This window comes from Haematobia irritans, chromosome 2 (genome assembly GCF_050003625.1).
Source record: "Haematobia irritans isolate KBUSLIRL chromosome 2, ASM5000362v1, whole genome shotgun sequence".
In the NCBI taxonomy this organism is placed as follows: domain Eukaryota; kingdom Metazoa; phylum Arthropoda; class Insecta; order Diptera; family Muscidae; genus Haematobia; species Haematobia irritans.
The window spans coordinates 156,601,405-156,745,583 of NC_134398.1; the positions used below are offsets into that span (position 1 = coordinate 156,601,405).

The 144,179-nt window shown below is 30.2% G+C and overlaps 7 protein-coding genes across 7 annotated transcripts in view; 3 read left to right on the top strand and 4 right to left on the bottom strand.

Moving 5' to 3' along the window:
* Nucleotides 1-17,761: 17,761 nt before the first annotated feature.
* Nucleotides 17,762-85,058, bottom strand: dia (diaphanous related formin 1). Its single transcript, XM_075296714.1, has 5 exons — nucleotides 84,189-85,058; nucleotides 56,814-57,118; nucleotides 22,941-24,881; nucleotides 22,348-22,878; nucleotides 17,762-18,602 (listed from the first exon to the last, which is right to left on the bottom strand). Exons 2-5 carry the CDS (start codon nucleotides 57,115-57,117, stop codon nucleotides 18,124-18,126), a joined length of 3,255 nt encoding a protein of 1,084 aa, XP_075152829.1. The 5' UTR covers nucleotide 57,118; nucleotides 84,189-85,058; the 3' UTR covers nucleotides 17,762-18,123.
* Nucleotides 85,059-88,176: 3,118 nt separating this feature from the next.
* LOC142226619 (methionine aminopeptidase 1D, mitochondrial) lies at nucleotides 88,177-89,228 on the bottom strand. Its single transcript, XM_075296716.1, has one exon. The coding sequence runs from the start codon at nucleotides 89,159-89,161 to the stop codon at nucleotides 88,232-88,234; it is 930 nt and encodes a 309-aa protein (XP_075152831.1). The 5' UTR covers nucleotides 89,162-89,228; the 3' UTR covers nucleotides 88,177-88,231.
* Nucleotides 89,229-91,887: 2,659 nt separating this feature from the next.
* Nucleotides 91,888-94,850, top strand: LOC142226620 (uncharacterized). Its single transcript, XM_075296717.1, has 3 exons — nucleotides 91,888-92,577; nucleotides 92,647-92,809; nucleotides 92,867-94,850. Exons 1-3 carry the CDS (start codon nucleotides 92,042-92,044, stop codon nucleotides 94,430-94,432), a joined length of 2,265 nt encoding a protein of 754 aa, XP_075152832.1. The 5' UTR covers nucleotides 91,888-92,041; the 3' UTR covers nucleotides 94,433-94,850.
* A 665-nt stretch (nucleotides 94,851-95,515) lies between these two features.
* On the top strand, nucleotides 95,516-98,078 carry LOC142226621 (uncharacterized). The gene is made up of 3 exons (XM_075296718.1): nucleotides 95,516-96,144; nucleotides 96,681-96,846; nucleotides 96,909-98,078. The coding sequence occupies exons 1-3, from the start codon at nucleotides 95,612-95,614 to the stop codon at nucleotides 97,851-97,853; spliced, it is 1,644 nt and encodes a 547-aa protein (XP_075152833.1). The 5' UTR covers nucleotides 95,516-95,611; the 3' UTR covers nucleotides 97,854-98,078.
* A 3,070-nt stretch (nucleotides 98,079-101,148) lies between these two features.
* On the top strand, nucleotides 101,149-108,861 carry LOC142226622 (ATP-dependent DNA/RNA helicase DHX36-like). Its single transcript, XM_075296719.1, has 10 exons — nucleotides 101,149-101,971; nucleotides 102,049-102,211; nucleotides 102,274-103,076; nucleotides 105,592-105,768; nucleotides 105,837-106,229; nucleotides 107,811-107,924; nucleotides 107,991-108,110; nucleotides 108,170-108,325; nucleotides 108,389-108,517; nucleotides 108,723-108,861. The coding sequence occupies exons 1-10, from the start codon at nucleotides 101,250-101,252 to the stop codon at nucleotides 108,835-108,837; spliced, it is 2,892 nt and encodes a 963-aa protein (XP_075152834.1). The 5' UTR covers nucleotides 101,149-101,249; the 3' UTR covers nucleotides 108,838-108,861.
* Nucleotides 108,615-111,998, bottom strand: Ns4 (Nucleostemin 4). Its single transcript, XM_075296720.1, has 6 exons — nucleotides 111,821-111,998; nucleotides 111,439-111,758; nucleotides 110,973-111,119; nucleotides 110,692-110,881; nucleotides 109,153-110,034; nucleotides 108,615-109,082 (listed from the first exon to the last, which is right to left on the bottom strand). The coding sequence occupies exons 1-6, from the start codon at nucleotides 111,897-111,899 to the stop codon at nucleotides 108,955-108,957; spliced, it is 1,746 nt and encodes a 581-aa protein (XP_075152835.1). The 5' UTR covers nucleotides 111,900-111,998; the 3' UTR covers nucleotides 108,615-108,954.
* A 27,285-nt stretch (nucleotides 111,999-139,283) lies between these two features.
* The window catches only part of LOC142226624 (uncharacterized), a 513,612-nt gene continuing 508,716 nt past the window's right edge, over nucleotides 139,284-144,179 (bottom strand). Inside the window, exon 9 of the mRNA XM_075296721.1 lies at nucleotides 139,284-139,793. Within this exon, the coding sequence (XP_075152836.1) occupies nucleotides 139,565-139,793 (229 nt within the window). The 3' untranslated portion in view covers nucleotides 139,284-139,564. The remainder of the gene's footprint in view (nucleotides 139,794-144,179) is intronic.

A 144,179-nucleotide genomic window follows, 5' to 3' on the forward strand; every position in this document is an offset into this window, starting at 1 on the left:
AGCGACCCCCATATTTCAAGTAATTCGATTGTCTTCGACAGTCTTTAGTGCAAGTTTTTTACGAAAACCATGGTGGAGGGTATATAAGATTCGGCCTGGCTGAACTTACGGCCGTATATACTTGTTTTTGTATTGTTTTCTGTGCTCGCAGTCACATTTTCCTCAAAAATTATTGGAAAATTCAATTGCAATTAATTTTACCAAAAGGAAACATTTGGCAAGCATAGCTTAAACTAAATCAAATTGATTCATTTTAAGTGAGTCATCATAACCGATGAATATTTATTTCTTTAATCTACGCTATTCAAGGTGTTCATATGTATGCAAGCTTATGTTGGATAATTGTGCTTTGATTTGAAATAGCATACATTTGTTGCGAGTTCAAAATCCAAACGTTTGGGTTGAGCTTGAAATTGAAAGCCTCAGTGGTATATGATAGGCGTTGAAATGCATATTCAAAGCTATCTTTAAATGTAGTGTATATCACTTAAAGTTAGTCAGTTACCATTACTTTCAGTATCACTACATATTTGAAAAAAATTTTCGGTTTATTCCAATTCAATTCAGAAATTCACACATTTCTAAAAACACTAACAAATTTCAATGAAACGCATTTCTGCGAAACATGTGCGGCATTCGTTTTGAAGCGATTGCATTATGCCTACTTGTCGATGTGAATTTGCACTTTAAAAAAAAGGTATAATAAATTCACTGTTTCGTCTGTACTCTTAATGACTTCGGAGTAAGTCGTCCTTGCAAACCTCTAAAAGTTGCATGACTTAAATGAAACAACCAGGTAGACGTGTTAACGTATGAATTCAATACTACTTTGAGCACGCGTACAATATTATTCAAGGACTTTAGCAAGTTGCAAGGCCTATCGTTGTTGAGAATGTTTTTGTTTAATCCATAAACGGTAGTAGAATATGTGTTGTAAAAACAAATGAGGTCAAAGAGAACAATGTTTTTCCAAAATTTAAATTAAATTTAGCCATAATGATCTTCTTACTTCAAATACAGGTAAAATCCGTTTTTTTTTGTTATTGATTGCATTACGTCAGAACTCTAATATTATCAATATAGGCAGGAGTAATAATATGGGGCGTGGACCCTATGTGGCAAAAAGAGAAAATATTAGGAATATATACATAGTCCTCCCGGGAGCCACCATGGTACAATGGTTAGCATACCCGTCTTGCATTCAGAGGGTGATGGGGTCAATTCCAGTTTCGACCAAACACCAGGAAGTTTTTCACCCCTGGATTATACCCTCTCAGTAATGCTGGTGACAAAGTTTTTCTAAGTGGTTTCATTTTATGGTTTTATAGTAAAAATGTTAATATAGGAGTATCTAATTCCAAAAAAAAAATGGAAAAAATACATTAGTTTTATTTCTAAAAGTTGTATTTGGTGTTTTTGTTTTCTTCAAATAAAGTTTCTTTACATTGGCTTGTGTGTGTGCCCAACAGTGGTCTATAAAAACTGCTAAACGGTATTGGTTGATTATGAGGTAATCGCTATAGTGGTAATTGTCTGTTGATGACAATAAGAGGTACATGGCCCACTGGACAGTGTTGTCATAATTGTGGATTTTTCCCCAAATTGGGTATATTTTTACCTGTTCAGTGTTAATCATTGATTTTGACAATATATACCATAAATATAGAAATGTTGAAGTTGATTCACCTTCACATTGATCTGCCAACCAAATTTTTATTGAGTATTTAGAAGTTACGTTGGTAAAATCGGTTCATATTTAGATATAGCTTCCATGTATATCCTTCGACCGATTTACATTTATACAGAAATTTCAGAATTTTGCACAGGTAGTAGAAATATGTTTGTAATGTTTGCCAAATTTAGCCCAAATGGGCTCAGAATTAGGGGAAGCTCCCCTATATATGTTCTTTTGATTTGGCGCAAATATGCCCAAAATACCCACATTTTCCTTGCAAAATCGCCACTTCTATATCGAAAAAAACGACTCAAATTTCTATTATGAAATTTTCCTATTGCATAACTATGGACCGATAAATCATAAATGCCCAGCAAATAAAGAGCTTCCAAAAAAGTAGTTTGGATCCCCAATTTGTGATCCGGAAGTAGTACAAAATAGGATCATCTCCAATGAATTTTTCATGGGCTTGTCATAGGGCGGAAGTACTCCATTGTTGGATCCTTTGCATTGCTTTAGAAGTTGTGCCTTGGAAGTTCATTTGGATGAAGAAATTTAAAAAAACTCACAAAAGATTTTATTTTCAAATTTCGCTCTTTATTTCTATCATAATTTTTTGTTACACTTTTATTTTCTTATTATCTAATTTTTACGAATAGAAAAACTTCTTCGCTTCCACCGGGGGTTAGGTTATAGAGGATGATACCAAATCCGTAGAACCGAAAAATGGTGTCCACTTAGGACATTGTGATTCCTCATGGTTGTTTCTTTCCTCTTCGACATCTGTCTTCCTCTGCCCGGGTCGGTCACATCTCCGTTACGGTTCTCTAGATCTTCCATCCTGAAGCCTTGATAAAGGCGAGTACATCGTTCAAATTACAGTTCGTACCTTAGTAATATCCTGAAAGAATAAAGAGCCTAGTATCTTATTTCTTCTAAAAGATAATGCCGGACACTGGCACAGAAAATAGTTAGAGTTTTCTGTGGCCTCCGGGTCAAGGCACCATCTACAAATATCATCGGCCATTAAGCCAATCCTTACCATATGTTTCCCAAGTGTATTGTGTCCCGTTATGATGCCTATCAACGGCCTCAAAGCCTCTCTATTCGTGGCCATTAGAAATCCTGAGTTCCTATTACTCTTGTCGTTCCATATCAGCTTGGTCTGCCTGCAACCCCCAGAGGAGGTCCATCGTTCCTTCCACAGATCATCATATGTAACATTGACCCTGTAAGTATATAAAGATAGCGGGGGAAAACGTCCGTGACGATGTTATCCATGCCGCGTGCACTTTCCTTAGCCAGTACATCTACCTCCTCATTGCCCCTTATTCCATAATGTCCAGGTACTCAGCACATAGGGATATTATGATGTTCAGCGAGAAGTCTGTGTTCTCTACAACAGCGGCTGACAACCTTCGACGTTATGTTCGTATTATCTAAGGCCTGGCTGTCGATGAAGAAGCATATATCGTTTCTGAATATCGGCCTCATCAACAGGAGCTCCACAGCTTTGGCAATAGCAAATACCTCCGCCTGAAAAATAGTGTATGCGTTGTCCATTCCATATGATTAATTCCTAGCTTCTCCCAATAGATACCACTGCCCGTGCCTTCAGCCACCTTCGATCCGTCCGTATAAATGCTCAGATCTCCATAAGGTATACGCTTTTCCTCCCAGTCATCTATACTTGGGATAATCAATCTTAGCTTGCCCTCATATACATGCCAAGTCGCCATATAGTCCGTCCTTAAGCGTTGACCAACTGAAGCAACCAATTCCGTATGCCTGCAGGCCGTGTTTCCGAGTAAGTCTAAGCTCTTCAGTCTCATGAGTACCACCTCGGCTGTCTTTCTAATGTGTAGATCAAGCGGGCAAATTCCCATTAAAACCTCTAGAGCTGCAGTGGCCGTTGTCCTCATCGCACCAGTCATGTAAATGAGAGCCGTTCTGTTAATCCTGCTGAATTTCTGTATATGCTTCCGGTGTCTCGTAATGGTCAACCAGACGTGGCAGCCATAGGTGGCTACTGGTCTTATAACTGCTGTAAAAAGCCAGTGGAATAAGGACGGTTTCATTCCGCAGCGTTCCCCGACCAGCCTTTGGCACGAATAAAGTGCCGCATAGGCCTTCGTTTGACGGAAGTCCTAATGTATTTTCCAACCAGTTCAGTCTAGAGTCCAAGATAACTCCCAAGTACTTGGCCGATATGGATAGACTCAATCTCGTCCCTTGAAATCGTGGGTCCTTATACTCGGTGGTTTTCCTTGCTCTAGTGAAGAGCACTAGCTCCGTCTTCTTTGGGTTAACACCCAAACCGCAGTTCCTTACCCAGTCGGATAGAACCTGCAAAGCCTCACTCATTATATCTGAGATAGTGTCCAGAAATTTCCCTGACACCATTACAGCAATATCGTCCGCATATGTCACTACCTTTATCCCCTTGGCGTGAAGAGAAGTAAGAATATCATCTGAGTAACCATAGTAACGCAATATCACACCCTCTTTGGGCAGTCTTCCTTATAGAATTTAGCAATACCGATTCCATAATTCTATGAAGTAGCATCCCCTCAATCCAGTCGATAATAAAATCACTTACACCATTCCTCTCTAGTGCATGTAATACCTTCTCAATTCTTGTATTCATGTCTGTTCTGGTACACACAGGTACAATTTTCGTGTGGTGTCACACTTAAAAGGTGTTCTGGCCAACACTATACACCGTCATAGAAAAATGTACACTAACATTTCTTTTGTGTAGGCTTAGTGTACAGCCATCGTATGCAAAGTTAGACGTTTTTATAACAAACAAATAACAGATTCTGAAACTTTAATATGTTTTTTATAAATATTTGCAAATTTTATTGGGAAAGTCACTTATATATGGCAGAAACCACGATTTTAAAAATCCATCTAAAATTTGAACCGAAATTTCCTCTGATTGGTGTATAAATTTTGGGGTTGTTTTAATCAGCTGTTTTTCAGTGTGTTCGAAAGTATAATGTTGCCACAATTTTTAAATGGTAACACGAAAAAGTTTTAAGCAAAATTATCTTTGATTTTTGTGAATACTATCCGCTTTCCTAAACAAATCAAAGGTCTTTTTGAAAATATAAGGTAATCAAATTATAACATTTACAAAATCAATGGGCTAAGAAAAGTGAATTTTACCAAATTTATTGCATGACAAATATGGCATCTTCAATTCTACAAAGTGTTCTTGGTGCACAAATCACTGAGTAAATTAAAAAAAACTAACGCCGCCAATATCTTTCGGCACATGGAGGCCGCCACGATAGAATATTTGTTTGCAATATTATTGTAAATATTTAAGCAACACAAATGAGAAAAACCTTAACAGAATAGTTAATTATGCCCACTATAATTAAATTTCCTTTAATGTATGAATGTTAAAAATTGTTTGACCAAAACCAATATAAAAACTTCTCCGCCGACAAAAACAAAAACGAGAACGACACGGCGATCGTTTGTTCATGAGTAACATTGAGGAGGGATAGGGATAGCAAATCAAAACAAAGGTAGAAATCAAAATGTAATGTAATTGTCGCCTTCTTATTTGTTCTTGATAAATTGCTCTTGTCCTTACATTATTCACTTGCTAACAAAAATCCGGCAGGCATTTTATGGCTTTGAATTACGCATTTACTTTTAATTTTTTATGTTTATACCGGCAAAATATGTTTTGTTTATAATTTCTGTCTGCAAATAATATGGCTTGCAGAAAAAATCAGCTGTCACATTTTTCGATTAAAAGTCCGAAAAAAGCGTTCACACGTGTGACTCAGAACAACTAACTTTGTGTGTGGTGTGTAGAAAGTGTATAGTGTGGTGCACAATGCGGTGTGACCCAGAACAGGCATGATTATTGAAGGCACCTTCAATATCAAGAAAAGCAGTCAGTGTATGTTCTTTGTGTGTCATAGATCTCTTGATATGATGCACTACAGAGTGTAGCTCCGAATCCACAGATCTGCCCCTAGGGATGCCAGACGTACTCTTTTAAAGAGCACATGTGCTCTTTAGGCACGCAAAAGTGCTCTATTTTTAGTTAAGTACTCTTTTTGTGCTCTTTTTATGCATCACAACAAATATTACTCCAACGCGATTCAATAAATGATAAAAGTAAACTGAACATACGTAAATGTCACACTACAAGATTTTCCTACGCCGTTATTTTCAAATTCAATAGTGTTTTACTTTATATATCAGATTCGAAGAAGAGCACGTCGATGTTGCCTCTTCACTTTGTACTCTGTTCTAAATGTAAACAAACTTCTTTCAATAACATTTTTCACAAAAAACACCAAAAAATGACTTACAAAGTATTGTAAGAAAATAAGCTTGAGTTGAAAGTGGGTTATTTTATGTTTGTATTATGAACCTTTTTTATGTTTAAATGAATTATATTTCAATAAATTGGAATTAAATGTTTTTTTATTTTATTTGAAAAAGTGTGCTCTTTTTTTTTGTTGTATGTGCTCTTTTTATAAGCTGAATGTGGTCTTTTTGCCTCTTCAAAATCTGGCATCCCTATCTGCCCCTTAAGTACGCATGTTGGCAGTTCGACAGTTTTCCGTTCAGTTGATTCCTGATGTGGTTATCCAAAATCCTTTTGGGAACAGACCCAGCCAGGTTCATCCACCGGGGGTGTTGGCACCATAACAGAATGGCTTAGCACACTCAACCACAAATGCCATTGAACACGATGCATCAAAACGTTTATTCCAATGTTTGTGATATGAGCCTAATATGACACCACGGCATGACATTCTAAGTACTTCGATGTCCTCATTCCAGAGTACGCTAAGTCGACTTAAAGGGTGATACACGCAAAGAAAAAAAACGTTTGGAAAACGTGTACCGAAAACGTTTTTCTTTTGTTAGAGTTTTTTGAATTGCTTCGAAAATTTTAAACTTTTATCACCAAAAAAATTCGTTTGTTACAAAATTTTTATTTTTTCAATAAAAAAAGTTATTTTTGAAATAACAACACAGCCCATTTCGTTTATATCAAACACTGTTCTTTTCTGACTTTAGGTCTTTAATAAGACACATTTTACAGTTCAAAATTTAATATAGTACAATGTAATGTTGAACATTTTTTCGGAATCTTCCGAATATATCTGGAATATATGTAAAAAAAACAAAAGCAAAAAAAAAAAAAAACTTTGGCCGAAGCAGGGATCGAACCCACGACCCTTGGCATGAGAGTCGGACGTAGCTACCACTGCTCCACGGTGCCAAACTAAATGTTTCTGTTAAATAAACTTTGTTTATTCGGTCCGTGGGCGCCGCAAGCTATGCTATATAAATATAACTTATATGGATATTTATCTATTGATGACCATAACAGGTACATAGCTCAGTGGTTAGTGTGTTGGCTTACAATGTGCATGGTCCGCGGTTCGATTCTCCGTCGAGGCGAAAGGTAAAAAAAATTTTAAAAATTTATAAAATCGTATAATTTCTTCTACATTGTTGGTATTACAGGAAAAGGTGTTAAGAATTAAAAATCCTCGTGGATGTGAGAAAGATGTGAGGGACAATGCAATTAGCAAGAAAATAATTTTTTTTTTTTTGAGCTAGTTTTATGAAATTGTTTTTACATCCTGGAAAAGAATAAACGTTTATCACAAAAAGTATATACTTTTCTTCCAAATACACTTCCTTACAGCGAAAAGCAAATGAGAAACGAACTTTGTTTGTCTAAAATTTCGTTTGGGAGGAAAGAATTATTTTTTTGCGTGTACGGTCAAAATTTGGTCAATATAAACTTGACGTATTTCTTTCAATTTTGCATTTAAAAAACCTGAACACTAGACAAGGTCACGAAAAAAAGTTGATGCGGTCACCCCTCAATTTTGTAGCATATTCGAAGACAATTTCAGAACACCAAAACTTTTTTTTTCCGTGCACCCTACGACCCCCCGAAATACAATTTATTGTTAAAACAGTAGGCTCTCAAATTGTTCTAGCAAAAACACATGCACTTTGCATAACGCAGAAAATGCCGTAGTGCAAACAACGAGTATGTATACAAAGGTACCGTTAGAAATTTACAGATAAACAGGTTTTGTGTTCTAAATGCCTTATAAATCAATTTCGTAGATATGAGTAACGATGTGCATGTGGTTTCGATCGGACATCATGACAACACAGCAAAAACTATTTAGTGTTGTGTAGGGTAACCTACTGACTTTTTAAAATCTCTGTAACTTTTTTGTTTATGAATATAAGTAAATACTTCAAACACAAAAGTTTCATATTTTGTTATGATCTTTATAATGGTTATTAGAAATGGGCGTCATAGGGGTATACGAAGCGAAATAAAAAAATTAAAAATCAAATTTGACGTTGGAGTCAAAAATGACCAATGCACGAAATATAGCCCCTGATCAACCACGAACAACGATATGCGTTTCTCTTCGATCGGACTTCAAATGACGACACAGCACAATAAATTGTATTTCGGGGGGTCGTAGGGTGCACGAAAAAAAAAAAGTTTTGGTGTTCTGAAATTGTCTTCGAATATGCTACAAAACTGGGGGGTGACCGCATCAACTTTTTTTTTTCCTTTAGGCCGTGACCCTATCTGCTGAACACCCCTCATTTTGAGAGTGAACACACCACTCTTCAGTTGTCAAAATGCCGTCCAAGCAAGAAGAGCAGCGTATCAAAATTTTGCTCGCGCATCGCGAAAATCGCTAAAAGTTGCTAAATCAACCGTTACAAATGTAATTAAAGTGTTTGGGGAACGTTTGTCGACAGCCAGGAAGTCTGGATCGGGGGGAAATCGAAAACCGGAAGCCGCTGAGACGACAAAGAGGGTTGCCGGTAGTTTCAAGCAAAACCCTAACCTCTCTCCGAGATGCCGATGGGTGTATCGTCTACAACCGTGTATCGAGCCAAAAAACGAGCCGGACTATCGACTTACAAGAAGGTAGTGACTCCAAATCGCGATGATAAACAAAATACGACGGCCAAAGAGCGATCCCGGAGGCTGTACACGACGATGCTGACGTAGTTTGACTGCGTGGTAATGGACGACGAAACCTACGTCAAAGCCGACTACAAGCAGCTTCCGGGACAGGAGTTTTATACGGCAAAAGGAAGGGGAAAGGAAGCAGATATTTTCAAGCATAAAACTGTCAAAGTTCGCAAAGAAATATCTGGTTTGGCAAGCCATCTGTACCTGTGGCTTGAAAAGCAGCATTTTCATAGCTTGCGGGACTGTCAACCAAGAAATTTACGTGAAAGAGTGTTTGAATAAACGTCTGCTGCCTTTCCTGAAGAAACACGGTTGTTCCGTACTGTTTTGGCCGGATTTGGCATCTTGCCATTACGGTAAAAAGGCCATGGAGTGGTGGTACGCCGCCAACAACGTGCAGGTGGTTCCCAAGGACAAGAACCCTCCCAACACGCCAGAGCTCCGCCCAATTGAGAAATACTGGGCTATTGTCAAGTGGAACCTAAATAAGACCAAAAAACTGCTAAGGACGAGCAGCAGTTCAAGGCAAACTGGCTTTCTGCGGCGAAGAAGGTGGACAAGGTGGCTGTACAAAATCTGATGGCAGGTGTCAAGCGTGAGGCCCGGCAATTCGGATTTTGAAAAGCGAAAGCCTAACTGAATATTTTTCCTGAATTTTATACTAATTGAACTTGAAAAAGAAATTTAATTTGATTTTTTAAATAAACGATTTCACCGATTTACACGCGTTTTCCCTTGACCAAATTTTGACCGTATCACCCTTTAGCATTTTTTTGTTTTTTATTCGGATTGTAAAAGAATCAACGTGTATCACAAAAATCTATACTTTTGTTCCAAACAAACTTTCTTACAGCGAAAAGCAAATAGTTAAAGATGCTTGTTTGTATGCAAATTCAATTTTTTCCTGCAAAATATGACATTTTCTTAAACAACATAATAAGAGTATTTTTTTAGTAAATTTTCTTCGATTTGAGAAACGTATTAACATATTTGAATCATGTTGCGATTTGTAGAATATTATAGTTAAATGTTTCGAAAACAAACCTACCTTTTCCTATGTGGTTGGTTAACTTTTTTCGGGTGTAAAAATCTTGTTGTTATCATATTTCATTCTAGTCAAATACTTTGATATAAAATTTTGGCCAAGTCACACTATGGAAGGTCCTAATTATTTCGAATTCTGATAGAAATTCCATTTTATATTTTCAAATGATTACCAATACCAAAGCAAGATGCAATGGCCATCATATGCACACACACACACTTAGCATGAATGTAACATTTCTTGGAAAATGAGAAAAACACATACCTATAACTACACTCATTCAAATCCATATTGGGCTAGTATCTATAGCTAACCGAATCTACCTGGACAACATCTTAATTAAGGTGAGAAGTTTATGGCCACGCGAGGGCCTTTTGTTTGGTGTCCCTTTATGTTGTACCATAAATAATGAATGTTAATCCGAAAAAACCTTTTTTTGTTGGGAAACTCAAATATGATCTCAATATCGGTCAGCCATCATAAAAAACACATTTTTGTGCAGCAGTGGTAAATACAGGGTTTCATAATATTCCATAGTTAGTAAATTGTTATTTAAGTCTTATATTAGCCTAACTAACCCTCCTCCCACTTAGCCATATTTTTGTGTTAAGTACTTGGGATTAGCCTCATCATAATCACCTTGTTAGTAAATATTATCCTAAACGAACTAGAAACATCAATAGCTATTAGGATCGCTGCAAGTAGGCACATTTACTAAAGATCCTGATGTAGTTAGTTACTAATCCTTTTATGGACAATGACCATTACAAAATTGTCCATACTATTATTTTGCCTGTCTTTTTGTTTTTCAATCATCCTCTCTTTGTTGGTTTAACTTAGCCCATCCAGAAGTCTTTTGTATTATGAATTATGAACCATACGGATTCCCATGGATTATCTGGTATATATCAATTACACCTAGAGTGACACTAGGGATTACTACAGAGTCAATTTTATCAATGAACAAGTCTGGCGATGGTGAGTGCTGTGACACCATTGTTTTGCCAATTGTCCATTGTTGTTATGCACGTGATGCGATTTGCGGTTACTTTGTCCCGGTTTTTGCAAAGTGATAATTATTATGATTTACAATTTCTGCTTATGGCAATAAATGACCGTAATGATATAACCAACTTTCTTAAATAGATAATCGTTTGTGTGAATGTACTGGGTACAGAGCTATCAATTTTTGTTTAAATGTCGAAGATAAGCCAATCGATTGTTTGAAAAGCTGGAGGGCCCAAAAAGTTGTACGTACACAGAAAAAAAATATCACCAAAATATTCCCAATTAAAAAGTAAAACGAAGTTGAACATTGAATTGAAAAATTTTAAATTTTCAATTAAAAAATTAATTAAAAATTAATTAATTCAATTAAAAATTAAAAAAAAATTAACAGAAAGTAAATTGCAAATGTCTTCTCTCCGGTTAACTTTAACTGGAAAATTTTCAGCAGTTAAGTTCCTATCTGGAATATACTATATGGGTATAGTTTAAAAGTTCGTTAGCTAACGTAGCACTAACGGAGCTTCATGAAAATGGGGGTTAGTCTGTTAAAACAAGTATATACGGCCGTAAGTGCGGCCAGGCCGAATCTTATATACCCTCCACCATGGATTGCATAGAAATTTATACTATCATCCACAATCGATTTACATGGGTTGTAGTAATACTTACCGATGGCAAAGTATCTTAAAACTTCTTAACATCGTCTTCTAAATTGTAAGTTAGTCCATGCGGGGTATATATTAGACAAAAAGAGACCGATTAAATACGTATACAATACAGGGGGCTAATCACGGCATTCGATATCGAGAATCTAAATTTTTCGGATCACGGGAGTCGATATCGAGTTTTTTTGATCGACAATTTTTCGATTGGTAAATTGCAATCGTAAAACATTTTTCACTTGTTTTTTACATTGTTTTCGCCATATGGTTGTTAACGGCAATATACTAGCACAATGTACCAAATTTCAATTGACTCGGATGAAATTTGCTCCTCCAAGATGCTCCAAAACCAAATCTCGGGATCGGTTTATATGGGGGCTACATATGATTATGGACTGATATGGACCACTTTTGGCATGGCTGTTAAATATCATATACTACCACCAAATTTCAACCAGATCGGATGAATTTTGCTTCTCCAAAAGGCACCGGAGGTCAAATCTGGGGATCGGTTTATATGGGGGCTATATATAATTATGGACTGATATGAACCAATTCCTGCATGGTTGTTGGATACCATATACTAACATCACGTACCAAATTTCAACCGAATCGGATGAATTTTGCTCTTCCAAGGGGGAGGTCAAATCTGGGGATCGGTTTATATGGTGCTATATATAATTATGGACCGATTTGGACCAATTTTTGCATGGCTGTTAGAGGCCATATATTAACACCACGTACCAAATTTCAACTGAATCAAATGAATTTTGGTCTTCCAAGAGGCTCCGGAGGTCAAATCTAGTGATCGGTTTATATGGGGGCTATATATAATTATGGACCGATGTGGACCATTTTTGCATGGTCATTAGAGACCATATACTAACACCATGTACCAAATTTCTGCCGGATCGGATGAAATTTGCTTCTCTTAGAGGCTCCGCAAGCCAAATCGGGGGATCGGTTTATATGGGGGCTATATATAATTATGGACCGATGTGGACCAATTTTTGCATGGTTGTTGGATACCATATACTAACATCACGTACCAAATTTCAACCGAATCGGATGAAGTTTGCTCTTCCAAGGGGGAGGTCAAATCTGGGGATCGGTTTATATGGTGCTATATATAATTATGCACCGATTTGGACCAATTTTTGCATGGCTGTTAGAGGCCTTATATAAACACCACGTACCGAATTTCAATCAGATCGTACCGAATTTCAATTTGTTCCTCCAAGAGTATCCGCAATCTAAATCTGGGGATCGGTTTATATGGGGGGCTATATATAATTATGGACCGATTTGGACCAATTTTTGCATGGATATTAGAGACCATATACTAACACCATGTCCCAAATTTCAGCCGGATCGGATGAAATTTGCTTCTCTTAGAGGCTCCGCAAGCCAAATCGGGGGATCGGTTTATATGGGGGCTATATATAATTATGGACCGATGTGGACCAATTTTTGCATGGTTGTTAGAGATCATATGGTAACACCATGTACCAAATTTCAACCGGATCGGATAAAATTTGCTACTCTTAGAGTCCCCGCAAGCCAAATTTGGGGGGTTATATGGGGGCTATACGTAAAAGTGGACGGATATGGCCCATTTGCAATACCATCCGACCTACATCAATAACAACTACTTGTGCCAAGTTTCAAGTCGATAGCTTGTTTCGTTCGGAAGTTAGCGTGATTTCAACAGACGGACGGACATGCATAGATCGACTCAGATCGACCACGACCCAGAATATATATATACTTTATGGGGTCTTAGAGCAATATTTCGATGTGTTACAAACGGATGTTTTCGTCGGCAACCACCTCTTTCGGGCGTCCACTGCGTTCACCGTCCTCCGTGCTCATTTCACCACGCTTGAATTTTGCATACCAATCAATTATTGTTGATTTCCCTGGGGGCAGAGTCCGGAAACACATTATCAAGCCAAGTTTGTGCTTCTACCGTATTTTTTCCCTTCAGAAAACAGTATTTTATCAAAACACGAAATTCCTTTTTTTCCATTTTTTTCACAATAACAAAAGTTGCTTCACAAAAGACGCTCTATCTCACAAACTAATTGACTTACAAACGTCAAATTTTGACACGAATCATTGGAAGGTTGGTCCACTGTTAGAAAAATATGTTTTTCATATGTTCCGATATAAACAAAATGTGTTTCGGGCACAATTTTTAAACACAATATATTTAAGTGCAAACATGTAATGTTCCTAAACTAACACTAAATGTTTGGGACACATATGTTAATATGTTAGAATATATTATGTTTGGGGCATGAATGTTTCATAAAAATAATATGTGTGAATGTAAACATATATAAATTTACAAATTTCGAGTAAACATATATATGTTGTGATATTTTATTCAGAGAGCGACAGAGAGAGAGAGAGAGTGTGTAGAGAAAGAAATAGAGATGGAAACCGGGAGGGTTGACGAAAGATATCAACATAACACAGCGAGAGAATCAAAAGAGAGCAATTTCTGTGAAACTGCTTGTATGTTGTTTCGGAAAGTCCAAAAATTATTTAATTTGAATACTCGTGTAAAGAGAATAGACATTCGGAAGCGGGCATTAAGTTCGAGTTTTGCTAAAAAATTGAAAAAGGTTATTTTCTTTAAAATGAATTATTAAAGAAAATTAAAAGGCAAAACAGGGTCATTTTAGAACGATAATGCCAAACAAAATTTATGTGTATATTATAAAATTATTTATGTATGTTTATACTCGACTCCACGTTCTTCTTTTGTTAGAGTTTTTGAATTCCTTCCAACATTTCAAGCTTTTATACCAAAAACAGTTTTTTGCTACAAAATTGTTATTTTTGCAATAAAAAAAAAATTATCCAAAAGCTCAGTCCATTTCGTTTATATCAAGCACTGTTCTTTTCTGACTGTAAATCTTTAATAACACACATTTCGAAGTTTCATTGTAAAAATTTCATTTAATAATATAAAAATATAAATACAAAAATTAAAAAAAAAAATTGGTGTTCGGTCGGAGTAGGGATTGAACCCAGGACCTTTTGCATGCAAGGCGGACATGCTAACCACTGCTCCACGTGGTCAACAAATATATGTTTCTGTTGAATAATGTTTTGTTTGCATCGGCTCGTGGGCGCTGCAAACTATGCTATATAAATGTAACTTATAACGATAATTGTCTATTGGTAACTATAACAGCTACGTAGCCCAGTGGTAGTGTGTTGGCTTACAAATTGCATGGTTCCCGGTTCGATTCTCAGTCCAGGCGAAAGGTAAAATTATAAAATTGAATAATTTCTTCAACATTATTTGTATTACAGAAAAAGGTGCCAAGAACTAAAAAAATTCGTGGAAGTGAAAATTATGTGAGGGAATGAGCACAATCTTCTTTGGGGAAAATTCTTCCAAGCATATAATATTTTTGGGCTCAAAATGCTTCACAACATATATGTTCACATAAAACAAACATATTAATGTTTCGGCAGTATCCACTAATATATGTGCTTCCTGCAAAATATGTTTAGAACATATGTTAGAGAAGCGATTTTTTCTGAGGGTGTACTATATAAAAATAATATGCATTTAATACTAGCGACGCCATCTATGTGTCAGACCGGGGACTTATCAGCCAACCTGTTAAAATACCTTTGAAGTCCCAAAAAAACCGTTGTCGTAACCGTACCAGCCAATTGAATTGTTTTTGCCTTCTTTGGGGCACTTCCTCCAGCTTCAGTCCATTTTGTGGATTGTTCTTTTGTCTCTGGAGTATAGTGGTGGATCCATGTCTCATCAACAGTTATGAAACGACGACTAAAATCCATTTTATTTCGCTTAAAACGATCCAAACAAGCTTGAGAAATGTTCATTCTTATGCCTTTTTGATCGACGGTTAACAAATGCGGCACCCATCTTGCAGAAAGCTTTAGTTCTTCATGCAAAATTAAATGGACTCGATCATTTGAGATACCCATGATATTAGCAATTTCACGCACTTTTATTCGTCGATCATTTAATACCATATCATGCACTTTGGCTACAATTTCTGTTGTTGTTGCTGTTTTTGGACGTCCACTACGTGGTTCATCTTCAATGCTTGTACGACCACGTTTAAATTCAGCAACCCAATTTTTTACTGTTGCATATGAAGGAGCACTTTCACCTAACACATTCACCGTATCATTATGAATTTCTTGTCGAAAAAAATATCGATCAATAAAACTCGATATCGACTCCCGTGATCCGAAAAATTTAGATTTCGATTTGTATGCAATTGATGAGGCTGATTCACCTTTATTGTAATCACATAAATTTTTCTCTTTAAATGCATCGAGTACTTATTATTACCCATTTTTCACGAAATAATAATCGTTTTCTTCACATTTCTACTTATTCTACTCTTATTTTAGCAAAGTGGCTTTTATTTTATCTTATGAAGCAACATGCGACTGGAGGGTTAATAAAATATGTCATCCCTAAAGTATGCCACATCTTACAATTTACATTATAAATGGATAGTATAACACTTAAATATTGACAGCCTAAAAGTATGCTGTAACATGCATATATCAATTATGTCACTATTCGGTTTTACGACCCACCCAGTATTTTTTCACGCGTTGTACTGGTAAAAAAAAACCCATTGAACAAACTTCAAATTGGAAATAACAAAAACAAATTAGAACATATATGTATATAACCTACACCATAGAACCTTATTCAGAATATTTATGAGGTGGCCCAATAAGTATTGAATTTATTATTTATTTATTTATATATTTACAATCATAATGAATTATGAAAACAGGTAATATAGGTGCTAACAACATAGGTTTTCGACCTGAATAAGTATTGAAATGCAGCAACTTAACATCAATTTTCTACAGCAAAATTTTAATCGACGATATTGGTGGTTGCATTTTTAACTACATGTTGGGCAACAGATATACAAAACATATACAAACCAAACCATATACAAAACATATTCTCGTTTAGTTTTAGTTGGTTCGAAAAGACGAATTTTATTTAAAAATAAAGGAATAAATATACTCACTTTGACTGAAAAACGTGTAAATCAATACTCCAAACCTACTGCGTTTTCGGTATAAATCGATCCAGTTTCAAGAAAGGAATCCCATACGAAATCATCCATATTTTTAACATTATTGAATGGGCATACAAATTTAAAAACTGACGATACTTGGCATTTTGAAAATCCTTCAAAAATAGACAACTCGACTTTGGACCTTTGTGAAATACGAATTTTTAAATGGACCTAGTGGATATTCTACTACTTCATTACATTTCCTAGAAAACAAATAAATGGCTATATACAAACCTGTGGGGTAGATTCCAATTCTGCTATTTTACGGCCATTTTTGACAATAAGATTCGAGATTCCTGCATTGCGGCATTGATCCTCTCCTTCTTCATTAGGCAACCGTCACTAGGTTCGTATTCAAATGACTCTTCAGCTCATAACGCTGGTCCTTAATGTAAATAGAAACCTTCCAGCAATGGTTGTTTTGGGTGTAAGCGAATGACATGAAAATTACACCGAGAATTTGTTGACTACGACATTTTTGCAAAATTATTATAGCATCTTGAAATTGTTTGATTGTAGGTGGAAGGTTCAAAATTTTGCTAACAAAAATATGAAAATTTTTAATACATTTTTCTGATTTAAACCTATATTGGCGGCTAAAATGTTGTCGAAATGAGTCGACATATTCGGCGACGGCGTCGACTGGCAAAAAATGGTCGACGACGACTGAAATCGGCAGCGCGACTCCTCGGCTTCATTCTCTGGTAAGGACTGTTGATACATATATGAGTATGCTATATTAGTTTTTGGAGTAAACGGCCATCACTATAAACAAATCCTCAAAGTTTTGATTATCTAACAAACAAAATTTCATATTTCAAAATGGAATTTTATTCCTTACAATCTAATTTTAATTTAGGTATGCAAGTAAAAATATATATATCAACACAATTTTTACAAAATTAAAAAATACAGGCCTTGGAAAAATGCTTAAGCTAAGAATTGAAAAAAAAATCAAGGAGCTAGTTCAATCAATAAAACGTATACAGAATTCTAAGCAATATTTTCTCTCTGTAAAGACAAAAAAATTATGTTAGAATATCCAACGACATTCAGATAAACATGATTAACAATTCTAATAAAATAAAGTGCAAAACAGCGTAATATTGTTATATTAATTGTAATTGTATAGAGGGCATGGCAACGTTTGAAATTCAAAACGAGGCCATGGGAGGCGGAAACTGGGTTGGTTAGTTGGAGTTCTAAAACTATTGAAATTTTTAATGTTAGATGAGAAATAGAGAGAGACAGTAATATTTTGTTGTGATATTTTATTTTACATTTTCTTTCGATGTATAAAAATAATTAAATAATTAGCAATAGATTAGTTATTTTAGATTAAGTTATATCTCAATGATTGGTCTTTGTAGATAGGATCTCATAGTCGTTATAAAAAATACATAGTTACTTTTGTTTTTGCATTCTTCATCGTTATTAGATAAAACTTATATTACTACAAGCGGCATTTTTTTTATTTGTATTTGTATTTGTGTTTTTTTTTATTTAAAAAATATATATATGCATTATATACAAGTTGGATTTTGGGCGCGGTGGAAGTGGGGGGGGGGGAGGAGTTACGAGTTTAGGAAACATTATACGGTGTAGTATTTTGCTAATTAAGCAGAACCCATCAATGCTTCATTGGCCAGCATTTCTCGTGATACCAAACCACCTGGGGCAACTCTTGTTCGAGATCTTGATCGACTTAGTTGCGCTCTTCGTTCTGCTCCAGCTGGACGTTGTCTTCTCTGTTGCCTATTATTACGATTGCCGAATGCAGAGCCTGTCTGTAGGGCTTCTAGTAAACTATCCATGACACCTTCTTGGGCATGAGCTGCATCCATATCGACCAAAGCCAATTTACGCTGCTGTCGTTCCATTTGCTCGCGAAGCGATTGCTCGCGTGCCTCTTGAAGACGTCGTTTCTTTTCTTCCTCTTCCCGCTGACGTACGATCTCTTGATGAGCTTGCAAGAATGCGTCTTTAAATGTTTTAATATCCATAAAGAATTCTTCCATGGTATATTTAGCGGGATCAAATGCAAAGTATTCTCCAAGTTCTTTATACAATTTCTCCATTTGTACTTGCATTTTACCTGTAAGTAAAAATAAAAAAAAAAAAACAAAACAAAACATTAAAATTAATATATCAAATAAATCAAGAAACAAATATCGCATATAGACCAATAGACCTCTAAAGCTATTACTATGGGCAAAAAGTAAAATGAATTTGATTGTGAAATGAAAAAATTGTATATCAATTGTATCCCCTTGAAAGTAATCTTCTCCCGATAAAAAAAAAAACGCTTGGGACCAAATTTTTGCAATCCACCAAATAGTTCCTTTTCGATATAGACGCTAGCGCTTTCTTCCTCATCGATTTAAAAACGGTTCCATAGTGTTATAAAAATAGCAAAAATCAATTGCGGAACTATTTTAATTGATTAGTATAAATAAAAACCCATATCCAAATTTTAAAAAACTACAAGAAATTTGGTAAAATTACAAGATGTTAAGGAAATTAATACAATTAATTTGCTCTGTGATTTTGATTTTGAGTTAAAATAAATAACAGATTTCGAGTAGAGTACACAAATATCATATCAAGGTTAGGTTAGGTGGCAACCCGATGTATCAGGCTCACTTAGACTATTCAGCCCATTGTGATACCACATTGGTGAACTTCTTTCTTATCACTGAGTGCTGCCCGATTCCATGTTTAGCTCAATGACAAGGGAACTTCTTTTTATAGCCGAGTCCGAACGGCTTTCCATATTGCAGTGAAACCACTTAGAGAAACTTTGAAACCCTCAGAAATGTCACCAGCATTACTGAGGTGGGATAATCCACCGCTGAAAAACTTTTTGGTGTTCGGTCCAAGCAGGAATCGAACCCACGACCTTGTGTATGCAAGGCGGGCTTGCTAACCACTTTACCACGATGGCTCCCCCTTTCATTGCAAACTTCTCCCCTAACAATGAATGCTGACCAATTAAAAAGAACCTACTTTTTACAGCAGAGATCGAACAATGTGTAACCTTTTCTTTTAAACCACTTCGAGAAGTCTTGAACCACTCAATTTGTCACCAACCTTACTGAGAGGAGAAAAGCAAACGCTGAAAAACTTTTTGGTATTCGGTCGAAACAGATATTATACCAAATATATTCTCAAGACAATATTTTGAAGCAGGACGAAAGGAATAGTTGGTAAATTTACTTCCATCCAATAGTTTGTACATATTAAATGCAGAGCTAGATTTCATTGCCAATGTGCTTTCATTTGAATGGAAGACTTCCATTGGGATGTTCGGAAAGTCATTTCGATTTATCCAGACAGAGCATCAAAAAATCCAGACAGAGGATGTAAAATGTATTGTTTTATACTCAAAACAGTACAATTTGTATGTGTTTGAGAGTTTATTTAGTAAGGCTTGTATGAAAAATATCAATTAACCCAGTTTTTGGGGATGATCATGAATTAACCTGCTTTTCGCACTGGGACGCTTAATTAGGAAATATGAGCAAAATAAGTTTTTCATATCAAAATTTGGATTTTTTTAGGATTTGGAAGGAATTTTAGATTTTTTGGGGATATTCACGAATTAACCTCTCTTTCGCTCTAGGGCGCTTAGTTTACGAGATATGAGCAAAGAAATTTTTTTATATGCAATTTTGGATTTTTTAGAATATGGATGGAATTTTCAATTTTTTTTGGCGGCAATCACCAATTAACCTCTTTTTCGCCCTAGTTTAGGAGCAAAAGAAGTTTTTCACTTTGTTTAATATGTGGATGGAATTTTCGATTTTTTACGAATTAATCTCTTTTTCGCTCTAGGACGATTAGTTTAGGAGATATGAGCAAACAAAAAAGAGTTTTTGGGGCAGTCACGAATTAACCTTTTTTCCATTCTAGGACGCTTAGTTTAGGAGATAAGAGCAAAAGAAGTTTTTCATATAAAATTTTGGATTTTTGTAGGATTTGGATGGATTTTTTTGATGATCACGATTTAAACTCATAAAGTAAAGTAAAGGAAGTATTTCATGTGGTTAGGTTACACAGGAAAAAATGCGTCGCCAATGTCCTTTTTAGATCCGGAAGTGGTGCAAAATTGGAGCAGAAGCCATGAGCTTAACATGGCCTTGTCATAGGACAGGTGTCCACCATTTCAACAGCCGTTACACTGAATAAGCATCACTTCTTTAGGTGTGATCCCAATTCAGTGTTTTAATTTTTTAAATGCATTCTACTGCTTGACCTCATATATTTTCAAAAATTCGCAATTTTTTAGAATGGATTTAGCATTTTTTTTGTTTTTGGATAAAATTTAAATTATTTGTACCATTTTATTAATCCATGCTATGTTTTTAACCTATTTGAAAGAAACAAGTTAAATTACCCTTTAAAAATATGAAAAAAATCGTGTTATAAAAATTTGTATGAAAATAACTTCCTGAGTAGTTGATTTGAATTAAAAAATTGGTGATAGTTTGATAAGCAAATAACTTTTAATTTTTTAAATCCATTCTAACGCTTGTCTGAAACGCTTGACCTTAAATATTTTAAAAAATTCGTGAAACCACTTAAAGAAGTTTTGAAACACTCTGAATGTCCAGTACCAGTATTACTGGGAGGGGATGGTTAAAAGTTAAAGTGACAGCCCGATTTATTTGAGTCCATTGTATAATCCACAGCTGAAGTCCATTGTATAATCCACAGCTGAAAAACTTTTTGGCGTTTGATCGAAAATGGATTTTAACCCACTACTCTGTATTAGAGCTCGACCGAAGCGGGCTTTTTTGGTCGAAGCTGAAGCAAAAAAAGCAGTAATCGGCCGAAGCCGATTATTTTCCTCAAATTTGTAATTAAAGAAATTTGGTGTGTTTTACTCCAATATTAGAACTAATTTTTCAACTAAGGCATGAAACAACAATAAAAGGTAATTCAGTCAATGAATTATAATATTCTTTTAGAACTTGTAGACTTTTTAGTATTCAAAATTCAACAGTTTAATATTACAATGACAAAAAATTTGTATATATATTTTATATATAATTTTTTATAATTTTTCTTACGTTTTATTTGTACTGGGTATTTTGAAAGAGACAAATTCAACACTGGGACAATTCAATATGACATAAATTATTCAAAAAGCTTCGACTTCGGTTAATCGACCTTTCGGTGCCGACCTTTCGACTCTGTATGCATTATATAAAATATACAATTTTGATTTTTTTAGGAATTCGATGGAATTTTCTATTTTCTTTAGCTAATCACGAGCTAACCTCCTTTTTGATCTAGAAAATATAACAACTTTACTACAAAATTATACACACAAAGAAATTTGTTAGTAAACAAAGCAGAAAAATCGGCGAAAACAACAATATGGGGAAATATTTAGTATGAGCTAAAATAGCAAATATTTTCACTTATTTTTTTAAATTCAATTATGCTAAAACATTTTTTAGTTTGGATTAAACACATAAAAAAGTAATCCAGGGTAGTACACAATAAAAATATATAGTTTTTTTATTGAATAAAGACACTCAAATATGTTAGTGTTACTATTTTGGTTCTTGAATATCGTTTGAACAACATTTTCAAAACTAAATTTTTTTTTGCGAATTATTATTTACTAGACTATGAATTACAAAAATATAAAAACAGACTTCAACACACAAATTACTTTCCGAACAACCCAAAATTTGATAAGAAAAAGTTCACTGCTTTTAAAACATCTCATAGAATTTTGACAAAAAAAAAATAAGAAATCGGGACATAATCATATCTACATATTTTTATTAATATGGGTCCTTTATAAATAATACAAAACAAAAACTTACCTAATACATCAACTTGCTGCCTGCAATCTCCTGCAAATTTACTCATCACCTCGGCAAACTTATCATCTTCACATTGTGGCACTTTGTTATTTTGTAAATCGGTCTCTAAATTCTTAACGGCCGAATTCATTTGTCTCATCGATTTCTGTATGGTATCGAGATTAACACGTGACGCTTTATCAACATGAGACATGTCATCATAGAAAGTCAATGCATCAGGGAATTTCTTTTCAACCACATCGACTAGATAATGTAAAAGTGTTTGTTTATTTTCAGCATCCTTGGTATTTGTTAATTTGGTAAGATATGAAATTTCAAAACCATAGGCCAATTCATTCTTCGATCCTGAGTTCATGTAATTGCCCATGAGGAGAATCAGTTCAAGGATTTTGGAGAATTTTTTACTATTTCGCACTTCTTCACATGCGGCTGTGCCCGCCACAATATCAGGTTTGATATCTTGGATCATATCGGTAAATGTAAGCTTAAAATTAAGATTATGCAAGCGTGGAGACAGACGTTTAATTTCACCTGCAAAAAAAAGGAAATGAGTATTAGTACCACAATTCATTGTAAATATGCCAAAGATTTACCTATTGTTGCAGCAAATTGTTCAATAGGAGGCAATGGTTCACCTTTGGCTTTAATCTCTTGCAGACGTTTCAATTGCTCTGGTGGTGGTAGATATTGTATAAGTTGTTGTAATATATTGGAAGACAGAATATCAGTATCACAGCGTAATAAACAAATTTTGATTTGTTCATATGACAAATGTTTTAGGGATCCACCCAATAGAATTAGGAGATTTTGGGCTGATTTGCCATCAAGGACACGCAAATCGATAGTCTTTTTCGTCAGCGTTGTGGGTTTGTCAACAGAGTCCTTTTGATCCTTCTTTATGGGTTTCGAAGAGAATTTCATGGAGAGTTCGGCAAGCATATCATCCGAAGCTAGCTTGTCTTCTTGACACTTTACCCAAAATGATTTCTCTGACATCTTTTGCGGTATAATGGCTTTCCAGTTGGCACGTTTCATAGGATTCTTCACTTCCCATTTCTTCTTGGGTTTCAAGCCATGAGGCAGAACAGGGGCCATGGGAATAAGCATGGGAGGTGGTGGTGGACCCCCGGCCATGCCAGGCATAGGGGGTGGTGGGGGTCCTCCCATTCCTGGTGGCGGAGGTGGTGGTGGAGGTCTTGGTCCACCACCCATGCCAGGCATAGGTGGCGGTGGTGGTGGAGGTGGTCCACCCGGCCCACCCATTCCCGGTGGAGGAGGTGGTGGTGGAGGCATTCTCACTCCTCCCGGTGGTGGGGGCGCTAGTGGTATATTCACTTTGGGCAAATTATTTGTAGATCCAGCACTGCCTCCAGCCTGCTTTAGCTTTTCCTCCAAATGTGCAGCCTTAGCTTCAGCCTCTTGTTTGGCTATTTCCAATTGCTCGATTTTCTTCTCATACTCTTCCGCTCTTTTCAATTCTTTGGCCTTGGTCTTTTCCACGATATCATCCAACAGCAAGGAGGTGTCTATATTGAAATTTCGATTTTCAAAATTGGGATCACAGTAACCCTTGTGAAATACAATTTGAGATATGCACTCTTCGATGAGTTGATAATAGGCTGGGCGGAAATAGAAGTCATCACGTATATACAGCAAATGTTGCATTATCGAGAGGAAATATGGTTCAGCGGGTGTATCTGTCACCAAGTTCTTTACAACCTCAAAGCAATCCGTTACATCGTCCATATTATAGCTGACATTTTCGAAACGTTGAATGAATTCTTCAAAGTCGTCTTCGCGGATTTCATTGAAAATTTTAAAATGCTGTTTCAGCGAGTCATTGTTACTCGCCTCTACCATCCCCTTGAAGTCATCGAATTTCGCGTACAGACCCATACGCATTATTTCACAACGTAAATGAAGACGAAAATTCAAATCGTTGGGGGTATTTGTGAGAGTATTAATGAAAATTAAACTATGGCACGCTAATTCTCTGCGGGGATCATATTTTTCCGGGGTAAATAGGGAATCGACTATGGGTCGAAACCGTTCGCTTGATTTATACGACGTTGATGCGGCTGTTGTAATGGCCCTTAACACCTTGTCATAGCCATTACGCTCGTGTACTAAACAAAATGAAGCCAATAGCTTTACAGCTTCACACATAGTTGTAACCTTGCGGGGATCAAGCGATTGGGCCAATAGCAGTACAACTTGATGTTGATCTGGTGTTAGAACTAAATTTAATCCCCATGTATTATTCATGATGGCCTTAAGACAACGTATACACTCCAATTCGATGCGATCGAAAGTACGCTCCTTTTTACAGCGGCTCATTAGATGGATAACCTCATCGATCCCATCCTCACCGAATTCTTTAATCCACGACAGGGGATTGTTGGTGAGCGCCACACGCAAACTTTCCAAACATGCGTAAATTTTCGGTTCACTATGTTCGCCATTGCGCAGGTACTCAATGTAGTCAAGAGGTTTTTCGAATTTTGAATTTGCTCGATGTTCCAAAGAGTTTTTGCCTGGAAGTAACGAGAAAAAAATAATAAATATAATTTTGAAGTTTTTTTGTTCGCAAGTCTGACAAAAATATGTAAATAATGGTAGTGTTGAAATTAGCACAGCTGAGTTGCACAAGGGAAAGCGTCTCTCGCTCACCACATCTATATTTTGTGCTTCTCAAAGTGTTGAAATTCGTACATAGAGCGCGCATCCAAGTGGGACATTTCTTTATAAATTCATCGATGAATTCCTTCCAAGCGCAAGTGCTGTTGTGAATTCATCTGCTTTGCAGCTACATGGTATATCCTTTTATCCCGGTTGAACTGTTCAGTCAAATCGTTTGACTGCTTCTCAACAAGTTTCCAAATATTATAACATATGTCAGTCAATATGCCCCTTTGCGGAATGTTAAGTTCTAGGTCTCTTGATTAGGTGAAATATATGAATTTCTCCATTAAATTTGCAATCAGCCCTGATATTTAAGTAACATTTTTCTCTAAGGAGTCTGTATAAACTGGCTTTATTTTGAGCATTGCGCTATTCTCGGACTACTATCACAGTTGCCACAAAACAATCTACCAAAATTTTACGAAAAGTTTACCAAATAAAAATAAATAAAATAAAAAAATTCCTATTTTAAAGTTTTTGATCAAAATTTAGTGGTGAGAATGAAAAAACGAATTGTTTTCGAAAGAAATATTTTATTCTATTTTAGTTATTTCAGTTACTACTTCTACAAAAAGGGAGAACTTACTCACAATGGACTTTAATAGTAGGACTTAGCACCAAAGTTAAAACTTTTAAAAATATTGAATTTATAGAAACTTGTCACAACTATATTTCTATACAAAATTTTGTCAAAATTTTATTTCTATAGAAATTTCTTTTCAAAGTTTTATTTCTATAGTAAATTTTCTCAAAAATTTAGTTCTATAGAAAATTTTCTCAAAATTTTATTTCCATAGAAAATTTTATCAAATTTTTTTTTCTATAGAAAATTTTATTTCTATAGACAATTTTATCAAAATTTTATTTCCATAGAAAATGTACTCAATATTTTATTTTCATGCAAAATTTTGTCAAAATTTTGTTTCTATAGAAAATTTTCTTAAAATAAAAAATTTTCTCAAACTTTTATTTCTATAGAAACTGTACTCAATATTTTATTTCTATAGTACATTTTCTCATAATTTTATTTCTAAAGAAAATTTTCTCTAAATGTTATTTCTATAGAAAATTTTCTCAAATTTTTATTTTTATAAAAAAAATTCTCAAAATTTTATTTCTATTGAAAATTTTTTCAAAATTTTATTTCTATTGTAAATTTTCTCAAATTTTATTTCTATAGAAAATTTTCTCAAAATGTTATTTCTATAGAAAATTGTCTCAAAATGTTATTTCTCAAATTTTTATTTTTATTTTTATTCGTTTTGTTTGTTATTGTTGGCTTCTCTTCAATCGTTATTGTTGTTTTTGATCTCAGCTTAAAGCCATGCATCGACTAAACTACAAGTGTAGCTTAACCAACAGAGGAAAAGTATGCTTGTCATATTTATTTGGGCAAAGTCCTATAGACTGCAAGATGGTTGGATGTACAGCTGTTTCGGAATTACCACATTCCTCATCAGCATCTTCTACTTGCAGCAAAATTTTTATAAAAAAAAATTCTCAAAATTTTATTTCTATTGAAATTTTTTTCAAAATTCTATTTCTATAGAAAATTTTCTCAAAATTTTACTTTTATAAAAAAATATTCTCAAAATTTTATTTAACAAAAAAAAATTCTCAAAATGTTATATCTATTGGAGATTTTCTCAAAATGTTATTTCTATTGAAAATTTTCTCAAAATTTTATTTCTACAGAAATTTTTCTCAAAATTTTATTTCTATAGATTTTTTTTTTCAAAATTTTATTTCTGTAGAAAAATGTTTTTAAAGTTTTATTTTTATGGAAAATTTTCTCAAAATTTCATTGTTATGGAAAATTTTATCAAAATTGTATTTCTATAGAAAATTTTATCAAAACTTTATTTCTATAGAAACATTTATCAAAATTTTATTTCTATAGAAAATGTACTCAAAATTTTATTTTTATGGAAAATTTTGTTTCTATACAAAATTTTCTCAAAATTTTATTTCTATAGAAAATTTGTTCAAAATTTTATTTCTATAGAAAATTTTCTCAAAATTTTATATCTATAGAAAATTTTCTCAAATTTTTATTTTTATAAAAAAAATTCTCAAAATTTTATTTCTATTGAAAATTTTCTCAAAATGTTATTTCTATTGAAAATTTTCTCAAAATTTTATTTCTACAGAAAACTTTCTCAAAAGTTTATTTTTATTGAAATTCACTCAACCCAACGTGAAATTTCAAGTGTATTTCACGTTGGGTTGAGTGAATTACCCGAATTTATTCTGATAATCGGTTGATAGTTTTGCTGCAAGTAGAGGATGCTGATGAGGAATGTGGTAATTCCGAAACAGCTGTACATCCAACCATCTTGCAGTCTATAGGGCTTTGCCCAAATAAATTTGACAAGCATACTTTTCCTCTGTTGGTTAAGCTACACTTGTAGTTTAGTCAATGCATGGCTTTAAGCTGAGATCAAAAACAACAATAACGATTGAAGAGAAGCCAACAATAACAAACAAAACGAATGAAGATAGAGGAAGCACGCTCAAAAACAAACCCAGCCAACTAAATACAAATCGATGATTTGAGTTTGGCAAAGGAAAAGAGATATGCTTGCAAATTTTTTTAGGCAGTAGCCGACTATTAAACCCTTTTTCGGACGGTTCAAGTGTATTTCACGTTGGGTTGAGTGAATTACCCGAATTTATTCTGATAATCGGTTGATAGTTTTGCTGCAAGTAGAGGATGCTGATGAGGAATGTGGTAATTCCGAAACAGCTGTACATCCAACCATCTTGCAGTCTATAGGGCTTTGCCAAATAAATTTGACAAGCATACTTTTCCTCTGTTTGTTAAGCTACACTTGTAGTTTAGTCAATGCATGGCTTTAAGCTGAGATCAAAAACAACAATAACGATTGAAGAGAAGCCAACAATAACAAACAAAACGATTGAAAATTTCCTCAAAATTTTATATCTGTAGAAAATTTTGTCAAAATTTTACTTCTATAGAAAATTTTCTCAAAATTTTATTTCTATTGAAAATTTTCTCAAAATTTTATTTATATACAAAAATTTCTCAAAGTATTATTTCTATAGAAAAATTTCCTCAAAATTATATTTCTATAGAAGTTTTCTCAAAAGTTTATTTCTATACAAAATTTTCTCAAAATTTTATTTCTATAGGAAATTTTTTCAAAATTTTATTTCTATAGAAAATTTTTTCAACATTTTATTTCTATAGAAAATTTTTTCAAAATTTTATTTTAGAAATTTTACTTTAGCAACTTTTTTAACATTTTATTTTTTATAGAAAAGGTTGTCGAAATTGTATACCTAGTACCTCTTAGTTGGAGAGAAATATTTTGCAAAACATCAAGAATTCTGCCAATCTAACAGTAGAAAATCTACCATTTTTGGTAGTAATCGTGGCTACTACTCCTACACTACACTTTCGCCGGATATTCCAGAGTCAAAAAAATGCTCCTCGCAAACGAAATTTTCGATGCACAAATTACTATCCAAAAGCAAACATACCCGGTCGATGTTGCTCTTGTGTCCATTCCCAGCAAAAAAAAAGAGCTTCCAAAAAAGTAGTTTGGATCCCCAATCTGTGATTCGGAAGTAGTGCAAACTTGGATCATCTCCAATGAATTTAACATGGGCTTGTCATAGGACGGAAGTACTCCCTTTTTGGATCCTTTGCGTTGCTTTAGAAGTTGTGCCCTGGAAGTCAATTTGAATGAAGAAATTTAAGAAACGAAAAAAAAAACTATTTTTTTTCAACCAATTTCACTTTTTTTCATCCATATGTGTTATTACACAATTATTTTCCTATTATCTAAATTTTACAATTTGAAAAACTTTTTCGCTCCGACCAGGGGTTGAACCTGGGTTTGCTGGCACCATAACAGAACGCCTTAGCACACTCAGCCACAAACGCCATTGAACATAAAGCGTCGAAAGGTCAATTCAAATGTTTGATATGATCGTAATACGACACCAAGGAATAACATTCTAATTGCTTCTCGAGATGTTCTTTATTAGTATGAACGAAAAAATAAGAAAAACTCACCAGCGACATTTTTTTTATCAAATATTTTTCTAAAAAATTATTTTTTTATATCATGCATCGTTTTTATTTTTTATTTTCGTATAAATATATTTTTCCATTAAAAATCAACAAAAAAATTAAAAATGTTCGTAATTTGCAAAACCTTCTCAAAAGAACTTCCTTGGAAGCGAAAAAGTCAAACGGCACAGGTTCAAATCCCAGCGGGGATGAAATTTATTTTTTTTTATTATTTTTTACTTTTTTTATTAATTTCTATTTTTTTAGTTTTTTTATTAGCTTTCTATTTTTTTGTAAAATTTAATTGTACAAAATTTGCACTTAAAATAGCCTGATTGCGTTCTTTCTAATACTTGTCACAAGGACTGCATCGGAAGTAGCATAAAATCATTGGAGGATCCCAAGATGCGCTTTAGAAGAAATGTTTGTGCACTTGTCCAAAAGGACTGCATCGGAAGTGGAAAAAAAATTATTGGGGTATACCACGATGCGCTTTAGAAGAAATGTTTGTGGACTTGTCCAAAAAAGGACTGCATCGGAAGTTGAAAAAACTCGATGGGGGATTCAGGGATGGACTTTAAAAGAAATGTTTGTGGAACAACTTCCAATTTTTTTTGCTGGGTTGTTTTAGCATTACAAATCTTAACGTTTTTCACAATCCCCGAAACATACTAAATAGATCCTGTCTGGTATTGCCATCAGCGCCTTCTTCTTATCTTCTCAATGGGCCCGAAACCCGTTCCCCGGAGTGGTCTCTTGAATTTTGAGAATAGCCAGAATTCTCACAATTTTTGTCGAATTTTCAGTCATATGGTCACAAAGAATAAGTGAGGTATTAAACGCTGCATTATCGCGATCCAAAAGGAATATCATCATCCCCTAGAGCAAAAATGTATTTTTTGATGGGGGGGAACATTTTTATCGCAAAAATTTTGTTTTCTAGCCAAACATAAAATTGTTTTCGAAATCAGGTACATAATGTCCGAGAAAATAACATGGTTGCGACAACCCAATGTTTACTGTCCAAAAATAACATTTGGCTCTAGTGGGTGATCATATTCCTTCTTTGTGCGCTCTTCTTCCCGGGGGATAAACCTTGGAATTTTAACTTACCCTACACAAAAAAAAATCTGATTCAATCACGAAATTATTTGATCCAATTAATTTTTTAATTGAAATGTATTCAATCACAGAAATTATAGTATCAATTAAAACATTAATTGTTACTATTAATTTTTGTGATTGGGTTTTGTTTCAATTTTTCGAATCAATTAAATTTTTGTTCTTCAATCACAGAAATGATAGTATCAATTAAAAAATTTATTGTTACTATTAATTTTTGTGATTGATTTTTGTTTCAATTTGTTGAATCAATTAATTTTTTAATTGAATATTTTTTAAAACTCAATTAAGACTTTAATTGGGGAAAACATACTTTTTTTGTGTATACTGGCTAAAATACGTATTTTTGTCCTTTATTTATTAAGTATTCAGTACAAATCAAAAGCATATTGAGGTAAACGGCATTTAATAAGTAAATCTGATGACATCAGCCATAGATTGCGATTGAACTTTTTACTGTAGGCATTACACATACAAAAACTTGAACAATACAGCACAATCCCCTCTATTATCTATAGATAATTTTTGTGAAGAATAATGTGTTATTACTCACAGGTTTGTTGTTTTCGCCTGTTCATTATCTGACTGTTGTCATTTCCATTTTAAGACAAAAATTAAAAAAAAATAATTAATTAATAATATAAAGATGCATAACACATTTCTGTATGATGTCCCAATATTCGTCTGTAATATTTAATTTACAAAGCAAATTTGTTGTAACAAAATAAAAAGCAACAAAAGAGAGAATAGAAGAATAATACTCTGCTGGCTTTGGGAGAACCCTTTGTTTTGGAAATAGTAAAATATGTTGTAATACAACAACAATGTGTTAAATAATAAAAATGTCCATAATGATGTTCTGAGAAAAAAAATATTTACAAATACAAGTTTTGTAATTGCAATTAAATTTTTAATGAAATACATAAAGCAAGTTGGTATCGTAACACAATGTTTATAAAAAAAGAACAATAGTAGGCTTGATTGAAAGGTAATACCTAATGGCTAATACACTAAACAATACTAAAAACCAGTAAGGAAATTCTAAAGTCGGGTGGGGCCCACTATATTATACCCTGCACCACTTTGTATATACACATTTTCGATACAAGATCAAGAGCGTCAAATGTGTTGGATGCTATCTATAAAAGTTTTTGTTCCCATATACATACATTTAAATCTGATCCGATCTGGACAAAATTTGTTAGACTTCTACAAAATCTATAGACTTCAAATTTAAGTCGGCTAATGCCCTGGGGTGGAACACAATGTTAGTAAAAAACAAGTAGGGAAAGTCTAAAGTCGGGCGGGGCCGACTATATTATACCCTGCACCACTTTGTAGATCTAAATTTTCGATACCATATCACATCCGTCAAATGTGTTGGGGGCTATATAACAGGTTGGCTGATAAGTCCCCGGTCTAACAAAGAAAAACACATTTTTTTGTCAAAATTCGTTTTTATTATTCAACATAGTTCCTTTCAAGGGCGATACAACGATTATAACGACCTTCCAATTTTTTGATACCATTTTGGTAGTACTCCTTCGGTTTTGCCTCAAAATAGGCCTCAGTTTCGGCGATCACCTCTTCATTGCAGCCAAATTTTTTCCCTGCGAGCATCCTTTTGAGGTCTGAGAATAAGAAAAAGTCGCTGGGGACCAGATCTGGAGAATACGGTGGGTGGGGAAGCAATTCGAAGTCCAATTCATGAGGTTTTGCCATCGTTCTCAATTACTTGTGACACGGCGCGTTGTCTTGGTGGAACAACACTTTATTCTTCTTCATATGGGGCCGTTTTGCCGCGATTTCGACCTTCAAACGCTCCAATAACGCCATATAATAGTCACTGTTGATGGTTTTTCCCTTCTCAAGATAATCGATAAAAATTATTCCATGCGCATCCCAAAAAACAAAGGCCATTACTTTGCCAGCGGACTTTTGAGTCTTTCCACGCTTCGGAGACGGTTCACCGGTCGCTGTCCACTCAGCCGACTGTCGATTGGACTCAGGAGTGTAGTGATGGAGCCATGTTTCATCCATTGTCACATATCGACGGAAACCCTCGGGTGTGTTACGAGTTAACAGCTGCAAACATCGCTCAGAATCATCAACACGTTGTTGTTTTTGGTCAAATGTGAGCTCGCGCGGCACCCATTTTGCACAGAGCTTCCGCATATCCAAATATTGATGAATGATATGACCAACACGTTCCTTTGATATCTTTAAGGCCTCTGCTATCACGATCAACTTCATTTTACGGTCATTCAAAATCATTTTGTTGATTTTTTGATGTTTTCGTCGGTAACCACCTCTTTCGGGCGTCCACTGCGTTCACCTTCCTCCGTGCTCATTTCACCACGCTTGAATTTTGCATACCAATCAATTATTGTTGATTTCCCTGGGGCAGAGTCCGGAAACTTATTATCAAGCCAAGTTTTTGCTTCCACCGTACTTTTTCCCTTCAGAAAACAGTATTTTATCAAAACACGAAATTATTTTTTTTCCATTCTTTTCACAATAACAAAAGTTGCTTCACAAAAGACACTCTATCTCACAAACTAATTGACTTACAGACGTCAAATTTTCATTTGAAGGTTGGTACTATATAAAAATAATATGCATTTAATACTAGCGACGCCATATATGTGTCAGACCGGGGACTTATCAGCCAACCTGTTATATATGGGAGCTATATCTTAATCTTAACCCATTTCCACCAAATTTAGCACGAACAGTTAAAATGTTAATTATACTCCCTGTGCGAAAGTACATGTACAACTTTGACCTCTGTAGTCATATGAGTGAAAATCGGGCGAAAAATATATATGGGAGCTATAACTTAATCTTAACCCATTTCCACCAAATTTGGCACGCACAGTAAGAATATTAATTCTACTCCCTGTGCAAAATTTCAAATAAATCGGATTAAAAGTCTGGCTTCTGGAGTCATATAAGTGCATATCGGGCGAAAGATATATATGCGAGCTATACATAAATCTGAACCGATTTCTTCCAAAATCAATAGGGTTCTATTCTGGTCCAAAACACATACATGTTCCAAAATTGAAGTCGATTGGAAGTCGGACATGGCTGGAAGGGGGGGTATAAAAAAATTATAAATTTTTTTATAACAAAAGGTTTTTTATATTAAAGGGTGATACGGTCAAAATTTGGTCAAGGGAAAACGCGTGTAAATCGGTGAAATCGTTTATTTAAAAAATCAAATTAAATTTCTTTTTCAAGTTCAATTAGTATAAAATTCAGGAAAAATATTCAGTTAGGCTTTCGCTTTTCCAAATCCGAATTGCCGGGCCTCACGCTTGACACCTGCCATCAGATTTTGTACAGGCACCTTGTCAACTTTCTTCGCCGCAGAAAGCCAGTTTACCTTGAACTGCTGCTCGTCCTTAGCAGTTTTTTGGTCTTCCTTAGGTTCCGCTTGACAATAGCCCAGTTTTTCTCAATTAGGCGGAGCTCTGGTGTGTTGGAAGGGTTCTTGTCCTTGGGAACCACCTGCACGTTCTTGGCGGCGTACCACTCCATGGCCTTTTTACCGTAATGGCAAGATGCCAAATCCGGCCAAAACAGTACAGAACAACCGTGTTTCTTCAGGAAAGGCAGCAGACGTTTATTCAAACACTCTTTCATGTAAATTTCTTGGTTGACAGACCCGGAAGCTATGAAAATGCTGCTTTTCAAGCAACAGGTACATATGGCTTGCCAAACCAGATATTTCTTTGCGAACTTTGACAGTTTTATGTGCTTGAAAATATCTGCTACCTTTCCCCTTCCTTTTGCCGTATAAAACTCCTGTCCCGAAAGCTACTTGTAGTCGGCTTTGGCGTAGGTTTCGTCGTCCATTACCACGCAGTCAAACTTCGTCAGCATCGTCGTGTACAGCCTCCGGGATCGCGCTTTGGCCGTCGTATTTTGTTTATCATCGCGATTTGGAGTCACTACCTTCTTGTAAGTCGATAGTCCGGCTCGTTTTTTGGCTCGATGCACGGTTGTAGACGATACACCCAGCTTATTTGCGGCATCTCGGAGAGAGAGGTTAGGGTTTCGCTTGAAACTACCGGCAACTCTCTTTGTCGTCTCAGCGGCTTCCGGTTTTCGATTTCCCCCCGATCCAGACTTCCTGGCTGTCGACAAACGTTCCCCAAACACTTTAATTACATTTGTAACGGTTGATTTGGCAACTTTTAGCGATTTTGCCAGCATTGCGTGCGAGTAGCTCGGATTTTCGCGATGCGCGAGCAAAATTTTGATACGCTGCTTTTCTTGCTTGGACGGCATTTTGACAACTGAAGAGTGAATTCCAAAATCAAAATAGGAGCAACATTCTATACACACACACCTTCAAAATGAGGGGTATTCAGGTTTTTTAAATGCCAAATTGAAAGAAATACGTCAAGTTTATATTGACAAAATTTTGACCGTATCACCCTTTAAAGAAATTTGTGTTCAATATTTTGAGAATATTGTTTCCTAAAATTCACAAGCATCAGTAACGACAATTTTTGAAGAACATAAATTTGTTGACCAATTAATTAATCGAGTCGGTAAAACAGCTAACATGGGTAAAATAAACATCGCAGGTTAGAATTATTGCTTTTCAACCAAAAAAAAAAGTGTTTTGTGCGAACATGGGCATTTTTATTTTTCGATACGTCCTATGTTACTATCGAAATATGCATGGAATATGTGATACATATGAATACTATAAATAATACGAACACCACCACTTTCAATGACCTTGACTTTTTATCGTAAAACAAAAACACAAATTTATATTTTTAAATTATATTACACTAAAATAAAACAAAGAAAAGAAAAAGTAAAATCGAAATTAAGCATTTTTTTTTGGGGGGTTGAACAAAATAAAAATAAACATCATTGTAAATGACATGAGTGCTATGAGATGGACAAACAAATAAATGAATGAAACACAAACGTGTGAGTTTTATAAATATTTATGCAAACATTAATTAAAAACAATATTAATAAATATTCTAATAACGTTACGTGATCTTGAAAATATCTGAGTGTTTTTAATGGCGTCATTGTGTAAATAAACATTTGTCTATATTAAGGAAGTAAAGCTGAGTTATTCATAGACATAAGTAGGCATACTAGCGAATTGAGTTTGGCATATTTGTAAGGCTATAAATGAGTTACATATTTATTTAATAATCGTGAAGATTATGATGATAGAGTTTTAGATATGGAAACTTATTGAAGTCAAAAAATTCTTTTCAACAAAAACGCTATTTAGAAAACATGATTTCTTAAGAATTTCAAAGCATTTATTAAGAAAAAAAAAAACAAAATTGGTAGGATTAGAACCACCGTTACTACTCGAGCCAAAAATAATAAAAAAAAAAAACAAGTATATACGGCCGTAAGTTCGGCCAGGCCGAAGCTTATGTACCCTCCACCATGGATTGCGTAGAAACTTCTACTGAAGACTGTCATCCATAATCGAATTACGGTAACACTTGCCGATGGCAAGGTATCTTAAAACTTCCAAACGCCGTCTTCTAAATTGCAAGGTAGTCCATACGTGGTATATATTTAACTAAAAAAAGGCAGATTAAATACGTATATAACTCAGTTTGACAAAATTTTCTATAGAAATAAAATTATGACAAAATTTTCTATAGAAATAAAATTTTGACAAAATTTTCTATAGAAATAAAATTTTCACAAAATCTTCTATAGAAATAAAATTTTCACAAAATCTTCTATAGAAATAAAATTTTGAAAAAAATTTCTATAGAAATAAAACTTTGAAAAAAAAATTTATAGAAATATAATTTTGAAAAAAAAATTCTATAGAAATGGTATATTATTTTTGGCTCGAGTGGCAACCGTGATTATGAACCGATATAGACCAATTTTTGTGTGATTGGGGATCGGCTGTATATAACTATAGACCGATATGGACTAATTTTGGCATGGTTATTAGCGGCCATATACTAACACCACGTTCCACATTTCAACTGACTCGGATGAATTTTGCTCCTCCAAGAGGCTCTGGAAATCAAATGTGGGGAACGGTTTATAGGGGGCTATATATAATTATGGACCGATATGGACCAATTTTTACATGGTTGTTAGAGACCACATGCTAACACCGCGTTCCAAATTTCAACCGGATCGGATGAGGCTCTGGAGGACAAATCTGGGGTCGGTTTATATGGGGGCTATATATAATTATAGACCGATGTGGACCAATTTTAGCATGGTTGTTAGAGACCATATACTAACACCACGTACCAAATTTCAACCGGATCGAATTAATTTTGCTCCTCCAAGGGGCTCCGGAGGTCAAATTTGGGGATCGATTTATATGGAGCTATATATAATTATGGACTGATATGGACCAATTTTAGCATGGTTGTTAGAGACCATATACTAACACCACGTACCAAATTTCAACCGGATCGGATGAATTGCGCTCCTCCAAGAGGCTCCGGAGTTCAAATCTGGGGATCGGTATATATGGGGGCTATATATAATTATGGATCGATATGGACCAATTTTTGCATGGTTGTTAGAGACCATATACTAACACCACGTACCAAATTTCAACCGGATCGGATGAATTTCGCTCCTCCAAGAGGCTCCGGAGTTCAAATCTGGGGATCGGTATATATGGGGGCTATATATAATTATGGACCGATATGGACCAATTATTTCATGATTTTTAGAGACCATATACTTACACCACGTACCAAATTTCAACCGGATCGGATGAAATATGCTACTCTTAGCGGCTCCGCAAGCCAAATCTGGGTGTCCGTTTATATGGGGGTTATACGTAAAAGTGGACCGATATGGCCCATTTGCAATACCATCCGACCTACATCAATAACAACTATTTGCGCCAAGCTTGAAGTCGATAGCTTGTTTCGTTCGGAAGTTTGCGTGATTTCAACAGACGGACGGACGGACGAACGGACGGACGGACATACTCAAATCGACTCAGAATTTCACCACGACCCAGAATATATATACTTTATAGGGTCTTAGAGCAATATTTCGATGTGTTACAAACGGAATGACAAAGGGGTATATTACCCCCATCTTATGGTGGAGGGTATAAAAACACTACTAAAAAAATTCTATTTTGCAGTCTTTGATCAATTTTTGTGGTTATTTTTAATAGAGTGTTTTTTTTGGTTTTATTATTTTATTTTAATATTGACTTTAAAGAAATTTTAGCCAAACTTTCATTTTGATCAAATTTTATTTCTAAAGAAATTTTTGTCAACATTTTATTTCTATAGAAAATGTTGTCAACATTTTAGTTCTATAGAAAATTTTGTAAAAATTTTGTTTCTATAGACAATTTTGTCAACATTTCATTTCTAACATATAGAAAATTTTGTTAAAATTTTATTTTATTCTATAGAAAACATTTTATTTCTATAAAAAATTTTGTCAAAATTTTATTTCTATAGAAAATTTTTTCAAAATTTTATTTCTATAGAAAATTTTGTCAAAATTTTATTTCTATAGAAAATTTTGTCAAAATTTTATTTCTATAGAAAATTTTGTTAAAATTTTATTTTATTCTATAGAACATTTTGTCAAAATTTTATTTCTATAGAAAATTTTTTTCAAAATTTTATTTCTATAGAAAATTTTGTCTAAATTTTATTTCTGTAGAAAATTTTGTCAACATTCTATTTCTATAGCAAATTTTGTCAACATTTTATTTCTACTGAAAATTTTGTCAAAATTTTATTTCTATAGAAAATTTTGTCAAAATTTTTTTTCTATAGAAAATTTTGTTAAAATTTTATTTCTATAGAAAATTTTGTTAAAATTTTATTTTATTCTATAGAACATTTTGTCAAAATTTTATTTCTATAGAAAATTTTGTCAAATTTTGATTTCTATAGAAAATTTTGTCAAAATTTTATTTCTATAGCAATTTTTGTCAACATTTTATTTCTATAGAAAATTTTGACAATATTTTATTTCCATAAAAAATTTTGTCAACATTTTATTTCTAGAGGAAAATTGTGAAGTACCTATTGTTGGAGAGGAATATTTTGCAAAATCTACCAAAACATTAAGAACTCTACCTATCGACCCAACCAATCTACCATTTGCCGTAGAATTCGATCAACTGTGGCAACCGTGATTCGAACACGGACCTCAAGATATGATATGTTTGGTGTCAGTATTTATTTTTAATGGTAACCCATTAGTTTTAAAACTGGTACACAGAAAAACACTTTGAGAAAATTTTCCCAATTAAATTCTTAATTGAGTTTTAAAAAATGTTCAATTAAAAATTTAATCGATTCAACAAATTTTTTAATTGAAAAAAAATTCAATCACAAAAATTAATAGTATCAATTAATTTTTTAATTGAATCACTTAATTTTTTTAATTGACTTGCAATTAATTTTTTAATTGATGCTATGATGTGATTGAACACATTTCAATTAAAAAATTAATTGGATCGTGATTGAATCAGAATTTTTTTTTATGCGTAATGAGAAATGACTTTTGGTCTACACATGTAATTTATTACTTTTAAATCTCCTGTAATGCTGCAAGTACGCTGAAAAAATATTTACGTGATATTAAAGATTACACAACCTAAATTTTAGGATGCGAAATTTATAAAATATTAAGGACAAATGTATTTAAAATAATGAAATTTTAATTAAAATAGAGTTTATAATCTTTGCTTCAAAAATTTGTTTCATTAAATTTGGGACACAAATTTTGTAAATTTGCGTCCCTCCGTTAAAGTCGCATGTCTTTGAACTAAAGCTAATTTTCCTTAAAGTAAGGAAACCCATTTTTGATTTAAAGAACTTGTCCTTAAATTAACTGAAATATTGAAACTTTAGATTTAAGATAAAAACGCTTCAAATATAGGCTAAGACTTATTTTGAGGATTTAGCGTCTTTGGTTCAAAGTTTTTTTTTTTTTTGGGGAATTAAGAAAACATTTTTTTACTTTGAAGTATCCGTTATAATTTGGATTTTTAAACTGGCATTTGTTTGTACGTGATTACCTTTATTAACAAACCGCGAAAAGAGAATGAAAATTTGATAAATGAGATCTGTATCCTAATTTTAATTTTATTGGTCCTAGATTTAAAGCCAGATAGGCCGCTACAAAATTTCTTTATTTTAAAGAAGCCGCATCTTTGGCTCGGAATCAATACCAAAATCCTTAAGGAAAGGTCAAAATCATTGGATACTTTTTTTAGAGTGTAGTAAGTTTTCGATTACCGGTAATGCTGGAAGAATCACTAGTTGTTACACAACGCAAATATATTCAATTTATTTTTTTAATAACTGGCTGTTAAAGCTTAACGGAGCTACATGCGATTCAAGATAACACCTGTCACTGGAAACAAAATTTTCGTACGATTCCCAAAAATTGTAAGAATGAACTACTGTACGGTAATATGTCATAATTTGGCGCCAATGATGCTTTTCTTTACTCTTAGTTCATTGTTTCTGCTATGAGAGGTAGTTCATTCTTCCTATAAAGCGAGTCACTCTTTTTCTTTGTATTGCCAATATTGTCAGAATTAAGCTACGTTAGACTAATTCAAAATTTACGGACTTCGTGACCTGAATAAATTGTATATGCGAAAATTGTATTTGTTAAACTAATTATAGTGTACACATATCTAAGGATTGAATATAGTCAATGAAATGAAGTGGAAAAATAAATAGATATAAGGGTGATCCGATATTTTTACACTTCTCAGTCAATCGCAACTTTATCACAACTTGAGAATCCCAGAAACTTGTGGCCACCAACTTTTCGGCTGATGTTGGTCATTGTATTCTCTGTGATAGAACTTCAAGGGACATCTAGACTCCATGCGAATATTTTGAACCTCATTAAATAAATTTTTGATGATAACTACACTGAAAAAAAATATTGTCGTGAGGCCAAAGATTTCATGTCCTTAAAATACGAATACGTTTTTAGCTTAGCATAGACGTATTTCTCTAATATAAAGAGTTTTTTCTTGTCTTAAAGACGATGAATTTTACTATAAAGTCGTTTTTCCTTCAAATTAAGTGATTCAAATTAAAAATGGGTATCTTAAAATGGAAGAAAATTTTGTTTGACTAAGGTCAACTTGTCTTTAATAATTGTGAAAAATTCTTCAATATTAAAGAAATTGTCTTTAAATTTGTTGTCTTTGGAACCGGGCATGCTTTTTTTTCAGTGTACACAATACAACTTTCAAAAATAATCCGTGGACACTATCATTCCCACACGGACAAAAAACTACTACACAAGGATTCTACCTTTCTTCTAAATATTTTGGCATTGATTCTGAGATTAAACCTTAAATGCACAAGAAAAAAAATATATATATTCTATGCAAAATGGTAAAAAGAACATTTGCACAGCACTTTTTTCAAGTGCTGTGCAAATAAACAATTTGTATTAGAACATAGAGAATAGAGATATTTTTACACTACACACATTTTTTACCAACATTTCTTTTATTTCTAGTAAAAATTAATTAGTCTCCAATTTGTAGGTTTTTAAATTTTCGGGCAAAATTTAATTTCAAATTTCTTTCAATTTTAGTCCCAGTTTACACGTCTAAAATGTTAAGCCTTTTTGTGGAGCTTTACAAGTTCTATACAGCAAAAGAAAAAATCATAGAAATCGGTTCAAAATTGCGGAGTTGAAAGCTAAAACAAAATTTTATACCCCCGAGGTGACCAACTTTCAACGCCTACAGCTCAGCCCGTGGACCCACTAGGGATCCACAAATTTGCAATCTTAGAGGAAAACACAGCAGCTTTCATACAAAGAAAATCAAAGAAAATTATATTAATATCTTTATCAGTTGCAGAATTATTAAAAAACGATTTGGAACTACAAGTGTGCACGTGAGTAATATTTTACTCACGCACACTCACGACTGAAAAATCATACTCACGCACACTCACGCACTATATTTTTTGGTAGGACTCACGCTCACGCACACTCCCGAAAAGAAAATTTATACTCACGCACACTCACGCACGAAAACGACGTGACTCACGAAAAATACCGTGACTCACGAAAAATATCGTGACTCGTGAATAATTTTATGATTAATTTACCTTACCGAAGTGTCTGAAAACATGAGCATTATTAAAATCGAGATTGTTATAAAACTCTTAACATCTCAGGTGTCACTGAAATTGTAATTGAATTTAACTCGTTTAAGCGTTTTATGTTGGTGAGCAGGAATATTTTCGTGAGTGTAATTCGTTACTCACGCACACTCACGTAGATATTATTTTCGTGACTCACGCACACTCACGCTATTGTCATGAGCGTGACTCACGGCTCACGCACGAATCACGAAAATTTTCGTGAGTCCCGACAATTTCGTGTCACGTGCACACCTCTATTTGGATCCACTGTGCGACGTACTTTATACGAGTACAAGGACACTAATCTTTATTTTTTTGTTTCGTCAAATTTCTTCATAAATGAGTTAATCATAAATTAAAATTTTAAATTCATACACAAGTTGAAGTACAAATTATGCAATGCCTAAAATAAAAAGACATTAAAATAAAGTCTAGGAAGATATCTCTTATAACTAACTACGTTTTAGGATAAATTGACCTCAATTGTATAGAATTTACCTTGTTTTTTGAAGTCGAATCTGCTAAAACGGCTATATTGAAAAGTTAGCCGAATTTTTGTCAAGCAAAAAAATTCTATCAGTGAAATGCGTCTTCTAAGCTAAGAACAAGTCGCACTCCTATTTTAAAGACAAGTAATCTTTTATATTCAGGGCAATATTTTTTTAGTATACACTCAAAAAAAAGTTTACTTGGATCCAAAGATTTTGACCTTCGTTTAAGGATTTTGGTATTGATTCCGAGCCAAATATGCGACTTTTTTTAAATAAAGAAAAATTTTTAGCGACCCATTTGGCTTTAAATCTACCCATCAAAAATTGGGTAAGCACTAGTGATTCTTTCAGTAATACCGGTAATCAAAAAGTTACTACTTGTTTGTATTACCTGGGATTTAAAAATAATAACTTACCTGTGTGGGCAAAAAGTGTTTCTTTCTATTAATACCGGTAATGAAAATCATATCTTGAGGTCCGGGTTCGGCTCTACAGTGGGCACCGTTAATAGTAGCGAAAAGTAATACCAAATTACATTTCAGAAAAAATTGCCAATAAAATATACCTTTGTTTTCTAAAGTTGTATTGTACATAATTTATATTACAAAATAACATCATTGAATAGATCCATGTCGTGGAGCGTGGTATAGTGTGTTAGATAACAAAACAACAGGGGTGAGTTCGCACTTTTTGGGTATCTTTATGGTACAGATATTATTTTTGGAGAGCTGGTATGCTTGCGAAGAAGTTCTTATTTTTCGACTGCTGGTATGCTTGCACGGAAGTACTTTCCTCCAATGTCATGCACGTGTAAAAGTATTACTACTGATATATGTACGAGGAAGTTGTTACCAATTTGGCGCAGGCATCAGTGCTGCCGCTACTACTTCAATCGAAGTATTTTGCTTCATTTTCACAAAATTTACTTCGTCACTCCTTCTTCCAAAAATCTGCTTCACTTTTTGTTCTGCTTCAAATTTTTACATTCTTCCCCATATTACCTAATTGTTTTTCTTATTCCTTTAATTACGATGAACATAGCGGTTTTAATCATTGAATTATTAATTATTAACCGATGTGGACCAATTTTTGCATAGTGGTTAGAGACCATATACTTACACAATGTACCAAATTTCTCTTAGAGGCTCCGCAAGCCAAATCGGTTGATCAGTTTATATGGGGGCTATATATAATTATGGAATATAGAGATCATATGCTGAAACCATGTACCAAATTTCAGCTGGATCGGATGAAATTTGCTTCTCTTAGAGTTCCCGCAAGTCAAATTTGGGGTCCGTTTAATGAGGCCATACGTAAAAGTGGACCGATATGGCCCAATACCATCCGAACTACATCAATAACAATTACTTGTGCCAAGTTTCAAGTCGATAGCTTCTTTCGTTCGGAAGTTAGCGTGATTTCAACAGACGGACGGAAGGACGGACATGCTCAGATCGACTCAGAATTTCACCACGACCCAGAATATATATACTTTATGGGGTCTTAGAGCAATATTTCGATGTGTTACAAACGGAATGACAAAGTTAATATACCCCATCCTATGGTGGAGGATATAATAAAATGAATTCTATTGTTTTGTTTTCAAAAATGTATGCTACTTCAATTTTATTCAATCTACTCCACTTCTTTCCAAAATCTACTTCACTCAATTTTTCACTAGCGGCAGCACTGGCAGGCATACTTGTACTCATACCCGGTAATAGGAGTTTTTGCTGGGTAGGACCAATAAAATTAAAATTAGGATACAGATCTTATTTATTAAATTCTCATTCTATTTTCGCGGTTTATTAATAATGGTACTCACGTACAAACAAATGTCAGTTTAAAAATCCAAATTATAACGGATACTTCAAAGTAAAAACACGTTTTTTTAATTCCAAAAAACATTAAACCAAAGACGCTAAATCCTCAAAACAAGTCTTAGCCTATATTTGAAGCGTTTTTATCTTAAATCTAAAGTTTCAATATTTCAGTTAATTTAAGGACAATTTCTTTAAATCAAAAATATGTTTCTTTTTACTTTAAGGAAAATTAGCCTTAGTTCAAAGACATGCGACTTTAACGAAGGGACGCAAATTTACAAAATTTATGTCCTAAATTTAATGAAAAAAGTTTTTAAAACAAAGATTACAAACTTTATTTTAATTAAAATTTCATTATTTTCAAGGAATTTGTCCTTAATATTTTGTAAATTTCGCTTCCTAAAATTTAGGCTGCCTAATCTTTAATATCACGTAAATATTTTTTTCAGTGTAATCGAAATTTCGATAGTAGTCATTTACGAGAGTGTACCGCATGACAGTAAACTTATTTTGTATCATGTGGTTTGGTTCTAACGAAAGACCCACAATAGATTCGAAAAAAAGGAACGAATTTAGAAAATTTGAGATAAAATTGAACCCCCTGGAATTGGGTTACACAAAGTTTATAATTTTATGTTGTGCTCAAGGTTGAGTGTGGTATTGAAAAAACAAAACGGGTTTGTTCATTTTTTTTCTTGATTGGTGCTAAACAACGAAATACTGATAAGAATGCAAATATTTACACATTGCGTATGCTATAATAGGCGTAAGTGAGTATTTTTCGTCTGTCCGCAGTCGTACTTGGAGTTTTATGCTGTATGTTAGTAGTGCGAATATGATTTCTTTCTGTGGTAGAATTTATTAGAAGTAAGAAACACATGGCCTCAAAACCAAAAAAAAATTATCTATATTCATTTTTGAATAACATAGCCATGAGCTATTTCAAACAACTACCTTTTAGAGTTCCATATTCTATAATACAATAAAAGTAGAAAATTAGATATTAGATAAAATAGAGGTCATTTACTAAAAAAAATATTAAAAAATTTAACAAGTATATACGGCCGTAAGTTCGGCCAGGCCGAAGCTTATGTACCCTCCACCATGGATTGTGTAGAAACTTCTTCTAAACATTGTCATCCACAATCGAATTACTTAAGTTGCGGTAACGTTTGCCGATGGCAAGGTATCTTAAAACCTCCTAACACCGTCTTCTAAATTGTAAGTAAGTCCATACGTGGTATATATTAAATTAAAAAGGACCGATTAAATACGTATATAATTCAGTTTAACAAAATTTTCTATAGAAATAAAATTTTAACAAAATTTTCTATAGAAATAAAATTTTAACAAAATTTTCTATAGAAATAAAATTTTAACAAAATTTTCTATAGAAATAAAATTTTAACAAAATTTTCTATAGAAATAAAATTTTGACAAAATTTTTTTATAGAAATAAAATGTTGGTAGATTATTTTTGGCTCGAGTGGCAATGAATATGAACCGATATGTACCAATTTTTGTGTGATTGGAGATCGGCTATATATAACTATATACCGATATGGACCAATTTTGGTATGGTTGTTAGCGCCCATATACTAACACCACGTTACAAATTTGAACCGGATCGGATGAATTTTGCTCCTCCAAGAGGCTCCGGAGGTCAAATCTGGAGAACGGCTTATATGGGGGCTATATATAATTATGGACCGATATGGACCAATTCTGGCACGGTTGTTAGAGATCATATACTAACACCATGTTCCAAATTTCAACCGGATTGGATGAAATTTGTTTCTCTTAGAGACTCCGCAAGCCAAATCTGGGGATCGGTTTATATGGGGGCTATATATAATTATGGACCGATGTGAACCAATTTTAGCGTGGTTTTTAGAGACCATATGCCAACACCATGTACCAAATTTTATACGGATTGGAAGAAATTTGCTTCTCTTTGATGCTCCGCAAGCCAAATCTGGGGATCGGTTTATAAGGGAGCTATATATAATTATGGACCGATGTGGACCAATTTTTGCATGGTTATTAGAGACCATATAGCAACACCATGTACCAAATTTCAGCCGGATCGGATGAAATATGCTTCTGTTAGAGGCTCCGCAAGCCAAATCTGAGGGTCCATTTATATGGTGGCTATACGTAAAAGTGGACCGATATGGTCCATTTACAATACCATCTTACCTACATCAATAACAACTACTTGTGCCAAGTTTCAAGTCGATAGCTTGTTTCGTTCGGAAGTTAGCGTGATTTCAACAGACGGACGGACATACTTAGATCGACTCAGAATTTCACCACGACCCAGAATATATGTACTTTATGGGGTCTTAGAACAATATTTCGATGTGTTACAATCGGAATGTTACAATCGGAATTACAGTCGCTATAAAAATAGCGACTTTTATAAACATAAGACACCGTTAGTGCAGGATTACACACAAAAAAAAATTCTGATTCAATCGCGAAATTAATTGAATAACAGAAATGATAGTATCAATTAAAAAATTCATTAAAGGTCAATATTTTAAATCTAAAGATTCAATATATCAGTTAATTTAAAGACGATTTCTTAAAATAAAAATGTTTATCTTTATTGTAAAGGAAATTTTCCTTAGTTCAAATACATACGACTTGAACGGAGGGATGCAATTTTCCAAGATTCGTCTCTTAAATTTAATGGGAAAAAATTTGAAGCAAAAAGGATAAACTTTCTTTAAATTAAAATTTCATTATTGTAAAGAAATTTGTACTTAACATTGTGCAAATTGCGTGTCCTAAAATTTAGGTTGAATAATATTTCATATTAGGTCAATATTTTTTACAGTGTAGACTACAATTTGAATTAAAAGAGGAATGTGAAAGAAAGAACCGGATATCTTCAACGTCAACTTTTGGACTTTTTCAAATTTTTCATTACAATTCATAAGATCTTCTTCTTTAAAATGAAATAAACCACCGATCAATTATCTCTATAAATGAAATATTTCTGTGAATACCAAAATAAGAACTCTTATTGGAAAACCTATGTAACTATTTATGTTCTATATAAATTCGCACTTTACCGTATAATAAATAAAAACAAAACACCAACAATAGCAATGTCATTAATAACATTGCAAACAGTAAATGTTAATAAATAAAAAAAAAAACAAATCAATGTAAAAAATCAATTATACTATACTATATACACACATATATTTGTATACTTGAAGAACACACATTAAAATTTGTAAAGTCATTCTCAAAATATGCATAATGAAATAAAACAGCGATATAAACGAACACTTTTTAATATATGCTACTAACGTTTTGACAATAAATTTTGAATTTATATTCTTGAACGAAAACAATAGGAAGAAAGAATAACGATCAATTGACTAATACAAAGATTTTTATTGTCTTTTCCACAACATCATTGTTTGCTAACGCATTTGGAAAATTTATAACGGATATTTGGTGGGAAATCAAAAGGAAATACATATTAAAATTACAAAACAAATGCGGAAATTTCCCGATAATTCTTTTTTAATTTTTACGGTGAAATTTTAAGTTAAAAAAATCCATAAACCACGATCATTTAGTGTGAGACACAAGAACAACAATTAGCCAAACTACAATTAGAGAGTCAAAACGCTTACCGATAAAGCCAAAAGTATTTTGTCAGTAGATGTGGTTGGAGTCGTCTATCTCCAGTGATAAAAATCGCATTTATCATACCTTATGATTTTGGAAGCACGTAGAGAAGAAATACAAATTTTCTATAGAAATACAATTTTGACAAAAATTTCTATACAAATGAAATTTTGTCAAAATTTTCTATAGAAATAAAATTTTGACAAAATTTACTATAGAAATGAAATTTGACAAATTTTTCTATAGAAATAAAATTTTGTACAAAATTTTCTATAAAAATAAAATTTTGTATAGAAAAAAAATGTTGACAACATTTTCTATAGAAAAAAAAAAATTTACACAATTTTCTATAGAAGTAAAATTTTGACAAAATTTTCTACAGAAATAAACTGTTGACAAAAATTTTTATTGAAATAAAATGTTGACAAATTTTTCTATAGAAACAAAATTTTGACAAAATTTTCTATAGAAATAAACTTTTAACAAAATTTTCTATAGAAATAAAATTTTGACAAAATTTTCTATAGAAATAAAATTTTGACAAAATTTTCTATAGAAATAAAATTTTGACAAAATTTTCTATAGAAATAAAATGTTGACAAAATTTTCTATAGAAATAAAATGTTGACAACATTTTCTATAGAAATAAAATTTTGTCAAAAAAAAAAAAAAATTTTCTATATATATAAAATTTTGACAGAATTTTCTATAGAAATAAAACTTTTGACAAAATTTTCTATAGAAATAAACTTTTTGTTGTTTTTTTGATTTCAGCTTAAAACCATGCATTGACTAAACTACAAGTGTAGCTTAACCAACAAAGGAAAAGATTGTTTCTCAAATTTATTTGGACAAAGCCCTATAGACTGCAAGATGGTTGGAATTACCACATTCCTCATCAGCATCCTCTACTTGCAGCAAAACTATCAACCAATTATCAGAATAAATTCAGGCAGCTCATTAAACCCAACAATGAACCACACTTGAACCTTCCGAAAAAAGGTTTTGCATGATAGCCGGCTTATGCCGAAATAAATTCGTATCTCCTTTTCTTATGTCACTGTCAAATCATCGATTTGAGTGCAGTTGGCTGGGTTTATTTTGAGTGTGCTTCCTCTTTTTATACCCACCACCATAAAATGGTGATGGGGGTATAATAAGTTTGTCATTCCGTTTGTAACGCATCGAAATATCGATTTCCGACTATATAAAGTATATATATTCTTGATCAGGGAGAAATTCTAAGACGATATAACGATGTCCGTCTGTCCGTCTGTCTGTCTGTCTGTCTGTCTGTCTGTCTGTTGTAATCACGCTACAGACTTCAATAATGAAGCAATCGTGCTGAAATTTTGCACAAGCTCGTCTTTTGTCTGCAGGCAGGTCAAGTTCGAAGATGGGCTATATCGGTCCAGGTTTTGATATAGTCCCCATATAAACCGACCTCCCGATTTGGGGTCTTGGGCTTATAGAAATCGTAGTTTTTATCCAATTTGCCTGAAATTTGAAATCTGGAGGTATTTTATGACCATAAAGAGATGTGCCAAAAATGGTGAGTATCGGTCCACGTTTTAGTATAGCCCCCATATAGACCGATCTCCCGATTTTACTTCTTGGGCTTATAGAAACCGCAGTTTTTATTCAATTTACCTGAAATTTGAAATCTAGAGGTATTGTAGGACCACAAATACGTGTGCCAAAAATTGTGAGTATCGGTCCGTATTTTGGTATAGCCCCCATATAGACCGATCTTCCGATTTTACTTCTTGGGCTTATAGAAAACGCAGTTTTTATTCAATTTACCTGAAATTGGAAATCTAGAGGTATTGTAGGACCACAAATACGTGTGCCAAAAATTGTGAGTATCGGTCCATATTTTGGTATAGCCCCCATATAGACCGATCTCCCGATTTTACTTCTTGGGCTTATAGAAACCGCAGTTTTTGTTCAATTTATCCGAAATTGGAAATCTAGAGGTATTGTAGGACCACAAATATGTGTGCCAAAAATTGTGAGTATCGGTCCATATTTTGGTATAGCCCCCATATAGACCGATCTCCCGATTTTAATTCTTGGGCTTATAGAAACCGCAGTTTTTATTCAATTTACCTGAAATTGGAAATCTAGAGGTATTGTAGGATCACAAATACGTGTGCCAAAAATTGTGAGTATCGGTCCATATTATGGTATAGCCCCCATATAGACCGATCTCCCGATTTGGGGTCTTGGGCTTATAGAAACCGTAGTTTTTATCCAATTTGTCTGAAATTGGAAATCTAGAGGTATTTTAGGACTATAAAGAGGTGTGCCGAAAATTGTGAGTATCGATCCATATTTTGGTATAGCCCCCATATAGACCGATTCCCCAATTTTACTTCTTGGGCTTCTAGAATCCGAAGTTTTTATCCTATTTGCCTGAAATTGGAAATCTAGAGGTATTTTCGGGTCACAAAGAGGTGTGCCGAAAATGGTGAGTATCGGTCCATATTTTAGTATAGCCCCCATAAGAACGATCTCCCGATTTAACTCCTTGGGTTTCTAGAAACCGTAGTTTTTATCTGATATGCCTGAAATTGTAAATATTCTGGTATTTTAGGCTCACAAAAACGTGTATCGGATTAAGTTTTTATCGGTCCACTTGGTAATGCCTCCATATAGACCGACTTCACTTCTTGAGGGTGTAGAAGGCGCACTGGTCATGAAAATTGCTTGAAACTCAATGTAAAATTTCCAGATTTTACTTCTACAGGTTTAAGATTTCAAATCAAGACGTTATTTTATAATTTTCTTGCACACTTACAAGAGATGTTAATGATTCCTCTAGACCTCAAACAAAAATGGTTCTTATAAATCCAGAATCTGATATAGTCCTCATAGGTGAAATCTTTAAATTTATCTTCGGGTTGTGTCCTCAAGTCCTCAAGCCCTCCTGAAATTTCAAAGGAAACCCTAATATTTGGTTCATGGTGGTGGGTATTTAAGATTCGGCCCGGCCGAACTTACTGCTGTATATACTTGTTTTCATTCGTTTTGTTTTGTTATCGTTGGTTTTGTTCTTTAAGCATTGTTGTTGCTTTTTTTGATTTCAAACTGAAAAAAATATTGACCTAATATGGAAGATTATGCAGCTTAAATTTTAGGAATCGAAATTTACCCAAAGTTAAGTACAAAATTCTTTAAAATAATGACATTTTAATTAAATGAAAGTTTATAATCCTTGCTTCAAAAATTTTTTTCATTAAATTTAGGACACAAATCTTGCAATTTTCCGTCTCTCTGCTGAAGTTGTAGATCTTTGAAGTAAGACAAATTTTCCTTAAAATAAAGAAAAACATTTTTAATTTAAAGAAATCGTCTTTAACTCAACTGACATATTGCATTTTTAAATTTAAGAAAAAATCGCTTCAAATATAGGCCAAGACTTATTTTAAGGATTTGCACCTTTGGTTTAAAGTTTTTTTTTAACAATAAGAAAATTGTTTTTACTTTGAAGTACCTGTCATAATTTGGATTTTAAATTGGAATTTGTTTGTACATAAATACCTTTATTAATATATCGCAAAAAGAGAATAAAAATTCGATGAATGAGATCTGTATCTAATTTTAATTTTATTTGTTCTAGATTTAAAGCCAGGGAGGTCCGTCAAAGATGTCTTTATTTTAAAGAAGGCGCATCTTTGGCTCGGAATCAATACCAAAATCCTTAAGGGAAGGTCAAAATCTTTGGATCCAAGTAAACTTTTTTTGAGCGCAGCTTAAAACCATGCATTGACTAGACTACAAGTGTAGCTTAACCAAGGACAAAATTTTCTATAGAAATAAAATTTTGTCAAAATTTTCTATAGAAATACAATTTTGACAAAATATATATAGAAATAAACTGTTGACAAAAATTTTTATTGAAATAAAATGTTGACAAATTTTTCTGTAGAAACAAAATTTTAACAACATTTTCTATAGAAATAAAATTTTAACAAAATTTTCTATAGAAATAAAATTTTGACAAAATTTTCTATAGAAATAAAATTTTGACAACATTTTCTATAGAAATAAAATTTTGACAAAATGTTCTATATATATATATAATTTTGACAGAATTTTCTATAGAAATAAAACTTCTGACAAAATTTTCTATAGAAATAAAACTTTTGACAAAATTTTCTATAGAAATAAAATGTTGACAACATTTTCTATAGAAATAAAATTTTTGTTGTTTTTTGATTTCAGCTTAAAACCATGCATTGACTAAGCTACAAGTGTAGCTTAACCAACAAAGGAAAAGAATGTTTGTCAAATTTATTTGGGAAAAGCCCTATAGACTGCAAGATGGTTGGATGGACGCGTTTCGGAATTACTATAGACTGCAAGATGGTTGGATGGACGCGTTTCGGAATTATCACATCCCTCATCAGCATCCTCTACTTGCAGCAAAACTATCAACCAATTATCAGAATAAATTCAGGCAGTTCATTAAACCCAGCAATGAACCACACTTGAACCTTCCGAAAAAATTCCCTTCCTTTGTTGGTTAAGCTACACTTGTAGTTTAGTCAACGCATGCTTTTAAGCTGAAATCAAAAACAACAACACTGCTTAAAGAACAAAACCAACAATAACAAAACAAAACGAATGAAATAAAATTTTGACAAAATTTTCTAAAGAAATAAAACTTTTGACAAAATTGTCTACAGAAAGAACATTTTGACAAAATTTTCTATAGAAATAAAATTTTGACAAAATTTTCTATAGCAATAAAATTTTGACAAAATTTTCTATAGAAATAAAAGTTTTGACAAAATTTTCTATAGAAATAAAATTTTTGACAAAATTTTCTATAGAAATAAAATTATGACAAACTTTTCTATAGAAATTAAATTTTGACAAAATTTTCTATAGAAATAAAATTTTAACAAAATTTTCTTTAGCGATAAAATTTTGACAAAAGTATCTATAGCAATAAAATTTTGACAAAATTTTCTATAGAAGTAAAACTTTTGACAAAATTTTCTATAGAAATAAAACTTTTGACAAAATTTTCTACAGAAATAAAATTTTGACAACATTTTCTATAGAAATTAAATTTTGACAAAATTTTCTATAGAAATAAAATTTTTACAAAATTCCTATAGATATAAAATTTTGACAAAAATTTTTATAGAAATAAACTGTTGACAAAAAATTTTATTGAAATAAAATGTTGACAAATTTTTCTATAGAAATTTTGACAAATTTTCTACAGAAACAAAATTTTGACAAAATTTCTACAGAAATAAAATTTTGACAATATTATCTATAGAAATAAAATTTTGACAAAATTTTCTATACAAATACAATTTTGACAAAATTTTCTATAGAAATAAAACTTTTGACAAAATTTTCTATAGAAATAAAACTCTTGACAAAATTTTCTATAGAAATAAAACTTTTGACAAAATTTTCTATAGAAATAAAACCGATATGAGGATTAAAAAGTTCCTTGCATTTTCTGAAGATGTTGATAAATTTCCGCAATGATTCATGTGAAGACTAAATTTTGCATCTACACGTACATGCTTTTGAATTTTGTGTTTTTTTTGTTTTCAACAAAATTGCTTAATTTAAAATTCTTTTTCCATCAATAATTACAAGTACTTCTTTACATAGTGCAAATGTAAATCTTTCAATCAATATTTAAAGCGGTATAGTAGCAATTGACTAATCATGAAAACCAATGAATCATTCATTTATTTCTATGAGAGCAAACGAATATATTGAACCGTTTTGCAACTTTGTCCCATAAATTATTAAATAGAAAACCTCATAGCTCCATTGATTGTTCTAGGTAAATAAATACATGAAGAAAAAAAAGTATTATAAAATATGCAAGATGATTGTGCAACTGTAAGATTCAGTTATATCCCAAAACAAAAAAGCAATGGATCCGGAAATGGTGCAAAATTGGATCAGAAGCAATGAATTTTATTATTTTAAACTGATACTTCATTAAAGAAAGGTTTTTTATATATTGCCTCAAAATAACTTCTTGTAAAGTAAACCTCTAGAAGATTTTTCTAGAAGTGCATTCTGTTATCGTGCTTCTAGAAGAGCACGTTAAAAGAATGACTTAAGAAAAACTTCCATATTTTTTGCTGGGATGGTAATGAATAAGCGCACTAGTTTTTTTTATTAAGTTGGACTTTCACAAGTCAGTTAAGAAAGCAATTGAAAATATTTAATTTTATTCAAATTTTTAACTAAAAAATTAGTTGAGTTTTGCAATCAACATCAATCAAAAATTTTAATTGAATCACTAAAAAAATTAATAGAAATTTGCTAATTAAACCAATTAATTTTTTAATCAAGTATTTTTTTATGCCCATTTAAAACTGTGATTGCTACTATCTTTTTCGTGGTTGAAGATATTTCAATAAAAAAATTAATTGGATCAATTAATTTCTTTATTGAATCAGAAAAAAATTTTGTGTGTAGCAACAAGCAAAAAAAATAACTTGGTCCAAATTTCGTTTTATTAAATTAATTAAAATGAGAATATTGGTGAGGGAAGCTACACAAAGAAAAATAATGTTTGTCTTGTATGTTTGTGTAGTACACTTTAAATTTTTAATTGAATATTTTTTTTTAATTCAATCAAAATTATATACACGAAACAAATTTCTGATTCAATCACGAAATTAATTGATCCAATTAATTTTTTAATTGAAATATCTTCAATTACAGAAATTATAGTATCAATTAAAAAATTAATTGAAGATCAATTAAAAAATTAATTGATGGTCAATTAAAAAATTAATTGAAGGTAAATTAAAAAATTAATTGATCCAATTAAAAAAATAATTGATCCAATTAAAAAATTAATTGATCCAATTAACAAATTAATTGATACTATTAATTTTTGTTTCAATTAAAAAATTTGTTGATTCAATTAAATTTGTAGTTGAATATTTTTTAAAACTCAATTAAAATTTTAATTGGAAAATTTTTTATGTGTACGCTGAAAAAACAGTGAACCCAACAGGAAGAAAATTTTTGGTTAATTTTAGAAAATTTTGATAATTTTTAGAAAATGTTGATAATTTTTAGAAAATTTTAACTGAGTAGTATTACAAACGCTGACATCACGCCGATATCACAAAAATAGGACCCCGATGTTGGATCACCTATATCTGGCAAACGGTTCGATATTGACTATCACAAAAAATCAAAATTCAAAATTCAAAAGTACATGTACAGTATTTTAGATATCGTGACACCAGATATCGGATATATAGTTATTTGGAAATATTTTTTAATGTATGCATTTTGCCTGTCAATTCACCACGAACTGTTTCCTAGATATGGGCGATCAAGTATCGGGGCTATACATAGCCGATATCTGGTGACGCTATATCTCGAAAACTATATGAGACTTTATTTTTTAATTTTGTGATGGTCAATATCTATTACTGGCATTTTGTCTGGTCAATTCACCACCAGCGGTTTGCCAGATATAGGTGATCCAATATTGGGGCTACATGTCCGATATCGGTGACGCTATAGCTCACACGCACAGAAAAACCATGTTTGAACATGGTTGCCGCATCCATTTAATGCTTATTTAGAGCATGTAATTGTCTCGAAAACCATTTATGTTGTCTTTGTAAAAATAGTTTTCGAGTGGAGAAAAATGTATGGTGGCAATAAGCATTTGAATGGTTCTCAAATGCCGCAAACATGTTCTATCATTTAAATGATAGAATTTGAGACCATTGAATGGTCGGGAAAATCATGCATCTGACCATTCAATTTTTTTACTTTTTTTACAGGGAAAATAGTATTTTTATAGGTTAAGTATAGATATGTATAGAACCATTACATGGCCATAAAGACCATTTAATTTTTTAACTTTTTTGCAGCGAAAAGAATTTTATAAAAATATTGAGCAGGTACACACGATTTTCATTTTGCGCGTCAGTCGTGTGTTGATTGTTTCTTGGAATGGACGCTGAATACGGATTACTGTGTTTTGTGTTAATTTATTTATTCAGAAGTGGCACGTGGTTTTATGTGAGTGCAATTGAAAAAGTGTACCTGTTTTTCGTTCTACATTTTGCTATATGGATCATTTATTTTTATTTGCAGTTACATGATGTCTGCGTTTGTACATTTGATGGGCACGATGTAAATATGGAATAATTACTTATTGTTGGAATTGAAATAAAATAGAGTGTATAAAAATATATGATGTTTGCTTGAAAGGCATTATAAAAACAAATAAACAATGAATTAGTTTATAAATAAATAAAAACAAACAAATAAAGTTAATTTTGTGTGTTCCTTTTCTCAAGTGGCGTCCTTTTTTCGACGATGAAAAAAGTTTTTTCATAAAGATCAAAACATTTTAGATTGTGACCATGTTCTTTTAACTAGGAGAAAAACATTTTTAATGAATACCATAACATTTTAAATCGTGACCATTGTCTTTTCATTCAAACAAAATTCTTTTTATCAATATAATAACATTTTAGATGAGGACAATTATATTTTTCTTAGAACCATGTTCATTGAGCCAACATGTTTGCAGGTTAAAATGTTACATGGTCGCCGCAAAAATAGCTGCTATCATATTATTTTGCTCTTCGAATATGATTGTGACAATCATGTTTCTTCTCTGCGTGCAAATTCTGTACATGAGACTTCTTATTTTTTAATTTTGATTTTTTATCCTCGTTAGTATGTCCCATTGGTCAATTCACCAAGAGCCGTTTTCGAGATATTAACGATCCAAAATCGGGGCTATATATAGCCGATATCTGGTGACGCTAGATACCGCTAAATCGCCTCCTTTTAAGAAAAAAATTGTGTTTTGGAATGCGTTCCACAAGTTACATTCGTCCCACAAAAATAAATTCGTTCCACAAATTTGAATTTTGCTTAGCCGAGACACAAACCACGAATTTAGCTGGCTAATTTATCTTCACGCCCTTAAATATTTTTCAAAAAATTCAAGAAAATTTATGGGACATAGTTTGTAAAAGTTAAATCGGCTTTAGTGAAATGGAGGGTTCATTTTTTTGAGTGTAATTGGAATTTTTTCCTGTGTAGTTGCATTGTTTCTGTATGCCTTATCTTTTTCCAAAATTTAATTTTTTCATGACTCATGAGCCATGATAATTTCTATATATGTATGTATCTAAAACATATACGTGGGTGGGCCAATAAGTACTTGCCTTCACCGTCTGACGCAAGTTTATTATCGTGTAGTACACTTTCGTAAACCGTTACAGCCTCGATTTTAGCCATATCGACTAGGCATTTTTAGTTATACCGCTTGTAGAAACGGTAGTAGTCATTATACTGATAATTTTCTCAGTGTACAATGTGGAAGGTGTCTCCAACTAATTGCGTGGCTTTTAACTAATTTATCTTATCTATGGAATGGCAACAAAAATAATATAGAACAAGGAGAACTCTAACATAAAAAATATCTATTAAGCGTGAAATTGTTGAGTGCTTTTTTTGTACTCACCTTTCAGGTGCATAAATATCATTTTCTGTCGTTCTGTTATGGATTTCGAAAGCAATGGTCCCCTCTTGTCTTTCGGTATATTCATATCTTCCAGTATTTCCATAAATTTGGCATCAACCTCTGAGTCGCTTAGCGCTCGTATGGTCTTTTCCAATTCCTGTAAATCGAAAGCAGCTTCGGCATCGGTTGATGCAGGTCGTCCAGACAGTGTACCAGTACTGTAGGTGGTCCCTTTGGTTTTTGGGCGGCCAAACCAACTTTCCAAGAGGCCGCCACCCGATTTGTTTTTATCATTTTTTGACATTCTAGAAGCAAAAATATGCATGTTGTACTTTTTATTTTTATTCACAATTTTTGGATATATTTTTCACTAAATATTTTAATAAAATTTAAACAAATTTTGACAGAATCGGTTTGCAAAGATTTTCAATGCAATGAATGAATGCTAGAATGTAGTAAACAAAAGCGCAAGAATGTAACACGAAATATTCACTGTCTGCATGCGAAAGGAAAAAGCACAGCTGACATGACCCAACATTCACCGGTATCTAATTTTCTTGCGGTTCTCTGCATTTTTCTCCTCCGCAATTGTTGTTGTGCTAGGGTAGGGATTTATTGATTGGGGAGCAAAACAAGGAAAACTCAACCAAGTTTGTTTATTTTACTACGCTTTCCTCTACTCACACTCACTCGTTGTAGTAGCTTGCTTCCCTGACACTCAGTCAGGATGTATGCTTTCATTTATTTTTATCGAAATGTGTAGCTCCATCGTTGCTCTCTATAAAAATGTGTAGTACTGTCGAAGTTTGTTTTGTTTTTGTTTCGATTTTCCGCACATCGTTCTTTATGAGTCTGTTTAGCTTTAGCAGGCATCTGGTATTGACTGATTTGAATGAAAACATGCAACAATAATTCCGAGAGAGAAAAACAGAGAGCACAAAATGCTTTTCCATTTGAGATGAATGTAGCCCAATCGATTAAAATACATACAATTTATCCTTTGGGGATTTTATGCAAATCTAAGGATAATATAGAAGAGCAAGTAAACTTTAAAACTGGTGTCATCGACTATTCAGGAACTTGATAGATGTACTGTCAGTTCCAGAAATAAAACATTTTTACTATCTAAACTTAAAATATATAAATTTATAGATCCTAGATTTAAAGCCAGATAGGTCGCAAGGAAATTTCGTAATTTTAAAGAACCCGCATCTTTGACTAGGAATCAATAGCAAAATCCTTAAAGCAAGGTCAAAATCTTTGGATCCAAGTAAACTTTTTATTTTTAACATATGGATTGAGACCTAATTAGAGTATTTTGCTTTTTTGTTTTAACGTTTATTTTTTTTTTTAATTTTTTTACATTTTTTAGTTGGAAGTCTGTTATAATGTGCATTTTTAAACTGGAATTTGTTTGACCGTGAACAGCTTTACTAACCCTTTCACTACCGAAACAAAACTTTTATTAAAAACTTTAATTTTTATTCTTTTTTATAATATCTTCCGAAGTGTGAGAATAAACACAAACAAAAATCCTAACAAAATATCAGCTATAATTTTTGTATGAATGTCAATTTACTAGAGACATACAGTAGAAAAATGATCACAAAATTAAGTACACACAAAAAAAATTTTTTCTGATTCAATCACGAAATTAATTGATCCAATTAATTTTTAATTGAAATGTCTTCAATCACAGAAATGATAGTATCAATTAAAAAATTAATTGAAGGTCAATTAAAAAATTAATTGATTCAATTAAAAAATTAATTGATACTATTAATTTTCGTGATTGATTTTTGTTTCATTTAAAAAAATTGTTGATTCAATTAAAATTTTAATAGAATATTTTTTAAAACTCAATTAAAATTTTAATTGGAAAATTTTTCGTGAAATTTTTTTCTGTGTACGGAAACTAAGTGGGGAAATAGAATTTTGCGTCGTTTTCGAATATCCTCTTAAGTGGACATCGGTAGTCAATGGGTTAATATACCGCAAAACGAAATATCTGTATCCTAATTTTAATTTTATCACTTCTAGATTTAAAGCTAGATAGATCGCAAAAAACGTAGTTATTTTAAAGAAGCCGCATCGTTGACACGGATTCAATACCAAAATAAGGGAAGGTCAAAATCTTTGCATCCAATTAACTTTTTTTTGAGTGTGTGTATACTGTATAGAGCCACAAGATTTGGCAGGTTACTAAAAATATATCTTCATGTTATATATGGAGGATTCGTATTCACATCTTGATCTTAAGCGTAACAGTGGTACAAGAAACTGTGAAACTCAATTTTTCCTAAATTCATTCAGGACATTTTAATAATCTATGGCTCAAAAATAGAAATTGATTCATTGTCTATATTAAAATCAACACGAATGCAACCACTACACGAGCAAATAAAATAAAAATTAGGAAAATAATAAAATTTTACGATTTATTAAAAGATCACCTATTAGTAATTCTTTATCACAATTGCTGCATCTATAATGGCTTCGAACATTCAACACATCTAGCTGAAATTATACTCAGCTCCGTTAAGTTTTCAATTGCAACAGTTTCAATAATTTATTCCGCTTTTCTGAAGCATAGTAAAAAATGAACGGTCTAATATTTTAGAGCATAACAAATTCAATGCACATAATTGTATTACCACATATGTTGTAATGGCCTTAGATCGCAAACGAAAAAAGCGCATAATGAATGGTGGGTTTTTCACGAAACGAAAGTGTTGCTGCTGAATGTGCACTCGAGCATTACCACCAACCCCAAAAAATGTAAATAAACACAACCATATTAGCGGATAAAAATTTCAAATAATTTATAAAAAACAACAGAAGACAATAAAATTAACGAGAATCATGTACCAACTGATTTAAATAAATTCACCCACCATCATCACCTATGTATGGTAAAAATGAAAGAGGAACAAATTCATTCAATATAGCCGTTTTTTTAATTACACTATGCAACAGGTTATCATTAAAACATAAACTCAAATCTGGGTTGAAGAATAGAGAAGGAACATTATTTTTAGTCGAGTTCAAACGACCCGCCACCACGGTTACAACAGTTGGTAGAATTCTACCGAAAATGGTAGATTTGGTACTGTTTGGTAGATTGCTAGAATTCTTGATATTTTAGTAGATTTTGCAAAATAATATTTTCCAAATTTTCTTGACGAAATTGACTTTCTATAGAAATAGAATGTTGGCCAAAATTTTCTATAGAAATAAAATTTTGACAAAATTTTTTTATAAAAAAAATTTGAGAAGTTTTTCTATAGGAATAAAATTTTGACAAAATTTTCAAGAGATAAAAAATTTTCAGAAATAAAATTTTGACAACATTTTCTATATATAAAATTTGACCAACATTTTATACTGAAAAACAATTTCGCAAAAATTTTCTATTTATAAGATTTTAGCCAAATTGTTCTCTAGAAATAACATTTTGACAAAATTTTCTATAGATATACAATTATGACCAAATTTGCTTTAGAAATAAAATTTTGACAAAATTTTCTATTGATATAAACTTTTGACAAAAGTTTCTATAGATATAAAATTTTGACAAAAATTTCTCTAGAAATAAAATTTTTACAACAATTTGACATTTATAAAATTTTGGACAAAATTTTGTATAGAAATGAAATTGAGGTAAAATTTTATATAAAATAAAGTTTTGACAAATTTTTCTATTGATATAACAATTGACAATTTTCTTTATATAAAATTATGACCAAATTTTTTCTATAGAAATACAATTTTGACCAATATTTTTTATAAAAAAATTTGTGAAGTTTTTCTATAGGAATAAAATTTTGACAAAATTTTCAAGAGATTAACAATTTTCAGAAATAAAATTTTGACAAAATTTTCTATATATAAAATTTGACCAAAATTTTATATTGAAAAACAATTTTGACAAAAATTTTCTATATATAAGATTTTAACCAAATTTTTCTCTAGAAATAACATTTTGACAAAATTTTCAATAGATATACAATTATGACCAAATTTGCTTTAGAAATAAAATTTTGACAAAATTTTCTATTGATATAAACTTTTGACAAAGGTTTCTATAGGTATAAAATTTTGACAAAAATTTCTCTAGAAATAAAATTTTTACAACAATTTGACATTTATAACTTTTTGGACAAAATTTTGTATAGAAATGAAATTGAGGTAAAATTTTATATAAAATAAAGTTTTGACAAAATTTTCTATTGATATAACAATTGACAATTTTCTATATATAAAATTTTGACCAAATTTTTTCTATAGAAATACAATTTTCACCAAAATTTTTTATAGAAATACAATTTTGACCAAACTTTTCTATAGAAATAAAATTTTAACAAAATTTTCTATAGAAATAAAATTTTAACAAAATTTTCTATAGAAATAAAATTTTAACAAAATTTTCTATAGAAATAAAATTTTGAAAAAATTTTCTATAGAAATAAAATTTTGAAAAAATTTCAATAGATGCAAAATTTTCAGAAATAAAATTTTGAAAAAAAAATTGTATATAAAATTTGACCAAAAATTTTATATAGAAAAACAATTTTGACAAAATTTTCTATTTATAAAATTTTAACGAAATATAGGAATAAAATTTTGACAAAATTTTCTATAGATATAAAATGTTGACCAAAATTTTCTATAGATATAAAATTTTGAGATTTTTTTCTAGGTTAGAAATGGGAGCCACCGTGGTGCAATGGTTAGCATGCCCGCCTTGCATACACAAGGTCTTGGGTTCGATTCCTGCTTCGACCGAACACCAAAAAGATTTTCAGCGGTGGATTATCCCACCTCAGTAATGCTGGTGACATTTCTGAGGGTTTCAAAACTTCTCTAAGTGGTTTCACTGCAATGTGGAACGCCGTTCGGACTCGGTTATAAAAAGGAGGTCCCTTGTCATTGAGCTTAACATGGAATCGGGCAGCATTCACACGCTCACAAAAAATCGCTTCTGTAACATATACTCCCAAACATATTTTGCTTCAAGCATATATATATTTTTGGGTATTGCCCAAACATTTATATGTTTGATCTCTTCCAATATATAATATGTTTGAAAGCATATTGGTCTAAACAATAAATGTTTGGGTAGTCTAAGTTCCAAACATTTTGTATTTTTGCATCTAAATTCAATAATGTTGTCTTCCAAAAAACAATATGTTATTATGTGAACATATAATATGTTTGGAAGCATTTTGCACCTAAAAATATTATATGCTTAAAAAAAATTCTCCCAAACAATATTGTGCTCAAAATTTTATTTATTTATTTATTTATTTACAATCATAATGAATTATGAGAATAAACAGGTAATATAGGTGCTAACAACACAGGTTTTCGACCTGAATGCTCAAAATTTTGTTTCTGCCAAATTGTATATTCCCCCACATCTTTCTCACTTCCACGAGATTTTTTAGTTCTTAGCACCTTTTTCTGTAATACAAACATTGTAGAAGAAATTATTCAATTGTATGATTTTTTTTATTTTAATTTTACCTTTTGCCGGACGGGGATTCGAACAGCGGACCACACAGTTTGTAAGGATCAAAGAAGTAGCTGATCAATTGCCCAAGGAAAAATAAAATGTTAATTTAACAAGCAACAACCACCAACTTAATTCAATATCGCTCCCTGTTAAATAGCGCTCCAAGCTACTAAACACATATATGTTTATAGACTATTTCTAAATTAATATATGTTTGCATCCAAGCATATTATATTTACAAACATTTTATGTCCCAAACATAATATGTTCTAACATATTAACATATATGTCCCAAACATGTTATGGTAGTTTATGAACATTATATGCTTGCACTCAAAAATATTGTGTTGAAAAATTTGTGTTCCAAACATATAATGTTTATAGCCAAACATATGAAAAACAGTTTTTTTCATCCGTGCAGTGATAAGAGAGAAGTTCACCAATGTGGTATCACAATGGACTGAATAGTCTAAGTGAGCCTGATACATCGGGCTGCCGCCTAACCTAACCTAGGTTAGAAATACAATTTTGATCAAAATTTTCTATAGAAATAAAATTTTGACCAAAATTTTCAATAGATAAAAAATTTGGATAAAAATATCTTCAGAAATAAAAATATAGATATAAAAATTTGACCAACATTTTATATCGAAAAATTTTCTGTAGAAATAAAATTTTAACAAAATGTTCTATAGAAATAAAACTTTGACAAAATTTTCTATAAAAATAAAATTTTGACAAAATTTTCTATTTATAAAATATAACGAAGTATAGAAATAAAATTTTTACAAAATTTTCTATAGATATAAAATTTTGACCAAATTTTTCTATAAAAATAAAATGTTGACAAAATTTTCTATAATAAATTTCTAAATATTCTATAGATAAAAAAATTTACAAAAGGGTTTTTTTCCAAATGCTTCGGTGTAAAAATTTTATGTTTGGAACTCAAATGTTTAGCACATTATTTTTAAGTGCAAGCATATAATGTTCCGAAACTACTACAACATGTTTGGGACATATGTGTTAATATGTTGGAACATATTATGTTTGGGACATTACATTTTCTTAAATATAATGCTTTTGGGTGCAAATATATATTAATTTAGAAATTTCGTATAAACAAATATATATTTCGAAAGGTCGGAGAGAGTGCGCGAGACAGAGAGAGAGAGAGAGAAACCAGATAAAGGCAGTGTTGCCAACTCCCCAAGGCCAAAAAGCACCAAAAAAATAATATAAATTCTAACATACCACCTTCCACCACAAAATCGAAAATTAAATGCTCTACTAAAAAAAAAAAAAAAACAAAAAAAAAAACTTCCGAAGATGTATTATAGAACTTTTGTGAATTGAATTTTAAGAAGTTAAGGTGGGATTAAGATCGAGTTTAGCCGCTAAAATAGTCATTTTTTCACAATTACGTTTCTTTAATAAATCATTTTAATGAATACAAACTTTGTGAAAATTTTGGCTATTCCCCATCAAGTTATAATAAAATTTGCAACAAATATGCATAATCTTATGCCAATTTTTACTGATATAGTTTTCACTTTAGCGGCAAAACTCAAACTTAGTACTCACCATTATGAACCGCTATTCAAGTATACACCTTGATCAGTTGTAATGCTTTCGTCCAATTCATTTTGATCTGTGATGTTTTCAACTTTCAAAATATTAATATATGGAAGGAGTCTATTGCTTATTTCAGTTGTGCGTGCTTTTGTGAATTTAATACAAAACGTTTTTAATGACATCTTTACCAAATTCAAAAATTCGACACTCATCGCTCGACTTTCCTACAGAATACCCTAAATAACAATATTAATTAAAAAATAATCAATACCAACTTCCCAACAATGAAATTCTATATTTGGCAATAAATTTGAGTTTCTTCGGCTCTTGAAAGTCTAATCAAAATTTTTGTATCAATTAAACTTAATACTATTCAAAATAAAAAAAGCACCAAAAGCACTAAATGAAAATGCCAGAAAGCACCAAAAAGGCAATTTGGTGCTTTTTAGAAATCAAAAAGCACTAAATTTGGTGCTAAAAGCACCAAATTGGCAACACTGGATAAAGGTGGCGACGGAGAAAGACAGCAAAAGACATGGTTAGATATGTAAAACTGCAAGTTTAATTATTTGTCAATTTTGTTAACAATAATTTTTATAAATAAAAATATTATAAAAAATGTGCACGTGATCTTTCTTTTCTGCGACTCACAGTTACAAACTGTAGTTAACTATTTGGGGCCTTAAAAAAGATAAGCTTAGGGTGAAACATAATATGTTTGCGCAGTGCAAACAATTTTTTGTTTGAACCCATTCTGAAAATATATATGCTTGAAGCAGAATATGTTTGGAAGTATATGTTACAGAAGCGATTTTTTTGAGGGTGTGGCAAAGAACATTCTGAAATTGTTTTCAGATCATCGAACATTAAAATTTGGTACATGGGTGTATACTGCCCCTCTACAGTTTTTTCACAGTGGTCGCTTTTCAATTTTAACATTCACTTTTTGTTAAAGTTAATTTTATTTTTCCCTCTGTTAAGAACTTAACAGAGCTCTGTTACCGCTCTGTTAATGTTAACAGAGCTATGTTCAGTAGGAAGGCAATGTTAACACAATTTTTTTAAAAACAAATCCGTGGTTAGTTTAGCAACCTTTACCAAAACATTTTTCAGTTTGAGTGTAAAATTTAAAAGACTTCTTCAAAACGAATTGTTTCGTCTTCAAACGTCTTCGAAAAAAAAACACTCTGAATAATTTATACCCATTCGATATGTCTGCCGTATTTTGTGTTTATTAATAAACAACAAAAGATCTACCATTAATATGTAGAAAATGTGCGATAATGAATTTGAATACACACAATGAATTGAACGATCCCCAAAAAGTTCTGAGAAAACAAAAAGCCAACACCAAAAATATAAACATCGACTTCATCTAATGGTAATGACATCATAACCATAGAAAATAAAATAAACAAAAGTGCAAATAGAAAACAATACGAAGAACCGCGAAGCGATGACTACCACCACAATTACAATGCAGTTTTTTTGTGGGAAAAATTGAGCACATGGTGATTAGTGGAGCACAGATGACGATAACAGCGATCTTCGTCATATGTTCCTGGCCGGCCTTAATCACAAATCGTTTCATTGATGATCGATCAAACGGAAGGTGTGAGGAAATTTCTCGGCAATTTCTTATTATTGACGTGCCTCCTCTATAGGGGGTTCTTACATATGCCAGAATATTTTGTAAAATAACACGCAAAAAAATCTAAACAAGTTTTTGGAACCTATGGAGTTCCAGTTACTTGATATTTATATGGAAGAAATTGAGAACTAAACTGCCAATTGCGTAGTGAATACCTGCAGCAGGAGTCAAACCTATTACGCTATTGGGTGCGCAAATTAGTAGTGCGGGATTGGCAACAGATGGCGTAGTTGACGATATACGCCAATAGCGAAACTATTATATTCATGTTTCGATATTACGGGAAGCTTGCCAACAGATGTTCCAAAGGCAACAATTGAAAGATTTTTTTGCATCGCAAACTTTGCATGAAAAGTGGAAGCGAACAAATTGTATGGCTATCCCGGTCATACCTTAACATCGATGGCAACGTCGAATATCCATGCTGTGTGGGTGTGACCAACTTGGAGCGGTGTACTATGAGCTGCTGCAACCAAGTGAATCGATCGCAGGGCCTTTGTATAGAACGGCCACAATATTTGGAAAGCACGACAAGGTAATTTTGCAGCTCGGGCACATGTTGCAAAACCCTTAAAAATCTATTTGCAAATCCATGACCAGGATGATTAGAATTTTCGTTTTTCGCCGCAGCACCTGCACCCAGAGAAGGAATATGGTCACCTCAAACATATTTCAAGAGCACCATGTTACTTTTTCACGGCGATCATGTAGCATTTTTGTCACACAAATATTAATTTCTCGTCAAACATAACATCAGATACATAATTTGCGAGAAAATAACATGGTGTGTTTGTTGACACCATACATGTTTTCCGTGAAAAAGTAACATTTTGCTCTTGAAACATGGTTACGGTGATCATATTCCTTCTCTGCGTGTATACGTATGGTGCCAGAAAGATAGCAAAATGTAGTGGCTAGCGATGGCCTATACTTCGATTGCTTGGTCGGTTACAATTTTTTCGTAATAAATACTCACATATTTGAAAAAATTCCGCATTTCTAATTTGCGTTCAATCTTCTTTCAATGTCCTATACATATTGTACTTTTGAAAGTTGTTCACATGGTTAATATTCGCATTTTCATTGTTACATCCTAAATATAAACAAGTTGAGCTTTCTGAATAATAAACATTAATAGGCGATAAATATAAATGCAAATAAAAAATTCCAATTACTTATTAGAAATGTGTTCATCGATAATTAGTGATGAAAAGGTAAATGATTGAGATGATTGCATCGGCAGATATTGAAATACTTCATATATTTTTTTTTTATTTAGATAAATTAAAAAGTTTGGAAATGACTATGAAAATATATCTCCATATGCACTTGTATTCATGTGAAGGCAGCTTCTTATCATCACTAAATGTGAAAAGAGGAATACCACATATTCTGATGTTTTCATCATGCACCTCAATTTACAACAAATAAATATTGAATGATGAAATGTTATGCAATCAATGCTTTGGATCTTTTTCAATCATGATTTGATAAGATTTGATGAAAACATATCCGTCGTCACATATATTTTTTCATTTTTAAAGCACAGTTTTTGTGGAAACGCCAAACATAGTATCCCCCTTAAACGGGTACATCTCAAAGTTGCTAGAATTCCCACAAAAATGGTAGATTTTTTTACTGTTTAGTAGATTGGTAGAATTCTTAAATTTTTGGTAAATTTTGCAAAACATTCACCAACTAAAAGGTACTTCAACTTTATGAAGAAGTACAATTTTGACAAAATTTTCTATAGAAAAAACTTTTGAATTAATTTTCTATAGAAAACAATTTTGACAAAATTTTCTATAGAAAACAAAATTTCCTCTAGAAATAAAATTTTAACAAATTTTCTATAGAAATAAAATTTTGACAAAATTTTCTATAGAAATACAATTTTGACAAAACTTTCCATAAAAAATGACAAATATTTCTACAGATATAAAATTTTGACAAAATTTTCTATAGAAATAAAATTTTGACAAACTTTTCTGTAGAAATAAAATTTTGACAAAATTTTCTGTGGAAATAAAATTTTGACAAAATTTTCTTTAGAAATAAAATTTTGACAAAATTTTGTTTAGAAATAAAATTTTGAGAAAATTTTCTATAAAAATAAAATTTCGACAAAACTTTCTATAGAAATAAATTTTTGACAAAATTTTCTATAGAAATAATTTTTTTTACCAAATTTTCCATAGAAATAAAATTTTGACAAAATGTTCTATAGAAATAAAATTTTGAAAAAATTTTCTATGGAAATAAACTTTTGAAAAATTTTCTATAGAATTCTATAGAAATAAAATTGTGACAAAATTTTCTATAGAAATCAACTTTTGAAAAATTTTCTATAGAATTCTATAGAAATAAAATTGTGACAAAATTTTCTATAAAAAAAATTGACAAAATTTTCTAGAAATACATATTTGGCAAAATTTTCTATAAAATTTTGACAAAATTTTCTTTAGAAATAAAATTTTTACAAAATTTTCTTTAGAAGTAAATTTTTGACAAAATTTTCTATAGAAATAAAATTTTTACAAAATTTTCTATAGAAATAAAATTTTGACAAAATGTTCTATAAAAATGAAATTTTGATAAAATTTTCTATAGAAATAAAATTTGTAGAAATAAAATTTTGACAAAATTTTCTATAGAAATAAAATTTTGAGAAAACTTTCTATAAAAATAAAATTTGGACAAAATTTTCAATAGAAAAAAAATGTTGACAAAATGTTCTATAGAAATAAAATTTTGACAAACTTTTCTGTAGAAATAAAATTTTGACAAAATTTTCTGTAGAAATAAAATTTTGACAAAATTTTCTTTAGAAATAAAATTTTGAGAAAATTTTCTATAAAAATAAAATTTCGACAAAACTTTCTATAGAAATAAATTTTTGACAAAATTTTTAAAAAATTTTCTATAGAAATAAAATTTTGACAAAATCTTCTATAGAAATAAAATTGTGACAAAATTTTCTATAGAAATAAACTTTTGAAAAATTTTCTATAGAATTCTATAGAAATAAAATTGTGACAAAATTTTCTATAAAAAAAATTGACAAAATTTTCTAGAAATACATTTTTGGCAAAATTTTCTATAAAATTTTGACAAAATTTTCTTTAGAAATAAAATTTTTACAAAATTTTCTTTAGAAGTAAATTTTTGACAAAATTTTCTATAGAAATAAAATTTTTACAAAATTTTCTATAGAAATAAAATTTTGACAAAATGTTCTATAGAAATGAAATTTTGATAAAATTTTCTATAGAAATAAAATTTGGACAAAATTTTCAATAGAAATAAAATTTGGACAAAATTTTAAAAATTTTGAGTAAATTTTCTATAAAAATAGAATTTCGACAAAATTTTCTATAGAAATAAAATTTTTACAAAATGTTCTATAGAAAAAAAATTTTACAAAATTTTCTATAGAAATAAAATTTTTACAAAATTTTCTATAGAAATAAAATTTTTACAAAATTTTCTATAGAAATAAAAGTTTGACGAAAAGTTCTATAGAAATAAAATTTTAACAAAATATTCTATAGAAAAAAATTTTGACAAAATTTTTCATAGAAATAAAATTTTGACAAAATTTTCGATAGAAATAACATATTCTATAGAAAAAAATGTTGACAAAATTTTCTACAGAAAAAAATTTTGACAAAATTTTCTGTAGAAAAAAACTTTTGACAAAATTTTGTATAGAAAAAATTTTGACAAAATTTTCTATAGAAAAAATTTTGACAAAATTTTCTATAGAACAAATTTTGACAAAATTTTCTATAGAAAAAATTTTAACAAAATTTTCTGTAGAAAAAAATGTTGACAAAATTTTCTATAGAAATAAAATTTTGAAAAATTTTCTATAGAATTCTATAGAAATAAAATTGTGACAAAATTTTCTATAAAAAAATTGACAAAATTTTCTAGAAATAAATTTTTGGCAAAATTTTCTATAAAATTATAAAATTAAAATTTTGACAAAATTCTCTATAGAAATAAAATTTTGACAAAATATTCTTTAGAATTTTGACAAAACTCTCTATAGAAATAAAATTTTGACAAAATTTTCTATAGAAATAAAATTTTGGCAAAATTTTCAATAGAAATAAAATTTTAACAAAATTTTCTATAGAAGATTATTGTGATACCACATTGGTGAACTTCTCTCTTATCACTGAGTGCCCGATTCCATATTAATGACATCAATGACAAGGGACATCCTTTTTATAGCCGAGTCCGAACGGCGTTCCACATTGCAGTGAAACCACTTAGAGAAGCTTTGAAACACTCAGAAATGTCACCAGCATTACTGAGGTAACATAGGATAATCCACCGCTGAAAAACATTTTGGTGTTCGGTCGAAGCAGGAATCGAACCCAAGAAAATTTGGGAGCACCACGGTGGCTCCCAAATTTTCTATAGAAGTAAAAAAATTTCCATAGAAGTTAAATATTGACAAGATTTTCTATAGAAATAAAATTTTGAGAAAATTTTCTATAGAAATAAAATTTTGACAAAAATTTCAATAGAAATAAAATTTGGACAAAATTTTCTATAGAAATAAAATTTAAAAAAAAAATTCTATAGAAATAAAATATTGACAAAATTTTCTATAAAAATAAAAATTATGAGAAAATTTTTTATAGAAATAAAATTTTGACAAAATTGTCGAAATTTTATTTTGAAAAAAATTTCTATAGAAATAAAATTTTGGAAAAAATTTCTATAGAAATAAAATTTTGACAAAATTTTCTATAGAAATAAAATTTTAACAAAATTTTGACAACATTTTCTATAGAACTAAAATTTTGAAATCTATAAATTCTATATAAACTTGACGCTGAAATGAAAACTATATTGACCTCATACGAAAAATTATCCAATTTAAATTTTAGGACATAATTTACACAACATTAAAAACAAATTTATTTAAAATAAAGAAAATTTAATTTAAAAAAAGTTCACAAATTTAGCTTTAATTTGTTTTTTATTAAATTGAGAACTCATCAACAGATTGGATTGACTTTCTGAAGTAATTTTTGAATGGATTTTAGTTCAAACTTTAACGCTTTAATAACTTTCTTTTTCTTTCACTTATATGTAATGTTGCAACATCCGACATATTAACCATTTATATTCCAATAAAATCCATATAAACCACTTTATAATCTATATGATAGCTGTTTCTCTCATCCAACGATCAAGTTATCAGCTTGTACTACATTTTGTTCCAGTGTCGATGAACACATCCCAGAAGCCTTGTGTATAGCCTAGACTAATCAAACGGACAAAAGTTAATGCTACTTATGAAATATACAATAAAAATAATCTTATAATAAAAAAATGATTGCTGTGCAAAAACCAAATGTGAAAAAAGAATTTATATACATATGTATACGTATGTATGAGTCATTGCAAAATAAACAATAAACACAAACGCTATGTATTGACTATTTTGCAAAAATTATTAATTATGTATGTGATTGGGGAACTTAATGAAAATATTTTACTTGTACTCAACAATAAACTATTAAATACAAATCAAAATATATATTTTTTTATAATAGTATGGCCTAATTTGAGTAGATCGCCTTATATGTAAACCTGATTAACTCCACATTCATATAAAAAAGGTTAAAAGCTGAAAGGTTTTGAGTACGCGATGTTGTAGAGTAAAATAGAAAGAAAATGAAAAGAAAAAATTCTTAAAATAAGTTTGGGGGATAAAATAATGTCACACTACACTCAAAAAAAGTGAACTCGCTATTTCACTGAAGCCAATTTAACTATATTTTAGTTCATGAAATTATTATATTTGGAAAAAGTTTAATTTATTCTAATAATTTTTTGCGTACGTTAGTTAAATGAACTAAAAGACGGGAAAAAATTATACTCAAATGAAGTAAAACGTTTTACTAAATTCGTACTTCTCACAAAATAGTTCATTATTTCTTAAAATTTGTAAATTTTACTACAACAGCGTCCATCATGAACTTCGTATGTCACTAAAGACATTCTTGCAATTTTGAACTCCAATTTTTTCCTTCGAACTACAAAATTTTCTTTAAAAAGTGAAAAAAATTATTTATGTCTAATAAATTTTCTTGAATTTGGCGAAAAATATTTACTTATTTTTGTGATATCGGCGTGATGTCAGCGCTTGTAATACTGTTTAGTTAAAAATTTCTAAAACTATTCAAAATTTTCTAAAATTAATCAAAAGTTTTCTTCCTGGTGGGTTCACTGTTTTTTCAGTGTAACTTTAGAGATTGTAATGAGAATCAAAAAACCGACCAAATTAGAAAAATTTATATTTTTTGATTTAAAAAATAAAATCTGGGGGGCTCAGCTTGTAAATGAAGGCCAGTTGAGATCGATTATACCAAGTCTAGAGGAGTGGAAAGAGGGACGCATGTTGGAAACCTGAATATTTATACGGATGGTTCGAAAATAAACCTCGAAAGCGAATGAAAATTTGATAAATGAGATCTGTATCCCAATTTTAATTTTATTGATCCTAGATTTAAAACCAGATAAGCCACTAAAAAATTTCCGTATTTTAAAGAAGCCGCATCTTTGGCTCGGAATCAATACCAACATCCTTATTGGAAGGTCAAAATCTTTGAATCCAAGTAAACTTTGTTTTTGAGTGTGGGCTCCTTTTTCTTTCAGGATATAACGGATATGTGGAACTGCAATCTGAAGGACAGACTTGCCTTCATCAAGGGGATGGGAAACCTAGAAAGCTCTTTCTTTGGGACTCGTCTGGAAACTCGAATGCGATTGATGAAGATGAAGAAAAACAACTATGAGAAAACACAATGGGTCAACATGGTCTAAGTGGGAACCAGCCCCTTTTGCTACGGACTGGTTTCATCCTCTATAACCTAACTTTTATATTTGGGGGTATATAATTATGGACCGATTTAGACCAATGGTTTCAAGACGATCGCTTGTTTCGCTCGGAAGTTATCGTTGGACGGACAGACAGACTTACGCTAGATCGATTCAGAATTGCCAATATTTTGTGGCAACTACCCTGCCTTATCGAATATATCCAATATTCGAATACAAAAATATAAACGTCGTATTATATGTTTAAAACTTGTTTAATACAAGTTAAGTCATAAGTACACACAAAAATTTTTTTCTGATTCAATCACGAAATTAATTGATCTAATTATTAAGTGAAATTTATTAAAAAATTAATTGATACTATTAATTTTTGTGATTGATTTTTGTTCCAATTAATACTCGAAAAATTGTTCATGAACTCTTTTCTGTGTATTATAATTTGTTCAAATTTGTATTTAATCCTCTTGGCTAGAGACTAGCAAATACCAACCGGTTTACAATTACCAAATAAACTACGCAAGACATATCATCACATGCAGACAGTTGTTAGCAGCGCAATGACTTGCGCTCTAAACTCAATTATTTTATAAATGAAATCTTGCTTAGCTACCTGGTAGCCTGGTTATATGAATGGTTTGCTACTACCATATAGCTGAGCGCCTGACATACAAAAAAAGTCAACAAAAACCTACATTCAACAACACCATCAAATGCGAATGTATCGTAATCGTAGTCATATTTATAAAAGAAAAATAAAATCGTATACGTGAAAGCCTATTTAGCAATTACAGTTAGTTTGTCTGAAAAAGAAAGGGAAATTTAAACAATTAAAAACAATAACATTTAAAAGGGTGTGCTGTTTTGGTGACTCCGATGGAGGAGGCAGAAATATATTGTAATATGTTAAATTTGGCCAAGTCTATGGAAATTCCATGAATCATCATCATCATCATCATCATATGGAACCACATGTAAATTTAACTTTCAATAAACCACTCGAGTCTGGTGTACACCGCAATGTTTGCTTATAGAAGAAAAAAAATAGTGTTTTGATGTAGGCGTTAAGAATACATTTCATGCTAAAGATAAATATTAAACCACGCTTTCGAACATTAACTTCTGTACTTAAAATAATAATAATGACTTAATAAGAAATTTGTGTACACTAAAATAATATTAACCTCGCAATCAAAAATCAGCGAGCCCTCCAGGATATAAAAATCATAGTGAACCACGTATGACGCTAAAGACATTATTGCAAATTTGAAGGTGTTGCATCAAAGCATCTTCAAAGTAATCTATAGACCTCTGGTCCGCAAATGCGATTAACTTAAATCGTCCTTGATACCATCCAGCGTCTTGTCGTCGAGAACTTGGCCCGGGAAACTTTTTTCGCACCTCTGAGTAGACACCAGACATTGCGTTCTCAATTTTCCCCCATTTTCGCTTTGGAAACATACCGTCCAATGCTCCTTTCTTAATGATAACCTTCACAAGGCTGTCTTTGGTAACTGAGGCAAACGCTCTTTGATCCCTTTTGGGAGGATGGCAGCTCATCCGGTGATCCTTCCCCTTTTCCAGCTTCAAGAAAAAAACAAAGTATTTCTGCGTTCCTTGAATCTCTTTCGTGAGGGATTACCTCCTTTTGATGTCGTTACATTAGAAAATTTTTTCCTTCAAATTACCAAATCTTCTTTAACTAGTGATAAAATTTTAGAATCAATTTAGATTTATTCGAAATAGCTACCGCTGGCACGAGTTATGGCTTACAAATGGCCGACAAAGCAAAAATTCAACGGATTTTGGTCACCATAGTGCGGTAGAAATTAAGCGAGGAACCTCCACTTTAGTTCATTCTTGGTTGACGCGTGCTGTGTGCTATAGTGCACAAAAAAAATATTTTTTGTCTTCAATCACGAAATTAATTGATACAATTACTTTTAAATTGAAATGTCTTCAATCACAGAAATGATATTATCTATCACCAAAATCAATTAAAAAATTAATTGATACAACTAATTCTTGTGCACAGAAAAAACTATCATTAAAATATTTCTAATTAAAAAGTTGGTTGAAGTTGAAAATTGTTTCAATTAATAAATTAATTGATACAATTAACTTTTTAATCAAGATAAAAACCTTAAGTTAATTAAATCGGTGATGGAACATTTTTAAATTTTTAACTAATTTTAATTTTGAATCAAGTTGGAAACCTTAAGTTAATTAAGTCAGTGATTGAAACTTTTAAATTAAATTAATTGGTACAATTAACTTTTTAATCAAACACGGAAGACTAAGACTCTCGAGGAGCAGTGCCTCCACTTTTTCCCAAGCCATATATTGAGACTCCCAAACACATTTAGCTGTATCTGTTTTTACTCTCGGATAGAGCACTAAAAGATATATATTTCACATATAAATCTGGAATCCACAGTGATCACTTTTCTCTCGAGGAGCAGTGCCTCCACTTTTTTCCAAGCCATATATTAAGACTCCCAAACACATTTAGCTGTATCCCTTTTTACCATCGGATAGAGCATTAAAGATCTATCTTTATCATATAAATCTGGAACTCCATCTTTTTCCATTTGGCCACAAGGAGCAGTGCCTCCACTTTTTTCCAGGCCATATCTTGTTTTTGTCATCGGATAGAGCACTAAAAGATCTATCTTTCACATGTAAATCTGGAACCCCATCTTTTTCCATTTGGCCACAGTGGACACATTTCTCTCTGTTTCGTATATGCAACATTACTGCGATTCGGAAGATTTCTGCCAAAAGGTTTTAATTCCAATCGAAAGCTATCGTTTCAGTTTATCTTTGGTTAATATTTGGCTTTTCTATCTCTTCCCGGTTGGCCAATTCATGCCAATTTCTATGGAGGATTATATCGAATAAATTTGTTTGTATTCGTATATAACTCATTTTTTTACATATAGGTTACGCTGAAAGGAATTTTCATATACGGATTTTTCCTTACTTTTGTTTTAATACAAATTGTTTTAATACAAATTGTTTAATACAAAGTAAGATAAGAAAGTAATTGATTACATTTTTAATTTTAAAAAAAATTAATTGAGTTTTACAATTGGCAATTTAATTTGAAAATTTCAATTAAATGTTTGATTGATGTTGATTGCACAAATTAATTAAATTTTTAATTGAATCAATTAAAAAATTAATTGATATTATCAAATTAAATCAATTAATTTTTTAATTAAATATTTTTTTATTCCCAATTAAAACTGTGTTTGATACTATCATTTTTGTATTGAAGACATTTCAATTAAAAAATTTATTGGATCAATTAATTTCGTGATTCAATCAGAAAAAAAAATTTTGTGTGATTAATTTTTGTTTCAATTAAAGAAATTGTTAAATCAATTAATTTTTTTTAAACTCAATTAAAATTTTATTTGAAAAAAAATTGTTGATATTTTTTCCATGTGCTGTCCATGGTCTGCGACCGAAAAGTTTGTCTGTGAAGGACTTTAATACTGACTTTAGAACCGTTTACAGATAATACACAGAAAAATGTTTTTCTGATTCAATCGCCAAAATTATTGATCCATTTAAATTTTTAATTGAAATGTCTTCAATCACGAAAATGATAGTATCAATCACAGTTTTTATTGGGCATCAAAAAAAACAAAATACTTGATTAATTTTTAATTAATTCAATTAAAAATTTTATTGATGTTGACTGCAAAATTCAATTAATTGCTTAATTAAAAACGTAACAAATTTGAATCACTTTTTTAAATGATTTAGTGTTTTTAGTTTGATTAAAACTTTTATTGTTTCAAATTAAGTTTTTATAAAAAAATCAAAAAAAATGTCCATAATTATTTTAACCGACTTAGTTTTTCGTGTTTGATTATAAAGTTAATTGTATCAATTTTCAATATTTTGGTGATATTTTTGCTGTGTATTTGGAATTTATTTTGAAGCCAGAGTCGATGAATACAACCGGGATGAGGTCATCCACCGTTACGGTAGAGCACACGATTAACATCGGCGGCACTTGAGTTTTGGTGGCTAATCGAAGGCATACATTTTTAGCTGAGCTCTTTGGCAGGTTTGGTCATGAAGAAACTACTCACTCTACATCATACTATCACCCTTTAATTCCATCCTATATGTTATATGGCGACAGAGTTTTCCTGCCTAAAAATTTTGTGCGAACATGACCCACGCGACCTTTTGAAATTCATATCCCCTCGGCAATCACGAACACCATCAATTAGGTGTCTTCATATTTGAGAGCTTGATTGTGAAAAAGCCAAAAATCGACATTTTGAAGAAGTTCGAAAGTAGACATTTACAACAGGCGAAAGTCGACTTCTTCAAATTGAAAAAAAAAAACATTTCGAGAGTAGCTTTTAAGAGACTAATTCTGCACTATAAAAGACCTTGTTATTGTTCTGCTGCAGAAAATTTCGTGCAGAACATGATCCACGCGATCTTGTGAAGTGCTTTTTATGTCGGGAAGCATAAGCAGCATCAATCGGGGGTCTGTATTGTTAATAAAGTAGTATTTTTTACAATTTAACGTCTATGGTAGCCCATTCCGGAGAGGTCGAAAACAAGGCTTTCGAGAGAGTCGAAAATCCACTTTTTTATATTAAAAAACAAAATAAAATAATACCGCATTTGTTAGTGTTTTCAACATCTCAGGTATTAATCCTAAATCTCTACTAATAGGATGTTGCCTCCATAACCTCCATACGTTAGGGATACATTCATCTAAAATTCCAAAATTCTAAATTTCGGATTTGCAACGTTGTTGTTGTAAATTTTTAAATTTTCATTTATAATTTATTACATTTCAATATTTTATTAAATTTTGTCATTACAAAAACAAAGACAACCACACAGAATTCGAGGTCAATCACATTATTTTTCCGCAAATTAACCACAATTCTCATTACAATATATTCTAAATCGCATAAGATAACCATTTTTATAGTGTTATGACTCAACAACATGATGGAGAAATTTAATTCCATATAAGTGACTTTACACTTACAAAGAAATGGATAAACAAATTATGATTTTAAATATCCCCCTTGCAAGTACATTGACTGAGAGAAGACAAGAGCAACCGGCTTACGCCGACAAACATAAACATTTTTCTACATTTCTGTTTACATTTTAACACCGGCAATAATAGAATTGAATGATAGTTTGGACAGAGAAGGAATGGCGGGGATGAGTACTAAGAACAAATTTGCTTTCAGTAATTTCATTACAGAGGGAACTGCAACGTATTGTATATATGGATAAGAAAAATGCATGCGATTACCAGCAAAAATGTAAATCATATGCAACATAAGTACTGAAAAAAGTATAAAACTAGAGACCAAATAAGTGGAATTGATATGGGGGAATTAGGGAAGGGTTAAAATCATAGTCCATATTAAAATATCCACAAATGCCATAACAAGTCTATTTTAGAATCCATATTTACAAAGTATTTTTCCATACAGGTTCTAATCACGATTGCTGCAATTGCTAGAATTCTACTAAAAATGGTAGATATTTTACTGATTGGTAGAATTCTGGATATTTTGGTAGATTTTGCAAATAGAAATAAAACTTTGATAAAATTTTTTATAGAAATAAAATGTTGACAAAATTTTCTATAGACATAAAATTTTGATAAAATTTTCTATAGAAATAAAATATTGACAAAATTTTCTATAGAAATAAAATTTTGACAAAATTTTCTATAGAAATAAAATTTTGACAAAAATTTCTATAGAAATAAAATTTTGACAAAATTTTCTATAGAAATACAATTTTGACAAAATTTTCTAAAGAAATAAAATTTTGACAAAATTTTCTATAGAAACAAAATTTTGACTAAATTTTCTATAGAAATAAAATTTTGACAAAATTTTCTATAGAAATAAAATTTTGACAAAATTTTCTATAGAAATAAAATTTTGACAAAATTTTCTATAGAAATAAAATTTTGACAAAATTTTCTATAGAAATAACATTTTGACAATATTTTCTATAAAAATAAAATTTTCACAAAATATTCTATAAAAATAAAATTTTGACAAAATTTTCTATAGAAATAAAATGTTGACAAACTTTTCTATAGAAATGAAATTTTGACAAAATTTTCTATAGAAATAAAATTTTGACAAAATTTTCTATAGAAATAAAATTTTGACAAAATTTTCTATAGAAATAAAATTTTGACAAAATTTTCTATAGAAATAAAATTTTGACAAAATTTTCTATAGAAATAAAATATTGACTAAATTTTCTATAGAAATAAAATTTTGACTAAATTTTCTATAGAAATAAAATTTTGACTAAATTTTCTATAGAAATAAAATGTTGACAAAATTGTCTATCGAAATAAAATATTGACAATATTTTCTATAGAAATAAAATTTTGGCAAAATTTTCTATAGAAATACAATTTTGACAAAATTTTCTATAGAAATAAAATGTTGACAAAATTTTCTACACAGACAAAAATTTGACGAATATTTTTCCAATTAAAATTTTAATTGAGTTTTAAAATATATTCAATCAAAAATGTAATTGATTCAACAAATTTTTTAATTGAAACAAAAATTAATAGCATCAATTAATTTTTTAATTGGATCTGTTAATTTTTTAATTGACCTTCAATTAATTTTTTAATTGGTACTATAATTGCTGTGATTGAAGACATTTCAATTAAAACTAAATTGGATCAATTAATTTCGTGATTGAATCAAATTTTTTTGTGTGTATAGAAATGAAATTTTGACAAAATTTCTTATAGAAATGAAATTTTGACAAAATTTCTTATAGAAATAAAATATTGACAAAATTTTCTATAGAAATAAAATTTTGACAAAATTTTCTATAGAAATGAAATTTTGACAAAATTTTCTATAGAAATAAAATTTTGGCAATATTTTCTATAGAAATAGAAGTAAAATTTTAACAAAATTTTCTATCGAAATAAAATTTTGACAAAATTTTCTATTGAAATAAAATATTGACAATATTTTCTATAGAAATAACATTTTGACAAAATTTTCTATAGAAATAACATTTTGACAAAATTTTGTATAGAAATAAAATGTCGACAAAATTTTCTATAGAAATAAAATTTTGACAATATTTTTTATAGAAATAAAATTTTGACAAAATTTTCTATAGAAATAAAATTTTGACAAAATTTTCTATAGAAATAAAATTTTGACAAAATTTTCTATAGAAATAAAATTTTGACAAAATTTTCTATAGAAATAAAATTTTGACAAAATTTTCTATAGAAATAAAATTTTGACAAAATTTTCTATAGAAACAAAATTTTGACAAAATTTTCTATAGAAATAAAATTTTGACAATTATTATTTTTATTTTTACAAAATCTTTTTTTTTTGGGTCCAGTGGGAACCGTGGTTTTAAGTCCGGCAGTTTAGTTTGACTGCAATATTGATTCATTGCTTCGTACCAAGTTCTCAAAAAACCGGTTGGAAGCATTTGCAGTATAGTGGTAAGTACCACTTTTTTAGCTCGATAACGCGGTAGGACGATTTCCAAACAGCTTAGCTACGTCTTTTTTACTCCTTCTTATTTTGAGTTTCCTTAATATTAATTTATTAATTAATACTTTTTGGAATCTGGGACCAATAATCCGATGTTACAAACAACATGATAAAGCTCTTAAACGGTCTACCTGCGCTTATTAAAACTTTGTTCAGTGTGATGACAGATATATTTTCTTCTATAAACGCATGTAATGGTTATTGCCCTTCTTATTATGGATTACCATAATTGTACTTAGCTGTGATAATATGCAGATCACGATCGATATGAAACCGAGAATGGAATAAAGAAAAAGAAATTAGTACTTTTACTATTGTTCTAGATTTTTTTCATATTTATTGGTGTTAAAGATATACACTATAGGTATGAACATAAGCAAGACAAGATAATGGAAAACGTTCTAGCGTCGTACACACATTGCTTCCATTACTGTATAATAGTGCTATAATTCATCCTCTAGCACTCTGTTGCATTCTTAGTGATTTTAAATTACTATTAATATACAGCGAAACCTCTCAATCTTGGACAATTGTCGTGAAAAGTTTGCTATATAAAATCATTAGAATTAACTTCTAATAACTGGACACCTCCCAATTGTGGATATAATTTAGACGACCTTGGGTGTCCACTTCTGAGAGGTTTTATTTTAATATTTTTGGACTAGAGTTCTGTCAAGATTTTAAGCTGGATTAAAAAAAGATTGAAGAACAAACCAACAATAAAAAACAAAACGAATGAAGACTTTGACTTTGGCAAAATACAAAATTTTGCAAAAATTTTTTTCTATAGAAAATTTTGCCAAAATTTTATTTCTATAGAAAATTTTACCAAAATTTTATTTCTATGGAAAATTCTGCCAAAATTTCATTTCTATAGAAAGTTTTGCCAAAATGTTATTTCTATACAAATTTACCAAAATTTTATTTCTATAGAAAATTTTACCAAAATTTTATTTCTATAGAACATTTTGCCAAAACTTGATTTCTATAGAACATTTTGCCAAAAAAAAAAGTATACAAAATTTTTTCAAAGTTTTATTTCTATAGAAATTTTGCAAATAATTTTATTTCTATAAAAAATTTTGCAAAATTGTATTTCTATATTGCCAAAATTTTATTTCTATAGAAAATTTTGCCAAAATTTTATTTATTTTGTAGTTAGTTTATTACCGCATAAATCTGTAATATATTCACAGAAAAAAATTTCACGAAAATTTTTCCAATTAAAATCTTAATTGAGTTTTGAAAAATATTCAATTAAAAATTTAATTGAATCAACAAATTTTTTAATTGAAATAAAAATCAATCACAGAAATTAATAGTATCAATTAATTTTTTAATTGGATCAATTAATTTTTTAATTGACTGTCAATTAATTTTTTAATTGATACTATCATTTCTGTGATTGAAGACATTTCAATTAAAAAATTAATTGGATCAATTAATTTCGTGATTGAATCAGAAAAATATTTTTTTGTGTGTTGTTAATTGGGCCAGGTTTGGCTTTGTGTATATTACTTTGGAGAATAATAAATGAAATGAAAATTTTATTTCTCTAGAAAATTTTGCCAAAATTTTATTTCTATGGAAATTTTTCCAAAATTTTATTTCTATAGAAAATTTTGCCAAAATTTTATTTCTATAGAAAGCTTTTTTCAAAACTTCATTTCTATAGAAAATTTTGCGAAAATGTTTGTCAAAATTTTCTATAGAAAAGTTTCCCAAAAAAAAAATTTTTAGAAAATTTTGCCAAAATTTTATATCTACAGAAATTTTGCCAAAATTTTATTTCTATAAAAATTTTGTCAAAATTTTATTTCTATAGAAAATTTTACCAAAATTTTATTTGTATAGAAAATTTTACCAAAATTTTATTTTTATAGAAAATTTTGCCAAAATTTTATTTCTATAGAAAATTTTGCCAAAATTTTATTTCTATAGAAAGCTTTTTTCAAAACTTTATTTCTATAGAAAATTTTGCGAAAATGTTATTTCTAATAAAATTTTGTCAAAATTTTATTTCTATAGAAAATTTTGCCAAAGTTTTATTTCTATAGAAATTTTTGTTAAAATTTTATTTCTATAGAAAATTTTGTCAATTTTATTTCTGTAGAAAATTTTGTCAGAATTTTATTTCTATAGAATTTTTTTTTAATTTTATTTCTATAGAAATTTTTTTTTTTAATTTTATTTCTATGGAAAATTTTGTTAAAATTTTATTTCTATAGAAAATTTGGCCAAAATTTTATTTCTGTAGAAAATTTTGCCAAAATTTTGTTTTTATAGAAAATTTTGTAAAAATTGTATTTCTGTAGAAAATTTTGCCAAAATTTTATTTCTATAGAAAATTTTATTTCTATAGAAAATTTTACCAAAAATTTGATTTCTATAGAAAATTTTGCCAAAATTTTATTTCTATAGAAATTTTTTTTTTTTAATTTTATTTCTATAGAATTTTTTTTAATTTTATTTCTATAGAAAATTTTGGCAAAATTTTCTTTCTATAGAAAATTTTGGCAAAATTTTATTTCTACAGAAAATTTTGCCAAAATTTTATTTTTATAGAAAATTATGTAAAAATTTTATTTCTGTAGAAAATTTTGCCAAAATTTTATTTCTGTAGAAAATTTTGCCAAAATTTTATTTCTGTAGAAAATTTTGCTAAAATTTTATTTCTATAGAAAATTTGGCAAAATTTTATTTCTACAGATAATTTTGCCAAAATTTTATTTCTATAGAAAATTTTGCCATAATTTTATTTCTATACAAAATTTTGCAGATTTTTATTAAAATTTTATTTCTATAGATTTTTTTTTTAAATTTTATTGCTGTAGAAAATTTTGTCAAAAATTTATTTGTATGTAAAATTTTGTTAAAATTTTATTTCTATAGAAAATTTTGTCAAAATTTTATTTATATAAAAAATTTTGTCAAATTGTTATTTCAAAAGAGCATTTTGTCAAAATTTTAACCCTTATATTCATAAAACTATACGTAAACTTTAAACCTTCTATTACCATACAAAATCCTTCAATAAACTCTCATTATATTATTATGAATATGGGCATATTTCTATAGAAAAATTAAGGGTGTTTCCCCCCAAATGTATTGGGTTTTCTCATGTTTCGGGGACATTTTTAGAAGATCAACTTCCTCTGGAAGTACATTTTTAATATTAGACTCCAACAGCTGAAAGCATCTTTACTTTTGTTGATTTTTGTAGTAAACCTTTTTTTTGTTTTTTTTTTTTTTTTTTAATAAGGTTGAATTAAAACATTTACACATTGAATTATTTTATCGTGCTTTTTAAATTGATATACATATTGTATTATTACATTTTTTTTTTGTTAAATTGAACTTTTGAAGTGTATTACTATAGTATTATTTTTTACAAATTTTGGAAGTCCATTTTTTACATATTTTTGCTTTCCTAAATTTTTGTTGGTTTTTGAAAGAAATCCAGAACAATTTGGGGTTTCTTTCCTTAAGATTAGGGGGGAAGATTCCAAAATCACCTGGCAACACTGAACCAGAAGTTGGAATTATTGACTTTAGTGTTTTTAGTTTGATTAAAAAATTGATTGTTTCAAGTAAAGTTTTAATCAAAATATAAAAAATTATCCATAGTTTTTTTTTTAAATGACTTCTGAGTTTGATTAAAAATTTAATTGGATCAATAATTTTTTTAATTGAAAATGTTTTCAACTTCAATCAACTTTTTTATTGGAAATATTTTAGTGAAAAAATTTGTTTTTCTATGTATCTTGTTTTTATCAATAAAACATCTGATAGTATACAACAAATTCCCAAAATTTAGGCACAATTCCCCAACTTTAATAAAATAACACAAACAATCTGTCAACTCTGTTTTTCGTAAGCAAATATAAGACAAACCAAGAAACAGAGGAAAAATAAACAAAACCAAAAGATGCCAAGCGTAAAGAGCAAAGGATCAAGGTTTCAAAGTTTGTCTTATGTATGCCATCGTTCCAGAGATTGACATAAACAACTACAACAAACATTTTGAAAATTCAACCCTTTATTCCTGACTGTCTCATATTCAGTCAATGACAATGTGTTCGCAGTAAATACCAGGAATTCTTATAGTCAAAGGAATGAAGCAACAACGAAGAAATAAGCAATGGCAAGAAGAGAATGAGAGAACTGATTATGATTTCTTGTTTGCATTAGAGCTTCGTTCTTACCTTTACTGTTGATCGATAATGTTGTTGGACTTGTTAATAGAAGTCAATGTTTTTGCTTTTATTATTATTGTTGTTGTTGTCGCCTGGCTTCCATATAAAAAGCGACGACGATGGGTTTACGTCATAGACACAAATATCAAGAACCAAACCAGGCCGTATGAATAAGATACGAAAACATTAAAAGATCACGCGGAAAAAGTCAACAACGGCTTAATTCGTCCAAAAAACGAAAATATTCATACGATTATGGCGGCATAAGCCATAAAGTGAATGCAATAGCTCGATGTCGATGTTAAAAAGTAAAATAATTTCATATGTCTGGTCTGAAGTGAATTTGTGACTTCAAATTTTGAAAGAAATGAAGTATAGCTGTTTCGGACTATTATCGTATCAATTATGGTCGGGGTATGTGTGGTTTCTGCTTGCGCAATATAATCAACAAAAATATTCGAAACAAGCTTCTACGCATATACACACCGACAAACACCTCGTCGTTAATTTGCACAAATCTTCTTTTAACTTCGCGGCACTACCACTAACCACTGCACTCATTCGAGCAGTAATAAATTAATTTTTCTTTTCCCTAATTTTGTTCTTTTTTTGGATTTTGCAAAATAATCTTATTCCTTGCACATCACACACATCATCAATTTTTTTTATCAAACACTTGTTGATTTTTTTAATACTTTTTATTATCTTCAATCTTTGATATTTTCCACTCTGTTTAAGGTCTACGTAATTTAATATATTCAATAAATTAAATTTCAGATATTTCTTATGTCTTCTTTTTTTCTAAAACAAATTAAGCGAGATATAAGGAAAATCCGCGAATCGCACCGTCCACCGTGTTTCGTATTTCGTTATCTTCTAGCCTGCGTTTTGTTGCTTTTTCCAATGCTAACATCTTGTTCAATTCACGATAGTCGATTATTGATCAAATTCACCACGATCATTCACAATGGAGTGCCATTTAGTCATTGATTAGGGGAATCAGTGTTGCCAGGTGATTGTTGATTCTTCCATCCAAATCTTAAGAAAAAAACCCCTAAATTGGTCTAAGCCTTTTTCAAAAACCCAGGATGCATTTGCCGTTTTTTTGATTCACAATAGCAATTTATTATTTATTTATCAGTTTTTATTTATAATACCATAGACCAATTAAAATAGAGACATACCTTGACATTTATGACATTATTTGCAGTGCGCAGTCATTCCACTCAATTGCGCAGGCAAGTGACTCAATTTCTTTTTTTGCAAACGAGAATTACAGTACAAATCAGTCAATTTGCATTACAAAAAAGGTCTGAATGTATAGAATTTTATATGCTTTTACAATATTTGGTGTTTCATCAAGAAAACAAATTAAAGCCAAATTAAAAAATCACTCAATTGCTGACGGAAAAGAGCCCTCTACGGTGTGCAGGCAAACTACAGCGCTGTGAATTCACTTATTAAGGTGGGTATTAAGTTCGAGTTTAAGCTGAGTACTATGTGCAGTTTTCAAGCTGAAAACCAGCTTATTTTCACGGTTACTTTTTTAATTAATTAATATAGAAATATAAAATTATTTTCAATCAATTCCTTGGATCTTTTCCTTCCATTATTTGGTAAGACTTGATCAAAATATAATCGTCTTCATACATATTTTTGTACTTTTAGTTTAGTGTTTTTGTGAAAAACCCGAACATAGTACTCACCTTAAAGGTGAGTATTAAGTTCGAGTTTAGCCGCTAAAATCGCCATTTTTTAACGATTACTTTTCTCTAATAATACTTTTTAAGGAATACAAACTTTTTGAAAACTTGCTTTGGGCTATTCCCCATCAAGTTATAATAAAATCTGCAACAAATATGTATAATTTTATGCCTTTTTTTACTGTTTTAGTTTTCACTTTAGTGAAAAAAGTCGAACTTAATACCCACCTTAAAGGTCGTCATTTTTTCACTAAAGTGAAAACTAAATCAGTAAAAAAAGGCATAAAATTATACATTTTTGTTTAAGATTTCATTATAACTTGATGGGGAATAGCCCAAAGCAAAAAAATGACGATTTTAGCGGCTAAACTCGAACTTAATACCCAACTTTAGATTATAAATTACATTTAAGGTTCAACCAAAACCGCGAAAATACAAAATTCAATAGGGCTGTTTTCTTTTTGCACTGGATACACTAAGCCGTGAAGGACTAAAAGAAAACAGAGTACTCGCTTATCCAGAACATCTCCAATAATATGCAACACTGTCATCAGCTGTTTAAAAACAATCACAGAAAAGAAGTTAAATCTTGCATTTTTAATATATGAAATGCTCAAATTTGCAATAAATATTTATTGCTGCGATTATTTATGACACTGTACCACTTTGAATTTCATGTTTTTTGATAAATTAGTCACAATAAGTTGCTATTGTGAATCACTTTATCAAAATACAATCCGGCAACATCAGCGCGACTTGCACTGATGGGTTGTTCTGGATAGAACACCAGTGCAACGATGTTCTGGATAGCCCATACAAATGTTGCATCCAGTGCTAATAGAAAACAACCCTAATGTTGTGCGTATTTGCTCTTTACGAACGAAACAAAAGCAAATTATTAATATTTTCTTTTATATATTTATTATTAACTTCTGTCAACACAAATTTTTTTTCTGATTCAAGCACGAAATTAATTGATCCAATTATTTCTTTAATTACAATGTCTTCAATCACAGAAATGATAGTATCAATTAAAAAATTAATTGACAGTCAATTAAAAATATTATTTGATCCAATTAAAAAATTAATTGATACTATTATTTTGTGTGATTGATTTTAATTTCAATTAAACAATTTTTTGATTCAATTAAAATTTTAATTGAATAGTTTTTAAAACTCAATTAAGATTTTAATTGAAACAATTTTCGTGAATTTTTTTTTCTGTGTGGTTGATTTTTGTTTCAATTAAAAATTTTGTTGAACCAAATTTATTGAATTTTTTTAGAAATTTGTAAAACTCAATTAAGATATTAATTCAACAATTTTCGTGAAATTTTTTTCTGTGTGGTTGATTTTTGTTTCAATTAAAAATTTGGTTGAACCAAATTTATTGAATTTTTTTAGAATTCAATTATAATTTTAATTGGAAAAATTTTGGTGATATTTTTTTGTGTATATATTAACAGCCAATTTCTCATATCCGAAACGAACGCTTTCGTTCGACTAGGATGGCCAAAACAGCTGAATTTCTCAAGAAGAATCAGACAAAAAACCAGCCTGACAAAACAAAAAACCAGCCATGAAACCTGGACCGATATATCCCATCTTCGAACTTAGCCTGCGTGCAGACAAAGGACGAATCAGTGACAAATTTCAGGACGATAGCGCTACTATTGAAGGAGGGAGCTACCGTGGTGCAATGGTTAGCTTGCACGCCTTGCATACACAAGGTCGTGGTTTCGATTCCTGCTTCGACCGAACACCAAAAAAGTGTTTCAGCAGTGGATTATCCCACTTCAGTAATGCTGGTGACATTTCTGAGGGTTTCAAAGCTTCTCTAAGTGGTTTCACTGCAATGTGGAACGCCGTTCGGACTCGGCTATAAAAAGGAGGTCCCTTGTCATTGAGCTTAACATGGAATCGGGCAGCACTCAGTGATAAGAGAGAAGTTCACCAAAGTGGTACCACAATGGACGAATAGTCTAAGTGAGCCGGTACATCGGGCTGCCACCTAACTTAACACAAAAATATGGATGTTGGATAAGGCTATTTGGAATGTCCTGAACTTTTAAGAACCCTCATGTCAAGTATGAAATCACTTATAAAGGCTTTGAAACATTACTTCCTCGAATATATGTGATTCGTCTACTTTTTACAAATTTGGATGTGCCTAGTATTTATTCAATATATTTTTCTGTCTAATCCAATCCTTTCCAACTTTTAGTAGTTTCATAAATACATAAAAATATTTCAGTTCACCTTTGGAAACAATTAGTAATAGTAAGCCAGAAAAATTGTAAAATATATTTGTCTATTTTATTTTTCTTAAACTTGATTATATATCTCAACTTAGTCCTTTGTTAATACATCTGTTCCAGATTCTGTTATTAAAATTGTGTGTTCGAATTGAGCTGTACGGGCGCCATCCACACTCATTGCTGTCCAACCATCATCTTGTATTTCAATACCGGGTCCACCCAGCGATAGAATAGGTTCAATGGTGAAAGTCATGCCTGCTTGCATTACACCGGGAACATTGTTTTTGAAATGCAGTATTTCAGGAGGACCATGGAAATAGCTTCCAATACCATGGCCAATAAACGCTGGTATTGTATTTAAACCGGTTTGTTTGCAAAATTTATCTATAAAATTACCTATCGCCTTAAAGTCAACCCCTGGCCGACATAAAGCTATGCACTCATTTAAGCATTCTTCCGTTTTTTGTATTAAATATTTTCCTCGCTCATCCACATCGCCAACCATAAATGTTTTGGAACAGTCTCCATGATGGCCATTCAAATATACGGTAATGTCCACATTTATTATATCACCATCTTGTAGGGCCCGATCATCAGGTATACCATGACAAGCGACATTATTCACAGAAGTGCAACAAGATTTCGGAAATCCTGCATAACGAAGTGGTGAGGGGTATGCATTTGCTGAAACAACGCTATTATGTACAAATTCATCAATTTCATCAGTTGTAACTCCAACCTTTATAATATCATGACATGACTTTAGAATTCTTGCTGCCAACCTACAACTATTTCGCATATTTTCTATCTGTTCAGGATTTTTTATTTCCGGTTCTCCCAATGTATAGCCTGGAGGCATTGGTTTGTAGTAATATTCTGGCTTTACAATGTGTTCAGGTATTTCTCGTTCAGCAGATACATTTCCTGGCTCAACGGTGTTACAGGTACCGAAATTTGGTTTAGTTTTTGTAAAACGTGACATAAATTGTCGTATTGGAAATTGCAAAAGTTTAGTCCTCATATTTGTAATATTGCCGGTTTGGTGTTTGGTTCTGTCCGCAAGTTACGTATAAATTAGAACAGCTGTTTGAATTGAAAACAATTGACGATAAAAGTTGCCATATTTTCTTAATTAGGCTTTGTGTCAATCATCTTCAAATTGTTTGCGAATTAGTGTGTAAATATAACCATAGCGATAGGCGGTAGGCGAAACATATAAAAAAAATAATCTACACGTGTCCAGGCAACAGCAATTCCTAGTGGTGAGTTAAAAAAATTGATAAGCGATGGCAACACTATACCAGTTTTCGCCAAGGAGTTAGAATAAGTTTTAATTTAGCGACACGCCGCTAGTCGTCACGGCATTCCGTCGCGGATTTTGGGCTTCCCATAAGAAATACACGTAAATAAGTGTTCGCCTACCGCCTATCGCTATGGTTATATTTACACACTTACTTCCAATTTGCCAAAATGTTAATGAAATCTTTGAAAAGGTGTTGAAGATAATATGAGAAAACTTTGACAAAACACTACCCTAAAATGCAACGAAAAAACCATGTGGTTTTCAATACTTGTTTGTGCAACGAAGTTCGTGGTCAATTGGAAGAAATAAAAAACTTGGAACATTTTAGACAAATAAATAAATGTATATCTCTTTGCAGAAAACTAAAATTATGGATTCTACGTTCTTGAAAACATTAAAAAGCTGACCGATGAAAAATGGTGGACAATTAACTGGAACCGCTTCAAATAGTTTATAATAATTGGTACGTCAATATGAAAAATTAAATCACACACTAATCAAACACTTTAGATAAGTCACAAAATTTAAATCTCTGCAGAAAACTAAAATCTTTAAATGCTACATTCTTGCAAACATTAAGAAGCTGACCAATGAAAAATGATGGCGGCTTATCGAAAACAGAAGGTTTACATAAATCAAAGTGCAACGAATTAAACTTGGTAGTTATGCTTTTCCATGTCAACAACTACTGGATGATAATTCGCACCACATCGATAGTTTAATTTACATCGCATCATCGGTTTAATTTGTTATTTTGTGAATTGAAATTGTTGGAAATTTATTCTAACTCTCTGGTCATCAGAGAGTTAGAATAAACTTGCCCGAATTTTAATGAGTTTTACAACAATTTTGTGACACCAACGTTATTGAGGAAATCGAATACATTTTGTGCCACGAAATACGTGGTCAATTGGAAGAAATACAAAAACTTGAAATATTTTTGACATAAAGGTGAGTATTAAGTTCGAGTTTAGCCGCTAAAATCGCTAAAGTGAAAACTAAATCAGTAAGAAAATGCATGAAATTATACGTATTTGTTGCAAATTTTATTAGAACTTGATGGAGAATAGCCCAGAGTAAATTTTCACAAAGTTTGTAATCCTTAAATCGGATTATTAAAGAAAAGTAATCGTGAAAAAATGACGTTTTTAGCGGCTAAACTCGAACTTAATACCCACCTTAAAGGTGTGTACTATGTTCGGGTTTTTCACCAAAACACTAAACTAAAAGTACAAAAATATATATGAAGACGATTATATTTTTATCAAGTCTTACCAAATAATGGAAGGAAAAGATCCAAGGAATTGATTGCAAATAATTTTATATTTCTATATTTATTAATTAAAAAAGTAACCGTGAAAACAAGCTGGTTTTCAGCCTGAAAACTGAACATAGTACTCAGCTTAAGACTGAAATTAATCCAAAACGCTAACTATAATTGGTAAGTCAAATTTGTTTGCAGAAAACTAAAATCATTGGATGTTATATTCTTGGGAGATGTTGACCGGTGAAAAAATGATGAAGGAAACAACAAAGATTCCAGAAAACTTGCAAAGTGCAACCAATTAAAACAAAGTGCAACAATTCCTATATCAAGAACTTCTGGATGAAAATGTGCATTACATCAATTTACATTCCGTCATCAGTTTGATATTTTGTGAAATCCTCTTAATGGAATCTATTCTAACAAAGTACTCCACACCCCACCACAAATCATGTCAATATGTGCACTAAATGAATGTTTGCAGTCAATCACAATACCAAGACATTTCACCCTCTCCACAATCTCAATATTACTATTAGAAATAGATATATTAAATGACAAATCAACTCGTTTCATGTATTCGTGTTTTATATAAATTGATTTTAATAATTTGACATATATTTTGAAAAGAGTATGTTCAGTCAGAGCATATTCCAAATTAGGGGTGTTTACATTAGAAAATTGACGTGTTTTAGAGGAAAACTTGTGTTTTTTGGAAAACTTGATTTTTTGTATGGGGAAAACGACTCGACATTTCAAACCCCAAACATGCTTGGTTAGAACGCCATATAAGTGAGCCTGAAAATAAATCGGGCTGCCACTCTAACCTAACCCAATTGCAATATTTTATTATTTTTAAAACGCCATATCGAATTTTTCAGCAAAATTTTCGTCAAAATCTACCAACACCATTGAAATTGCTGATCATAGTGGCGATTGTAAAACAATATTCTGCAAATTTTATTTTGTGCTGAACCAACATTATATGTACTATTTCATTAAGATATTGACCACATCATTTTATTCTTCGAAAGCGCGTATGAAGTCGCGGAAAAGGTGTCGCCTATCGATATGGTTGTGTTTAGGTCCTAGCTTTCTCCGTTGAAGACAACTTACAAAAAGTTGGCAACTCTAAAATTAAAGCAGCGTTATACGGCCTCATATGATTGTCTAAGGGAGGTGGTTGTACGAGGGTATGCGGGGTATTCTTGTTTACTTCTTCTTCTTCTTCATTTGCCGTCGCCACTGGGGAAGTCAACCGGCTAAACATATCTTATACAGGACTAATAAGCAACTGAAACAACACTACAATATCAAGTGGTCTGTACTGAAAAATGTGGGATCAAAAATATGCAAAACACTTGGATACTCAACATCAAAGTTCAGTTTCCAAAGAAACAAAAAGGACCCAATATGAAATTCAGAGACGGGTTTATAAAATTCTAGGACAATCAATGCCGAGTGGTGATGATTATCAACATCACGATTTGCGTCGTAATGTCAGCAAAAGAGAGTCCTTCGAGAATAGCCGATTGAAAATGGAATTAGTAAAGAAAAAAGAATCGAAAAACTTTCAGAAGTCCTTCGAAAAAAGACGAAAATTGCCGGCCAGACAGAAAAGTATCGAACTATTGAATGCCATAAAAGGAAACCAAATAATCTTGGTAGTTGGAAGCAACGAATGTGGAAAAAGCACCCAGATACCACAGTTACTTTTGGATGAGTATATATTGAACAATAAAGCCTCTGAATGTCGTATTGTTTGTGTGCAATTAAGAGAACACGCAGCTCAAATTATGGCTCAAAGAATTGCCTATGAACGAGATGAAGATATGTGTTATTCCGTGGGGTATCATGTAAAACGAGGACTGTAAGTAATTAAAAAGTATAATTTTTAAGAATTGTTGTAACCCGTTGTTAATATTCTTTATTATTACAGGAGAGCACCTCGTGATAGTGGTTCCATTCTATTTTGTTCGGCTGGTATTTTAATGCACTATTTCAAAAACGACCCCTTGTTGACAAGGTTTTCAGCAGTTATTCTGGACGACTGGCAAGATAAAACATTTGAGTACACACAAATTATGGATCTGTTGTCAATGGTAAGCAATTCTGGCCTTTAAAAAATTTTAAATAATAATTTAAATATAATCTTACAGGTTTTGCCGATTCGTCCAGATTTGAAACTTATTATGTTGTCTACCAACACATGTAAGAAAAGAATTAGAGAATACTTCAAACACTGTCATATCTTTAAAATAGATGATGGTTTTGAAGAAACCAATACCACATCAGAAGGAAGCCATAGAAGGACTTTAAACCCAAATATCGATCAAGAGTTAGATTGCAATTTTATCCCATCAACATATTCGCTTTCATCTGCTGATGAAATACTGGAACAAACGGTAACTTCCAGGCTCAATATCGCTCGAAAATCCATATCATCATTAGATAAGCCTAACAATAAAGATTCCAAAAATGAAGAAGAGGAAGAAGAATATAGATGCTCTATTGCCTTCCTTTGGATGTATGCAGATACAGATTTTCGAACAATTTCAGAATGGGATAAAGCTTTGATCACTAATAATAGAGAAACTATAATTAACTTTGAGAGAAAGTATCCTGAATTAGCTGACAAAGAAACCTCGCTTCTTCTTCGGAAAACTGATCCTAACAGATGCGAAAACTTTTCATCAAATTCACCCCAAGAATCAAAAGAAAACTTGAGCAAACTTGTACGCTCAACAAGCAGTAATGATACCAGATCAAGTAAAGAACGATCAATATCAAGCAAAGAGCGATCGAGATCAAGTAAAGAACATTCAAGACTAAGTAAGGAACGATCAAGATCAAGCAAAGAGCGATTGAGATCAAGTAAAGAGCGATCAAGATCAAGCAAAGAGCGAACGAGATCAAGTAAAGAACGTCCAAGACGAAGTAAAGAACGATTAAGATCAAGCAAAGAGCGATTGAGATCAAGTAGGGAACGATCAAGTAAAGAACGATCAAGTAAAGACCAATCAAGATCAAGCAAAGAGCGATCAAGATCAAGTAAAGAAAGAAGCGGTAATGGAAAACAAATGGAAAAGTCTCATATATTAGACTTAGACATAGCATCAAAACGTAGTAGATCCTCGAATGAATTTCCCGATGAAAGCTATAAGTCGTTGACAAGAACCATCTATAATACGAATCATAATGGCCAAGTCGCAATAGTTGATTACTCAGATCTTGATGGAAAGATTAAACCTGACGATTGGCTGCTACTTGAAAAACTATTACTAAATGAAATGATTTCAGATAAATGGAGTAACGACATTATATCTTTCGATGGATCTGAATGGTCGAATGGAGTTAAAATTATCAGATGTGATAATGAAAGGTCACTGGAATTTCTAGAGGTCACAATAGCCCGTATTGGCGACCTTTGGCCAGGAGCTCGACTTGCTGTAATTCCGCAATCACGGTTGCCCTTGCGAACTTTTGTGAATATGTGGATACCACCACCAGTACCAGCCACTAGAAATATTTTTGAATTGCTTGCTAAACAAAATGAAGGACTTGCTGTCGATGACTGGCAAATACTTTCTTCGACTCCGTGTGACATTGGTGCAATATTTCGCCTCGCTATTGATGCGACCTCCTTAAGCAATCTAAAGGATTGTCAAGGTCGCGTCAGATATGGTTTTGGTTTTATAAAAATTAAGCAAGAACGACCAATATGAAAAATAGAGAATATTTACAAATCTAAATAAAATCTATTGTTTATTTGCCAAGAAAATGGAATGAAGAAAAATCCCAGCATCATGTTTCCAGGTTAAATCTTTTCTTTATTTTGTATATTTCGTAATACAAAAAGTTTCTTATCTATAACCGAAAAAATATATTAAAATGGCTAATTATGTATTTGTTAATAAAGTAATAACTTAAATGTTATTTTTTAACTATAGGTGAAAAAACATTTAGTTAAACATTAATTGAAAACAAATTAAAACAAAAATGGATTGGAATTTTTTTAATACAATTAATAGAATTAATTAATTTTTATTTTATATTATTTTCCATGTTAGCCTGATACTGAAACAGGCGATTAACGTTGAAATGTTTGATTAAGGGATTTAAAAATAAAGAGCTATACGAAGAGATGATGCAGATTAGAAGTAAAGATGATTCGATTTGTAAGAGGAAAATTCCTAGATGTTTTGTCCATAAGATGTTAGCATAAAGGACCCAAAATTGAGTTAACTATACCATACAGATCTATACTAAAGGCTGTGGAAGGGTTCATTCTTTTCAATGACTATTGATCAAGTTCCATGACCTTCTTAATATAATAATTAATTGTAAATTAAAAAGAAATACATTTTATGTTTGAAGATAAATTTTAAAATAAGGTTGACTGCTTCAAAATATTACGTTGTCAACACAGATGCGATTTGCACTGATGAGACGTTCTGGATAGAACAACTGTGCAACGATGTTCTGAATAGCTCATACAAATTTTGCATCGAGTACTAAACGAAAACAGGTCTAATATTCAGTATAATTTTATTTAATAATTAATTTTATGCCTTTTTTACTGATTTAGATTTCACTTTAGCGGCTAAACTCGACCTTAGTACTCACCTTAATCTACAAATAAGTCCCAATATTTACTTTTCCACTTTGTAAACAAAGAACAGATGTTAAATCCGCAGCTAATTGTACTAAAAAAGGTCTGTTTTAAAAGTCGATAATCGATTTTTCAAAACTATCGTTTATCGACGTGCCAAGAAATTTGCGTTTTAATATAGAGGTTATTCTCCATCGTCCCATCGTGTAAAGCACCGCCAACATAAACATCGTTTGTTTTGTTTTCTTCATTGTTTTTTTTATATTTGCACTTGTTGTACGCTGGTTTGACAATGTACAATAACGATAGCTCACCATCTTGGTTGGGAATGGAGGAGCCTACATTTGCAGTAAACAGAGATCGAGATCGCCAAGAAGTCCTGAGGAAAATGCAAAATTTTCAAGCGTTCAATAGTAGGGCGCCAAGCGTTTGCTCCATGTCGTCAATTAATAACAACAGTGGAACGCAGGAGAATGACAATTGGAGCCTAAGACAAGATTTGCTACGAAAAACGAAATCGGAAGAATATCAAGAGATATGTGAAGCTCGTCAAGATTTGCCAGTAGTTCAACAGTGTCGAGATATTCTAAAGTCCATTAGAGAACATAAAGTAATAATGATTGTTGGTGGTTCGGGTTGTGGAAAGACAACACAGATTCCCCAGATGGTCTTGGATGATTTTATATTTAATAATTGTGGTACAGAATGTCGCATAGCATGTGTACAACCTGCAAAATCGAAAGCTATTTCAGTAGCTGAACGTGCGGCTCGCGATAGGCTAGAAACGATAGGAAATTCCATTGGACTTCATGTTGGAGGACGAATGTAAGTACGACAATGTGGAGAAATAAGTGCTGTAATAATGTGGTAACTGGAAACCCTGTGAGGATGTACAACATTCTCCATTTTTTTAAGTAAAATTTCAACGAACCATTTTAGATCTGTGCCGTTCGTAACGTCCAATGATCTAAGAAGACCTTAACCTTTACAGTTGACAGGTCTAATTATACCAAATTGTGAATAAATAAACCCCAGTGGTTATCCCTATCAAAAGATTTAACTCAGTTCGTGAAATTTTTTATGATGTAAAAAATTCTGTTTTACCGGGACATCCTTCATTTTCCGTATCCAATGTCTCTATAATGCGAACGGTTTTCTATAGGATATCTTCAAAATAATCTCACAATTTTACCCATTTTGGGATCCCTTTACACATTGCATCGAAATATTTAATTTAATAATTTAGCATAATACCTAAAAAAGTCAGCTGGCTATTATTCGTGGATCCCTATTAAAAAATTTCAAATTAGCTAAAAACAATATTCTTCTCTTTTTTCATGATTTTAATTAAATAACTACAGAATTATGCCACGTCATACCGGTTACATTTTATATTGCACTTCTGCTATTCTCATAAGGAATTTCAACAGTGATCCCCTATTGCGGAATATAACAATTGTTATTTTGGACGATTTACAGACGGAAAACGGCGAAGAACTTCGTCAATTGCTGGACCTTTTGAAGAGTGTAAGTCGAGTGAGTACACAATTATATGTTTTTACCTAAATTGGGCTTTGTATTTTCAACAGATTTTACCACATCGGTCAGATTTGAAAGTCATATTATTGAGCACCACTATTGCAGTCGACGTATTTTGTAATTATTTTAAAGACTATCATGCCCTCTTTGTACATGACAGACTATTACCCAAAATTTCAAAAGCATCTAGCATGTCAACATTACCTGAGATCATACAGGATGATGCTAGCATCATAACTGTTTCCGATGGAGAGTCCACAACTACAGAAAGTAACTATAGAAGATCTTCGGATTTTCTTAACAAATACGAAGGACGAAATCCTCTGGAACTTTCAAAGAGGGAGAAACAACAAATCAAGAGACATAGAAGAAATTTGAAAAGACTTGAGAGAATTTCTGGGAGAACAGAACAAATGCCAGCTACGTGTATAAAACACCGACTAAGTAGTTTGGATTGCAATTCTGAACTTCAGGTAGCTATTATTGATAGATCTGATCCACATGGTAGACTTAATGACGATTTGTGGCTGAAACTGGAAGAAAGATTGCTTAGAGATATGATTTCCAGTTCATGGTCTAACCAGGGTATATCCTTCGATGGTGCAAATTGGTCAAGAGGTGTTAAAATTGTCAAATGTGGTAATAATAGATCTGTGGAATTTTTAAAGGAAACTATTAAAGACGTTTGTGAAAACTTGCCGCACTTGCTTCTTGAAGTAATACCTCAATCTACGCTACCCTTACGGATAAATGCAAAAATGTGGATCCCACCGCCAGTACCACCGACTAATGCTATACTCACATTAATTGCAAATCAGAATCCGCGACTGAATACAAACAACTGGCAAATCGTAAATTGCATTCCATGTAAAAATAATTTTGGTCAAGTCTATCGTCTTTTTATAGATGGTAATTCTGCAAGGATTATAAGCGAAACTCAAGGTCGTATTAAATTTGGACTTAATTTTATCCGAATACGATTTGATAATAAATAAATTAAGGCATATCTATTCATATCCTTAACATTTTTAGATAAAAAATTTGATAATTTGAAGTTTTGTTTTTTTATCATTGTTGTAAACATATTTAATATATGGACAATATTTTTTCAAATTTTTAGATACAATATTTGATAATTTCAGTTATTTTTTTTTTTGTATTTAATTTTTTTACAACTTTAGAAAATTTGAAATAATTAAATATTATTGGCATAAAAAAAATTGTTCGCTTTGACCATAAAAATAATAATACATCGGTCAAATTGTATTTTTTGTAAAGCACCACTTTTATTTATAATACTTGTATGGAATATCCAAATCCAATTCTCCAACTATAGTTCATACTACAAAAATTCACACATTTTATTTTATTTTTTTATACAATCCATAGCACAACAAAATGACAAATTCATATTATAAATAACTAAATTCTGTAAATTAATTTATAAATCCCTTTGTTAGTTTTTGTCATTTTAAAGTTTTTAATATATATATATATATATATATATATATATATATATATATATATATATATATATATATATATATATATATATATATATATATATATATATATATATATATATATATATATATATATATATATATATATATATATATATTACGGATTTAAAATTTTTGTATACTAATAGAGTACTATTCGAATTTTCATTAAGAGTATAACAATTCTTGGGTTTTTCTTGGTTTAGTTTCACTACATGTGTCTCGTTTCTAGATACCAGTCATCACATGTTTATATATAAAATTGTATAATTTTTAATTTTAATTGTAAAATAATAATACATTGTCAATATTTCTTCACATTTTGAGATACAAAGTTGGATAATTTTACATTTTAGTTTTGTTTTTCTTTAACAATTGAAAAATTGTTTACTTTGACTATTAATTTTTTTCTTTTGTAATAGTGACAATATCTTTCTAGCTTTGGATGGAATATTCCATACCAACCCAAATGCATAATACTTTATTTTTATTTTTACTACTATCCATAGTACAATGGAATATTATAAAAGACTAAATTCTGGAAATTAATTTATAAAGACCTTTGTTAGTTATTATAGTTGTATAATTTTTAATACCATATATGGTTTATGGATCTAAAATTATTGTATATAAGAGGAATATTTTATTTTTAATTAAATGTATGAGAGTTAATAAGATCACTTATATGTGTTTCGTTTCTATATGACTGACATTACTTTTTATCGAACATTTCCCATTGCTACTACGTATTCTGTCTTCAATTTAGAAACAATAATTATTCGAATCTAAACACTGTATTCAGAATCAATATGTTATTTTTCTATCTTTCGACTTTTTGCAAATTTGAAATATTTGTTTTCCCCTTTGACCAGTTTTTTTTGTACAATAAGGCCGTTATTAAGTTCGCATTATCGCATTAAAATAGTCAATTTTTCAAATTTTATTAAGTATATACGGCCGTAAGTTCGGCCAGGCCGAAGCTTATGTACCCTCTACCATGGACTGCGCAGAAACGTCTACTAAAGACTGTCATCCACAATCGAATTACTTGGGTTGCGGTAACACTTGCCGATGGCAAGGTATCTTCAAACTTCCTAACACCGTCTTCTAAATTGTGAGTTAGTCCATACGTGGTATATATTAACCATCTAATGGCCAATCCCGCGGGCTTCATTTAATAAGAAAGCTTTTAATAAGACACTCCTTAAGACAACAAAAATGGGTAAAATAAAGAGAAAACTCAATTGAAACTGCTCAAGAGGCTTTGCAGCATATACTGAATTTTACCGTATAAATTTTTCTTGTTTAGTTTTCTTGCTTTTGTGACGTTAACATTGAAAATTGAATCCGCTGGCAAAAAAATTGGGGCATTAGAGGGTTAAGTTATAGAAATAAAATTTTGACATTTTCTATAGAAATAAAATTTTGACAAAATTTTCTATAGAAATAACATTTTAACAGAATTTTCTATAGAAATAAAATATTGGCAAAATTTTCTATAGAAATAAAATTTTGACAACATTTTCTATAGAAATAAATTAAAAAATAAACGTTTTTCAATTTCTAGGGATCAATTCTCATTAAAGGTGTGTACTATGTTCGGTTTTCGAATTGAAAATCACTTTATTTTCGCGATTACTTTTCCTGAAATAATCAAAATTATAAATGAAAACAGACATATTCCTGTAAAGTCTTGCCGAAATATAGAGGAACAAGAAATTGCACATCAATTGAGATAATTTATCTGCTTCATATTGAACTGTTTTAATAAAGTAACCGCGAAAATTTCAACGCGAAAAGCGAACATAGTACTTACCTTAAGTTATAATGGAACTTGCCAGTCTCGAGTGCGCGCATCATAGCTGATCAATGCATCTGTAGTTATATACAGTGGAGGAGAGTATATAAAAGTTCGCCCGACTTTAAACTTTCATTAATTGTTTTCATTTTGACTCTGTCAACATTTTTATACAAAGTGATTGCGAAGTACCAATTTTACGCTAAATTAAAAAACAAAATCCATTATTAGGGCTGTTTTCTTTTTGCACTGGATGCAACATTTGTATGGGCTATCCAGAACATCGTTGCACTGGTGTTCTATCCAGAACATCTCTTCAGTGCAAGTCGCGCCGATGTTGCCAGATTGTATTTTGATAAAGTGACGCTTCATCGATTCACAATAGCAATTTATCGTGACTATTTTTTCGAAAAACATGAAAGTGAAGTGCTACAGTGTCATAAATAATCGCAGCAGTAAATATGTTTTACTAATTGGAGCATTTCATACATTAAAAATGCAAGATTTCACTTTTCTCTGTGATTGTTTTTAAACAGCTGATGACAGTGTTGCATATTTTTGGAGATGCCCTGGATAAACGAGTACTCTGTTTTCGTTTAGTCCTTCACGGCTTAGCATATCCAGTGCTAAAAGAAAACAGCCCTAGGGCTGTTAAATTTTAAATTTTGGCTGTTTTTTTTATAATAGCTATAGGTGTGTACTATGTTCTGTTTTCGAGTTGAAAACCACTTTATTTTCGCGATTACTTTTCCTTAAATAATCAAAATTGTAAATGATAACAAACATATTCCCATAATATCTTGCCGAAATTTAGAGGAACAAGAGACTGTGTATCAATTGAATTAATTTATCTGCTTTATATTGAACTGTATTAATAAAGTAACCGCGAAAATTTCAACTCGAAAAGCGAACATAGTACTTACCTTATTATAAAAAAACAGCCAAAATTTAATCGTCATAACGGCCAATGTTCCATTGGTAGAATTTTTGTACGTTGGCAACACTGTTTGGCATGTTTTTAAAAAATGTAAATAAACTAAATTAATTTGCTTTAAATTGGTTTGCCAGCTAAAAACGTTAAGTTTGCTACAATGAATCGTAATCGAAGGCATCGTGGAGGCGGTGGAGGTGGCGGTAGAGGTCGTGGTGGTAGACCACCTGGACTAAGCGGCCGCGAAATTGGAATGTATTACAGAGATTTAAACAAGGCCAAAAAGGAGGAGGAACAACGAACAGGAGGAATACGACTCAATCCTGGATTGGATGTACCTCCTGGTATTCTAATGCAAGTTTACAAATGTTTGGAAACATTTGAACAACAAAATCAGGATGAACGAGTTTGTCACGAATTTCAAGAACATTTCCACCGTTTGCTCCATGTGGGTTTCGAGGAGTTTCTAAATGAATCGAAAAATAATATTCCTCCCACCAAAGATAGGGATGATGACGATAGGATACAGGCGCATAATATACGTTTAAAATCTGATCTTGAATCAAAATTTGAAAATCAAGAATACAAAAAGAAATGGAAAATGCGTCAGAAATTACCTGCTATGGAGCAAAAGGAAGCCATTCTAGGGGCTATTCGTGATAATCAAATAGTTTTAATCGTAGGTAGTACGGGTTGTGGTAAAACCACACAGATACCACAAATGATATTGGATGAATGTATTCAGTTGGGAAAGGGAAATTCTTGCCGCATTGTTTGTACACAACCTAGAAGGATATCAGCGATATCTGTTGCAGAAAGAGTAGCTTACGAAAGAAATGAATCTTTGGGCAGCTCTGTAGGATATCAAATACGCTTGGAAAGGTAAGAATATCCTGTATAAGTTAATAAACTAATATTAATTACAATATTCAATTTGCTGTTTTTGATAACCATTTTAGTCGCATGCCCCGTGAAGATGGATCAATTCTATATTGTACCACTGGAATTTTATTGCAAAAAATGCAAACGGACCCCTTGATGAGTGGTTTGACTACAGTTATTTTAGATGAAATACATGAACGCAGTGTTGAAACTGATCTCTTGATGGGACTTTTGAAAATTGTAAAGTACTAGAAAATAGGTATCTCATAGTTTTTAATTTTTATAAAAAAATTTCCAAACAGATTCTACCATATATACCTGATTTGAAAGTGATTTTGATGAGTGCTACCGTTTCGGAAGAAACATTTTGTGAATACTTTAATAATTGCCACACTTTATATATTCATGGTACACTATTTCCGGTGGATGTTTTGTATCTGGAGGATATATTACAGGAGACGGGTTATGATAATTTCCAAAATGATATTTTAGCAGCAAATCAGAAAAAAGGTCGTCACAGACAAAATAGCCGTGAGAAAGAAAATACTCAATATTCACTTATGATAAATTCCTATTTATCATCTATACGTAATAAATATGAGCGAAATGTATTGGAGACCCTACGTCGATACAGCGATTCAGAGGGTTGTGCCAATTTGAATTTTTTGGAGCACTTAATATTTTACATATGTGAGAACAAACCTCCGGGAGCAATCTTGGTATTTCTACCGGGGTATGAGAGAATATCCAAACTTAATGATCAATTGCAGAGACCAACTAATCCGAGACATCAACGTTTGGTTGAAAAAATTCAAGTACATCCCCTGCATTCCATGATGCCTACGGTTAATCAGCGTAATGTCTTTGATCCAGCACCTTCGGGTATGCGTAAAGTCATACTTTCTACAATTTTGGCTGAAACTTCAGTGACAATTGACGATGTGGTTTACGTGATAAATACCGGACGGACAAAAGTAACAGATTATGATATAGAACAAAATCTACAAACCCTTCAAGAACAATGGGTTAGTATAGCCAATTCAAAGCAACGCAAAGGACGTGCTGGTCGAGTTCAACCAGGTGTCTGTTATAATTTATTTACAAGGTATGTTATAACCCCTTTATTTACTTTTATTTATTAATTAATTTACAGTGTGTGGTATAATATATTATCCCCAATATTCATACAAGTTTACGTAGACTTTAAACCTACTATTGCCATACAAATTCCTTCGATAAACGGTCAGTAAATTATTATGAATTATTATGAATACGGGCATAAGTCGATATTCATAGTTTTTGAGAGTAAGCCTCTTTATAACCGAAATTTTTGACGAAGGAGGCATAACGACTCATATGTGGGAAGACAATTTGGGGTATAATCCCAAATTGTCTTGTAAACTGAAATGTAAAAAATGTCAAAAATATTCCAAACGATTAGAGAATAAGTCTTTCTCAAATTGTGAAAAAGTTTTCTTTGCGATTCTGGCTACAATCCTTATAATGTAACCGTAATACGGTTGCCACAGTTGGCAGAATTCTACCAAAAATGGTAGCTTTTTTACTGTTTGGTAGATTGGTAAAATTCTTGAAGATTTGGTAGATTTTGCAAAACATTCCTCTCCACTTAAGAGGTGCTAAGAGGTGCAATTCTCTATAGAAATGAAATTTTGATCAAAATTTCTACAGAAATAAAATGTTGACAAAATTTTCTATAGAAATAAAATTTTGACAAATTTTCTATAGAAATACAATTTTGAAAAAATTTTCTAAAAAATAAAATTTTGACAAAATTTTCTATAGAAATAAAATAACAGAAATAAATTTTTGATAAAATTTTCTACGGAAATAAAATGTTGAAAAAATTTTCTATAGAAATAACATTTTGATAAAATTTGTACAAAATTTTCTACAGAAATAAATTTTTAAATAAATTTAAATTTTTGACAAAATTTTCTATAGAAATACAAAATTTTCTATAGAACTAAAATAATCGAAATACATTTTTGGCAAAATTTTCTATAGAAATAAAATATTGACAAAATTTTCTATAGAAATAAAATTATTACAAAATTTCCTATAGAAATAAAATTTTGACAAAATTCTCTATAGAATTGAAATCTTGACAAACATTTTCTATAGAACTAAAATTTTGACATAATTTTCCATAGAAACAAAATTTTGACAAATAAAATTTTGAAAAAAAATTTCTATAGAAATAAAATTTTGAAAAGATTTTCTATAGGAATAAAATTTTGACAAAATATTCTATAGAAAAAATATTGACAAAAATTTTCTACAGAAATAAAATTTTTACAACATTTCCTGTAAAAATAAAATTTCGACAAAATTTTCTATAGAATTAAAATCTTGAAAAACATTTTCTATAGAACTAAAATTTTGACATAATTTTCCATAGAAACAAAATTTTGACAAAATTTCCTACAGAAATAAAATTTTGACAAAATTTTCTATAGATTTTCTATAGATTTTCAATAGAACTAAAATTTTGACAAAATTTTCTATAGAAATAAAATGTTGACGAAAATTTCTACAGAAATAAAATTTTGAAAAAATTTTCTATAGAACTAAAATTTTGACAAAATTTTCTATAGAACTAAAATTTTGACAAAATTTTCTATAGAAATAAAATTTTGACAAAATTTTCTATAGAAATAAAATTTTGACAAAATTATCTATTGAAATAAAATTTTGACAAAATTATCTATTGAAATAAAATTTTGACAAAATTTTATATAGAATTAAAATTTTGACAAAATTTTATATAGAATTAAAATTTTGACAAAATTTTGTAAAGAAATAATACTAAAATCGTCCAAAGATAAAATAAAAAAATCGCTAATAGGATTATAATAGATAATATTGCAAATATTGAAATAGAGAGCTAAAATAAAAAAATTAAACATTTCTTTCAATGAAAAAGCATTTTTTCATACTAACCACAATAGCTTAAAAATATATATTTTTTTTAAATATAGCAGATTTTTGGTAAAATTTTTTTAAAATTTTGGTAGATTATTTTTGGCACGAGTGGCAACAGTGACCAAGTACATTTCAATGCCATCAAAAATATCGAAATATTGGCCTCAGACTCCATAAAATTTATATTCTGGATCGTAGTGAAATTCTGAGTCGATCTAGAATGACCGTCCATCCGTCTGTGGAAATCACGCTAACTTCCGAACGAAACAAGCTATCGGCTTCAAACTTGGCGCAAGTATTTGATATTGATGTAAATCGGATGGTATGGGCCTTATCGGAGCACTTATAGATAAAGTCCCACATATAAACCGACTTCCAGATATGTCTTCCGGAGCCATTAGGAGGGTAAATTTCATCAGATCCGACTGAAATTTTGTAGGTGATGTTAGTATATGCTTTCTACTAATCGCGTAAAAATTGATCCATATCGGTCCATAATTATGTATAGCCCTTATACATACCCAATTATATAGTCCAAGATTTGATTTGCCTCTAGGTACCATGCAAAAATTTTATATGTATATCGGTTCATAATTATACATAGCTTCCATATGAACCAACCCCCAAATTAGATCATATATGCTTTTATTATTCTTATCGTGCCGTTTCTTATATAGGGGACGCGAAAGTTTAATGACTGAGATACCTTTACCAGAAATTTTACGCAATAAAATGGAATCTATTATTCTACATCTAAAACTTTTACACATAAAGGAACCATACGATTTTCTTAAAACATTGATAAATGCACCCGATATTCGTGCTATCAATCATGGATTGCGACTTCTGAAAAGGTATGTAATACTCATTTAAATTGGAAAATAATTTCCAATAGTATATGTTTTCGATTTTTTTTTTTCAGCATCGATGCCTTGGATGAAGAATGCAATTTAACACCTTTAGGATTACATTTAGCACGATTACCCATCGATCCACAGATGGGTAAAATGATTTTAATGGCTGCCCTCTTTAGATGTTTGGATCCCATTACATCGGCAGCTGCTGGTATTTCATTTAAAAGTCCATTTTATACACCCTTAGGTTTGGAACAAAAAGTTGACAGAGTAAAACGTGACTTGTCTTTCAACTCGAGAAGTGATCACTTATTGATACACAATGTTGTAAAAGGCTATCGAGAGGCACGTCAACAAGGAAACGATATGAATTTCTGCTATAGGAATTTTCTGAGTAAAGCCACCTTATCGCAAATTGAAAATATGAAACAACAATTTGCTGATATATTAAAAAATTCAAGGTGAGTTTAAAATTGTTGCTGGTTAGTTGTCTTGGATGAAAGCAAACAAATTTAATATTGATATTGGAAAACATTTTTTGTAAATTTTAATTTTCATGTTTCGATATTTTTAAATGCAAATCTAGATTATTATTATTTCGCAATTAATATCCAAAGTGCTAGAATGGAAACAAAACTTGGGACCCATCCAACCTTATTTGCAATTTATTTTTATTTTTTAATCAATTCATTCTTAATTTTAATGGTAATTCTGTTAAAATTATTTAATTTTCTTTATTATTTAGCTTAACAATAGCTGCCATTTACAGTTCTTTTTTATTTCAGTTTAATGTTTTATCCTACCCCAGAAATGCTAGTGACATTTTTGGGTTTGTTAAATTTTCGATTTTTTTTTTAAATTTGAAAAAGTTGACTTCTACCATTCGACTTTTGCAAACGTCGGGATTTTGATTTTTTGACGTTTTTTCAAAATTTTTGACTTTTCGACTTATTATTTTTTTTTCAGTTTAATGTTATTATTTTTTTATTTCAGTTTAATGTTTTATCCCACCCCAGAAATGCTAGTGACATTTTTGGGTTTGTTAAATTTTCGATTTTTTTTTAAATTTGAAAAAGTTGACTTCTACATTCGACTTTTGCAAACGTCGGGATTTTGATTTTTTTGACTTTTTTTCAAAATTTTTGACTTTTCGACTCATTAAAAATTTCAAAAAGTTTACCATCATCTTTTGTATTTATAGAAAAGTCTACTTTTGAATTTTTGAGAATGAGCTAAATCGCAGTTGTCCTTCAAATTCAAATTCAATTTCTATTTTTATTTCGAATTTCTTTCGATAAAGTTCGATTAGTCGATCGCGGTGGCTTTAAAAAGTCTTTTAGTCGAGTTTGACCAACACCAAAAGTCGCTTTGTCGTTTTACCTAATTTTTAAAAAAAGACCAATTAGTCGATTTTGAAGACATTTGTCGATTTTCGATTGGCTTTTGTTTTATCCCGATGTAAAAGGGAGATCACAATCGGTCTCTTTTCACGGGCCACGGTGGCTCCCGTGGTGCAATGGTTAGCAAACACCAAAAAGTTTGTGAGCGATTGAATTTGAATTGAAAATAAGAATGAGGTCCCTTGTCAGTGAGCTTAACTTAGAATCGGGCAGCACTCATTACAATAGACTGAAGTATCCAAGTGAGCCTGAAATATCCGGCTGCCACTATATCTAACCAATACCTGAGCCGTTCAGCTCTAACCAAAAGTTAATTTAGTTGAAAATAAAATCGTATACCACTTTTTGATATAAGGCGAATAGCCGCTTTTGTCCCTCGAAGGTCTCGAACCAAAGAAACGTCTGAATAAAAATTACAGTCTCCGAACGATTGCATACTTTTTCTTTGAGTGTAACACAGTGTGACGTCATTCGTCCTTTATCATTGGATTAAAAATAAAAGAGGATTATATTCATCTTCGAAATATGTTCATAATATATTCGTTTCTTATCGATATCACGATTGCTTTGTGCGTTTTTTCATCCAATACACCAGCAGTTTATATTTACCTATTTGACCATTCAAAAATACTCTACAAATAGTATTCTAGAATCCTCCGATTGCTGTGCTAAAAATTCAAATATCAACTCAAATAATATACCACTATTAAGGGCTATAATTGCATCCGGTTTATATCCCAATCTAGCTTTTCTAAGGTAATTTGAAATAAATTTCCATAAAACTTACAATCACTTAACCACTTTTTTTTAAAAATCTTTTAGAAAAGCAAAAACCGTGGGGCGAAGAGTTCATGCAATTCACAGCATGTCCACTCCAGTAGATCGAAAAGTAGATTTTCATCCATCGTCTGTGAATAGTGGTGAGGGATCATTTGATTCCAAGTAAGTAACCGGAGAATTTTTTCAAAATCCTAGTGTACAAAATGTATTCTTCTCTTTAGTTATTTTGTCTATTTTCAGAAACAACGTACATCCAAGGTTTATTTATTAGATGCTACAATGGTTTTTCCTATGGCTTTGCTGATATTTGGTGATGGTGTGAAACAAGGAGAACTTTCACCCATGGAGCCTTATATAAGTGTTGCCGATATATATTTGTAAGTTTGCTTCTGTCTGTTTTTTCGATAACTTGAACATAATTGGTCCACGAATTGTTTCAGTTTCAAATGTGATCGGGAAACTTCTGCGATTATTTTAAAGTTACGCCAATTACTTGGTGTCTTGCTGAGAAAGAAGGCTTTGCATCCATCACCCATAGCGATGAATAGTGAGGATGAACAATTGATAAAGTAAGTTAATATTGTTTTATATTGTAAATTGGTAGATTTAGATTGTTGCTTGAAACAATGTGGGTGTTGGAGTCTGTAAAATGTCGCAAAAAAAGCATTTTGTAAAAATGCAAATTCATTGGTTTTATTGTTAGTCATATAACAATGTTACAGAGTTTTAATTATACAAATATAAATAAAAAAGTGTATCTCTTTTGTTTTACAGAGCCATACACTTGCTGCTTTCTTTGGATGATATTGGTGAACATGTGGATCAATATCCAACAGATGAAGATGATGAGGATGATGATTATTACGATGGTGATGTTAACACTTCTTAGAAACCCAACTCCATTTGTTTTCATTTTTTTAGTTGAATAAAATATCAAAACAAACAAGAAACAAAAAAAAAAAATACTGGACAAAAAGGGGTTTGAAGTTCCATCTTTCCATAATACTTAGTCGTCTTCAAGTAAAGCAAATGCATTGCGTGAAGTTGAAGGTTGGGAATGTGCATTAGCTTCGTCATCTTCATCGGCATTGGTTTCATCGTTTGATGAACTATGTTCATCAGATTCATAAGCACCTGTAAAATACATATATATGTATATATACAGAGGGGCCATCTCCCTTACCTCAAATTTATTGCTACTTACTTTCAGAATTTACTGATGAGGTATCATCATTATCTGGTTGCTCAATTTCAACATCGTTGCCCGGTAGATTTTGATATTTTTTAACTTCTGCAACATCAGCATGCTTGGTCCATTCTTCCCTGCGTTCATTGAATTTTGGTGGATAGAATTGCAATATCAATTGTAATTGACCACTTACACATGATCTTAACAAATGATTGGCGGCTCTATATCTATCCGGTCTAGCCGATTTGGCAACAATAAAACCACGCTTGAAAGCCCAAGCATCACATATTGCTACCGGTGACCATTCATCATGATCTTCGGGTAAGTGTATCTTTAAAATTTGTGGCAAATTCAAGTGCTCAGCCATAAGTTGTATCGAACGATAGGGAACTTGCAATTGCGATATTGGAAAACTACCCAAAAGTACTTGCAAATATTTCGATGTTGACGAAGGGAATACTAAGCCCGGACTATCACAGAGACGTACCAAATTGGTTAAGAAAATTGTCTGAAAATGCTTCGTATGGCCCGGTGTACGACTTACACTGACAACTTTTCGTCCTTTCAATGCATTAATCAAAGAGGATTTACCCACATTGGGAAATCCAATGCAACCCAATGTTAGTATGCCTTTATAGTACTTTGTACGTTTTTCACCATTGCTTTCGTGTGGCATGGTGGTATTCTCATCTTCTTCAGTTTCATCTAAATGCTTTTCTGCGGTGGTTTCTGCCTCTGCTTCCAGATAGCCTGTCTCACTGGACATATCTTCAAGTATCTTTTGTTCCCATGCTGTAAGATCTACTTCGGATTGAACAATTTTTTGACATTCCTTAAAAATGTTGTACACTCCTTCGATTCCTCGTTTATAGTTTATACGACGACTATGTTGAGTTCCTACGGAAAGAAAAGAAAGAAAAAATATATTCGACAAACAAAATTTTTATAAACTGAAATACGATAACAAAAGTCAAACGTAGACAAAGATGCGATCTTCTAGTCTATAATTCTGGGAGATTCTTGGTAGATTTTTCCTAATTTTAGTTATTATTAAATTTTTGATTACAGTGGCATCGGGTTACGTGTTGTCCATTTTTGCACCAATGAGCGGAATAGGGTATTATACGTAAGGGCAAATGATTCCAACGGAGATGTGATCGATAAATGGTGCCTTTGGCAAATATGTTCAGGACATGAGCGCGGCAATCGCTCGCTTGATACCTGTTTATCGAATGGCACAGGTGAAGTCTAAATTTGCTACCGACGCAGCGGAACTCGCAGGCGAGCACCTTGATTTCAATCAAAACATTAAGTAAGTCGAAGAACACAATCAAAACACATGGCTATACCACATGAAGCATCATAATTTAGGCCCAGGAATAGATAGGATAGTTGTGTGCTGCCGTACGAAGTTCAAGATTTCAGTCACTTTAGGCCGAAAAAGTGTTTACAAAATTATGTGGCCATACAATTAAATTTTGTTTACATCTAATGATTGCCAATAGACCTATGATTTACAAATGGCCTTTTTACCCATTTGATAATTTATTTTACCTTTTTTCGATTGAAGTGGATTTGATGCAAATATGACCACAGGAATACCGGGATATGTTTCTTGAAAATAACAACGCCATGCCACCACAACTTCTGGTTCAACCAAATCGACTTTGTTCAAAATCAATATAGCATGCTTTCCAATTTTATTAACAATGTAATCGTATAAATACGGTGGAAACATCAATGTCTATAAGGAATAGAAAACCAAATATATAAAAAGACATTCTAAACCTTCAGGTATGTATACCATATCAAAGTTATTTTTATTGAATACTAACCGAATATCGAACATCAACTATGATCAATAGGATATCGGAAAGTTCCAATACACGCCATAATTGTCTCCAGGTTTCCAAATTCAATTCAAATAAAGACAAATCCCTATTTTCCTCCTTTTGCTTTTGTTGTAAATGCTCGACATATTCCTGAAAATATCAAAACGGCATAATTATTTGAAGATTTACCGTGTTACTATTTATAAACTAATATAATGTTAACTATACAACGGAATTACTAGATAACCTAGTCGGATAGAAAATCAGGTTCTTTTGTTTTTTTCCTTATGATAAATTATACGAGTTCATAAAATTTGATATTTAAAGTTTTACCATTTACGGCCTGCTTGTATATAAACATATTATAAGTAAATTTCTATTCTGGCCCGACTAATGGTTTTAGGAAGACCAAACTAGGTAACGGAAGATGACTCAAACACGGCCATCATTCCCTATTCTAAGCGCTTACCCGAAAATATTTATTCTCATTACGGTCCAAAGTAGATTTGTCCATATCGTAATTCCATTCAGGTCTTATGGGAAAATCATAGCCCTCATAAAAACTGGCATCAATTTCTCGTTGTTCGGGTGTTGCTGGAGAAAACGGTTTGAGGCCATCTAATTTCAAACGTTCCATTTCTTTCCTAGACTCTTGATAGAAACAGAGGTTATAACGATTGGCATTCCTATTGCCATTTTGAGAACGTATCATTAGCTTCCGTACAATTAGCTCGTTATCTTCGGTTGTCTCACCATCATCGCTCCGAGTTCGCAAATATTTTTGTGAACCTTAAATGTGCCAATTAAAAGTTGGTAATAATTTCAAGTGTATTACTCGTCTAATATCAAACCTTTTAATTGTCGCTTTTGTAATAATTGATCCTTTTTCTTTTTACCGCTATACGGAACTTTACGACGTACTTGTGGCATTTTTATTCGTGGACTTCTTAATAATTTTTGCAAGGGACTTAATTTTCCTTGTTATTTACGATTGCCGTGTTACCGTTGCCAAGAAAAACGAACAGCTGATATTATTTACGTTTTTAACTAAAAAGAAGAGCTCACCGACAGAGTTGCATTCTTTCAGTAGTAGAAGCTTTGGCATCAATTATTGGCGCAGTAACGTATGGGTATTAAAAAGGAAATATACAACAAGTTCTGCAATTGTTGCGTCATAGAGTAAATAGATAACAATAGAACGAAACTGTCAAGCGAAACTGCGACAGTAGGTGGCAGTCATGAGGAAATTTATCTAATGTCATGCAGTTTTTGTTGGCGCTTCTCTCAAATACCATACAGTTTGCGTCGGTTCAGTTCTCTGACGGCCTTACGAAACGTAAGAAAAATAGGATTTAGAACCTACTTTGTAGTAACAAGTATTCTTTTTTATAAATCTTTTCATTCTATTAAATTTTTTGGCAGACAATTTGAAATTATAACTGCCGATGCCTTAATAAAGCATTTATCAAAACAGCGCTTCGACTGCACCCTCGGTTATACCAAAGCTGCAGGCATTGCGCGACATCTATACGGTTGACTTTTGTTGTTTTTGTAGAAAAGAAATTTTCGCTCTCTTGTTAATTTAATACATAGACCTTATAATACATAGATGGGCCATGGGTGTCAAACTATGTTTGACAGTTCCGAAGATTAAGAATAAACGAGAAAAATAAGAGCACGCTTACAATCTCTTTCGTTTTCCATTTTGTAGTTTGCCAATTTTACACAAAATTAGAACGTTTATATATTTGAACAAAAAATTGTGACCAAAACCGCGAAAATACGAAATTTAATTTTGAGCAGCATTGCTCTTTACGAACAACACAAAAGCAAATGCACGAAAATTATTATTTGGGACTGACTCTTTACGAAAAAATCAAAACGAAATGTCAGAAAATTAATTTTTGGAACTGACACATTTTTTTTTAAAGAGACATATGGCCTATCTATATAACATCAATTGTCTATGATTTAATACTCTCTGGTTGCGTGTCATGCAAGGTTGCCACTCGCGCCAAATAAAAATCTAGCAAAATTTTAGGAAAATTTTACTAAAAAATTACGAAATTTAAAAAATCAAGTTTTTGAACAAAGTTTTGTCAAAATTTTATTTTTTATAGAAAATTTTGTCCAAATTATATTTCTCTAGAAAATTTTGTAAACATTGTATTTCTATTGAAAATTTAGTCAAAATTTTATTTCTATAGAAAATTTTATTTCTATAGAAAAATGTATTTCTATAAAAAAATTTATCAAAATACTTTTCCTCTGTTGGTTAAGCTACACTTGTAGTTTAGTCAATGTATGGCTTTAAGCTGAGATCAAAAACAACAATAACGATTGAAGAGAAGCCAACAGTAACAAACAAAACGAATGAAGATGGAGGAAGCACGCTCAAAAACAAACCCAGCCAAATACATTGAAATCGATGATTTGAGTTTGGCAAAGGAAAAGAGATATGCTGGCAAATTTGTTTAGGCAGTAGCCGACTATCAAACCCTTTTCGGGAGGTTCAAGTGTAGTTCACTTTGGGTTGAGTGAATTACCCGAATTTATTCTGATAATTGGTTGATAGTTTTGCTGCAAGTAGAGGATGCTGATGAGGAATGTGGTAATTCCGAAACAGCTGTACATCCAACCATCTTGCAGTCTATAGGGCTTTGCCCAAATAAATTTGACAAGCATACTTTTCCTCTGTTGGTTAAGCTACACTTGTAGTTTAGTCAATGCATGGCTTTAAGCTGAGATCAAAAACAACAATAAAGATTGAAGAGAAGCCAACAATAACAAACAAAACGAAAATTTTATTTCTATAGAAAATTTTTTCAAAATTTTATTTCTGTAGAAAATTTTTTCAAAATTTTATTTTTGTAGAAAATTTTTTAACATTTTATTTCTATAGAAAATTATGACAAAATTTTCTATAGAAATAAAATTTTGACAAAATTTCCTATAGAAATAAAATTTTGTCAAATTTTTATTTCTATAGAAAATTTTGTCAATATTTCATTTCTATAGAAAATTTTGTCAAAAATATTTGTCAAAATTTTATTTCTATAGAAAATTTCGTCAAAATTTTTTTCTATGGAAAATTTTGTAAAAAATTTATTTCTATAGAAATTTTTGTCAAAATTTTATTTCTGTAGAAAATTTTGTCAAAATTTTATTTCTATAGAAAAATTATCTATTTCTATAGAAACTTTCTTTATTTCTTATTTCTATAGAAAATTTTGTTAAAATTTTATTTCTATAGAAAATTTTGTCAAATTTTTTTTTTATTTCGCGTTGTCAAAATTTTATTTCTATAGAAAATTTCGTCAATTTTTTTTTCTATAGAAAATTTTGGACAACATTTTTGCTCTTCCATAACATCATTAAAAAAATGAGTAATGATAGGCTCATATATATGAGCAATAATATCATTACATGTACTAGAGTACAATAATGTACTTCGTACAACAACAGTCTCGAATGCGCGCATCATAGCTGATCAATGCATTTTGAAACAAACAGACTGAATAAAAACAAAACAAAAACAATGGAAGAAGGTAGCATACAGCCGTTGAATGTCATTACATGGCATTCATACTCTAGTAAATCAATTGCCGACGGCAATATACTAGAGTGGTGTTAATTGGAAGGCAAAAATGCTTCTACTATTTTTCTTTTTTTGGACATTTTGGATTGTTTGAAGCTCATTCTTTGCAATATAAGAAAGCTTTACCAATATTGTCTAATAATTGAAATTAGTAGATCGTCCAATAAAGGGAACTGATGAGGATGTGGAAATCCGAAACAGCTGTCTTCCCAACCATTTTGGACAACATTTTTGCTCTTCCATAACATCATTAAAAAAATGAGTAATGATAGGCTCATATATATGAGCAATAATATCATTACATGTACTAGAGTACAATAATGTACTTCGTACAACAACAGTCTCGAATGCGCGCATCATAGCTGATCAATGCATTTTGAAAATTTTGTAAATTTTTTTTTTCTACGGAAAATTTTGTAAAAAATGTATTTCTATAGAAAATTTTGTCAAAATTTTATTTCTGTAGAAAATTTTGTCAAAATTTTATTTTTACAGAAACTTTCCTTAAAATTTTATTTCTATAGAAAAATTATCTATTTCTATAGAAACTTTTTTTATTTCTTATTTCTATAGGAAATTTTGTTAAGATTTCATTTTAATAGAAAATTTTGTTCAATTTTTTATTTCTATACAACATTTTGTCAAAATTTTATTTCTATAGAAAATGTTCTCAAAATATTATTTCTATAGAAAATTTTGCCAAATTTTATTTCTATAGAAAATTTTGTTAAAATTTTATTTCTATATAAAATTTTGTCAAAATTTTAGTTCGATAGAAAATGTTGTCAAAATTTTGTCAAAATTTTATTTCGATAGAAAATTTTGTCAAAATTTTATTTCTATAGAAAAAATTTTCAAAATTTTATTTCAATACAATATTTTGTTAAAATTTAATTTCTATAGAATTTTTTGTCAAAATTGTATTTTTATAGAAAATTTTGTCAAAATTGTATTTTTATAGAAAATTTTGTCAAAATTATATTTTTATACAAAAGATTGTTATAATTTTATTTCTATAGACAATTTTGTCAAAATTTTATTTCTATAGAAAAACATTTCATATATTCATTGATTAAAAATTTAATTGTTTTTGGCGCGGAAACTGAACCCTTTAGGTACCTTTATAAGGTGAATAGTTTCACTAGATCTGGGAATAGAGAATAAATGTTTCAGAAGTTAAATGCTGGAGAGCTTTAAAGGTAGCCACTGTGGCACAGTGGTTCCAAATCGCTTTTTTTAGAAATAATTCTGTAACTTTTGAACGGATGCTGAAGTGTTTTCCTCTAAGTTTGCCAATTTATGGGTCCCTAGTGGTCACCTCGGGGGTATGCAATTTTGTTTTAGCTGTAAACTCCGCAACTTTGAACCGATTTTTCTTTACTAGATAGAACTGATAAAGCTCTACAAAAAAGTTTGCGTGCGTGTGCAATTATCTTTTACCGTTTGCAAGATATGGGCCCTACAATTTTTTTTGTGCAAAATTTTGACAAAGTGGGGTCAGTATTTGGAACCTAGAAGTTCTGTTTTTGAGTGGATTCGTAATTTTTCTTCTTAACTGCATTCCCTACAAAATTCTACGAACCCTAGAAGAAAAATTCTCCGAATCCTAGAAGAAAAATGTGTAGCCATATGCTTTAGATAAAAAGTTGTAAAGTCCATAAATTAGAATTTCAAAAAATATCGAATTTTGCCCATTTTTTTGGAAAAAAGCACATACATTCTTTCTGTCGTAACATTTTTTTATAGATTTCTCCCAATCTTTTTTTACTTTTTTCTTATAGGCGACCTATCCTTATATGGTTGATATCTTTATCCGTTCAAAAGTTACAGAATTATTTCCAAAAAAATCGATTTGGAACCACTGTGGTGGTTCTCTAGCCAAATATAGAGCAATCGCACTATCATGTTTGAATTTCAACACGAATATCTTTTGTGGTATCCATAGCTAGGACGTGGAATGCCCTGCCCAAATTTGCCCTAATCATAGAACTTAAAGCGCTCATTGATAAGTGAGAAGTTCAGTACTATGGCATCACAATAGACTAAGTAGTAATCTTATATTTCAAATTTTATCATGATCCCTGGAACATTTTGACATATTTCGAATAATTTGATCTGATAGGTTTTTTTCGCAATAATATATTGTTTCCTTTCGAAATAAAAACCCATTTTTCATTAATATTATTTGTTTTATTTTATTTCATAAAATTTTACATATTCATTTATTTTTGGGGGATGTCGTTTGTCGTGTAATTTTTTCTTTCACTAAATATTTCATTTAAATTTATTTATTTTTGTTATATTTAGTATTTCCTTCCTTTACATTTTCCGTTGTAACTTATATTTTTGTTTATCTTAAATATATAAATATTTTTTCATTTCGTTCGTGGTTAATTTATTTACCTATGTAGAAATTTTGTTTTTTTTATTATTTTTATATATGTGTGTGTGCGTATGTGAACGATTTATAAATTTGTTGTATTTATTTATTTACTGGTTGGTTGATTCCATTTGCTATTGTTGGTGGAAAATTTTGGAGAAAAGAAATTTTAAACATTTATAAAATAGGTATGAGTATAAAGATGACAGTGTGTAGATAATCATAGAATAGAAAATACATTGAGCTACAAAATATTTGCAATACAGTGGGATTTAGTCAAACTGGTCACTAAATTTCCAATCCGACAAAATATTCTTAGTAACATTGATGACTAGTTTCTCATCCTACGATTAATATTTAACCGGAGGATAGACCACCGGTTAGTAATTTTTTTTTTTTGAATGGGTTAGCTGTTTTATCTATTGTGTCGATAAGTGAAAATTATAACAAGGCAGTGAGAAATTGGACCGCAATATATATTTGGCTAATTCCTGAATAATATTTCAATATTGGAATACTATTTTTCCAAAAACCACACTAGAACGAAAAACATAAATCCTTAATTTATTATATAAAAAATAGAATCTTACAAAATTTTTGAGTGTTCAGATTTTCCTCTAAAGTTTGTAAAAATTTTATTTCTATAGAACATTTTGTTAAAATTTTATTTCTATAGAACATTTTGTTAAGATTTTATTTCGATAGAAAACTTTGTCAAAATTTTATTTCTATAGAAAATTTTGTCAAAATTTTATTGCTATAGAAAATTATGCCAACATTTTATATCTATAGAAATTTTGTTAAAATTTTATTTCTATAGAAAATTTTGTTACAATTTTATTTCTAAAGAAAATTTTATCAAAATTTTATTTCTAAAGAAAATTTTGTCAACATTTTATTTCTATAGAACATTTTGTCAAAATTTTATTTCCATAGAAAATTTTGTCTATAGAAAATTTTATCAAAACTCTATTCTATAGAAAATTATTCTAAAATTTTATTTCTATATAAATTTTGTTAAAATTTTATTTCTGTAGAAAAATTTGTTAAAATTTTATTTCTGTAGAAAATTTTGTTAAAATTTTATTTCTAACGAAAATTTTGTCAAAATTTTATTTCTAAAGAAAATTTTGTCAAAATTTTATTTCTAAAGAAAATTTTGTCAAAATCGTATTTCCATAGAAAATGTTGTCAAAATTTTATTTATATAGAATATTTTGTCAAAATTTTATTTCTATAGAAAATTTTGTCAAATTTTAATTGTAAAGAACATTTTGTCAAAATTTTATCTCTATAGAAAATTTTTGTCAAAATTTTATTTGTAAAGAAAATTTTGTCAAAATTTTATTTCTATAGAAAATTTTGTCAACATTTTATTTCTATAGAAAATTTTGTCAACATTTTATTTCTATAGAAAATTTTGTCAATTTTATTTCTGTGGAACATATTGTCAAAATTTTATTTCTATAGAATATTTAGTCAAAATTTTATTCCTATTGAAATTATTGCTAAAAATTTATTTCTATAGAAGATTTTGTAAAAATTTTATTTCTATAGAAAATTTTGTAAACAATTTATTTCTATTAAAGTTTTTGTCAAAATTTTATTTCTATAAAAATGTTTGCCAGAATTTTATTTGTGTAGAAAATGTTTTCAAAATTTTATTTCTATAGAAAATGTTGTCAAAATTTTATTTCTATAGAAATTTTTTTCAAAATTTTATTTCTATAGAAAATTTTGTCAAAATTTTATTTCTATAGAACTTTTTGTCAATTTTTTTTTTCTATAGACAATTTTGTCAAAATTTTGTTTCTATAGACAATTTTGTCAAAATTTTATTTCCATAGAAAATTTTGTCAAAATTTTATATCTATTGAAAAATTTGTCAAAATTTTATTTCTATAGATAATTTACTCAACATTTTATTTTTATAGGAATTTTTTTCAAAATTTTATATCTGTGGAACATTTTGTCAAAATTTTATTTCTATAGAAAATTTTGTCTAAATTTTATTTCTATAGAAAATTTTGTATAAATTGTATTTCTATAGAAAATTTTGTACGAATTTTATTTCTATAGAAACATTTATCAAAGTGTCATTTCTATAGAAAATTTTCTCTACATTTTATTTTTATAGGAAATTTTCTCAAAATTTTATTTCTATAGAAAATTTTCTCAAAATGTTATTTCTATAGAAAATTTTATTTATATAAAAAATTTTCTCAAAATTTTATTTCTATAGAAAATTTTCTCTACATTTTATTTTTATAGGAAATTTTTTTATAATTTTATTTCTATAGAAAATTTTGTCAAAATATTATTTCTATGGAACATTTTGTCAAATTTTATATCTATTGAAAATTTTGTCAAAATTTTATTTCTATAGAATACTTAGTCAAAATTTTATTTCTATAGACAATGTTGTCAAAATTTTATTTCTATAGAAAATTTTGTCAAAATATTATTTCTATGGAACATTTTGTCAAATTTTGTATCTATTGAAAATTTTGTCAAAATTTTATTTCTATAGAATACATAGTCAAAATTTTATTTCTTTAGGAAATTTTGTCAAAGTTTTATTTCAATAGAAAATTTTGTATAAATTGTATTTCTATAGAAAATTTTGTAAAAATTTTATTTCTACAGAAAAATTTGTCAAAATTTCATTTCTATAGAACATTTTTTCAAATTTTTATTGCTATAGAAAATTTTCTCAAAATTTTATTTATATAATATTTAAAAAAAAAAAATTCTATAGAAAATTTTCTCAACATTTTATTTTTATAGAAAATTTTCTCAAAATTTTTCTTGTATAGAAAATTTTCTCAAAATTGTATTTGTATAGAAAATTTTGTGAAAATTTTATTTCTATAGAAAATTTTGTCAAATTTTAATTGTAAAGAACATTTTGTCAAAATTTTATCTCTATAGAAAATTTTTGTCAAAATTTTATTTGTAAAGAAAATTTTGTCAAAATTTTATTTCTATAGAAAATTTTGTCAACATTTTATTTCTATAGAAAATTTTGTCAACATTTTATTTCTATAGAAAATTTTGTCAATTTTATTTCTGTGGAACATATTGTCAAAATTTTATTTCTATAGAATATTTTGTCAAAATTTTATTCCTATTGAAATTATTGCTAAAAATTTATTTCTATAGAAGATTTTGTAAAAATTTTATTTCTATAGAAAATTTTGTAAACAATTTATTTCTATTAAGGTTTTTGTCAAAATTTTATGTCTATAAAAATGTTTGCCAGAATTTTATTTGTATAGAAAATGTTTTCAAAATTTTATTTCTATAGAAAATGTTGTCAAAATTTTATTTCTATAGAAATTTTTTTCAAAATTTTATTTCTATAGAAAATTTTGTCAAAATTTTATTTCTATAGAACTTTTTGTCAATTTTTTTTTCTATAGACAATTTTGTCAAAATTTTGTTTCTATAGACAATTTTGTCAAAATTTTATTTCCATAGAAAATTTTGTCAAAATTTTGTTTCTAAGGACCATTTGTCAAAATTTTATATCTATTGAAAAATTTGTCAAAATTTTATTTCTATAGATAATTTACTCAACATTTTATTTTTATAGGAATTTTTTTCAAAATTTTATATCTGTGGAACATTTTGTCAAAATTTTATTTCTATAGAAAATTTTGTCTAAATTTTATTTCTATAGAAAATTTTGTATAAATTGTATTTCTATAGAAAATTTTGTACGAATTTTATTTCTATAGAAACATTTATCAAAGTGTCATTTCTATAGAAAATTTTCTCTACATTTTATTTTTATAGGAAATTTTCTCAAAATTTTATTTCTATAGAAAATTTTCTCAAAATGTTATTTCTATAGAAAATTTTCCCAAAATTTTATTTCTGTAGAAAATTTTGTCAAAATTTTATTTATATAAAAAATTTTCTCAAAATTTTATTTCTATAGAAAATTTTCTCTACATTTTATTTTTATAGGAAATTTTTTTATAATTTTATTTCTATAGAAAATTTTGTCAAAATATTATTTCTATGGAACATTTTGTCAAATTTTATATCTATTGAAAATTTTGTCAAAATTTTATTTCTATAGAATACTTAGTCAAAATTTTATTTCTATAGACAATGTTGTCAAAATTTTATTTCTATAGAAAATTTTGTCAAAATATTATTTCTATGGAACATTTTGTCAAATTTTGTATCTATTGAAAATTTTGTCAAAATTTTATTTCTATAGAATACATAGTCAAAATTTTATTTCTTTAGGAAATTTTGTCAAAGTTTTATTTCAATAGAAAATTTTGTATAAATTGTATTTCTATAGAAAATTTTGTAAAAATTTTATTTCTACAGAAAAATTTGTCAAAATTTCATTTCTATAGAACATTTTTTCAAATTTTTATTGCTATAGAAAATTTTCTCAAAATTTTATTTATATAATATTTAAAAAAAAAAATTCTATAGAAAATTTTCTCAACATTTTATTTTTATAGAAAATTTTCTCAAAATTTTTCTTGTATAGAAAATTTTCTCAAAATTGTATTTGTATAGAAAATTTTGTGAAAATTTTATTTCTATAGAAAATTTTGGCAAAAACTGGGTGAGAAGTTGGGATGGAAAACAGCTTACTAAGAGATTTTGTGATATCAATAAATTTTTCAATTGAATATTTTTAAAAATTCTTTTAAAGTTTTAATTGAAAAAATATTGGAGATAATTTTTTCAGTGTACAAAAATTGTTCAAGGAAGGTCAACATTTTTGGGATTTAAGTAAAAATGTTTTTTTATGCCCAAAAATATACTATAGAGAAAAAAAGATACTTCATGAAATTACATATATAAAACCAAAATATGGAGATTGGAAAACCTTCCATTTATTGCACAATATATGATAATTTTGTAGCACAATGTAAATTCTAGTATTAATTATAAACGAAACGTCTAAAGGGAGCTAGTGTGTGTATGTGTGTGAAATTTGAATTTAAATAATTGGTATAATTTGTATTATATATTATCTACAATTTATTACTTAAAATGGTTTCCAAATTTATATGATTTCTTTTTTCCTTCAATGTTCAGAGTTGATGGTTTTCTATTCAGTTGATTCATTTGTGTTTATAATCTGATTCTTGAAAAATTCGAATTTTCTAATTAAATATAATATTTTTTTTCTTTGAAAATTCTAAATATATTTATTTATTCCACATTAAGTACTTATGTTGTATATTTGTATCTATCTGTGAGAGTGTGTGTATGTGTTTTGGTATTTGTGATATTTTTGTTTTTCGTGTAACATGTGAGTTTAATTACATTTATTAGAGATTATGGTTATGTTTCCTTCAGATCAGATATTTAATATCTTAGTGATAAGATTTTTTCTTATAGTGGTGTGTTAATATCTATAAATATTTAATAATTTACACTTGTATATGTATATGCAGATATATATTAATATTTCATTATTGAATATAATTATAAATACACATAGTACATTTGTTTAACACTACAATATATTAATCTATATTAATTAATTTTATGCTTAGAATTACATACAACAAAACGAGATTATTTATATTAATATATTTATATATACGTATGTATGCGTGGTATTACTAATATTGTTTACACATATTTATATTGATTTAATATTATGATAATATTTATAGGCCTATGAGTAGCTATACTTTTATCATATTTTCTTTGTTTTTTTTGTGGGGTGATAAATTCATTTAAATTAATGTAATACAAAAAAAAAATAAAAGATTATTTAGAAATAGATTTCCCATAATACTTAGTTGAGGTTCCATTTTTTTTTTGTTTCTTATTTTTGGTATTAAACTTTAGAAGTTTGAGTTTCTTTTAAAAAGATTGAAATATATAGAAATTTAAAAAAATAAAAACTTAACAAATGTTCATTAGAGAACTCATTTCAATTTTTTTGTATATTTTATATTTCTTAATTTTTTCTATATTTCTATATTTAATATTTAAATTTATTATCTAATTATGTTTATATAAAAGTTCTTAAAAATTACCTATTTTCTTTTAATTAAATATATATATTTATTTTAATAATATTTCCTATTTTAGTTTTTTATATTTTATTTTCAAGGTTACTTTAAGAAGGTACAGAGATACTGACAGAGTGTATTTGTGTGGGTAATTTTCTTAAATAATATTTTTTCTTTATAAATGTAGATGACCAATATTTTTTTTAATATAATATGTGCTGGATTATATTAATTGAGAATTTATGGTGGCTTGTCTAACAACTGGTGGAAATTAATTTTATTGAAGTTATTTTGAAAAGATTGAAAATTAAATGAGCCAGCGTAGAATTTGAAAAAAAAAATAATTCTTAATGTTGAAGAACATTTTGGTTGGAATGTTGCATCTGGATGCCCCATAACATTTATATCGCAAACGTTTGAGTCCAGCCTACTAAAGCGTTCTATTATGGCGGTTGTGAGACTAAGACCTGTGTCCTAAAGTTTTCTTAATGGGCATTTTGAGAAGTGGTTAGAATCCTACATCTTAGTTGCTCCCCAATTGTATTTGTCGATCGTGGGGTCAAAATAAATGCCGAATATGATCGGGAAAATGCCATAAAGGACAATATTGTCCTTATAACAGATCTCAGCACGCATCAACCGAGAATAACTTAAAAAGATAATCTATGTTTCCTTTCTACCACAAAATGGCCACCAAAATCACCACCGGATCTCAATCCGTTGGACTTTTGCTCCGAAGGTATTTGGGAGAGTAAGGTTGGCACTAAAAAATATCAAAGTGACGACCATCTCAAGACGGCGTTTCACCTGGAAAGAGCTAAAATGCCACAGCACCACTTTCGTGTATAATGGCTTAGTCGGCTATTTCAAAGCCATAATTTGTTACAAAAGTACAAATCTAAACGGATTCTAAAATTTGATGCTATTTTCAGCATTTTGGATTTTGAGCAATAAAATTAACAAAATGAAATATTTTGTATGGATGCATTTCATATCAGTCGCTCATCAGTCTATGTATCGTCGAATTTTAATTAATATCGTCAATCTAATTTATTTATTCCTTCTTCACGAATCTAAGCCGTAAGGCCATATACGGATTCCAAATCTACATCAATCATAAATTATAAGAAAAGGTAAAAGAGCTTAAAAACAAGAAATAAAATAGCATAAATAGTATTAATAACAAAATTTGAAATAAACGAATACCCTATAACTAAAGCATTTAACAAAAATATTAATATTAAAAAAAATAAATTTTATTAATTATTAAAAAAAAATTAAAAAAACCATAAAAAAAAAAAAAAAACAAAAAATAACACAAATATACTGCAATTAACAAAAAATTATTATTATTTTTAAAAAAATAATAAAAAAAAAAATAAAAAAGCAATTAACAAAAATTAGCAATATTTAAAAAAATAAATTTTATTAATTATTAATTAAAAAAAGAAACAATAAAAAATAACACAAATATACTGAAATTAAAGCAATTAACAAAAATTATTAATATTTTAAAAATAATAAAAAGAGAAATTTTATTAATTATTAATTAAAAAGGAATAAAACAAGTAAGGAAAGTCTAAAGTCGGGCGGTGCCGACTATATTATACCCTGCACCACTTTGTAGATCTAAATTTTCGATACCACATCACATCCGTCAAATATGTTGGGGACTATATATAAAGGTTTGTCCCAAATACATACATTTAAATATCACTCGATCTGGAAGAATATGATAGACTTCCACAAAATCTTTAGACTCAAAATTTAAGTCGGCCAATGCACTAGGGTGGAACACAATGTTAGTAAAAAAATATGGGAAACATTTAAATCTGAAGCAATTTTAATGAAACTTCGCAAAAGTTTATTTATGATTTATCGCTCGATATATATGTATTAGAAGTTTAGGAAAATTAGAGTCATTTTTACAACTTTTCGACTAAGCAGTGGCGATTTTACAAGGAAAATGTTGGTATTTTGACAATTTTTGTCGAAATCAGAAAACCATATATATGGGAGCTATATCTAAATCTGATCCGATTTCAACCAAATTTGGCACGCATAGCAACAATGCTAATTGTACTCCCTGTGCAAAATTTCAACTAAATCGGAGTTAAAAATTGGCCTCTGTGGTCATATGAGTGTAAATCGGGCGAAAGCTATATATGGGAGCTATATCTAAATCTCAACCGATTTCAACCAAATTTGACACGCATAGCTACAATGCTAATTCTACTCCCTGTGCAAAATTTCAACTAAATCGGAGCAAAAAATTGGCCTCTGTGGGCAAATGAGTGTAAATCGGGCGAAAGCTATATATGGGAGCTATATCTAAATCTGAACCGATTTGGCTGATATTTTGCAAGTTTTTCGAGACACATAAAATATTCGGATGTACGGAATTTGAGGAAGATCGGTTGATATACACGCCAATTATGACCAGATCGGTGAAAAATATATATGGCAGCTATATCTAAATCTGAACCGTTTTTTCCAAAATCAATAGGGATCGTCTTTGAGCCGAAACAGGACCCTATACCAGATTTTAGGACAATCGGACTAAAACTGCGAGCTGTACTTTGCACACAAAAATACATCAACAGACAGACAGACGGACATCGCTAAATCGAATTTAATTCTAAGACGATCGGTATACTAAACGATGGGTCTCAGACTTTTCCATGTACCACAGTAGTGGTGAAGGGTATAACAAGTAAGGAAAGTCTAAAGTCGGGCGGGGCCGACTATATTATACCCTGCACCACTTTGTAGATCTAAAATTTCGATACCATATCACATCCGTCAAATGTGTTGGGGCTATATATAAAGGTTTGTCCCAAATACATACATTTAAATATCACTCGATCTGGACAGAATTTGATAGACTTCTACAAAATCTATAGACTCAAAACATATATATGGGAACTATATCTAAATCTGAACCGATTTCAACCAAATTTGGCACGCATAGCTACAATGCTAATTATACTCCCTGTGCAAAATTTAAACTAAATCAGAGCAAAAAATTGGCCTCTGTGGTCATTTGAGTGTAAATCGGGCGAAAGCTATATATGTGAGCTATATCTAAATCTGAACCGATTTCAACCAAATTTGACACGCATAGCGACAATGCTAATTGTACTCCCTGTGCAAAATTTCAACTAAATCGGAGCAAAAACTTGGCCTCTGTGGGCAAATGAGTGTAAATCGGGCGAAAGCTATATATGGGAGCTATTTCTAAATCTGAACCGATTTGGCTGATATTTGGCAAGTTTTTCGAGACTCATAAAATATTCGGTTGTACGGAAATTGAGGAAGATAGGTTGGTATACACGCCAATTATGACCAGATCGGTGAAAAATATATATGGCAGCTATATCTAAATCTGAACCGATTTTTTCCAAAATCAATAGGGATCGTCTTTGAGCCGAAACAGGACCCTATACCAAATTTTAGGACAATCGGACTAAAACTGCGAGCTGTACTTTGCACACAAAAATACATCAACAGACAGAAAGACAGACGGACAGACAGACAGACAGACGGACATCGCTAAATCGACTCAGAACTTAATTCTAAGACGATCGGTATACTAAACGATGGGTCTCAGACTTTTCCTTCTTGGCGTTACATACAAATGCACAAACTCATTATACCCTGTACCACAGTAGTGGTGAAGGGTATAAAAATAAGAAATAATAAAAATAACACAACTATACTGTAATTAAAAAATATTAACAAAAATTATTAATATTAAAAAAATCACAAATGTACTATAATTAAAACAATTAACAAAAAATTATTATTATTAAACAATTTATGACAAAAATAAATGTTATTAATTATTAATTAAAAAATAAGAAACAATATAAATATAAAACCTGAGTAAGTCAACATTACTAACACAAAAGGCTAGCAATGAGACTCAATTTATTGTCATAACAAAAATAATTAATATAACAAAATAATAAAAAATAGAAAAATATATAAGAAAAAAAATTTAGCGGTTAGATCGTTAAATATTGTAAATTAAAAAAATAATAATAATAAGAAACATTAAAAAAATAACACAAATATACTGTAATTAAAGTAATTAACAAAAATTAGTAATATTTAACAAAATTAAAAAAAAATAAATTTTATTTTATATATACTTTATATTTATTAATTATATTTTTTATATTTATTTTTTGTATTTTTTATATTTATTAATGAAAAAAAAATAAGAAACAATAAAAAATAACACAAATATACTGTAATTAAAGCAATTAACAAAAATTATTAATAATTAAAATATAAATGTTATTAATTGTTAATTAAAAAAATAAAAATAAGAAACAGAAAAATAACACAAATATACTGTAATTAAAGCAATTAACAAAAATTATTAATATTTAAAAAAATAATAAAAAAATATTATTTATTAATTAAAAAAAAATAAGAAACAATAAAAAAATAAAAAAATAAAAAAATAACACAAATATACTGGAATTAAAACAATTAACAAAATTACTACTATTATAAAATTTATGACAAAAAATTGTATTAATTAAAAAAAGTAAGAAACAATAAAAAAAAACTATAAATATAAAACATGAGTAAGTCAACATTACTAACACAAAAGGCTAGCAATAAAAATAAATAATATAACAAAATAAAAGAAAAATATATATAAGAAAACAAATGATTTAAAGAATTAAAAAACTACTCATTTTTAACCGATCGTATTTAAATATGGCACAATTTATGACACAAACGTTTTATATAGATACATTTCATAGCAGCTACCCTGTCATTGCCCAATGCAAATTAATAACGTCATCCTATTTTATTATTCGATCATCTTTAAATATGACACAATTTATTCCATTAAATAAAGAAAACTTTAAAATGGTTTCTATATCTACGAAATTTCCAGGAAATGTGTTAAGAAAGTCAAATCCAGTTGTCGGTTTATATGAACGCTATATAAGATTATGTATTTATATATATATATATTTTATATATCAAATTGCATGGTATTTAGGTTAACCCAATGTATCAGGCTCACCTAGACTATTCAGTCCATTGTGATACCACATTGGTGAACTTCTCTCTTTTCACTGAGTACTGCTCGATTCCATGTTAAGCTCAATGACCTCCTTTTTATAGCCGAGTCCGAACGGCGTTCCACATTGCAGTGAAACCACTTAGAGAAGCTTTGAAGCCCTCAGAAATGTCACCAACATTATTGAGGTGGGATAATCAATCCACCGCTGAAAAACTTTTTGGTGTTCCGTCGAAGCAGGAATCGAACCCACGACCTTGTGTATGCGAACCGGGCATGCTAACCATTGAACTAGAACTAGATGAACCTAGTTCTATATCAAAATTTTGGAGAAGCTATATTGGGAGACTTGTTTATATAGGATCTATTGCAGACCATAAAACAATATAAATATTAGAGGTCACACACGAATCACACATAACAAATTTTCAGGAAATCGTAACATTTCTGCAAAAATTGGTATTGATAACATTTCTAAATTTAATAGGAATTACATAGTAATCACCTTCTAGGGCCCTTATATCTTATTAATTATGTTGCCAATGTGGACTACAAATAAATATATACGATATAATTTTCAGTAGTATTTTTAAAAAAAATATTCTGTGGTATATACAAAGAGAATATGTTGTACAAGAATGCCAAAAATTTACTAAAATCTAGAAGAAGTAAATATTTGACAATTGGTTTCATTTTAGTTGGGACCATGGTGCGTATGATATATGCTTATATAAAGAAGAAAAACAATATAATGATCATACGCCCCATGGTCTTTGTTTACAATATTCAGCCATTGTGAAATAAGCCATCATAAATGTGTGTTTTTTATTAAGTTTGGAAATGTTCTCAAATGATTGGAGTTAAATCTTGTAGTGGCAGTACTAAGTACACAAAAGTATTTCTGTTTTTTTTTTTATTTAATCCTATTAATATTTCTATATTGTATTAACCTAAGTTTCATTATCGACTAAAATGAAGACATGAGGAATGTACAGTAATGCATTCGATAATCATGTTCCAATGTGAAATCACAGGATGGGACTTACCAACGATGTTGTCTTCATATTCTTTGGGGTTTGTGTGTTTGTTTTTTTTTAATTTCTTCTTACATACGAATTTTAGTAGAACTTTACGCTATTACAAATTCAAATTGAATTTCAAGTTATTACATTTCTAAATAAATCATTTAAATATTAAAAAAAAAAACAAGAAATCCATATCTATATATTTTTATATAAATTAATACGCATGGAAATTTTTGGGAAATAAAATGGAAATATATACACTGAAAAAAAATATTGACGTAATAAGGCAACCTAAATTTTATGACACTTAATTTATATAATATTAAGGAAAAATTTCTTTAAAATTATAAAATTTTAAGTAAAAAAAAATTTAAGTAAAACAAATCTTTGAAATTTGCATCCCTCCGTTAAAGTCGGAGGTCTTTGAAGTAAGGCAATTTTTCTTCAAAGAATAGAAAAACATTTTTAAGTTAAAGAAATCGTCTTTAAATTAAGTGATATATTGCATCTTTAGATTAAAGATAAAATCACTTCAAATATAGACTAAGACTTATTTGGAGGATTTTGCATCCATACCCAGCAAAAAAATTTGGAAGTTCATCCAAAGGCACAACTTTAAAAGCACTTCCAGAAGATGCACTTCCAGAAGATGCACTCAATGATGTTCTTTATTTTAACTACCCAAGATGTTCTTTTAATTAAATTTTTTATAACTTAGTTTTTTCATACTTTTAATGGGTAATTTTAACTTTTTTTGTTTCAAATAGGTTAAAAACAGAGTAAGAATTCATAAAATGGTACAAATCATTTAAATTTTGTCGAAAAAAGTGCTAAATCCAATCTGAAAAAATTGTGAATTTTTGAAAATATTTGAGGTCAAACGTTTCCGACAAGCGTTAGAATCCATTAAAAATTATAAAAAATTATAAAAAATATTTATTTATTTATTTATGACAAGCCCATGTTAAATTCATCGCTTCTGCGTCAATTTTGCACCACTTCCGGATCCAAAACCACCATTTTCATTACTTTTTTGGCGACGCTTTTTTGCTGAGTAGTTTAAAGTTTTTTTTTTTTTTGGAATTAAGAAAACATTTTTCACTTTGAAGTATCCGTTATTATTTGGATTTTTTAATTGTCATTTGTTTCTACACAAATAGCTTTACTAATATATAGCAAAAAGTGAGCGAAAATTCGATAAATGTGATTTGTATCTTAATTTAAATTTTCTTGACTCTAGATTTAAAGCCAGATAGGTCGCTAAAATCTTTGGCTCGGAATCAATACCAAAACCCTTAAGGGAAGGACAATCTTTGGATCCAAGTAAATTTTTTTTGAGTGTATTATCAAGAATTTTTAGTAGAAATGAAGAACTTAGGTCATTCAATGATTTTTTAAATAATAGTATTTCTGTATTTCTGTATAATAGTATTTCTATGTGGAATTTTGTAAATGTTAATAGATGAAGCAAAATAAAACATGTGCTAAATACATTTTATATAAAATAATTAAGACATATCTACGAAACCCCCCATAGTTGTATGCAATATTTGATAATTTTCAAAAGGCATTTTTCCATTGGAAAAATCGTTGCCCTTTATCCAATTGAGTTAATGCTATAAAATGTATTAATACGAAGGTTGAATGAACACACAACATTTTTTTTGTTGATTCAATCACGAAATTAAGTGATCTAATTAATTTTTTAATTGAAATGTCGTCAATCACATAAATGATAGTATCAATTAAAAAATTAATTGATACTATTAATTTTTGTCTCAATTAAAAAATTTGTTGAACCAGTTAAATTTTTAATTGAATATTTTTTAAAACTCAATCAAGACTTTAATTGGAAAAAATTTCGTGAAATTTTTTTTTCTGTGAAGGTTTATTATTGCAACATGAAATACTAACGAATTCATGATATTTCAAAAATTTTCATAACTCATAATAGGGTTTCAAAGAAATTTAAAGTGCCGCCGTGGTGCAATGGTTAGCATGCCCGCCTTGCATATACAGGCTCGTGGATTCAAACCCAGTTTCGACGAAACACCAAAAAGTTTTTCAGCGGTAATGTTGGTAACATTTCCGAGTGTTTAAAGCTTCTCTAAGTGGTTTCACTGCAATGTGGAATGCCATTCGGACTCGGACTCGCCGTTCACCACTGCGTTATCACAATGGACTGAATAGTCTAAGTGAGCCTGAATTATCGGGCTGCCACTATACCTAACCTAACCTAAAGTGCAATTTATGAAAAGTATTTCAAAGAGACATTAAAAAGTTAAAGGCCCCTCTACAAACGTAATTTCTTGATATTAGCTCGGAACTGCATCTTTGCCCATATTTTGAGTTCCTATTTTATTTGAAATTTTTAGGAAAGGTCTGCCAATGTATCGGTGATTAATTTGTTGAAAAGGAGAAATTCCAATTCTAATTTCCTGATTACTGATTACTTCTCCACAGAAAAGCGAAAGGGTAATATCACATTCGGTACATATTTGTATACCCTCCACTATAGGATGGGGGTATATTAACTTAATCATTCCGTTTGTAACACATCGAAAAATTGCTCTAAGACCCCATAAAGTATATATATTCTGGGTCGTGGTGAAATTCTGAGTCGATCTGAGCATGTCCGTCCGTCCGTCCGCCTGTTGAAATCACGCTAACTTCCGAACGAAACAAGCTATCGACTTGAAACTTGGCACAAGTAGTTGTTATTGATGTAGGTCGGATGGTATTGAAAATGGGCCATATCGGTCCACTTTTACGTATAGCCCGGAGCCTCTAAGAAAAACATATTTCATCCGATCTTGCTGAAATTTGGTACATGGTGTTGGTATATGGTCTCTAACAACCATGCAAAAATTGGTCCACATCGGTTCTTAATTATATATAGCCCCCCATATAAACCGATCCCCAGATTTGGCTTGCAGAGCCTCAAAGAGAAGCAAATTTCATCCGATCCGGCTGAAATTTGGTACATGGTGTAAGTATAGGGTCTCTAATGAACATGCAAAAAATGGTCCACATCGGTCCATAAATATATATAGCCCCCATATAAACCGATCACCAGATTTGACCTCCGGAGCCTCTTGAAAGACCAATTTGAAATTTGGTACATGATGTTAGTATATGCAAAAATTGGTCCACATCGGTCCATAATTATATATAGCCCCCATATAAACCGATCCCCAGATTTTGCTTGCAGAGCCTCAAAGAGAAGCAAATTTCATCCGATCTTGCTGAAATTTGGTACATGGTGTTGGTATATGGTCTCTAACAACCATACAAAAATTGGTCCACATCGGTCCATAATTTTATGTAGCCTCCATATAAACCGATCACCAGATTTGACCTCCGGAGCCTCTTGGAAGACCAAAATTTATCTGATTCAGTTGAAATTCGGTACGTGATGTTAATATATGGCCTCAAACACCCATGCAAAAATTGATCCACATCGGTCCATAATTATATATAGCCCCCATATAAACCGATCCCCAGATTTGGCTTGCAGAGCCTCTAAAAGAAGCAAATTTCATCCGATCCGGTTGACATTTGGAACATGGTGTTAGTATATGGTCTCTAACAACCGTGCCAGAATTGGTCCATATCGGTCCATAATTATATATAGCCTCCATATAAAACGTTCTCCAGATTTGACCTCCGGAGCCTCTTGGAGGAGCAAAATTCATCCGATCTGGTTCAAATTTGGAACGTGGTGTTAGTATGTGGCCGCTAACAACCATTCCAAAATTGGTCAATATCGGTCTATAGTTATATATAGCCGATCCCCAATCACACAAAAATTGGTCCATATCGGTTCATAATCATGGTTGCCACTAGAGCCAAAAATATTCTGCCAAAATTTTATTTCTATAGAAAATTTTGTAAAATTTTTTTTTATAGAAAATTTTGTTAAAATTTCATTTCTATAGGAAATTTTGTCAAAATTTTATTTCTATAGAAAATTTTGCCAATATTTTATTTCTATAGAAAATTCTGTTAAAATGTTATTTCTATAGAAAATTTTGTCAACATTTTATTTCTATGGAAAATGTTGTCAAAATTTTATTTCTATAATTTAATATATACCACGTATGGACTTACTTATAATTTAGAAGACGGTGTTAGGAGGTTTTAAGATACCTTGCCATCGGCAAGCGTTACCGCAACCCAAGTAATTCGATTGTGGATGGCAGTGTTTAGAAGAATTTTCTACGCAATCCATGGTGGAGGGTACATAAGCTTCGGCCTGGCCGAACTTACGGCCGTATATACTTGTTTTTAACTAAAACTCTAATTACTAAAGGGAAAGTAAAAACATTTTATTCAAAGTATTGGCCATTGTTTTATACACATTTTGACCACATTTCTGGCAATTTGTGAATACCACGCCAATAAAATTGTTCTCTTTTTTAAAAGCAAAACAATCAAACAGCCAATTTTCGAAATCCTCGTAGGAATCGAAGTGCTGCTCAGCCAATGCGTATACCATCGATGTAAACAAATGGTACTCGGAAGGAGCCAAGTCTGGTGAATACATAACATAGCTTTTTTGTATTTTGACGCTCACTTCATACCGGACGCTCACTTCATACTAATACACTTAAATTTTTAAGAATAACAGAAGAGTAACGGTATTTATTTTGTTGTATTTCGATATTTTTAATAGTATAACTAGTTTATTTTATTTATTTACAATGTTAGACTTATATTACAATATAAGAATAATATTAGAAGAAAATTATACCCTGTACAACAATAGTGGTGAAGGGTATAAATAGCATTGGCTACAGAGACCATCAGCTAATTTTATATGGACTTTCAGAAAAATTTGCTTCTCAGTTTTTAATATTTGAGTCGCATACTCAACATTTTTACGGGACTTTTAGTGGAAGACTTGGGTAAATTGTTTTTTGGGCTTCCGACAGACTTTTTGAAAAACAATTTAAGATATTCGTTCAGAGTGTCTAAAATTTTGATTTGCTGTTAATTTAAATAAATACACCTCTTTCGAAATGAAATTTAAATTCTTGGGTCATTTAATTTTAAAAGAATTGACTTAATTTCTTATAAAAACCCAAAAACAAAAATGATTCCTTCCATTTCCATTAAACTCAAATATGATTTGCTTTTAATTTTAATACACCTCTTTGGATAGGAAATTTAAATTCTTGGGCCATTTAATTTCAAAAGAATTGACTTAATTCCTTCAAAAAACAAAACAAAAAAAAATCTTTGAAAAATAAATAAATATAATAAACCAGAGTTGATTCACGTCAACTAATTACTGAAATTTCGGATGACATTTTTTATATCAAATTCAATAGTATCTGTTTTTTTGCAGAAAAACATTAATATTCAATTCATATCTCCCAAAAATTTCTCAAATTGCGATTTATATTTAAAAAATTAAATTTATATAAATTTTCTTATATTCTATATTAAATATAAATACTTAGCGCGTAGATTATAGTATAAAGATTTTTAATAATATTTTTTTACAAATTATTGGGGTTAGTTTTACTCCTATTGCGTTTAATAGTTAAGTGTAATAATTTCCCTTTTTCGTGGATTTTTTTATATTTGCATTACTCTTTTAAAATTATATACATTACATATTGTGATAAATAACAAGACAAAAAACAACAAAAATCGATTCAAAAAAACTGACTTTTCCATATTTTAGTTATAAAAGGATTTTGTAGTTATAAACTAAATAAAAATCTCTGCGGTGATAACAATTAATTAAAAATGTACTTAAAGTTTGATATGTATATATTTTTTTTACTTTATTCTTGTTTGGGTATTTGGTTGGTTTGTAAAATGTTTTTACTCTCCCAGAAAGATAGATTGTTTCTGTTGTTGTTGTCGTTGGAAGGCGGAAGAGGATTAAGAGCGGATATTAAAACAAACGAAAAATAAAACATTCAAAAAAATCTAACAGCAGGTGGTTTTAGAAAAGTTATTCATATTTGGTTTATAGTATATTTTTGTGGTATACAGTTTATATAGTTTGTAAATTATATTAAAAAATAAGATTAAAAAATATTTTCTATAATCTTTTTTGTATGTTTTCCTTTTATTTTTTTCATTAGTGAGAGAGAATTTATTTGGTCCAGGCTTATTTAGCTTTAGTTTTGTGATTTTTGTTTTCTCATAAAAGGATTTTTCTATTTTCATTTGATTTGTTTTTGGAGGAAGAACAAAATATCCATAAAATTTGATTGTTGACATTGTGCGTGTAAGTGTATGTGTGTGTTTTATATTATGTGTGTTTGAACTATAATTTTATTGTTTTTTTTTTTGCTCTTTAATTTATATGCTAACCTTTATTTATTTACCTTGGGGCTTTAGTCAAACTATGAAAATAAAAAAATAACAATAGCATTAAAATTCCTGCCCGAAGCCACAAAATATTGAGGAAATTATTGATAAATGCAACAAATTAACACACAAATTGATTTATTTGTGGTTACTGATATAAAATAAACGTTTTATTGTTTTCTGTTGTCTTCTTTTTAAATCCTATTTAAATTTTCCAAATATATTGGTAACATAAAGTTCAAAATAAATTATTGATCTTTTTAATTTGTGGTTATGAGAATGTTTTATGTTTGCACTAAAACTTATAGAATAGCTTAAAGTTTTTTGGAGCGTATAATTTATATCACCCATACGACACAGAGTTCATTTAGAATTGAGCCATTATGACACTTTGACTTTTTGAAATAGTTTTTGAAACGTATAATTTATGTTACCCATATAACACAGAGTTTACTCAAAATTGAGCCATTTTGACACTTCTATATGGAGATAGTAATTTGGAAATATTTTTTGCTTAAAAAAACTCGAAAAAAGCTTCGAAAATCGATATGCCATATTTTCCAAAACTTGAAAACTCAAAAGGTCGACAATTCTAAAATTTAAAAAAAATTGAAAATCGATTTACGACCAAACTGCATAAATTTTTGTTTGATTTTAGTTTCAATCACGAAATTAATTGATTCAATTAATTTACAATTAATTATTATTTGAGCTTTATGGACAAATAAGATTAAGGAACTTTGTCAACAGACTGATTCTTAATCTTCTTCCAATAATAATTAAGTCATGAAGTGAATTTCCAAACATAAACGAATGAACATGAAAATTGGCAACGCTTTTTTTTTTGCTGTAGGTTGGTTGAAATCATGATATCAATTTTAAGAGAGCGATAAAGATAGATTTTAAGATTGCATTGCCAATTTTGTGTTGTTAGAATTAGTAACGTTGTTTTATTTTAGCTACAGGTTGTTTGAAATCATGCAGCGTTGCCACAATGCATTTTTATTTTGGATCAACATTTTTTTCAAAATTGAACCAAAATTCGTACCAGCGAACCATTTTTCCAAATTAAATTAATATCATTTAAGAGTTAAATTTTTCCAAAATTTTACTGCGATAGAAAATTTTGTCAAATTTTTTACTTCTATATATTTCTATAGAAAATTTTGTCAAAATTTTTTTCTATAGAAAATTTTGTCAAAATTTCATTTCTGTAGAAATTTTGTCAAAATTTTTTTCTATAGAAAATTTTGTCAAAATTTCATTTCTGTAGAAATTTTTATCAAAATTTTACTTCTATAGCAAATTTTGTCAAAATTTTATTTCTATAGATAATTTTGTCAACATTTTATTCCTATGGAAAATTTTGTCAAAATTTTATTTTTATAGAAAATTTTGTCAAAATTCTATTTCTATAGAAAATTTTGTCAAAATTTTATTTCTATAGAACATTTTGTTAAAATTTTATTTCTATAGAAAATTTTGTTAAATATTTTATTTCTGTAGAAATTTTTATCAAAATTTCACTTCTATTGAAAATTTTGTCAAAATTTTACTTCGATAGAAAATTTTGTCAAAATTTTATTTCTATAGAAAATGTTGTCAAAATTTTATTTCTATAGAAAATGTTGTCAAAATTTTATTTCTATAGAAAATTTTGTCAAAATTTTGCAAAATTTTATTTCTATAGAAAATTTTGTCAAAATTTTATTTCTATAGAACATTTTGTCAAAATTTTATTTCTATAGAAAATTTTGTCAAAATTTTATTTCTATAAAAAATTTTGTCAAAATTTTATTTCTATAGAAAATTTTCTCAAAATTTTATTTCTATAGAAAATTTTGTCAAAATTCTATTTCTATAGAAAATTTTGTTAAAATTTTATTTCTATAAAAATTTTTGTCAAAATTTTATTTCTATTCCTTCCAATTCCATTAAATTCAAATATGAAAAATGGAACATTTTTTTTTAAATTTTATTTATATAGAAAATTTTGTCAAAATTATATTTTTATAGAAAATTTTGTCAAAATTTTATTTCTGTAGAAATTTTTATCAAAATTTTACTTCTATAGAAAATTTTGTCAAAATTTTATTTCTATAGAAAATTTTGTCAACATTTTATTTTTATATAAAATTTTGTCAAAATTTAATTTCTGTAGAAATTTTTATCAACATTTTACTTCTATAAAAAATTTTGTCAAAATTTTATTTCTATAGAAAATTTTGTCAAAATTTTATTTCTACTGAAAATTTTGTCAAAATTTTATTTCTATAGAAAATTTTGTCAAAATTTTATTTCCATAGAACATTTTGTTAAAATTTTATTTCTATAGAAAATTTTGTCAAAATTTTATTTCTGTAGAAATTTTTATCAAAATTTTACGTATATAGAAAATTTAGTCAATACTTTATTTCTATAGAACATTTTGTTAAAATTTTATTTCTATAGAAAATTTGGCAACATTTTATTTTTATATAAAATGTTGTCAAAATTTAATTTCTGTAGAATTTTTTATCAAAATTTTACTTCTATAGAATTTTTTATCAAAATTTTACTTCTATAGAAAATTTTGTCAAAATTTTATTTCTATAGAAAATTTTGTGAAAATTTTATTTCCATAGAACATTTTGTTAAAATTTTATTTCTATAGAAAATTTTGTCAAAATTTGATGTCTATAGAACATTTTGTTAAAATTTTATTTCTATAGAAAATTTAGTCAAAATTCTATTTCTATAGAATATTTTGTTAAAATTTTATTTCTATAGAAAATTTTGTCAACATTTTATTTCTATAGAAATTTTTGTAAAATTTTTATTTCTATTTATTTCTAAAGAAAATTTTGTTAACATTTTGTTCTATAGAAAATGTCAAAATTTTATTTCTATAGAAAATTTTGTCAACATTTTATGTCTATTGAAATGTTTATCAAATTTTTATTTCTATAGAAAATTTTGTCAAAATTTTATTTCTATAGAACATTTTGTTAAAATTTTATTTCTATAGAAAATTTTGTCAAAATTTGCTAAAATTTTATTTCTATAGAAAGTTTTGTCCATATTTTATTTGCATAGAATTTTTTTTGTCCAAATTTTATTTCTACTGTAAATTTTAGCAAAATTTTATTTCTATAGAAAATTAAAAAAAAATTACCAATTTGACGAAAATGGACCAAAATTCATCAAATTACATTTGGTCCGACCATCGGACAAAATTTAAAAATTAATAATTTTTTGGACCAATTTTGCCAACTCTGATTTAATGTAACATTCCATTGCCAAATTTTGTGACATAAAATACAAAACATTAGAAATTGTATCTCTGTTTACTTTTCCCATGGGTTGTTTGAAATCATGAGATAAGATTTTGGAGAGAGATATTGATTTAACATTATATTGTCGATTTTGTGATATTTTTTCTTCGAACTCATTCAACTTAATAAGTCATGCAATTAATTAGCTCCAAATATACTTGGGTCGATTTTATGGGGGTATCAAATAAACTTCAAAATTGGCAGCACTGTCTCTCGTTGGCTATGGATTGTTTGGAATCATTAGATTAGACAAAGAGTGATTGCAACATTGCGTTGCCAACGTTGTATTTCTTTTCTCTCTTTAAATAAAAATGATTTCAAAGAGATTGTAACTGAATTTGAATTTGCATAAAGTTCAAAAACGTATATTGTTATATTTCATTATAATTTTTTTTTTGGATTAAAATTCTGTTGCATATAAATAAAATCAAAATATTTCATTATTTTTTTATTTCGCTCAAAGATTTGTTTTCTAAATTTATTTACAAATATATTTGGAAAATTAAAATAAAGATTTGAAATAAAATGTAAAGAAAAATGAAATAAAAAAATGAATGTCTCACCAAAACGTTTTTTTCTCCAAAAGATACTTTTTACATATTTAAGGTTTCATGTACAAATTATAGTTACTTACAATACCTCATAATATCATACATTTTTTTGTTTCAAATTTTTATTCTATATGTTTAGCCAAAAAGTTTTTAATTTAATTTAGTTTTTTTTGTCTAATATCGAAAAGTACAAAACATGAGATCACTGGCTCAAAAGTGAACCGATTATGTAGTTTGTAAGTCCATCATTAGAATAGAATCCATATAGTTTTCATGGTTACTGTACAACCTTAATATATTGCCCCCAAAGGTATTCTCTAAGGACATTTATAGACCCATATACGATTAACTGGTTGTACAATTGTAAGGATCTTCAGCTCTGAAATTCGGATGATCCTCGTAAGGTTTAATGCCAGCAGCTCGTTTCTCATCTCGCACTCTTTCCACATTTTGCATGACACGTAAAAAATTACCACCAGCCAATTTTGTTAGATCTTCAATGGACCAACCCACACCAAGTAATTCGGCAAAGAGTGTAGGATATGTGGAGACATCTTCTAGGCCCTTGGGTGTACTGCAATGAAAAAGAAAAAACGAAACGAAAACAATTTATTAGTCATGTGTCATCTCTTCACCCAAACTAATTCCAATCTTAGTTTCTATGGCATATTTAAGTAAAAGATTTTCGTAATTTATTTGAAATTTATTCATATAATAAATGTGTGTTTTAGACTTAGCCAAGGAGATAAATAAGGCAAATGCCCAACAAAGACAGCTGGTAACAATCGTAGCCTATGTGTACATGTATATGGTCAGGATAGAATTTTTCTTTATCCTAAAAAGCAACAAAGGAGGGAGGTGACAGTTTACCAAGAGCTTGTATCTAACATTCAGTGCATTTTTACCATAATTTTTTTTTGTCAACATGTCAATCCATTTTGTGATTCATTGTTTCCTTTGGCTATTTTCGTTTGAAACCAAAACCATTGGACTAGAAACCAATAGAGTTTGAGTGGTATTATTTTTTTTAGGAATATATAAATGCATTGTATACATATGTATTTATTATACCCTTCACCACTACTGTGGTACAGGGTATAATAAGTTTGTGCATTTGTATGTAACGCCAAGAAGGAGTAATCATAGACCAACCTTTTAGTATACAGATCGGCTTAGAATTAAATTCTGAGTCGATTTAGCGATGTCCGTCTGTCTGTCTGTCTGTCTGTTGATGTATTTTTGTGTGCAAAGTACAGCTCGCAGTTTTAGTCCGATTGTCCTAAAATTTGGTATAGGGTCCTGTTTCGGCTCAAAGACGATCTCTATTGATTTTGGAAAAAATCGGTTCAGATTTAGATATAGCTGCCATATATATTTTTCATCGATCTGGTCATAATTGGCGTGTATATCAACCGATCTTCCTCAAATTCCGTACATCCGAATATTTTATGAGTCTCGAAAAACTTGCAAAATATCAGCAAAATCGGTTCAGATTTAGATATAGCTCCCATATATAGCTTTCGCCCGATTTACACTCATTTGCCCACAGAGGCCAATTTTTTGCTCCGATTTAGTTGAAATTTTGCATAGGGAGTAGAATTAGCGTTGTAACTATGCGTGCCAAATTTGCTTGAAATCGGTTCAGATTTGGATATATCTCCCATATAAAGCTTTCGCCCGATTTACACTCATATGACCACAGAGGCCAATTTTTAACTCCGATTTAGTTGAAATTTTGCATAGGGAGTAGAATTAGCGTTGTAACTATGCGTGCCAAATTTGCTTGAAATCGGTTCAGATTTGGATATATCTCCCATATAAAGCTTTCGCCCGATTTACACTCATATGACCACAGAGGCCAATTTTTAACTCCGATTTAGTTGAAATTTTGCACAGGGAGTAGAATTAGCATTGTAGCTATGCGTGCCAAATTTGGTTGAAATCGGTTCAGATTTAGATATAGCTCCCATATATATGTTTTTCTGATTTCGACAAAAATGGTCAAAATACCAACATTTTCCTTGTAAAATCGCCACTGCTTAGTCGAAAAATTGTAAAAATGACTCTAATTTTCCTAAACTTCTAATACATATATATCGAGCGATAAATCATAAATAAACTTTTGCGAAGTTTCCTTAAAATTGCTTCAGATTTAAACGTTTCCCATATTTTTTTACTAACATTGTGTTCCACCCTAGTGCATTAGCCGACTTAAATTTTGTATTTGGGACAAACCTTTATATATAGCCCCCAACACATTTGACGGATGTGATATGGTATCGAAAATTTAGATCTACAAAGTGGTGCAGGGTATAATATAGTCGGCCCCGCCCGACTTTAGACTTTCCTTACTGTTTTTTTTTTAAATTTTAGTATAAATTAAAAGTGATGTCGAAGGTATATACACACAGAGAAGGAATATGATCACATCCTAGAGCAAAATGTTATTTTTGGATTTTGGATATTTGGAACAGTTTTGCCGCAAAAATGGTGATTTCTCGCCTTCTTTTGAGATGATCGGTACTATCTTAGTTGTTAGTACCATCCTTAAACTCCAAAATGTCCTTGGCACAAAAGTCCAACGGATTCAAATCCGAACATTTTAGTGACCATTCATTGGAGTAGAAATGAAGCGAGGAACCTCCTTTTGAAATCATCCTTGGTTGACGCGTGCTGAGTAAGATGGTCTTGTCGGAATGTCCATGGTCTGTGGCCGAAATATTTGTCTCACAGGACGTCAATACTGTCTCTCGGAGCGTGCTGAGTAAGATGGTCTTGTCGGAATGTCCATGGTCTGTGGCCGAAATATTTGTCTCACAGGACGTCAATACTGTCTCAATATTTTATAACATTTTCTAGATAATTTCGGTTTTTATATTGACCCCGCGGCCGATGAGTTTTCATTTTTTTGTTCACAAGCATGGAGAAGCAGCGCCTTGACTCTTTTTTAACTCTACCTATACTGAAAACGTTAAAAAATCGAATATCTTTAAATGACTTTTTGAGCATACCCAGAATGTTTGTGTTTTCCGGTTAGGATCAAATGGAATGTTATGCAACAAGTGTTTCTGTTTTAAGTACTCCTCCGTTTCATTTCCAAATTGATCTGATCCAAATTGCGTTTCTTCACATCAGTTCAGTATTTCACACCACTTTATTGTTTATTTCGTTGCTACACAATAGTTTAACAAATCCAAGAAAATAAATTCAAGGCTTCAATGCTGCGTACAATGCATATCAATACACAAAGGCAAGGGGATAGTGTAAGGAGACCCCCCTCTCTCGTTTTCGTTTGCCATATATACAAATATCAAGTCGATCTCATTCTATTTGAAGAAATATTGACACTTCGATTTATTTTTGTTTACTTTCATCACTAGATGTGTTTATGTACGTAGGAGTGTGTGTGTGTGCATGTGTGGGTTTGTATGTACCATGGGGATATCAAACATAGGCTCACATTTACACTACCTTCACTCATCGGTTGACACATAGCAATTCCAACAAAATAAACCTTTCAATTCAATGGAATTCGTTCTCAACATTTGTTTTCAATTTCTGAGTGATGGCGTTTCAGGTCTCTGAGTCTTGAATAAAGGCAGAACTCACAGATGGGCAAGAGGTATCCATATAGCATAGTGTTTCTATAGCATGAGGAATACGGGCTTTTAACTTGGGCTTTTTAACTTGAGATTATACAAAATAGTATTTCGTCCATGTAGTATAACGTTGCCCCAGTATATGAAGTAAAGGATAACCACGCGGGTAATTGCTGATTGGACAAGCCTGTCAGCGAGTGTGTCGTTCAAGGATGGAAAATATAATTTTTAAGAAAGTACAAAAAAGGTATTTTTTTACTGTTTGGTAGATTGGAAGAATTTATGGTAATTCATAAATTGTCTAAATAAAATAAAAAAGGCGAAAGATTTATTCGACAACTGAAGAGAAGCCAGAGTAAAATAAAATAAATTTTCTATTAAAATAAATAAAAATAAATTTTGGATTAAGTTTTCTATAGAAAAAAAATTTTTGACAAAGTTTTCTATAGAAATAAAATTTTGACAAAATTTTCTATAGAAATAAAATTTTGACAAAATTTTCTTTAGAAATAAAATTTTGACGAAATTAAATTTTGATAAAATTTTCTTTAGAAATAAAATTTTGATAAAAATTTCTATAGAAATTAAAATTTTTGATAAAAATTTCTATAGAAACAAAATTTTAACAAAATTTTCTGTAGAAACAAAATTTTGACAAAATTTTCTGTAGAAATAAAATTTTGACCAAATTTTCTATAGGATCAAAATTTTGACAAAATTTTCTGTAGAAATAAATTTTTGACAAAATTTTCTTTAGAAATAAAATTTTGATAAAATTTTCTATAGAAATTAAAATTTGACATAAATTTCTATAGAAATAAAATTTTGACAACATTTTCTATAGAAATTAAAATTTGACATACATTTATATGGAAACAAAATTTTGAGAAAATTTTCTATAGAAATAAAATTTTGATAAAATTTTCTATAGACATAAAATTTTGGGAAAATTTTTTCTAGAAATAAAGTTTCGAGAAAATTTTTAATAAAAATAAAATTTTGGGAACATTTTCTATAGAAATAAAATTTTCATAAAAAAGGTATTTTTTACTGTTTGGTACTGCATACATTTTTTAAATAAAACAAATTTTCTAATAAAATAAATAAAAATATATTTTTGACAAAGTTTTCTATAGAAATAAAATTTTGACAAAATTTTCTATAGAAATAAAATTTTGACAAAATTTTCTATAGAAATAAAATTTTGACAAATTTTCTATAGAAATAAAATTTTGACAAAATTTTCTATAAAAATAAAAGTTTGGCAAACTTTTCTATAGAAACAAAATTTTTACAAAATTTTTTTAGAAATAAAATTTTGACAAAATTTTCTTTAGAAATAAAATTTTGACAACATTTTG

Coding starts and splice junctions, on each gene's coding strand:
- dia (XM_075296714.1), bottom strand. CDS start 57,117: ATGTCAAAAAATGATAAAAACAAATCGGGTGGCGGCCTCTTGGAAAGT. Junction 22,879..22,940: donor ACAATTTGCTGCAACAATAG/GTAAATCTTTGG, acceptor TTTTTTTTGCAG/GTGAAATTAAACGTCTGTCT. Junction 18,603..22,347: donor GCAGCAAGTTGATGTATTAG/GTAAGTTTTTGT, acceptor TTTTACTTACAG/GTAAAATGCAAGTACAAATG.
- LOC142226619 (XM_075296716.1), bottom strand. CDS start 89,161: ATGAGGACTAAACTTTTGCAATTTCCAATACGACAATTTATGTCACGT.
- LOC142226620 (XM_075296717.1), top strand. CDS start 92,042: ATGTGGGATCAAAAATATGCAAAACACTTGGATACTCAACATCAAAGT. Junction 92,578..92,646: donor TATCATGTAAAACGAGGACT/GTAAGTAATTAA, acceptor TTATTATTACAG/GAGAGCACCTCGTGATAGTG. Junction 92,810..92,866: donor TTATGGATCTGTTGTCAATG/GTAAGCAATTCT, acceptor ATAATCTTACAG/GTTTTGCCGATTCGTCCAGA.
- LOC142226621 (XM_075296718.1), top strand. CDS start 95,612: ATGTACAATAACGATAGCTCACCATCTTGGTTGGGAATGGAGGAGCCT. Junction 96,145..96,680: donor CTTCATGTTGGAGGACGAAT/GTAAGTACGACA, acceptor AAATAACTACAG/AATTATGCCACGTCATACCG. Junction 96,847..96,908: donor TGCTGGACCTTTTGAAGAGT/GTAAGTCGAGTG, acceptor TATTTTCAACAG/ATTTTACCACATCGGTCAGA.
- LOC142226622 (XM_075296719.1), top strand. CDS start 101,250: ATGAATCGTAATCGAAGGCATCGTGGAGGCGGTGGAGGTGGCGGTAGA. Junction 103,077..105,591: donor TGTTATAATTTATTTACAAG/GTATGTTATAAC, acceptor TTTCTTATATAG/GGGACGCGAAAGTTTAATGA. Junction 105,769..105,836: donor GGATTGCGACTTCTGAAAAG/GTATGTAATACT, acceptor TTTTTTTTTCAG/CATCGATGCCTTGGATGAAG.
- Ns4 (XM_075296720.1), bottom strand. CDS start 111,899: ATGCCACAAGTACGTCGTAAAGTTCCGTATAGCGGTAAAAAGAAAAAG. Junction 111,759..111,820: donor ACAAAAGCGACAATTAAAAG/GTTTGATATTAG, acceptor GGCACATTTAAG/GTTCACAAAAATATTTGCGA. Junction 110,882..110,972: donor TAGTTGATGTTCGATATTCG/GTTAGTATTCAA, acceptor TATTCCTTATAG/ACATTGATGTTTCCACCGTA.